At 40.7% G+C, this 144,179-nt stretch overlaps 1 protein-coding gene across 2 annotated transcripts; it reads right to left on the bottom strand.

Moving 5' to 3' along the window:
- Positions 1–63,508: 63,508 nt before the first annotated feature.
- DOK5 (docking protein 5) lies at positions 63,509–111,154 on the bottom strand. Of its 2 annotated transcripts, none has more exons than XM_009903189.2 (8): positions 110,997–111,154; positions 89,499–89,606; positions 77,396–77,510; positions 77,175–77,294; positions 76,234–76,423; positions 74,763–74,898; positions 66,867–66,987; positions 63,509–64,171 (listed from the first exon to the last, which is right to left on the bottom strand). In XM_009903189.2, exons 1-8 carry the CDS (start codon positions 111,060–111,062, stop codon positions 64,104–64,106), a joined length of 924 nt encoding a protein of 307 aa, XP_009901491.1. In that variant the 5' UTR covers positions 111,063–111,154; the 3' UTR covers positions 63,509–64,103. The 2 variants fall into 2 exon arrangements, with proteins under 2 accessions (XP_009901491.1, XP_054029539.1); XM_054173564.1 differs by having other exon boundaries at positions 76,234–76,384.
- Between the last annotated feature and the right edge of the window lie 33,025 nt (positions 111,155–144,179).

Here is a 144,179-nt window from a genome sequence, read left to right as displayed (position 1 = left end):
CAGTAAAACTGCTTGTCCTGTCTCAAACCTGCAGTGTTTGGCTCCACAGCACAGGGTGGTCACCAGTGCCACCAAGCATTAGGGTGTAGAATAACTTCTATGCTAATCTCCTCCTATTTTCTCCTTGATTTATTTCTCTGCTCTGTTAAAGCTCTCGGGGTGTTAAAGCTCTGTTAAAGATCTCAGGGTGACATTTAGGGGATGCGTCAAGGTAGTTCACTTCATCTTTACCATTGGTTCCAAAGCATATTTCAAGCAGAGCCAGTCAAAATAATTCCCTGTTTCAAAAGTTGTTTTTAATCAGTATGAGACCAAACACACAAATAAGGTAAAGGAAAGTTAACCACACACAATATCAGAGGTTTTCTTCACATTCTATACTCTAAAGGGTTCACTCTGGTCGTGCTTTCATGTTGTTTTTTGTGTTGGTTTTTTTTCCCCCCATAAAACATATAAAAATTGTTTTTCAAACGTGTTATACCACATAGAACTCTTTCTGTGCTAAAGGTACTAATTCATTGTGCAAAACAGGAGAATAGAGAGCTGTCCTAAACAGGGCACTGCACAATTCTGTAGCCAGATTGTGTGACTGAAAAATGTGTTCTGTCCCAGCTGCTGCTGATCTGGAAAAGAGAGTGGGTGGGAATAAAACCTTCTACTTTCTCCCTCACTCACATTATGAACTTCTGCCTGCAAAGCACAGACTTGAGAACACGCTGCCAGCAATCCTGGTCATTTTAAGGGGGGCAAGAAAGTAAAAATTCTATGAGTTCAGCAGAACTCATGTGAAAAATGAACAGCCTTGTGCTGTAATTAGTCTGCACATTAAGTTTCTCACCCATTACTGACAGTACACTCCTAAACCTCCTCTTAGCTGTTTCCACAAGAATGACAGACAAAATAAACCCTTCTTCTGATTTTTCAATAAGCTTGCTCCCAGTAATTAAAGTAAGTAAAGATAACCCTACTGCAAAATGCATCACAGTTCAGGCAAGCTCCTACAGGACAAGTGTTTCTTGCTACCACCCAACTCCAAAGAGGAGCAATTTATTTGTTTTAGCCTTGGGACTGTGCCCCAAAGTCCATTAGCACCCCAGGGAGTGAGAGTCGAAATGCAAGCCTCCCTCATCACCATTAAATTCTCAAATCACTTCCTACACAGTCAAGATTTCACCGGTTTTTCAAGGTTGTTGTGACTGCTTTGCTGTGACAAGGCTGCACCACAACAGGTAGGACAAGATGCCCCACCATGCTTGGTCCACCTCCTCAGGCTGGAAGCAAAGCCCACATTTCCCACAGATTGAGTGAAATAGCTGATCTTGAACTAAAGGCCCACAAGTGTCCCTTTTGATATAGGTGTTCATGTTATATAACTGTCAGCCTTATTCAGAGCTCATTCAGGCACAGGACAGAATGACCAGGCTTCCCAGGTAGATATCCTCATGCACAAGTGTAAGAGTCATTGGCACGCTCAGAGAGCCACTCAAAAACTTTTTAATTAAGACTGCAATCTCCTGTGCAGTACAAGGACAGTCCTAAGATTTATAATCTCTTGTCATGTTGCTCAAAGTCACCATCTCATTTTTATCTCTATTGCTGTTATCTATCTTTGCCTACAAATAGAAGGTTAAAGTTAGAGGCATATTTCTGGGCATTTGTCAAAATCCATTTCATGGAAAAATGAAGCACTTGCAGGGTAATATCACTGCACTAACCAGAACTGAGTAAATTATGTGGTGATTTCTTAGTCACATTCCCAGGAGCCAAGAGCACAAAAGAAATTAGAATTTTAAAAGTCAAAACTTCCAGCCAACATTCCACCTCCACATGCCAAACTGTGCAAGATCTTTAAGGCACAGAGCAATGAGAGAGAAACTTCTTCCTTTCATGAAAGGGTTCTCAAATGCTGGAATAGGCTACCCAGAGAGGTGGATAACAGATGCAGAGATGTGGTGCTGAGTGGCATAGTTTAGCCCAAATCTTGGTAGTTAGATAGCAGTAGGACTCAATGATCCTAAAGGTCTTTTCCTGCTTAAATGACTCTGTGATTGGATATGCAGATAATGTATCACATTGGATGTGGCACTTGGTGCCATGGTTTAGTAGTCATGAAGTCTTGGGTGACAGGTTGGACTTGATGATTTTTGAGGTCTTTTCCAACCTTGTTGATTCTATACTTCTATATCAACCCAATAATATTAATGCCTAAAACTCAGTGAAGCAATTGCCTATTCCTGAAATTCCACAGAAGGTCAAATGTTTCCCAGCTACAGCCACCCAGACATCATTACAAACCACTTCAAATGATGACTCAGACTTTGGTTGTGAGAGAACAGTCATTTCTCCTTTGTAATGCCAGGAAAAGGATTTTTAAGTGACACCCACATTTGGAAAGTCTGCATAGTTAAACTGCAGTTCATTCTCTATTAACAAGTTTGCTTTCTCACCGCTTTTAATCAGTGACTTGGCTTAAGAAGCAATACTGGTTTTCTGTATTCCTGTCTGTCAGTAATGCATCTAGCAATTTCTCCTGGCATATCTTTACATGCATTACTGATCTTATATGTAAATCACTTCTTCAAAAAAAAATAGAAAATAAAAGGAAAAAAAAAAAAAGAACAAAACCATAACTGCACACAGAACACTCATGAAAGTTGAAAGCTCAGAGAAATTTTTTTAATCACCTCCAACCTTATCTTTCAATTAAATCTCTCCCTGAACAATATAATTAGCTACATATTCAATCTTGTTCCCCCTCCAGGGATTCTCACTAGTCATTACTAGAAGGAGATTTCCAAAGTCTTACTATTTAGCTTTTGTGCAGCTGCACATTTCAAAGCCAGATGAGCCCATACTTGGGCTTAGCACAGTCCAGTTGCCAAGGCTGAGGTCTCAGGAGCATCTATAAAGGGCGAAGGAGTAGTTAGAGTTCAGACTACTTCAGGAGCAGAGTTTTTAAATCTACTCCAACCACTCTGGGAAAAGCTATAAAGCTGCTGCAGCAGCAATACCACAATGATTTGGTTTCAACCACACAGTAGGTAGTGGAATACACTGGCTTTGCTCAGTTCCTACCTCACTTGTCTGGCAGGAGAGATCTTGTCCCGACAGAGCGCAAATCCTACCACATGCATAGCATGGGGAGCTCACAGTTTAGCCACCTTGTGATGAAACTGTTATGTTTCTGCTACTTTGCCCACTTCTGTTATGCTGGAAAAATCAGTATTTCACTTGGATAATATACTGAACAAGAAAAAAACCCCACATACCTCAATGAATTCCACTTTGTGAAATCCAGACAAGCACAAAGGCAACTGGCAGCACTCAGCATGCTGAGCGCTATATATCCCTTTATGTTTTCCTGTTTAGAATGGGCCCATGAAACCTTGAACTCATTTGGGTTTGAAAGGTCAGTGGAATACCTAGACCAAGTAACTGAGAGTTTTAAAAAAAAAAGTCAGATACACTTCCACAATCATATTTCACCTTTTCTTTGAGACCAAGGCTTCATCTCATATAAAAAAGTGACCATCCTGCTTTTTCTCCTAGCAAACACTCTCACCACAGTCCTCCTTGCCTGTGATTATCAACCCTCTTCCTTGTCCTGACCTCGGTAAAAATATTCCCTCAAATGCAACCACTCCACTACTTATTGATCTCAAAGATGCTTTTTATCCACTCCCCTATTTAGTGTAAAAACTATTTGTTTAAATACAGGAGGGAAGGGGGAAAATAGAGACAAAATGTGATAATTTTTAAACTACCAAACAAATTGATCCTCTAGGAGGGTCAGAACTGCAGTGTGTCACCATAGGAAGAATTAGACACACAGGACATAATCCAGAATGGATTATTCAATAAATATGCAACACAACACCATACTTTTGCCATATTTCAATAAAAAGGACTTCTTTTCAACATGAAATAAGTCACAATTTCAATCAAGAAAACAAATACTTTGAAAAACTTGGAATTATACTTGCCAAAATTGAAAAGAAGCTACAAAACCAAACCAAAACAACAAAGCCCCACATTTCTTCAGACACAGCTAACAGGAAGAGCAGATTTTTATCTTTTTATACAAAGATATAGGATGAAGAATATACATGAATCCTACGGTGTATTTGCCAGGACTGTGTTCTGAGACCATCCTGTAGCAATACTAGTGAGGAACAGCTGCTGCAGTTTCACCCTTAAGGTAGGTGGATTTTAGTGCACAATAAGAACATCTCAAAGTGAGTGTATATCTATGTGTTCCATCTGGTAAACTCAACAGAAACGAGATACCATAAAATGAAAAGTCTTCCAACTATGCCCTGCCCCAGGATGAGCAAGAAAACAAGAGTGAGCTGTACTTCAAACCTCTTCTTTTCCCTGTTTTTATCCTGTCTTGACTTCTCATATATTGTAACATTGTCAACTTTTTAATGGGAGCTTCAATTCACCTGAACTTCTCTTCCCTAGAAGGAATAGCACATGCCCATCTTGTTCCACTCTTTGTGACATCAGACTTAGAGATGAATTCAAACAATTTACACTAAAACAAACAAACAAACAAAGAAATGCATAAAAATCACCAGCCACAGAATGAAGGGGGAAATTGGAGAGAAATTAAAGACTGCTAGTTGGGAACAGGGATCCAGTGCCTTCTTGTACAGAGCACAGCAGGAAATGTACTACGTTAGCCAGGGTACAGACTGACAAAGGCAGCACTGCCAAACGGCAGGAGTTATCAGCAAAACCTTTCCATGTTAGAGGCATTCACATCCTTCAAGCTTTATGGGGAGATTGTGTTAAGTCTGTCTCCATATTTATCTGTCACAGCAGCATGGACAGCTCCCGCTCTGGCCCAGCTGTGGGTCCCTGTGTGTGAGGCTCCAACAAATCTGTCTCTCCCTTTGTAATCCAACAGGAAAAATACTCATTCCAAGAGGAGATTGCAGCAGTGAACATGGTAATGCCTATCCTTTTCCATATCTGCAGGTATTTATCTGCTGAATATTAGCACTGGAGTCAATGGTTTCAGAACCTGGTTGCTCAGCAGCACAGGCAAGCCCCAAGTGATGAAACCGCAATCCCTGACTGTCCAAGCTCAAGCATTTACATACAGCAGTTGAAGAATTGCCCTGGTTTCAAAATTCATTTTTTGTTGTTGTTTTTTTGGTATGGGGTTTGCTTTTTGTCTGCATCAGAACCCCAGGCAGTCTCAGTGTGACCTTCCTCAGGAGCTATTTGGCTTCTGTGGAAGGGCAGGAACAACCCCCGGCTTCCTCACCCCGTGCCTGAACCCAATTCAATATCCACCTCAGTAACAACTGGTGCTTGCTGGACTCAACCTTCTGCCAAACACCAAAATTAAATGCTAATGAATTCAGATTCCATTGGGGATATGCTTCCATTATAACTCAACATATACTAATGAGGTACTGTGCTCTTAAAAAAAAAATCCAATAAAAATGACCAAATATATTTTAAAGTTTTATTTTCCTGAAAGGAAGATTATGCAAAATGTAAGACTACCCTGCAGAAATGATACTATACTTACTGGCATTTATTAGAACATGTAAACCTTTCAGCACAGCTTTACTTTTTCACCCTTAATTCTGATGCATATTCTAAAAGTTTTGCAGTGCATTCATTGAAGCTGAATTCTCTACATTCTGCTGTGCTCCTCCACAAGAAAGGAACTTTCCAATCTTTTCTATCATCAGCATGTTTCAAAAATTCCAGAACAGGACTCTATTTAATATTTATATAATAATCTCATGTAAATACACAGTGCCTCATGTAAAAAAAAGAAGATCTTCCCTTAAAAGGTTTCATTATGCAAATCACTGCTGATAACTGATAACCAATATTAAAATCTGTATACTTAGAGACCCTTTACAGGTGAGATGCAGGACTGACACAAATGAATTTTGAAGGCATGTCTGGAGAAAGCAATTTTCAAACACACAATCTCTTCCTACTCATCATGAAAAGTTTTGATCCTTCACAAAGCTGTGCTGCAATGGACACTGAAGAAGTATTTACTGTGCAGGAAAATTTAATTTGTTGGCAGTTGATATGAATTAACTCTTTACTCCCTGTGTGCTGCTGGAGAAAAATCAGTCCTCCAGAGGTGTTATAATATAGCTCAATTACCTCATGCAATTAATAGTTTTAATGTGTTACCTCTAAAAACCCTGCAAGGTCACAAAAGGGCATACATGAGAGCTGTGAAGTCCTTTATAAAACATTTGAAAGAAAAAAAATGTATTGAATTCTTCCAAGTGTAGCTGTAGAGGGGGTGAGTGTCAGACACTGACCTCAGATGTCCATTGTGGCTAATAAACCAGGTATATGACAAGCATCCCACAGAATATCCACTGCTTTACTCCTTTTCCTCCAAATTCCTACTCAGATACGCAGGTTTACTGATGACTGCTGCCATGCAGTAGCAAACCAGGCCAAAGCTTGAGCTTACAATATGTATAAATAAAAGAATAATAAAAATGGATTGATAAATATTTCAGAGAATTCTTATTTAAAATACATTAATTTTTTACAGTGAACTGCTGTAAGCAGTTATTTCCTCAAGTCTCTAGGTAGCAATGTGTAGGGAGACAATTGTATTTTTTACAACATCTGTTTGCAGATATCTATTATAGCAGGCATTAAAAAGTTCTGTTCATTCCTCCACTTCTCAAAAACTAAGTCATGAATAAAAACACCTTGTGAACCTATTATCAAATAAGGATAATACCAACATAGTGTAACAGTGTAGTAAAACCAAAGCACAAGTCTGCATTTAAGCAGCAGGAATCTTAAATTAGCATTTAATACTTGACCTAAAATGTTGAGCTTTTAGGAGTTGTGAAAACTGAAAGCAACAAATTGATACCTGAAAAATGTGAATAAGAACTCAGTAAGCCTAATGCATTTTAATCTTTTTCTAGCTTGGAGAGAAAACTAAGTGTAGAGTCCCATAAATTATGGTGATAGGCCTTTAAAGAACATCAAAATACAGATCATTAAAGACAGTATGTGTCTTTTAAAGACAGGGAGAGATACAGCATGATAAATATTGCTGGAGTAGTCCATGCTTGAAATCAAAGGCAGAGTAAATAACTTATTTTAGAATCAAAGTAGTATATAATTTTAGCCTTACAGTAAAGTAAGCAAAACCATTGCAATTTATTTGAACTCTGTTAGTAGTTACTAATTAAAGACAGAGGGCAGTCCAGACTTCACATCTTTCTATCCTTAAAACAACCATCATGGTATTTAGGAAAGAGGATTCAAGGCTGCCCCTTTTCATCAACATTCCTTCACTTCTGTTCTCTGCCAGGTATTATTGCTAGCAACCCTTGAATTAGGGTTGCATGTTCTGCTCATGCAGCAGACGAGCAATGTTCATAGCTATTTGCTTAGTGATTTGCACATTGGTTTCCATTTGGCTAGTTTCTAAAACTTCTCTTTGTCATTTCTTTTGGGACATATAAACCTGACAATTTTCGAGTCTCTCCACTCCCACCAAGGAGCAATTTCATATCTTATAGCTGCTATTTTTTCTTGTTATAGGTAGGAACTGATTCAATACAAGTTATCCCACACTCAAGGATTGTACTTCACGTGACCAAGGAAACGTTCCACTTCAAAACTCAGATCATAATAAGCTAAAATAATTAACAGAATACAGAATTAACCAGGTTGGAAAAGACCTTTGAGATCATCAAGACCAACCTATCACTCAACACCATCTAATCAACTAAACCATGGCACTAAGTGCCTCATCCAGTCTCTTATCATCACTGGAAGCGTTCAAAGACTCCATTACCTCCCTGGGAAGCCCATTCCAATGGCCAATCACTCTTTCTGTGAAGAATTTATTCCTAACATCCAGCCTAAACCTCCCCTGGTGCAGCTCTAGCATGCAGATATCCAAGACCCTCTGACACTCTTCTGTATGACTCAATGAGAAAATAATGAAATTCAAAATGAAAGAAAACTAGGCTTCCAGATTGAAAGGATGAGCCTCCTTTTCTTATGGAGGAGACAGTTATGTAAGTAACAGGCAATCCTTACATAACTTGAAGAGTAGTTGTAAGTAATAAAATTATTATAATTACCATTAGTTTCCATTTCATTATCTGCTTAGGGGTGGTTCTCTTTCCACAGTGTTATTTATAGCTATAAGCAGAGAAACTAAGCTAGCAGAGTACCCCAAAGGAGTGTTTGAAAAAAGAACATTTCTATCACCAAGCTTCCTTTCATTCTCAGGAAAGCATTTGGATGTTTGGGAAGCGTTCTCCAAAGTATCAAATTCATTTCAAGCAAAGCTTCCACTAAATTGAAAGAAAGTTTGATTAGACCTTCCAAAACGCTAGGCTTAACATTTAATTGCAATGTATATTACCATTCATGAACATACAGATAATTATAATACACTTGTCATACTCTACACTTGCTTATTTCCTTCTGTAGCTGCATAAAAATAGTCTGATTAAACAGATACTTAAATTGGTGGGGGAAAAAATATCTATATCCAACTTCAGTCCCCTTAACTTAGACAAATAATGATTTTGAATCATCTTGAAGAAATGCTAGAAAGAGAACTTAATATTTTGACATGAACCTCACTGGAAAAGATTTCTATTATTTCCTTCTCCATCTTTTAGTCTTTTTTATTTTTGCTTCCAACAATATTGCTAAGTAAGAACAAGGGAAAGTAACCTTAAGTAACAGTGAGCACTAATCAATCCAAATTTGTTCCTAACTACAATTAATTAAATTGCTGCTTGCCATATAAATGGATTTTTTTCAAATTAGATGTTTCATTTATTGATTGTTTAGACACATCAATACACGCTGCAAGGGATCTTTTCCCTAATAATGGAGTTAAGCAGGCAAAACATTAAGCAAGTTGCCAATTAGCTGATTTGGTGTCTGATTCTTCTCCCTTAGAGACAGAGGAAAAACTCTTAACTTGTATCAGTGACTGTAAATAGTTATATCACAATACATCTGTGATCTACAAGCATCCTTTCTACCTGCTTCCTACCACACTAGTACTGCTCTTAATGGTTTCTAGTCCATGACAGCACTCATATACCAGTGTCTGTGAGGCAATATTATTTCGTGTATATTAAAATAGCATGTTAAAAATGAATGTAGGTTGTTGAATCTTCCTGAGGCTCATCACTGATGCAGTCTAACTGCCAAGGCTGACCAAGGATCTACGCCTAACTCCTTTAAGTAACTCCCAAAACAGTGCTGGGTCTGCACAACCAAAAGACAAATCAAACTCTCTATCTGAACATATTCACTTTCTTCTCCTTCAAGTTCAATCTGAAGGCAGGAGAGAGTGAGATGAGAGATGAAAGTCAAGGGAGGTTGTCTGAAAATTATCATCAATAAATTCTTTGTATCTAGAACAGGTCTCTAAACCTCCAAGTGAGCAAAAGGGAACCCTTTTGAGACTATTACAGTGACATTTTAAGGGAACCATGATGTTAAAATTTTCATCCATTTCTGTGAGATGATAGGTGTTCAAAGAAAGGCTGAAGTTCAGAGTAGTTACACTGTCTACTGGAACTCCCATGGTTAATCTCAGGTATCCAGTGCCTCAAGTGAAGCTGCCTTCTGTGGCCTCATGCCAAGTCAAAGACGAGAGATTTTTGAACACACTTGTAGCCTTAAATGTACATTTTATCTTACTGCCCTTAGTAGCCTCCTCTTTCAAGCATAAGCCATGAAAGATCTAAAGTAGGGACATGAAATCCAGCAACAGAGTTCCTTTCATGCTGTAGAATACATGAAAGGTGTTTCTCTGCCATGTTAGACAGAACAGAACTCAAAACAAGTGCTTCCTAAATCAAAAGAGAATAGGCATGACAATTAAGTTGTACTTGAGCTTTTATATTTGCTGCTCTTGCTGCTGACAATTTGAACAGACACTCATCCTTCAAGCACCTTACTTGGGAGAGGAAGTGTTTGTATCAAAGGTTACATAATTCTCTAATTTGGACCTCTAATACCTCCTTAATCATGATTGTAAAGAGCCCAGCCACATCTGAGAATGCCATTACAATAACACATCTGAAAAATATCCTAACTTAGCAGAGCATAATAGTTGGCTCCTCTGATTTCCTAACAAGCTGGGGGGAAAAAAAATGAAATCTAATATTTAATTTGATTATCAGTAATCCATTCAGTTACTTGCAAAATGTATATCCATACTATAAACTAGGATCCAGCCCCCCCCCCCCCCCAAATAAATCTATTTTTACTTCAATTTAAGGAAAAATAAGTGTATTTCAATATTTCAGTAGACTTCCAGTTAAACACAACTGAATGCCTGAACACCCTAGATCTAAAATGAAGTAGATTTGCCATTTACCTTTCATTTTCAAAGACTGTAGAACAGATCTGTTACTCCTAATGAAAGGCCAACTGATTTCAGCAAAAAGGTTAGATTTCAATTAATTATCCCTGTGACATGGCCGAACTTTTTTCAGTTACAACTCATGACAGAAATAGATCAAATAATGAAATATTAATGATTTTCCCTCCATAATGATTGTAGTACAAAATCTGAATATGTCTGAAGCTGTCCTCGCACTTTGCTGATTCTAATCAACTTCTCTTGATTTTGCTGCTCTATTTCTGAAGCAATCATGACATGCGTTATGAAAAAGGGTTTTAGGCAGCAAGTTCCCACTAAAGCAGAAGAGTTTAGGCAAATAAACAATCTCTTTAGAAATGCTACCCAGAAGGGTTAAAAAGCTCAAGCAGTGACTGTTCACAGCACCATTAAGTGTCCTGGATGGAAGCCACACTCTTCAAAATATGCTTTCAGATTCAGGATGGATAAGAACCAACTCAGAAGTCTACAGCAGAGTAACAAGCAGGAACATGACACCCTATCATAGATTCAGTCAAACTTAAGCAGTTGAACTAGAGAGAAAGCTAAAAGCCAGTAGTTCTTATTCTATATAAAGTCCATGACAAAGGAAAGGAATCATCTCATTCACTACCTTCAATGTGCCTAGAAGAACGAGTTTAAATGACAGCAAGAGAAAATTGGGCCAGATATTACAAAACTAATTTCTAATTTTAAGGCTACTGAACCAGTGAAATAGTGTCTAAAACATCTGTGTGGAGTCACCACTAACAGAGAGCAGACTAGAGACAAAACGAGGGATGGTTAATTCTGCTAGGAGGAGCTCACATCCTCTCACTTTCTCAATATAACTTCATGAGTAGTCCTAAGATGTAACTCCTAACTCATTGCTGCTTATTCCCTCGTGAATGCTCAGTGAATTTTAATTTAGTCAAATTAAACAGGATGAGAAGAAATAGCACAAAACTCCTTACATATGCTCTAACTGATTGACATCACTTTCAAATTTGCTTCATACAGTGATAGTTTGGTGACAATAGAGGCATTATGTTGTTGCTTGCCACATCACTGAATTTGACACCCCTAAGGATTAATTCTTGTGTGGTAGGATTTGTTGTGTGAAGGGTTTGGGGTTTTGGGGGTTCTTTTTAAACCCTACATTTGTTTCATCAGTAAAATCCCATCAATTGTTTTGGGAAGAATTCCTGTTTAAGCTAAAGATTTAATCATGACTTGGGGTAAGAAAAAGGAAATTGAACTGAAATCTTTTCTTTAAAAACCACATTATTTTAAAGAGAAGTGGTTTGACTGCTTGCATAGAGTTGCCCTGAAAGGCCATGATTCTTGTCTTTGGATTCTGAAGTGATGCAAAGCAGCAGTACCTCAGAAGGGGCATTGAAGTTGAAACCTGTACAGTGAAAAAAGTTGTAGTTTGTACCCTGCAAACTGAATAGCTTAATCCAAGCGCTGTTTGTCATGCTTAGACTAATTGCCCCAATAACATTTCAAAAGGAAATCAAAGTTTTTGGGGGTTTACAATGCATATTTATTCTTGTGGCTACTGAGTGTTGTCACATACATCTGATGAATGGAATGGAATAGAATGGACCAGGTTGGAAGAGACCTTTGAGATCATCGTGTCCAACCTATCATCCAACACTATCTAATCAACTAAACTATGACACCAAGCACCTCATCCAGTCTCTTCTTAAACAGACACCTCCAGTGATGGTGACTCCACCACTTCCCTGGGCAGCCCATTCCAATGGGCAATCACTCTTTCTATGAAGAATTTCTTCCTAACATCCAGCCTAAACCTCCCCTGGCACAGCTTAAGACTGTGTCCTCTTGTTCTGGTGCTGGTTGCCTGGGGGAAGAGACGAACTCCCACCTGTCTACAGCCTCCCTTCAGGTAGTTGTAGAGAGCAGCTGCTCTTCTCCAGGCTAAACAACCCCAGCTCCCTCAGCCTCTCCTTATAGGGCTTGTGCTCCAAACCCCTCCCCAGCTTTGTTGCTCTCCTCTAGACACATTCCAGCAAGTCAACATCTTTCCTAATCTGAGTGGCCCAGAACTGGACAGAGTACTCAAGCTGTGGCCTAACCAGTGCTGAGTACAGGGGCAGAATGACCTCACTGCTCCTGCTGGCCACACTCTTCCTGATACAGGCCACCAAGAGTTAAGTATTTTTACTACAAAAAGTACTTAGTGCAAAATCATTACATATGTGGAGGATTACAGCATGAGCATTTTCATTCTTTCATCTGATATGGTTCTTAGGTATCCCAATAAAAAGATATAGCATCAGCTGTACCACCAAAAGGCAACTTTTCACAAAGGATAAGGCACTGCTGTAAAACTCAGGAATACAAAAATCCAGATCTGTGACTGACCTTCTACATCAAGCTGACCTGCACATTCTGACTTTCTGCTCTCGGCTGTTTCCACCAGCACGCAACCCAGTTGGATCAAACTCATCCTGAGCACTCACTTGAAACAAACCCAATAGATCCTTCTTTTTAATAAACAAATCAATTTCTCTTCTTTTCCTATCAATCTTCATTTCTACACTTTCTTAAATCAGATTCAGTTTGGCAGTGGTTGAGAAAAAATAATTTGTCCATGGACAGCTTTACATAGAACTCAATAAATTCCGGCTGGAACGTGGTTTTCATTGTAACTGAAACATTAAATGAGACTTATACCTGTCAGATGAGAGAGAGCACTGATTAACTAACAGCTAGGCTATGGATATGTATGGGTATGCAAATGACAACAAAGAAAGAAAGAAAACCAAATGCAGTTTTTAAGGACATTTAGGGCATTCACTCAATTTGTGCAAATATTATCTTTATTTCTACACATTTCAGGTAGGTGTAGGTTTGTCTGTCATATTAGAATAGCAAAACAACAACAACAGAGATAGATAACTCCATAAACTCTTGCCAATGCAAAGAACCTAGGAATACACCTTCAGCCCTGCCAGTCTGGGCAGGCTATAGATGTACCAGAACCACCTGATACCTGTTTCTCTCATACTAAAATGAATCACAGGTAAATATAGCATTCACAATAAATCCCTTTGAACAGTGTATTTGGTTTGGAATGACCATTTGCCAGAGTTGTTGGGGTTTGCAGTGTTGCTGTAGATGGATTACTGAGAACTCAGACTTCATTAACCACAGTGAGATGTTTACCCTCAAAAAAATCCTAGACATTCATTCTCTTAACTTTGTATTGGTCCACACAAATTAGCTAACCACATTAGCTGTACACAACAAGAGATTTTGTGCAACCGTGGCATGCCTTAGCAAATTTTGCTTGTTATGTTTGACAGATGGCTCTTAAGGCAAATTTCTGAAAGGTATTGATGGGCAAAGAGAACTCCAGAAACAGCTTACATATTTTAGGGCAAAGCTGTCACAATAAATTCTAAACAAGCAACTCTGGAAAGAGTGATTACACTGAATGATGGGGGGGTGGAGGGGGGGGGGAGTGGAGTGAGACAAGTTTGGGTAGGGAAAAATGCTGCTATAGCATTTGTGGTGCCAGCATCAAACCCAAACTGCTAGATTTTTTTATTATGTTTTTTGTTTTTACCAATTCCCTTGTGGCTTTGCTCAAAAGGCATTCTCATAGTTTAGAGCAATAGGCATTTGACATTTTTTTCTCTTGTAATAAGTAATTTGTGTAATAAAGCTGTGAGGAAATTGAACTTGTCAGCATGTTAAATGCATTTGTCTCCAGGAATATAATAAACTGCATGTGTGGAATTGATAGGGTTGGAAGCTGAAATTCCTTGTGATTTAAAATCTAATTTGTCATTAGTTGTTTTTTTAATCCATTAAAATGCTCAAGTTTTACCAGTTAACTACACATAATAATTTCATTTCAAATGTAAATTAAGTAGAGGGCATAGCTAGGCTTTGAAAACAAACATTACCCAGGGTAGACAGCAGATAGAAAAATTATTTAAATCAATCCATTCCAGCTTTCCAACAATTTTAAATACAGTACTTAACAGGACAGTCAAAAACTGTCAGGGTTTTGGCATCAAAAAATAGTCCTTTAATATATTTGTGTGTATATATACACACACACATGCATACCCAATATTTAAATACTTGCAGCCAGATTCCCATGGCCAGATTTCAGCACTGAAAATGTATGTTGTAGGACATGAATTTAATATATCTACACAGAAGCTGTGTAAGGCTAGTTTAGGTTTTGTCTCTTGGCTCCATATCAGGTAGAACTCATGCTGAAAACTCAGCTCCGAGGGGAAAAATTAAAAGCTGTTGAAGTGGATTTGTTATGAACTTACCTGGCAACAAGTAAATTACTTTGTGGTTTAAAGGCACAGATAATATTGTTTCTGAGTATACTAAAAGGTGAAGAGGAGAATATTGCAAGATACTACAAATCTGGCATTTTTTTCCACCATCATTTAAGGATAGCTTTAGGATATGTCATGTGAGAGCATGGGGTTTTTTGCACCACTTCATGATGTTGAGACTCTGTGTGGCCTAGTCACACTGACTGGATGGTGACAGAAGTAACAAAAAAGGAGAAGCTCCCTCTGTGCAGAAGCCACAGCTCCTGGCACCTGATTCCACCTCATCATTGCTTCACTGTTTCAGTCCCATCTGCTTTTCTCCCTCAGTGCATTCACATCATTCCAAATTACAATGCTCCATTTGCCTCCTTCACCTACCATCACTGTTGCCTCTGCAAATAGATGTCTTTCTTGATGAGCTTTATATTGCGCATGACATTTGTTTCTATGGCAGTAACATTTCTTTTCATAAATACCTCTCCAGCTTATTCATAATGTACTGTGTTGTTTGCTCATCTCTTCTCCCTTAAGGGGCAATTTTCATTAAAATCCACATTAGAAATTGCAGAGGAAAAATACATGTAGCCTTGATATGCAGAGGTGACTTTTCTTGTATTGTTCTTCAATCACAGGAAAAGCAAATCAAAGTGAAATTCACATGCTTGTGTATAGAAATGCTTACTCAGCTTCCCATAAAATTTCACATCATTTCATAAGATTCTTACTGTCAAAGGTATTATGTAGTTTAAAGATCCCATGAGATGGTTGTATCTAATAAAAAACTGACTTTTTTTCCCCTGCTTTGCCTACACACCCCTCTAATTAAAGGGAAACTTTCTTAAAACTGCTTATGTTAAATATTTACTACTTTTTCTTTTTTTGTTTTGTTTCTTTCTTTGTTTTGTCAAGTTTGGTAGATACAGATACATGGAAGCACATGCACGTGGAACTACTACCACCAGTGAAAGCACTTTCTGTTTTCCTAACCACAGAGCATGGCAAAGTCTTGGAATGTTGAATTCTCAAAATCAACTATACGTGGTTTGCAGTCACAGCTACTGAAACAGAGCCTTACATGGATCCCACAGGCTTTGTGAAAGCTGGGTGCTGGATATATTACAGATTAGGTGCTGCAAACCAAACCCACTGAATATTTTCAAGTCTCTAGAGGATTCCGACTCATATCACTCTCCAGATAATTCCCACTGCTCAATACAGAAAACACCTCCAAGCATGAGAATGTTAATTCATGAACTTCTGTGGTAGTTTTCTACATGGTCAAACCTGCCACCAGTAGGAAAGTGAAAAGCACAAGAACATGGGTTTTTTGCAACTGGACTTCAAAGCTGTTGATGGAAATCAACAGGAAACCCTAGGAAATGTAGCTGGGGACCAGCTTCTTCCAACAGAGAAATGACATAACCACTTTACCATAAAAGACTTGTATAGTTGATCTTTCCTGACAGCATACATTTCCACATAGCTGTGCTCAATGTTCACCTCATAGCCAGTGAGTGGAAACACAGCTTGTCTGTCAGCTGCAAGTGAGGACATAAGAAGCCACTAATATCCCATGGGCTGCACCGTTTTCCAGTTTATTCTACAATTACGTGGTACAAGGAACTTATTTTATAACAATCCCTAAAGCATGCAGAGAATAACAAATGTCATAAATAATTGGCACAGGTTAGCAACAACATGACCAATGTTCCAGATATCTTTTGTACAAACTGCCACATAATCAGCTATTTCATACTGCAAACAGCCACTTCATACTGCACCTGCTCTGACTGGCTTTCCAATTAGTCACCTAAAGGTCACCTAGAACTGTAAGATAACCTGAACAGAATGAGCTTGCTTCATAACATCACTGGAGGCGTTTAAGAAGAGACTGGATGAGGCACATGGTGCCATAGTTTAGTTGATTAGATGGTGTTGGGTGATGGATTGGACTTGATGATCTTGAAGGTCTTTTCCCACCTGGTTAATTCTATTCTATTCTATATAATGTAAAAGTATTGCCCTGTTTTTGACATGAGCAAGGTTAAACCCCAGGCTGGGTTTTTTCTTGTCTCCCACACTGTTCTTCTATGGTTTAAACTTGTTTATTCCACTCTGTGAAGCAGTAAAACACATACCACACTTTGTGCAAGGCACTCAGATTAAAACTTTCTTAAACCTCCTCCTTCCTTTTAAAGTATTCTGAAATGTGTAATTTGGAAGAATTTCCTCAGCCTGGTTTTTGTAAAACAAAAGACTTCTGGTAGAAAACACGATGGTTACTGAACTAATGAACAAGGTTTAAGTGAGAAGTTTATAAAGAGTTTGTGTACTACTAATTGAAATTCTTTATTTCCCCCCTAAACATGCCTTTAATTTCATTGAATAAACACCATAATAATCACCGTCTCTATATCTAATTTTAGCTTTAGTGTTTGAGAGTTTAAATTCATGAATTAATAAAATGTTATTGAAGGGGAGAGGTTGACAGCAGTATAAATTCTTGTTCACCCATTAAAAAAAAACCACACCTACAAACAAGTGGATATTTCCCCACAAAAATCAAATCAGTGCATTTTAATCTGATTCTGAGTACTGACAATAGGAACAAGAATATGATTGAAAGTAATGTACATTTTAGTGTTACTGAGGCTGCAAGTGACTTGCATTTGTGAAGATGCTTCTATAATATATTCTTTGATGCCTGCCAAATTGATTACATGCGCTTCGGTGACACAAATCAGGTTTGAACATCTAAGAAGGAGATGAATCCATCACAGATAAGAATAACAACAGGAAAAAGTATTTGTGAAATCCAAAATTAATGTTGTTTTGGCAATAGAATAGATTCACTGAAAGGGACCTACGATCATTGTCTGATCTAACTACATGGTCACTATATCCAATTCACAAATGAGGTTCTGGTTCTTTGGGGTTTGTTTTCCTTTATTTCTATGGTAACCATTCTGTCACATTGCACCTGGGAATTCTCTTCAACAAGACTCTCTTGAGAACATGAAACATTCCTTACAAATCAAGTCTCTTCATACAAACACTACATTCACAGTGGGGAGTGAATACTTTCAGACAGCTTCTCATTGATTAAAGTATTGGAGACTATACACAATCCTATTTCTTCACATGAGATTTCAATATTGCCATTGCTGAAAAATGCTCTGAAAGACACGGTGTACTTCAAGAAAAGTACTCTATTGGTGGTTAAATTGGCAGTCAATACCTATCAAGCACAGCCCAAGGAAAAGTTCTGCCAAATTAATGGTTTGTTTGAAAACTCTGTGGTAAGCAATTTTATACAAGTTGCTAGAAAAATCACATTATCATCAGTAAGGTACATATGTGCCTGCCATTGTCTTTTATGCCACTAACAGGAACTTTAATAATATTGAAACATTCTAACAGCAAAAAAAAAAATCAAATCATCTAAGAGGAAAAAGGATCCATGTTCTTAATTTAGATCACACTTTTTCTGCAGTAGTCAACAAAAGGAACCTCTAGCTACCCAGTAGATGTGATGGCTCAGTTCTGACCTAAACAAAGTTAGTAAGATTCTCCTCTTAAATTTCAAGAGCTATAATTAAATCTTCAACCAAATAGCAATAGGCTAATATTTGAACTATAAATCACATAGGCCACAGGCCTTGGGACTAAATATCACAACATATAAAAGTTCTGTTTCCAGGTTTATGAGAAGAAGGGGGAAAAAAAAGGTTTATAAATCCCAAACAGAGTAATCTTCACCAAGATACCATGGAGATTTGAACAATAAATCATAGGAATATTCAAGTTCCTGCTGTCATTGATAGATACATATTAAAAGACCTCCAGCCCCTATCTCTGGATTTAAAGTGTTGCATCCACCTCTGGTGAATTTTCATCTTGCTGTACACTTATGTTCTCCCAATGACATGCAAAATGAAACTCTCTTAATACATATTCTTTGCCTTATAAGAGTGGAAAAAGAAATCTGGCTATGATTGGAGACAGACACCGACAAGGAATATCTGCTTAATGTCATCCAATAAATATTCTATAAACATCCAGAGCTCTCTCATGCATTAAATATTTTAGTCCCTAAAGTCTATAAAAATAAATTTAAGGGCAGTAAAATTAAGCAAATGGGGAGAAAAAAAAAAATTACTTCAGATGGTTCAGCAGCAGCATGAATTCCATATTAGAAAAGTCATGAGTTTATTTCACACAAAAAAAAATAATAAAAATCAGGCAGCTGTAATTAAATCCAACCATTTGAACTGACAGCAATGATTCTTCTAACATTAAAGGTTTGTTACATGCCTGCTATTCCCACTTCTAATGCATAAAGGGTTCTCTAGCCTCGAGAATCCAGGAGGGATGGGACTATATTCACTGATGGGTTTTGTTGACCTTTTTCTAGCAGAAAGCAGATTAACAGAGACTTGCAATTTAAATAGAATTTAAGAAGAATATATGAAACTGAGTAACAGCAAGTGGTTGTGCTACTTATGCATTTTATGGAAAGAATATAATAATCTACAATTAAAGCAGTATTCAAGGAAGCTAACTCATCCTGATGTAATTTTGCTCTTTGAAACTGGTGCAGCGTACCTAGCACTGGTCAGCAGGTCTCTGAAGTTATGCTACTTATGATTTTCATCCACCTACCATCTTCAGGATAAAGATAACAGAAGAGAAGATACAGGAAAAAGGGAGAAAATTTACAAATAAAAATCTGTTTCATATTTAAAATGTACATTAGTAAATTACCCTTCAGAAGCTGGGGATTCTGCTGTCTATGATCTTTAAAAACACCCCTTCCAAAATGCCTCTACTCAGGTGCTCAGCAAAACACCATGCACGAGACTAGTAAGGGTCATTTCTCCCCTCATTTATAGGGGGTTTACAAGACAAAAATAGAGAGAGAACAGGGACTTCTAAAAAGTTAAAACAACCTCCAACATCTCAATTTGTTTGGGGAGGGACATTCCCCAATTTTAAAGTGTGCTTTTGGCAACGCAATTTCTTTTCAGATTCAACAAGGCCACAGTTTTGGTAGGGCTGAGGAAGTCTAGGCCAGAGCAACATGAAGGGATCTGAAATGTCTCATTCCTGATTTCCATGGCAGGTGGTCATGCCTGTTCTTAGAGCCATGCTATGGGTAGGAGGCAACCTGCAGGCAGGACTCAGAATAACAAAGTCTGCACAGCCGGTATCACCATCAAATCGTGCAAAGGAAACTCAAGTGCTGGCAGGGGTGAGACAAAATGCCTCCCTGCTACTGTCTTGGCAACAATAGCTTCCATAGCTCAGTGTTCTGTTTGGTTACTCTGCTGCCAATACCTTCTGATACTTTGTTCCTAAAGTGAAAATTTCTCGCTCTCAATAGTTATTTCAGGCATTTAAAGAACTGCATAAGAATATCTTATTTATATGTTTCTGAAGTTGTTGACTCCTTGATTTTATGGCACTGCTCCAAACCAATTTGTCCTTTTGTTTTCCAGATAAAACTGATATTTTACTTCCTTAAAAAGCAACCCAAGCTGTTATTTCCCTGCTGTTTTAAAAGCTCTTTGCTTACAGATTAAGCAAGTTTTCACAGAAATAGGTCCCATTCACAAAATCAAGGCAATTTATGAGCCTTAAAATCATTGACTTCAGTGACAGTGAACACTGGAACAGGTTGCCCGAGGAGGTGGCTGGGGCCCCATCCCTGGAGATATTCAAAGTGAGGCTTGACAGGGCCCTGGGCAGCTTCACCGAATTGAGAATGCCCCTGCTTACTGCAAAGGCAGTTGGACTGGATGACCTTCAGAAGTTCCTTCCAACCCAAACCATTCTGTGATTCTGTGTTCAAATCATTATAAGAAATACCCAAATGTCTGGGCTTTCAGGTTCAACAAATGTTTCACGCTGGATTTGGTCCAAACATCTCAGATACAACTGTTTTATTAAGGTAATGTGCTTGGGCAATTCTCAGTGTTCAGTAGCCCATAAAAATCATACCTGCTTGAGTAAGTGCCAGTTTTGGAAGAGTTATATAAAATACATTAACTCACAGCCCTTTTAGACCAGTGTTTTTAAATTTTGATGCCATTTAAGCATGAGGAACCAAGTATACACATTTTAGAATAGATCTCAATAAGCTGCACAAGATTACCTTTTTACATTCACACTGAATACCTTGACTTCTTTTGATATTGTATTTTCAGCACTTAATGTCACTCAAATGTAGAATTTTATCTAATAGTTACTGACTTATTGTAAAAAGCCTTGAGAAAATAAACTGTTTAAAGTGCAAGAACACACAAGAAGTTATTTTTACATTAAGTTTGATTTTTCCATCAATTAATTCATTGTACTACTGCAAAAGCTATCAAGTCTCCAAGTCAGTTCTATTTCTCTTCTCTGTGATCTTACAGTGTCATAGCAATGCACAAAGCTTTGGAGACAAGAAGATAAAACAGGCCCTTGTTCCCAAGAGCTTTGTAGCCTAAAGATAATACAACCCAGTAAGACTTGACAGTAAATACATGTGGGTGGGGGGAAAGGAAATAAAAAGGACTTAAAATAAACAGAACTGCTTATTATCTCTGCAGTACCAGAGCTTTCTTTAAAAGCAAGCACTTACATAAACTACTTTTTGCCTTCAACCCTTATTTCAGTTATTTTTGCTACTGAAGTGCAGGCACAGTGGTAAAAATGATGGTCACTCTGGAGATAACTTGTATGATGTATAGCAGAAATGCATCCAGATTACACAGTGGCAGAAGTACAACAGTATGCTGTTTAAAGCTCGAGCTAAGAGCTGCAGGACTAATAGATACTAATTACCTAACCATGGCAGCAGGACTGTATCTAGATGATCTTTAAGGTCCTTTCGAGCTCAAATCATTCTATGATTCTATGATGAAAGAGTGGCTGAAAAACTGGGGAAATCTTTCCCCAGCCCCACTTGTTATTTTTTTTTTCCTCCCCTCTCCTTTTGGTCAAAAAGTCAGACAAAATGTTCAAAAATAAAAACCCAGGATGGCTTTTCTAATTCACAGACAAGTCTTACAGCCCTTATCAACTTCTGCTGTGCAGGAACTGAGACACATGCACATTAGCACGTTAATTTATATCAGAAGCGCAGCTTCAAAATCACAGAAAATCACAGGATATGTCTGGTTGGAAGAGACCTTAAATATCATCCAGCCAACCACTGACCCAGCACTGAAGGGTCAACACTAAACCACATCCCCAAGCACCAGGTCCACACATCACTTGAACACCCCCAGGGTTGGTGATTCATCCCCCAGGGTGCCCTCCTAGTTCCAACTTCACTTCAGGTAGTTATAGAGAGCAATGAGATCTCTCCTCAGCCTCCTCTTCTCCAAACTGAGTAATGCCAGCTCCCCCACATGCTCCTCACAGGTCTTGTGCTCCAGGCCATTCACAAGCCTCATCACCCTTCTCTGGACACACTCCAGAGAATCAGATCTCTTGCTCATTTCCATTCATCTCTCTTCCACTTCCAGCATAGGGAGGTCTTTTGACTGTGAAAGTACATTTCTTGTCAATAAAACTACATCAGAAGACACAAGGCAGATATGTGGCTCCCATATTATCTACTGGCCAGTGTTCACACCTCACAAACTAGTCCAGAGTGAAAACTCTGTGTCTAGTAGGGATGTCACATCCTCAGCAGGATGACTGGCTGTGTAGATCCATTCCTGTCACATCAAACTGCCAGCTAACATAGACATAGCCTAAGGCTGTCTCTGTTCCTGCCTTGTCCTAATATTGAGCACATATGGGCCAGAAGACCCAACCCTTGTATAGGAACAAACAGCAATTTCAGTTAAAAGAAAGTGTTTTAAGTCTAACAGCAATCATCTGGATGCCAGAATGACTCTGACAATCAAGTGACACTGAAAGCAAGTTTCAGATGTATTACACTCCCAAAAGACAAAATGGTTTTTATTACCTTTATGTTCCTGATCAGGTTAGCTTTATCAGCAATCAACCATAAGGAACTGCAATATGTCTTCTGGAATCTCCATAGCTAACACACAGTCCAGGCAGGATTCTGCCTTTTTTAGCTAACTAAAATCATGCAGGATTAAATTCAAGATCCTGCCATACCACAGAGATTAATACACCTATGAATTTTTTTCCTGTGACACCCAAGGGATTGCACAGCATCTTTCCCAAAGCTGGGAAGTTCCTAACAAACATAAGTAAACGTCATGAAGTTGACATGAGGTCTATATACTCTGTAAACTGGTTACCATGAATTGCCATTATTTGCCACAAATAATTTCTGTTCAGGTCTTGAATGACTTCTTGAAGACACTAACTGACTGTCAGTGGGGGGGGGAAACCAAACAAAAAACCAAAAAACCAGACTTGAAGAGGTAACTTGTCTCAGTTCCATTAAAACCTGAAGGTAGCTGAACCTTATCACTGTCTCCTTGGAAATTCTTTTCTGAACGTTGAAGGAGAGATATCATCGGCATCTTCACGCTAAAGGTTCAGATGCTGACCCAACTGATGCATCAGAGCAACTTCACCACAGCATAAATAGCCAAGACTCTCTTAGACCACAATCCCCACAAATGGTAATAGAGCAGATAATGGCTCAAATCCACAATTCAAGCAAGTTAATAAAAGCTGGTGCAGTCCTTAATGGATGATTGCGATATCATTCCCTCATCCCCAAGATCTGCTTCTCTACTTAAAATATAAACCATACATACTTGGGCACAAACATGAATATAGGAAATTTCATCTAAAGATGCAGAGAAGCTTCTTTACTTTGAGTGTGGCAGTGCACTGGAACAGGCTGCCCAGAAAGGTGGTGGAGTATCCATCTCTGGAGTCATTCAAAACCCAACTGGACGCCTTCCTGTGCAACCTGTTCTAGATGAACATTCTCTGGCAGGGGCATTGGAATAAATGATCTACAGAGGTCCCTTTCAACCCCTATCACTCTATGATTCTGTATGGCCACATGGCCTAACTCTGGTATCAATGAAAGGAGTCCAACTGACTTGTTGATTTAGGATTCCTCTATAAACAGAAATCCTGTGTACAAGTCTCTGTAAAGTAGCAGATATAAATTGTGCAGATTGCATTTCAATATAGTTTTCCTCAGTGATAGGCATTTCATAAGAATTTCACTCCAGACAAAATTAAAGTCAGTTTTATAACTCAAGGTTGAGACAGGTATAAATCAGCAAAGCCATACAGTGTTTGCCATGAGTCCATCAATTTTTATCAGATGAGCATATGACCTGTCAAGACTGCATTCAAATCACTATTTCAAAGTGATTTTATTAAGTGATCAGAGCATATGTTACTTTTTTGTCTTTAGCAATAATAAATCACCAATGAACTGACATGGAAACAACGAAAGGGAGAGCAGAGTGTGTTAAGTTTTCCCTATACCGCTGATGGTAAACGCAGCCAAGTGCAAATGGAAGGTAAAAAGTTTGAAGATAAACTCTGCAATCAAATAATTACCTGAAAATCGTTTGATCAGATAATTTGAGTTACATTACCAGTATTTTTCACAAGCCTTTTACACAGCAGAATAATTCATAATCAAAACGGAAGGGATGAGAATAAATCTTACACAAAAACAAAGGCTGAAGAACTTTGAAGCCCAGGTGGATGGCAGACACTGCAGCAAGTCAATTCAACTAATACCAGTTCAGTCAAGGGACAGAGCTACATGTCTTAATGTTAATGCATGTGAAACATTGATGGGGTTTGGTGAAGTTTTTTTTCCCCCCACAGAAGTCCTTGAAGGTATTTGAGGTGTTTGGATATTTGCATAATGAAAGCCACAGGAAAAGTGTTATTAAAGTGATTTTAATTCACTGCCTTTAGGGCCTGATTCAATGCTTATAGAAGTCAGTAGGAATCTTCCCATTTAATTCATGAGTTTAGACCAGATCTATAATGAAAGGGAGTTAAAAAGGGTAATTTCAGGACACATAATTCTTTTAAAGTTAGAAATCCTACAATCAGCTCCTTAAGCTAATTTGTGCATCCCTGCTGGGGAGGTCAAGAGAAGAGAACTGCATCCAAATAACAAGCAGATGAAAATAAAGACAAGGAGTGTTAAACTGCGTGTTAGTAACCTAGTTGCTCAGAACAGCTCTGTGTAACCTCTAGGAAAAAACCAGACGAAACCAGACCCTAAACCAGACCCAACCCAACACACACAACTTACTTCCCAGTGATATTTAAAGTAAGATTCATGATGTGCATTCAGTGAACTTTTATATGGCCCATGTTACAATGTTGCTCTACTTACACGCAGCCAGATTTAGGCTTTGGGAAAAAAGCTGCCTCTTGAAACCACTGCAATCAGAGGAGATCTTTCTGTTGCACCTAACTTCAGTTGCACAGAGGTGAAATTTTAGTACAAATAAAAAAAACACATCTTCATCCTGGTTTTGCAGCTGTGGCTTTGAAAAATGAGTAAATAAAAGAGCCAAGGGTAATTCTTCTCTTTCTATTAGACCAAAGATCTTGTGTTTAGAGCAAATAGCTACTTTGTGGAAGCTGGTGGGGTGCTGGATTGGGTTGATAAACACTCACCTTTAAGAAAAGCCTGAAAAAAAGTGACATCTACTTTCTAAAGCACACCCTTTAAAATAGGTCTAGAGAAAATATCCATCTTTAATTTGATTGTCAAGCATCTTTAGATGCATTATCCGGCAAAGCATGTTGAGGGAGATGGCAACAAAACTAAACAAACTAACAGAAATTATTCTTTCAGATTTGACACCTGCTGTCTCTTCAGACAGCGCAGATCTGATGAGAATTAATGTAGCAGATGGAGCAAAATAAATGGTGGCTGCTTGGTTTCTGAATCATCAAGTTGTAAAGAAATCCTTTAACAGTATTTTTGGAGGTTGTCTAGCAGGAAGAAAAAAGAAAAACAAAACAAAAACATAAGGCAAGATATTCCTGCACTTTCCTGCAAGGTATACAGAGATAAAGCTGCATAGAAGCGGTCTTCTTATCCTGCTTATACCAGCCTAGTTGCGTTGCTTCTTTGAGAAACATGCCTCTCCTAACAGCTAAACCGTAAGTGTTCAGGTGTCCTGCTAAAACATTTTTGCTCTGTCAAAGGAGCCTCCTCCCAGGCTAGGAAATCCTGCCCATGTTGCACAGTCATAACAATGAATTTCCAGGGAGGCAGCAGCAGCTGGGCAATTCTGCATGGCTGTTTTCTGACAAACAAACAATTTAATATTGTCTTCATATTTTCAGAGGATGCAGCATCTTGCTAATGAGCTCCTCAACTGAAGAAAAACAATGGACTGTTCTTGAAAAAAAAACCAAACACCATGCTCTGCTGCTATAACAGGGAAGTACAGGAAGACATAAAAATGCCAAGAACCGTTATAGACAAGAAGTTTAGTTCCACTATTTTGTGACAGTACAGGAGTTGTAGTACTACTGAAAAAGAAACTGAGTTTCAAGACTGCCCTCCTTGTGTTGTTAGTGGTTGCCTTAATGCTTCAGCTTTCAGAAATCCTATTTGTAAAAGCATGTGCCTTCAAAGCAAGGCCTTGATACATCTGCACCTGAGTTAGATCTCCCAAAATTGAGTTGCTGAGAGGGGCTTTTAGTTATTTCCATTTGCTTCCTTTCTCTTGAATATTAGATATGAAAATATCTGCTTGTTCCTAATTACTATTTAAGCAAGTAGGTTTTTAATCTTTGAGAGGGTTTTACATTTAAATTAGTCTAGGCAATAATGTCCTTATAGCTATGGCGTGCTAGAGAGAGAACTCAAATTTCAGAGATGTATTCTCATTTACCAACCTCTGCAGTCCCCTCAGATATGGTCATTTGGCTTCAGCAGGTACACAGCTTCACAGCATTTGCTGTGGTTGTGCATTCTCCTGGGGAAGTCCTAGGCAACCAGTGACATTTGGCAGTGGGAACCTAATGTTTTGTCACTGTTTTGCTAATACCTTCCTGTTACATTGAATACAGCTGCAGATGTTACCCTATGGTGAGTGAGCTCCTTTTAGGGCCATTTCTTTTTGCAAGCAGATTTACAACACTGAGCTATTCTTCCAATGCTATGGATTTATCTACAAGCTTATCTAGAGCAGTGGTGATTTTTCAGCCTGTGGCAGCTCCTGCCATGTCTACCTTTAGCTCCACATCTCTATCCAGCTGCCGGAGCCTGCCCTTTTCAAATATTTACATTTGTTTTCAACAGAATTGGAAGACTTTAACTTTATTCTAGCTTTAAAACCACACTGCTTCACTGCGAATCTGGCTGAAATGGTCACCTGCACTTTGAGCATTCATAAATTATTAGCAAATCTAGTCACAGAGGAGACAGCTCCTGTGTGAAAACATAGCCTTTGGATAACTTAAACCCATCTGGCAGGCAGGTATCCACAAAACACACTTACGCCAGCTGTAACAAAATGTAATGAAATGCAATTAGGAATTTATCTTTCTCAGACAATTACAAGTGCAGTCTTCAGAGGAGCCATTGTAACCACATGGATGTGCTTTATCTTAGCTTTTCACTTAAACTAATGGTTTCTAAATGACTTGAGTGGAAAATTAAGAATGCTATGCTGCACTTAAGAAAGCATTTGCATTTCATTGCATATGCTGTTAAATTTCCATTAAAGTGTACATTTATATACAGATTTTTAATTCATAAAATATGGTAATAGAATGAAACAGCCTGACTGGGCAGATGAGGACTTCTGAAGAAAGCAGACATTTCCAGATAGCTGCCTATGTCTGCTCAGCATCATAGTTCCTTTCTTTTGGGAAAGTAAGCTTAAATAAAGACATTAAGCTACTGGAAAAATTAAACTTTCCCACTTTATTATTAGTTCTTTTAATGAAATCCAAGATCTAGCCCTCAAGGTTCATGACAATGATTAAAAATCCCAGGATATTTAATAAATATACATAATGCACTGGTGGGATAATCCCATTTGTACAAAGAAAATAAAAAGGAAGGGCAAACCCACCTATTTATAAAGCTAAATACTCAACACTATTTTATGCAAGAAATAGGGATGTGGTGAATTTAGGAAGCAAACTGCAGATTCCAGTGGGACATTAAGAACAGCCTAGTGGAGTCATCTTTGCCAAAGGCTTTCAAAAATCATCCTGTTAGGATCTTGCCTTCAGGAGATTTCTGAATCTTTTCTGCCTTGCTGCAGATTTGGTATTTCACAACCAGCAAACCTCTGGCACTGATTCATAGCAGAGCTGCAGCACTCAATCTCATTAAAGCTTTAAGCAGATCTCATTAAGAAAAAGGCAACAAGTGTAGAAGACATTGCAGTTACAAGTTGCAGGGTACAGTGCATGTGCATTTTTGATCCTTTTGCTTACTATGTAAGGTCAAGCAACTAATTTCTTTTTTATTAGTCACTGACATTTTGATGACATCCTGGAAAACGTTGCCATATTTGACCATATTCAGCTTTGTTCTCAAGTGTTAAACTGACATTTTCAAGGCTCTCCCTCTGGTAGGATTTTTTAAGAAAAGAAGGAATAGCTTGGACCCTATTGGTCACAAAGGGTACATAAAGCATTTGCTCCTTGAAGGGTCATTGTGGAATCATTTCTGATGTTGGAACTGTTCAGAGAAGTGCTCAGTGATGAGAATGAAGAAACCACAGTCATCTCCAGTGCTCATACCTGCTCTGTTTTGCATAAGAAATCCATAGGCCACATAAAAATCAACTGTTAGTATCAGGTAGGTGTACAAATACTGTATAGCTAGGAATGAAGAGAGAGCAACCAGTCTGCTTTTGTCCTGTGCATTATTAAATGTGATGCTCTGATGTGGCTGAGTTAGAGGGACTCTTTGCATTAGAAAAATTATTTTGTTGTTGTTCTGTGTCCTTATAGAGAGCAAATTTTACCTTTCATTTCTAATCATCATTGTGCCACGTGTGACTAAGCCCTCAGTAGTGACTCTTTCTCTGACAGGCTCCAGGAAATTTGTTTCATAAATAACTTTGGAAAATAAGGACATTAAAATCATTGCTGTTTACATGAAAAGTAATTGAATATCAATCAAAACACACTGGCAACCTCTTGACAGCTCCAGTTCTGTAATAATTCATTGAATTAATCAAATCTTGACACTGTGATATGTTGTTGCAAAGGCTGAAGAAGGAGCAGGAAATTACAAAGTTAAGGAAAAAAGAGACCTTTTTTTTTTTCCACTTCATTGTGTGTGAAACTGTCCATTGGAGGAGAATAAGGTCATGAAAAGAACTGCCCAGCTCAGATTCAGCTAATCTATCATTTCATCTGGCAGTGGCCAACACCAAGCATTAAAACGATGGTGAAAGAATTGCATCAGGCAAGCCTCTTAACGTGACCAAAGCAGCACCCTGGATATCCTTACAGCACATCTATATTGATGCCACTGCTTCTCAGATGTGTCTCATGCTTTCGTGAGAAAGACCAAATTGCCTGCATTACATTCATTCCTTTCTGTTCCTCAAAGGAGAAATCACCAGACAGTAGCTGTGCCCTCAGGGGACTGTGTTGTAGTCTCTTGCAGTCCTTTCACAAACTATAAAGCAAAACTTTAAACAAATAGTCCTGGCTGTACCTTGCAAAATTTTAAAGACACCCCACTCCCATTTGCCTAGATAGGGCATAAGTGGCAGTTACTCCTTCAGTGTGTTTCAGACACAGAACATGTCCAAAACTCACTCCGAGCCGTGCAACATGAAAGGCGTGTGCTGAGTTCCTGTTTTACTGTTAAGGCACTGTGGTACAGACCACAAAGCACAGGCAGCTACTCATATATGTGCAAGTATTCAGAAGATTTCTTCTGCAGAGTAAAGCAAAAATGGCTAGCATTTGCATGTCAGCAAGATAGCTGCCTGACTAGTGTCACCTCCATCCACCCCCCCTAAGCTATTTCCCAATGCCATGTGATGAAGTAGTGGTGGAGCCAGCACAAGAATTATGGTCTGCAGACTCATAGCCTCCTTCTCTAGCCACTAGATCATGTGGTCATGAATAACTGCAGACACAAAGAGGCATTTGAAAGCACAATAACACATTCAATCATGCAAATGTGTGTTTAGTGCACACTAGAACCTGTCCTTATAATAAATGGCTAACTTAGGAGCACAAATAGGACCCTGTATAATCAAACTAATATTCATTCCGCTCTTTCAACAGCTTATATACACACAGCAAATACCACAGACATCTGTTTCCCAAGCTGTTAATGCTTAGAACAGAAAAGTGCTGGGGGGGGGGGGGGGAGAAAACCACAAACAACACTGTAGCAAACACTTGCAAAAACACACAGGTAACTGACTGGGTATTCTTCCTCTCCCTTATCTCCACTTTGCTTTTGTAACATAAGCAAAAGCAGATAAATGCATAGCCATATGCTAAAAAAGTGCAGACAACTCATAAAGCAGGAGAGAAAATGTGCCGTGGGATCTTTCTTCTCTAAATGACCTTCCTGAGAAATGCTGCATAGGATGAAGTGAAATGCTTACACTTCCTAGGAGCTACTGTCTGATGCTATACTTGCTGTTTTTTGATACTTTGCATCTAGAGAAGGGGGAGGGGGGGTGAAACCAACCAGGTTTCAATTTCTCTGGAAAAAAGGAGAAGATTTTAAGACTATTTCAGCTGGCAAAGTGCCATAGTTGCTCATGAAAAGAAGAACGCAGGACACTTTAAGCCTCACACTACATTCCCCTGCTCCAGTAAGGAGTATAAACATCTTAATCTCAGAGATGCTGGCAGAAGTTGTTATTTTATTCCACTTAAATTTGTTTTTAAAAAAAATGAGCTAGGCAAACAGATGTTGAATTTACCCCCAGTGGAAAATGAGGGTTGCTTTATATCCACACAACAAATCCAGCCACTCCAAAACAAGAGCTGACAAACCTCTCCTGAAGTACTGTGCTATGCTGTTCACTTGCTTTGCTTGCAGCCATCCTTACATTCTAATGCAGGTTTTCCCAGTCCTCTTCCCAGTTTGTTGCCCAGGTGAAAGACCACATCCTGATTTTTTAATGTGGTTTTTTATCCCTTATTAGAAAGGGTGCTCTATACACTTGGAAGTGAAAGAAGAAAAGCCTGCAGTAGATCTTCAATTATGTGGGAGTAATCTATTCTACAATTCTGAACTGGTTTCCAGAAGGAAAAACACAACACAACCCCACCCCAAACACAAGAAAAGAAAGAAAGAAGAAAAAAGATAGAAATGTATTTCCCAAGGTAAAAGTAGGATTCTTTTCAAATTGTGGACAAAGCAAGAAGCAAATATTGAGAGCAAACATGCAGGCAGACACATTTAGTGAGCTGCAATCTACATATCCTGTGGAAGAATTTCATGGCTTGCAAATTGGAGTAAAATCAGCAGTCTGAAGGGGTACAAGAATGAGGGTTGTTTGGGGCAAGTCCGTGCCAGCTTTCACCTTCTCCTTCAGGTAGGAGGAACCTGTTGGTTCTGAAAAAGTAAAGATAGTCATGGAAGTTCTCAGCCTAGACTGAGTATTGCTTACTTAGCTCTGCCTTCAGAGGAAATTAGAAGCACCACAAGCTGTGCCTTCCCAGTGCTCTCCTTGCTACGGAACAGACTCACCCAGGCTGCAGTCAGGGATCTTTGCACACTCCTATTCCTTTGGTGTCATGGAATGCCTCATCCAACAAGTGCCATGGTTTTTGCTAGATAGCTGGAATAGTTGTGGGCTCCTGGATATCATCATCTGTTGCTGTCTTGAGGCATATTACATTCTCTTTTTGTATTAGAGGTAACAATGTTCTGTGTTTACTGAGGCACCAAAATGTAGTGTGGAGCTGGAAAAGCCAGGAGACCTTATGATCTGGAGGGATATCCTGGACCAGATGCTTGACTCCAAACACAAGAAATTAGATTCAGTGACCCAGACAACTTTTCCCACTTCATATTCCCATGTTAAATAAGCTCTAGCTGAGTCCTTTGTTAGTATGCTCAATGAAAAACAAATCAGAACTCTTAATATCCCTAGAGGATGAAATGGTAGCAAATGTGGCAGTGGCTCTTACACTACACTGTAAATCAGATCAGCTTGCTGGTTTTCTTATTCAACTTAGTATGTGGCACACAATTCATATGTGATATTCTTAATGGGGTTTTATATTTGAGTTAAACCTAGAGATCCTCCATCTATACCTCTTTCAGAGACATTTGATGCGTCTTCACTTAAAAAAGGCATCAGCAGAGAGAACATCTGAGGTGCAGAGAGACTTGGGCAAAGCCTTTAAATGACAGAAGGCAAAGCATAGTGGATGGCAGATATTTTCAGGAACACATTCTGATCTTCAGTTTACACACAAACACAGACAGGGCAATGATATTTAATATCAAGGCACAGACCTCAGTAATATATCCAACGGCAGTCCCCAACAGAAGAAACGGCACTATTTTTTTTGCAGCAACAATAAAGCCAGCTCTCCTGGGCAATAGAAAATAAAATGTTTTCGTTTGTCTAAAATATGAGCTGTGCAAATAAAGAGCTGTGCTATACAGAAAAAAATGTCATTCAAATAAAAAACTGCACTTTTCTTTTTGATGGGATATTGAATATAACACCATCGCTGCCTGCTATTTCTTCCCAGTTCACATTATCCTACAGGCACCACTTAGTTATATGCATTTTGTCTTATTATTCCTAGCATGCAATATTAATCTATTCTTGGCTAGTAATTAATTACTGGTACATATTTTCACAGCTCCACAGTCTCCTCAGGGGAAAGACTCTACTACATATTTAAGAAGTAGATTAATGTGTACTTATGTAGATGGACCCTCTGGAATAATTTACATTTCGCTAGGATGATTCCTTACTCAAACACATCTGAGTGGCTTCTTTTAGTGCAGTGAAAGAATAACAATATCCACAAAGTCAGGCATACTGATAGTGAAAAATAAAGCCAAAATCATTTGGTGTCCTTTGGGAGCTCAGGGGAAAATCCTACCTTCAATAATGATGGCATTCAGTGATAAAACAGAAATGAAGCAGATCCATTATTTCAATCTACTTCCCAAAAGGTAAAAGAATTGGAGTAGAACTGCTTAAAGCAAACAAAATAACAAAAGTATCTTCAGAGGGGAAGAGCTTGAAGATAAGGGGCCTCTTTCATTGCTGTAATCCTGAAGATATAATTACTTCAGACTTATGGGCTGATTCAAAGCACACTGAAATTAGCACAAGCCTTTCCTCTGGCTTCAGATTAGGTTGCTGAAATAGCCTGTTTCTCTGCACACTGGCTGGCTAAGGAGTGTAACTAATACAGTTTAAGGGTGTATAATTCCTATTTATGTCATAAAATATAGACTTTCTATGAAGATCAACATCTCCTGATTGTATGGCTAATCATTGCATTCCCACTTCACAGGAAAGGAAAATAAATATTTTTTCCTAGGAAAGGATAAATTCAAATGTGACAGCTGAAGTGATAGAAGTTAATGGAGAAAGCAGCATTTCAACTGTGAGGAATGATAAATAACTATTGAGGTCACACAGAGGCAACAAGAATAATAGCTAGAGACTTGCTATGCAGGATATTTCACCTATGGGGAAGCCAGCTGACTTTTTCCTTTATCCTCACTTCCACAGCCTGTTTATTAATATGGCCAGAAGAATTCTTCTGATCCTTTCTCTTCAAACACTGAACCCAGAAAGGTGTGGCATGGCAGCAGTTGAATTTCCCTGCTAATAGCTACCAAATGCTTTGCATTCCAATAACCTATTTGCCAAACTTTCACAGTTATCATAGAATCGTTCAGGGTTGGAAGGGACCACAAGGATCATCTAGTTCCAACCCCCCTACCATGGACAGGGACACTCCACACTAGATCAGGCTGCCCAGAGCCTCATCCAGCCTGGTCTTAAACACCTCCAGGGATGGGGCCTCAACCACCTCCCTGGACAATCCATTCCAGGGCTTCACCACTCTCACGGTGAAGAACTTCTTCCTCACGTCCAGTGTGAATCTCCCCACCTCCAGCTTTATTCCATTGCCCCTAGTCCTATCACTACCTGATATCCTAAGAATTCCCTCCCCAGCCTTCTTATAGGCCTCCTTCAGATACTGGAAGGCCACAATAAGGTCACCTTGTAGCCTTCTTTTCTCCAGACCGAACAGCCCCAATTAGAATGTATCTGTCCTTGGAAATAAAGACCTTGGCTGTTTTATTCAACTGGGTGATCTGGCCTTAATGCATTACAGCCACTAAAAGGTGAAGAGCATCTTTAATGTGTGTGATGGGCAGCAAAGAGAAGAAAATGATCTTCACATTCCTCTAAGTGCTGCATACACAAGGAAGTTTATACACTTTGCATGATCACTGGAATGCATTAAGAGGTCCTGGTGAGTGTTACTAGTACATGGACCCTTAGAATGGCCACAATTTGCCAAAGCATTTGGTTTATATTTTATTTCATAGACTCCTAAAGTATTCATGCAGAATACAAAGGCATTTTGCAAACAGGTTCACAGTGGCAACTGGTAGTGTCAATTTGTTGCCAGGATTCCTTGAATTTGAATCCAAGGGTTAAGCTATAGGCTAAAAAGAATGATCTGTGCAAGTTAAGACCTCTGTTTCCCCAGATATGTTAGTCACAATATTCAAAAAGCTTTCATTTATTTCTATTTAAAACAAGCAAACCACTAACTTATTTTTTTTTCTCATCCTTCCAGATTAAAGAAAATATAAACAGATGTCCTTCACAGAATTGATTTTTTGGGTTTTTTTTTTTTGGCCTTTCTTATCTCACAATTCAAGAGTTCCTTAGTTTTTCAATGAAACAAAAAGATTTATTTTTCTTCTTTCAAACATTTCACAGCTAGCATTTTTCTAAAGAGTTATCACTCTGTATTCACACAGGAAAGTAGTTTGTTGTAAAAAATATTTCTGTTTTTTTTTTTCCTATATCTTTGATGATAAAAGGAAAAAAAAAATCATTTACAAGGTACATTTACTCATCACTGTTTTGCAGCTATTTATTCTGATATTCACCTTTAGAGGAAATAGCTTTTCTCCTGCTTTACCCACCTACCCATCTGTAGAATGTAGGATCTTTACTATTCTCCTAGATGAGCACTGGAGTCTGGTAACTCCAGATTTCACACAGAATCACCAAGCTTGGAAGAGACCTCAAAGATCATGAAGTCCAACCTGTCACCATAGTCCTCATGACTAAACCGTGGCACCAAGTGCCACGTCCAATCCCCTCTTGAACACCTCCAGGGATTTCAATTCACCTTTCCCTAGAATATACAGAAAAATATGACAACCCCTCCTGTCTTTGGCATAAAACCAAAAATCAGTGAGGAGTAGATAAAACTTTTCATTTAAATATTTTTGGTTGTTCAATCCAGAGTAGAACCTTGCCTCAAATAAAAAAATAGAGATGACTGGAAACTATATCTGATATGCCAGCTGTGCTGTTTGATGAAGCCCACATATCACCTAGCCATGATAGTTATTCTTTTGAGAGTTTGAGTCATAAAACATTACATTAAATGATCTTTATTTTCCCACAGCATTTTGAAGAAGACTAGTAAATTTTGAAGAAGACTAGTAAGAAATCTCATTAGGAAGACTTAAGTAAGGCAACTGTTTCATAAATAAAAAAGATAACCTATTGTGCTTGTCTGATACAGAAGTGGAAAAATCCACTAAAGGATTTGGAAAGTGGGGTGGACATCTGCTATGAGTACAAGAGGACAATCATAGACAAGAATGGCCACAAATTTCAAGCAGACTTTGGACACAGTGTCTTTGTGACTGAAATAACTGCTCATATTCACTGTAGGAAAGTTCAAAGCATCCTTACCATGAAGGGAGGACTATTCTGTGCTAAACACCCAGACAAAAGGAATGTCAGCCAGAAGCTTGAGGAATGAATCAGGCTTTCAAAAAAGTTCACTTATCTTAGATCTCTCTCAGGTATGATTTGGATTTCATCCATACTTTAAGGTCATTCTACTGCTTGAAGTTTCAGGCATAACATGATCCACAAGCCAGGAATTCACTTTAAGTTTTAATGCTATAATGCTTCCTACTCCAACTACAGGAAGCTTCATGCTCACAGGCTCTTGTCCTGCTGGGGGACTTGGGCTACCCTGACAGGTGCTGGGAAGACAGCACAGCAAACTGTAGGCAATAAAGGAGAGTCCTGCAGTGCCTCAATGATAACTTCCTGAACCAGATAACAAACAGCCCTACCCAAGGGAATGTAATGATGGACCTGATGGTCACAAATGCCAGTGAACTCATCACTGAGCCCAGGGACAGCCTGGGCTGCCAGTACTTACAGCTGGAGTTTGCAGTTCTAAAGGACATGGGACAGGCAAGCAGCAGAGTCAGGATTGTAAGTCCAACATGTCCATATCTTTCTTGTAACAGGGGCTCCAGAACTGGACGTAGTACTGCAGGTGGGGTCTCACCAGACGGAGTGGAGCACAGAAGGAGAATCCTCTCCCTCAACCTGCTGGCTATGCTTCTCTTGATGCAGCCCAGGATATGGTTGGCTTTCTGGGTTGCAAGTGCCCGCTGGTGGCTCATGTTGAGCTTCTCATTCACCAATACCCCTAAGTCCTTTTCTCCAGGGCTTCTCTCAAGCAGCCCTTTATTTGAATAAAGTCACTGCACTTAGATCTAAGACTTGTTGAAGTCTATACAGCTGTTCTAGTCAGATTCTAATTAGAATATAGAGAAAAATGTTGTTTCTATAGAAATAGGCATCTGCCTTGAACTTATTGCTGGTCACTTAGCATCAACCTTGACCCTTGCAATGACAATACATATGAAATTATTTCTTCATTATTTTTTCATCTCATAGCCATGTATTAGCAAAGATACAGGGGAGTTAGATTTGCTTTTACCCTCAAGTAATTCAAAACAGGGCAGCTTGTCTGTGCCCTTAGTTCTCTAGCATGTTTGTAGCAGCAAGGCATAGTGGCACACTGCAACACAAAATGATAATCTAAAAATTAACCAAGTCATCATTAGAGAATGATGACCATTTCCAAAATAAAAGTGATCCCTGAGATGGTAGCAGATACAATAAAAGACAAGCTATTTGCTTCATTTCAAGGCTTCATTATCAATCCCTCTTCAAAGCAGTCAGGACTTGTGCACCTCTTGCCTAGTGTGGCAGTTAACATAAGAAATTAAACCAGAAAATGTATAGAAGCTCATGGAAGTATAGACGAGCATGCCTCTGAGCATGAGACAATAGCTATTGTTCAGGAAGCCATTGTACTAGTTTCCAATTAGATGTATCACTAGGCTTTTCATCTGCCAACCTCTTACCTAGAAATCTGAAGGAAAATGATTAAAAGGAGATATTTTGCTTGCATATCACAACTTGTACAACCAGCTGCCTCATTAGGCAACTTCTAACCTCACAAAGGCCAGGAAGTACAAGACTTGAGTTTCATCAGGAAAGAAATTCCTAGCAAAGACATACATTTTGGTCACCTCTGCAGCTTTAACATCATCTTCATAAAACAGGAGTTCATCTGATGCAAATTTGCAGCCACTCAAGGCTCCTGGTTGTCACCAAGTTGATGGTTCAACTGCCTCTAACTTCATGCTAAAAATCTGTTTGAACTCTGCTCATGTCATTATAAACAGCCTAGCCCTAATATTTCTGCCTCAGTCATATTTTATTTTACACAAATTTAGAACCAGTTATAAAATTCACAAGTAGCATCAGAGATACTGTTCTCTAGGTGTTGAAAGAGCAATGAGGTTCTGAAGACAAACATGTAGAAAACAGATGCGGGAACACCATTTTGTATGTATGAGTAGCTCCAGTGTTTTTCACAGAATCACCAAGGTTGGAAGAGACCTCAAAGATCATCAAGTCCAACCCATCACCACAGACCTCATGACTGAACCATGGCACCAAGTGCCACGTCCAATCCCCTCTTGAACACCTCCAGGGATGGTGACTCCACCACCTCCCTGGGCAGCCCATTCCAATAGCTAACAACTCTCTCTTGGAAGAACTTTCTCCTCACCTCCAGCCTAAACTTCCCCTGCTGCAGCTTGAGACTCTGTCCTCTTGTTCTGGCTTATCCTTTTGTAACATGGCTTATCTGGACATTTCGGGTCAAATCACCACTGAGCTGCCCATATATTATTTGATTTCCAGTAAAGGGGCTGATATGGAGAGAAAAAGAATGCTCCATTTTGGTGACTATTTGGCCAAGTAGTGTTTGTTGGGTTTTGGGGGGTTTGTTTGGTTTGTTTTTTCAAAGGCCAGATTTAAGCAGATTATTATAAATACAAACACATTTCAAACAGAACTGGGAAAGTAGGAACAATGAATATGACAATCCCCTCCATGCAAATACTAGTTTGCTCTGAAATTGAAAGCTGCAGGAGATAGAACTAAACTGCAACAGGAAAATAAATTACAAAAGCCATACCCTGACTATTCCCAGTAGGCCATTTGGTCAGATGCATGGTTGCTATAGCACCAATTCATCTTATATGAATTCAACTCCTAAAACCCCCAAATAGCTGCTTCTTAAAGTCAAGAAATACAGACAGATAAATTTTATATCGGTAACACCACTGGAGATAGGCTGCCTCCAATCTCACAACAATAGCCACCAACCTCTCTACAAGAACTTTGCTTTTTAGTTATGAAGTGACCCTAGCAGTAGGCTCAAGTTCACCTTCCAGCAATCACTTGTGTCCTATTCTTTGACTACAATGGTAAAAGAATCTGATCCACCAGAAGTGATCCCCTGCTGCGGTAGCAATATGGTCAATGTTGTCAGTACAATTGCAGCAAGACACGCTCGAAGTTGAATGAAAGGCCACGGGGATGATTAAGGGACTGGAGCACCTCATGTATGAAGAAAGGTTTACAGATATGGAACTGTTTAGCCTAGAGAAGAGAAGGCTCAGTGGGATCTTGTTAATGTATACCAGAAGGAAGGGTGCAAAGGAAGATCCAGGCTCTTTTCAGTGGTGACCAGTGACAAGACTAGAAGAAATGGAACCTCCTGTATTTTGGCTTGTGTCCACCAGAACATCAGGAAGCACTTTCTTACTGTGAAGGTGACAGAGCACTGGAATAGGTTGCCCAGGGTGGCTGTGGATTCCCCATTCTTAGAGATATTAAAAAATCACCTAGGCACAGTCCTGGGACACTGGCTTTAGGCAACTCTGCTTGAGGAGGGTCTTGGATAAGATACCTCAAGAGGTACTTTGCAACCTCAGTTATTCTGTGAGATAGATATTGGGTGAAACACAGATCTATTCATTGCTTGAGTTCCCTTGGCAGAACTACTCGCTACCAGATGCGGTTCTGCATTGGTAATGAGTAATCATACTGCAGAGACATTAAGCTTGGATGGGGCTCATGTTGCCAGGGAAAGAGGACACTTGTAATAAGCAAGTGCTGGAGGTATGCTGGAGGACAGCATCTACACATCTTCAGATTAAATCTGGTTAAAATAGAGATTGGTTAGAATGAAAACAATATTGATGTTGTGCTAAATTGTGTCAGAAGTCTACCCTGTGTCTGTTTTCCAGGGCTGGCAGAAGACATAGCATAGAGCTTCTTCTGCTTAGGTCTCTTATGTATAGATAAATTATCTCAGTACATTCACATTTAATTGAGTTAAAAAACAAAGCCTTAATGAATTAATATACAACAGCACTATCACATGGACCTGAGTCACAAAGTGAGTGCTTTGTTGCAGCAAGACATTTTAATTGAAAAGGACAAGTATTTCCAATTTTTATGGTGAAACACTGTAACCACCGCTCCTTTCTGTACTGCACACCATCTTCAGAGGGGAGCAGAAGCTGAATATAAGTGATAGCAATGGCTTCACTGTGGAACTGAAGTTGCTGGAGTGAGTTCAAGTCTTTCTTGCTACACTGAGCAGCTTCTACCTCTGATTTCTCTGGAAAAAAAAAATTCATCAGAATTCATTAACACTTTGTCTTAATAATGTTCCAATAAACATCTGGGAAGTCCCCCTGAGCTTGCACCCTTCACTTGCTCCATGGAGCCTTGGATCAATATCTGTCAGAGGTATCTTAACTGATGTTCATTCCTCCACTTTGTGTAGCAGTTCCAGAGAACAGATGTGTTCAAAGTCAACTAGTAGAGCAGACATTGCTATTAAGTGGTAAGAGGCCTCAAGTATTGCAGCTCAGTTTGTTTCAGCTTTTTAACACTTCTGGGACAAGAACAGTAATAAATGAAACTAAATCTGTCAGTCTCCTATCACTTCATTCCACACCAGTTCCTGCTTATCTTGTTAGTGCCACACTCTGCCATCTCTAACAGCTCTGGCCACCTTATTAACAGATTCCACAGCTTTATCTTAACATTGGGTTCATTTTCTTAATTTATCCAAATTAAAACCCTGTATTACAGCAACATCTCTTTCCAGTCATAAAGTCCTGGCACTATGCTATTTGCTAAGATTCTTTAGAAGACATGAAACAAAACACAAACAGCCTGAGGAACACAAAAGTACTTTCTTCCTCTACTTCAAATTGCTGGAGGAGGACCAGACAAATCAGCCAGTAACACTTCACACAGGTTAAACTTGCAGGGAGGTTTCTCTGTCTACCATAACAGTTCTGTCAGAAATAAGCAGGAGAGATTTTGAAAAGGCCATCTTTAAGCACTTATGCCAACAAAACACAGTTGTAGAAAAATTAACACAAAGATTTGTATGTAACAACTGCCTGTTATCTAGGCAGTAAATGAATTGGATTGCGCTCACACTTATATGTGGCCAGGTCAAGCTGGTGCTACCCTGCTGAGGGTGAGAACGCAGCTTGATCTCTGCTCATTAGTCTCACTTTCATGAATGTCAGAGGCAAACTGGCTTTATTTAAATGAGAAACATATGTCCACTCCACAGGCTCCATTTCTACTTAAGCTCTTCATAGATGAGGCAGCTCCTCCATTTATTCCCACCTGTGTGCATTCTCCTGTTAAGTGCTGTGATTACCAAACTTGCCAGCCAGGTTCATAACGGAGTTGCCACGGTAAATATTTTTACTTTTAATAAACACTCTGCTATATTCTTTCAAAAGCCTCAAAGCACACAGGGAATGTAAAAGTACGATCTTTCAAGTCTCATGCCAAATCCCATGTTAACATTCCCAAGAACTACCATTTTTTTTAAGCAGGGCTAAGTGGATATGCCTCCTGTAATGACAGGAACTGACCACACTTATAAGTAACATGCAGACCTAATAAGAACGTTTGGGGTTTTTTTCCTATACAAACATTTTCATAAATTTAATGATAGCTTTGTGAGAGCAGAATCTTTATGCAAACACCTTGAGGACTGTGTCCAGTTCTGGGCCCCTCAGTTTAGGAAAGATGTTGACTTGCTGGAACATGTCCAGAGAAGGGCAACAAAGCTGGGGAGGGGTTTGGAGCACAAACCCTATGAGGAGAGGCTGAGGGAGCTGAAGTTGCTTAGCCTGGAGAAGAGGAGGCTCAAGGGAGACCTTCTTGCTCTCTACAACTACCTGAAGGGAGGTTGTAGACAGGTGGGAATTGGTCTCGTCTCCTAGGCAACCAGCACCAGAACAAGAGAACACAGTCTCAAACTGTGCCAGGGGAGGTTTAGGCTGGTTGTTAGGAAGGAATTCTTCATAGAGAGTGTGATTGGCCATTGGAATGGGCTGCCTGGGGAGGTGGTGGAGTCCATCACTGGAGGTGTTTAAGAAGAGCCTAGATGGGGTGCTAGGTGCCATGGTTTAGTTGATTAGATAGCGTTGGATGATAGGTTGGACTCGATCTCAAAGGTCTTTTCAAACCTGGTTAATTCTATTCTATTGCCCATGTAATGCCATTTACCATCAAAACTTAAATGCATGCATGACAAATGGGGTATTTATTTGTCCTGTCAGTTTATGTGGACTAAATAAATCACTGTTTTATGGCCACCCAGCACTTTCAAAACAGAGCAATGCAAGTATTTTTTTTTTACTGAAGACCTAAACTCCAGGCCACCACTCATTTCATTCAGTATCTCCAATCACAACTAATCAAACTGTCTTACTTTCCTTTTTTCCTGCTAGAGGATTAACAAAACACAAATGTATATGTGAAGTCTAAGCTGCAGGTCTGAGTGGGAAGCTAGTTATGGGAAGATATCTTACACGAGATGGAAACCCCACATTTGGGAAAAATTTGCAACTGAGTCATTAAAAAGTCATTAAGAAAGTGTGCTTTACCTCTTCTCTGATGGAAGTCTGCTAAAGCCAGTTTTCATAAGGGCCTTCTCTTACTGCCTTTGCTGTAGGAATCCTGGTGCTTAGCTATCCTGGAGGCAGGGTGAGCTCAATCATATTGCCAAGTGTCCTTTGGTTGCACTACCACAGCTGTATGATGCATCCACAGCTATGGCTTGCAAACACATACCTGTGCAATGTTGTTATACTTCTAGTCCTGGCACTCTGTCTCACTCATACCCTTCCCATTTCACCTCACCCTTTCTTTTTCTGTAACCTCTTCTCAAAGGCACTTAGAATTAATCACAACACCTCCTACTACTATTGCACACCTTAAAGAATCCTAAGCAGAAAAACACCTTACAAATGTACATTACTTAGTCACCTGATAATTTTTGTTACATTTTCCCAGTTGCCACATTGGAGAAAGATATTGTGTTGCTCTAGGGCAAATCTCGTGTTGCATAAACCCCATTTGAGCCTCGTGGGTGCCTTATATTGTGCAAGAAGCGGTCGTGGGTTCGAGTACAAAGGAAAGAGATAAAACTCTTTATGATCTGTAGAAACCCTACAATAGCCTCAACAATTCCAGCCTGTGAAGAGAATTTAAAGCAAATGGGATGTCGAAGAACTCTGCAGTTTAATGCATCTTACAGCTCAAACTCTCATTCATATCAAAGAGGGGGAACAAAAGAATTTAACTTTCACCTAGTTTGAGCCATTAAATCCTAGGCTGGCTCCTAGACCTAGTGAAAACAGGTAGGATGCGAGTTCAGTTCTACAAGATATCTTATCAAAGCCCTCAACCACAGCAAATGCAAGCTCTGAGGCTTCACAGATCCCAACCCAAGATTTGAACTTGATGCATGTTTCTGACCTCAGATAAAAGCTATATTCAATTCAGTTCTGTTGAGAATTGCTGACCAAAGCAGAGCAGAAAAAAACACCATGCAGAACTCTGGACAAAGCACAGAGACAAACACTTACACTGGTCTAGGCACTCAGCTGGCCAAGTCACAGGACCTTGAGTTTCCTCAGCTCCCTATGTCAGCTCAGCAGGACACATCCATCTCTCAGCGTCTGCCTGCACAGCAACAAGGCTGCCAAGAAAAAGCCTTGCTGAAAGCTTCAGGGCATAACAAGTCAGGTCTTCCCCAGGCAGACCTGGAGGCTCCGTGGCCCCAAACACTGCCTTCAGCTTCCCCATTCACACTTTGCAAGCTCTTATCAGCCTTGGCCAGGTCTCACTCATTGCTCCACAGCTGCACTTCGGAGCTGCAGTTTACCTCCTGCTAGGGAACCCCACTTAGGTCTCTCAAATTTGCTTGAAAACTCTCATAGCATGTTTTTTTCCCATACTATCATCACACTCGCAAAACTTATTGAGACCTTGATGGAAAAAAAGATCTGAAAATAAATAATAATAATAATAAAAAAGTCTTCACTCTTAAGAAATAAAGAAAAAAGTTTTCAGATTTACTTCATTTGAAGGTTGCAGGTGGTTCTTTTTGTAGTTGAATTGGCACTCATTGCATCTCTTCCACCTGATCACTTCAAGACAATTGATCCAGGCATCCATGCCTGTAAAATTACTTTATTGTATGGCTTCTGTATTCTTAACTGTAATTTGAAAGATGCCATAACAGTCATGAATTCCCATTGAGATCCATTAAGCTGGCAAGCAGGTGCCTCAAAAGGGTAAAAGTGTTCCAGGCAACATTCACTATTCAGTTGTGAAAGAACCTATGTTTTTATGCTGCTCTGTATTATGCAACATGTAACAACAAGGCATTTCAAGTACTTTAAAATTATCTGCAACTCTGTGTACTTAAACAGCCTGAAGTAATACAAAATATTTCTGGGAGATGGTTAGAACTTGATGAAGAGGCTTAATTTTGTTTAGTTAGTATTACAAAAAGAAACAGCAATGTTTACCAAAAGCTTTCCCAAGCCCTCAGATGAAGTATAGAGCATATACAGACTCTTTAGTCTGCAATGCCTGTATCTGAAGTTGGTAGCATCTTTGAGTGGTTATCATCTGCAACAATCACTGAGAACCCAGTGCTAGGAAGACACTTGTGTCACATTAACAGTTCAGGTGTTAAGGTACCTACCCATAACCCCTCTTTTGCAGGCACCTTCTTCCACATCACTGCTTAGTCATTACCACAAAGAATTTCTATCAGCTATATCCCTTGGAAGAGTAAACATCAAGGACACTTCAAGGCTGTCAGTGCCTGTGATCTGGAGAAGCATTTCCCTTGCTGAGATTTTCATCTGCTCATCAAGACACAGCCTGTCTTGTCCCTCCAAAAGTAGTTAAAATGGTACCTGAGTGATCTGGTGAGAGGCACACATTTGGCAAGTACAAAACTGAAGTATAGTGCATGAAGGTGTCATGGTAAAAGTGGACTGGGACCCAAAGCTTACTCTTTCCTACACTGGTGAGGGAAGCGCTGCTGATTTAAAGTCAGTATTTCTCATTTGAAACTAACTGGCACCAAGACCAGAAGAGCTGTATGTTAGCTGGATCCAAATCAGGTGCAACAAACTGCAGTTTGCCTCTTTTCTCCTTCCTCTAGAAGGCCACAAGAAACTAGCACTGTTCTCTCAAACTGCTCTGACTGAAGAGATCTTCAGCTTTTCCTTTACCTGTCACCCCAGTAAGTACACATCCTCCAGGCACTGACTCCCAAGGTGAGCTTCCTGCAGTGCTTTCCCAGCTGTGGTTCCACCTTATCCCTCCTGCTCACCCATGGTCCCTGGGACATGCCCAGCAGCTTTCTGAGGCACCGAGCAATCCATGTCATTCAAGATCTCTTCAAGCTCCTCAAACCCATCCCACCCCAGTGTGTCCAGGCCACTTTGCACAGTGCCTGTATTTGGGGCTGTGGTTTAACTCAGAGGCAGGGTAGTAAACTATTCAGATTTGCTGGTGACCAGATGAGTATCACAAATCTCTGCAAAGTAAGATTGATCTGCAGCCACAATGCAAAGGCAAATGACTATTCTTTACAGCTCCATAAAACAGCAGCCCTAGGTTCCAGGCTTGCATAAGGCTGGGTAGTGATGGTAGGTGAGTTTGGGTAAATGCAGGGAAGAGTACTTTAAACCTACAGCAAAGATAAATTCTAAGGGCAAACCCAAATAGCTAAGAGGACATTTGCCTCTCTACTATTTCTGTCAGCCTCAAATAAGTCCTTCCATATTATTCAATATTTCTTTTAACAAGGTTAGAAATCAGGAGCAGACCAAGATAAGCTTTCATAAAGCTGCAGTAATTTATACCTAGCAAGATATTGGGTTTTGCTTGAGGTTTGGTCAGTTTGTTGTTGGGCTGGGGAATAGCTGAAGAAAGGTGAAAGACATTAAATGTGACCTGCATCCAGGAAAATACAATTTCAGCTTTTGGGGGAAAACTATTTAAAGGGAAATAGAAGAACCCTTTGAACTGCAGCAGGAAGCAATGAAACCAAAACCTCAGAGCAAGTAAATTAATATATAAGTCAGCCTGCAGATTGCTGCACAGCCACAACAGGCTGCAGAGTTTATTGTTTTGTTTCCAGACAGAGGTCTACAGAAAACAAATATATGGGGCTCAAGGCATTTACAGATAATGAACATCCAGACTGAGGAATGTACCCCAAGGTATTTTGGGAATCATTTCTCTGACAAAACAGAAATCAGATAAAAAAGCAACAAAGAAATATGATCTGCAGAGACACAGAGAGACAGAGACTCAGACCAACTGGTAAGTAATGGCATCTTTCCACTCATCACACAAATAACTACATTTGAAGCTTACTGAGGAGCAGATTTCAGTTGATTTAGCCCTGACCCATTTCTGAAGTTTTATCCATAGACTGCAACTGGTGAACTAACAAACTTGCAGGCCTATTACCTGCCTATTAAAGTGGCACTCGTGTCTGCCTTCCTACCATTAACCTCCACCTCAAGGCTGGGTACCTGCTGGAGGGCGGTTCCTCCATACACATTCAAACACACTCATCATTCAACCAGGTATTTAATCTTCCCAGGCACATTTGTATTCAGGATAATAGGAGGGATTTCTTTTTCCTACTCTGCAAAAGGCATTTTCAACATTCCAGAGAACCTGTCTTTGCAGCCTAAAGGCAGATATCTGGGCACAGGGATGGTCACCCAGAGCCAGAACCCCAAGCCCAACACAGTGCCCTGGCCCACACCCACCCCAAGGCCTCTGGTTTTCTGCCATCCAGCTGTGCACTGACCCATCTTCCTGATGGTGGTGTTTCTCCCTGCAATTCCTACTGATGAGTCTAATATCCAGTTACAAGAGCAAAGCCAAAAGAAAAAGCTTTACCTGAGCCCAGTATCTTCCTATGATATATAAGTATTCTTGCTTAATCCTGGCACTGAGTATTCCATGAATTTTGAATTGTGTAAGGAAAAAAAATAATAAATCTGTGCAATATGCAGCTTTAAAGGAATTAAAAATCATAGAATCACCAAGGTTGGAAGAGACCTCAAAGATCATCAAGTCCAACCTGTCACCACAGACCTCATAACTAAACTATGGCACCAAGTGCCACATCCAATCCCCTCTTGAACACCTCCAAGGATGGCGACTCCACCACTTCCCTGGGCAACACATTCCAATGGCTAACAACTCTCTCTGGGAAGAACTTTCTCCTCACCTTGAGCCTAAACTTCCCCTGGTGCAGCTTGAGACTGTGTCCTCTTGTTCTGGTGCTGGTTTCCTGGGAGAAGAGACCAACCCCCTCCTGGCTACAACCTCCCTTCAGGTAGTTGTAGACAGCAATAAGGTCTTCCCTGAGTCTCCTCTTCTCCAGGCTAAACAACCCCAGCTCCCTCAGCCTCTCCTCATAGGGCTTGTGCTCAAGGCCTCTCCCCAGCCTCATTGCCCTTCTCTGGACACATTCAAGAGTCTCAATGTCCTTCTTAAACTGAGGGGCCCAGAACTGGACCTAACCAGTACTGAGTACAGGAGCACAATGACTTTTCTGCTGCTGATGGCCACACTACTCCTGATGCATGCCAGGATGCCTTTGGCCCTCCTGGCCACCTGGGCACACTGCTGGCTCATGTTCAGCTGGCTGTCAGTCAGTACCCCCAGGTCCCTTTCTGTTTGGCAGCTCTCCAGCCACTCTGACCCCAGCCTGTAGCACTGCATGGGGCTGTTGTGACCCGTGCCACAAACCATCTCCACCAATCTAATAACAAATACATATGAACATGTCCTGCAATATATCTAAGAACAAAAAGAAAACTCTTCATGAATTCACTTGAAGTGCAATGATCTTAAAGTTATTCTCTGAGAAGGGGAAAAGAAAAGCTACACAGGTTCCTTCACAATCAATTATTTCTTCAGTCCTTTGTACAGCACTGCCTAGCTAGCTGTACCCTGCTGCAGTGGATGTAGCTTCCTTTTCATTGTAACCAGACTTTAGATCATCAAGCACTCTAAGTGGAGGTCTCTGTATTGACTCCAGCACATGGATTCTTCCTGCTGAATCTTTACAACACATCAATCTTGTGGGGTTTTGTGCTGTTCTGTTTTTTTTCCCCCTGATATTAACTTTAATTTCTGTTTATCAACATACAATTATTCAATCAAGAAAGGCTCTTGAAGTCCATTATAATACTTTAAGAAACAATACCAGGGATGAAAGAGAAGAAAAGCAACAGATGGGTAACAGCTCCAGCAGGACAATTCAATTTCCAAACAAGCTATCACCACAGCTTCAGCCTCCCCACAGATTTCTTTTGAAGTTTAGCAATAATGTGTTAAATGTGCCTCCAATTTGGGAGGAATTTCACAGTGTAAACGTTTCAGTGAACCCCTGGTAATTGCAGAAAAGCTCACTAAAGCAAACAGTCTTGATAGTACTGGGCTCTGCCAGGGACTTCTGAGTCTGCTCTGGGGCTACACAGGGAATTTTCCTGCCCCCAGGACTGTTTTGGGTGAGCAGCACTCACACATTAGGACTGGCAATGTATCTCCTCACTAAACAAGAATCCCATCTGAGGCTGAAGCCTGTACAAAGTGAACAGTGGGGGGAAAGAAAACTGGCTTTCTGTCTTGAGCTAGGACAAGGAGCAATGGATGTAAGCTGCAGCACAGGAGGTTCCACTTCAACACAGGGGGGAACTTCTTTACTGTAAGGGTCACAGACCACTGGAACAGGCTTCCCAGAGGGGTTGTGGAGTCTCCTTCTCTGGAGACTTTCAAGGCCCATCTGGATGTGTTCCTCCATGACCTGAGCTAGATAGTATGGTCATGCTCTGGCAGGGGGATTGGACTTGATGATCTCTTTGGGTCCCTTCCAACCCCTGACATCCTATGATCGTGTGAACTAGCACTGCCCATTATATTTGTGGAAGGGATAACCTCTTCATTGCATTACAATTTCTCCATTCATCTTCGAAGGAAGAGGATACTGCACATACCCCTCTTTTATTTTTACCATCCATGTGTATTGTTAACCAGCTGAAAAATAGGAAATAACTGAGAAACCAACATAATCCATTAATTTAGCTCATTTTTCTTCCCCCTTCAGAATATGTCTGTGGCATTCTTGATTCCCTTTCATGCATGAAACAGTGTATTTGCAGAGTTTAATTTACTTTCATGAAATATAGAGAGAATACCCGCTGCTTTAGGTTTATTTTTGCTTGAAATACCCCACAACCTCCTTTCAAAAGCAGTCTCATTGAGTCAGGCACCAGGTATTGCCAAGCTCCAGCTCCCCCAAGCTGCCAGGTTCTTCAAAGCCAGATGCAGACATAACCCACAGCTGAGCACATACCCTGGGCACAGAGCTGGAAGCACACGCTGAAGTTTTTTCTTAGGTCTGTTCTCACACACCACACAACTGCTTCTCTGTGTGTGACTACATGTGTGACTTCTAGAAGGGAAGCATTACAAGGAAGAAAAAACAAGAAAGAAATCATTTGAGTTTCATGTTGTAGCCAATGCCTCTGGTGGGGAAAGCTTCCAAGTCATGCCAGAGACAGCCCAATCTTCCTAGGGCAGAATGCCTGATGGAGGGAGAGCAAAAACAGAAGAGAAATTGTCTGGGTTTTACATTTGTCTGCACCTCAAGTGAAAACTGAAGCATCCAAGTCTGTATTTCTCATATTTTTTACGTCTTTTCCTGTGCTGGCTTTCCATTGCTTTTCCCTTTGGAAGAGCTAACTCATGCCTGAGTGAAGAGTTGGGCTGTGCTGCAGTCAAGACTGCTCACCACCACAGAGGAGTTATGTGGGACCTGGAACTGATGTCAAGCTCTTGGATACCACATACCTAAGCTATATACCTCTCCCCTCCAGTTCAGTCCACATGGGTAAGAGAAGCATTGTGATTTTCAATCTGCATTTTAAACATAATTTAATCACATTGGGACTTGGAAGTACTCACCCTGAAGCCAATATACATAAATATTGTGGAAAACATAATGTGAAAGGTGTGGCTGTCACATACTGACACACTGCATCATTTACTCCCCACACCAAGGCACACTACTGACACACAAAGTGCAAATTCTACTGATGTAGAGGACATACATACTTGTGCTTCAGCCATTATCCTGCCACCTTCATAGAATAAATAAGATTGGAAAAGACCTCAAAGATCATCAAGTCCAACCTGTCACCACAGACCTCATGACTACTAAACCATGGCTTCAGGTGCCACATCCGATCCCCTCTTGAACACCTCCAGGGATGGTGACTCCACCACCTCCCTGGGCAGCATATTCCAATGGCCAACAATGCTCTCTGAAGAACTTTCTCCTCACCTCGAGCCTAAACCTCCACTGGCACAGATTGAGACTGTGTCCTCTTGCTCTGGTGCTGGTTGCCTGGGAGAAGAGGCCAACCCCCTCCTGGCTACAACCTCCCTTCAGGTGGTTGCCACCAGCAAGAACAGCTCTTTGTATCATCCTTCCATTTTACATTTTAAATCTCAGTTTTGCAGTTTTAAACAGTTCTCTGACATTAGTCAGGAACCATCTGCTTTCACTTTTCTGTTCCAGCATGGGGTTTTTGGTTGGTTGGTTGGTGGTGGTTGGTCTTTTATTTGGTGTGGTTTTTTCCATTTTCTGTTTACAGTCACAACCTTAACATCTATTTAAACACAGGTACCTCCTGCTACCAAGAATAATTGAAGTAGCTGATGATTTTAGGTGCTCAGCAATTTACTGATTCAGAGAGCACAGTATCTCAGCATACCTTCTGCTTGGATCTCACAGTTTCACTGCAGAGCAAAGAGAGTCAGGAGTATTTGATCTAGCAAGCACATGTTTTATTGAATTATTGGCATTCCATGGGGCAGCAATGGCTTACATTGCTTATCATTTCCTTTGGCTAAATTGCCTCATTCCATGTTTGACCATGTACAAACCCAAAGTGCATGCCATGTTTATGCAAGAGACCAGTAGCATTTTAATTCAGATAAATGAAATTTCCTGTGTGGCATTTGCAAACTCTTATTCGACATTTCTAGTGAATTAATGGACTAATTCAGTATTAATTTAAGAATTTATAGTAACTGGGAAATTTGCATTATTACAATGATACAAAGAATTATCTTTCATACTTAACAGAAAACCTCATTTTTTTTCAGGTCTTTTGTTTGTGTCACTGGAGATTTTTTTGCAAGGACTTTATGATGCAAAATAGATGAGGGATAACTCATACCTGGAGGAGGTTTAAGTAGTCCTTATATTACTGATACAAGAAACCATAACACAAACAGAGCTACTAGGCACCCAGCACTTACAAATGACACACTTTACCAAATGACACAGATGCTGCTGAAGAGTTTGGAGAGGGAATGCCCAGGGAGCTATCACCTCTGTGCTTGGTGTTTAGATGGGGGGCTGTGTGCTGCTTCTGATTCCTGGAAAGAGAGAGAGGCTGGAGCTGCAGCCCAGCAGTTCTCACACTGCCCAGGGCTCTCTGCTCCCTTTTTGCTCTGTAAAATGATTCCTTAGTCTAACAAACAGCATTTTACTTTTGTAAAGATCACTCCTTCTCTACAGCATGAGATACTCAGCTTCACAGGGCAGCCTTCAGAAACCAGCCCTTTCCTCCACATTTCTACTCTGCTGTCCCAGATGTGGGATCCCAACTGCTATGAGGAGCACAAGGAACAATTTCTACACACGCTCACAACCTGCTGCTGTAAATTGCCCATCACAGCCTGCAGGGACACTGCCTCTCTGGGAATGTTGGCATCCAGCTGCTACTGGGCCACTGCTGAGTGCTGGCCAAGCCTCTCACCACTCATGGATGAGGCTCTTATTCATGTGTCAGTTGTGAGATTTTCACATTTTGGTATAAAACATATCCTTGAGAATGAGCTATTCATGCTCCTAGTTCCCCACAGGCAGCAAGCAGTATAGCTGGGAAGAGGATCCAGGCCAGCCTGTATAGTCCTCTGCTCTACAAAATGTATTAGCAAAAAACCTGGCAACAAACCCTGTTGTTCAGGACATCACCAGTAGGATGTTTTCATTTACTTTTACAGAAGAGAACATAACCCCAAAAAGAAATCAGCATCAACACTTACAATGCTTTCAGAAGGTGAGGCTCTTGGGTTTTCTCATTTCACTTCCTTGATGCTCTCAGCTGGCTGACCTCAATCTTCACACCTTAGCAAAAGCAATAACGTTGCTCATGTCTTCCTAGGCAATTAGACGCAGGTGGACAGGGTTTCAAAGACCTCAGGACAGTATATGCCTTTCTCAGGAAATGGCACAGACAAGTGGCTGTGCTCTTTTGGTAATTGTAAGGCCCACCCAACAACTGCATCAGCAGTTTCCAGGCTTCACATGTTCCTTTACTTCACCTGAAGCATTCACATCTGTTCCTGCAGCACTGGAGAACACTGTGTTTGGCTCCCTACATGTCAGCACGTGGCCTCTTCATCTGTTCATGCCCTGTGTTATTGTGGCTGCACTGTCTTCAGAACCCATACTTGCTCATTCACTTCACCATGGAGCTTCAGTCTGAGAAAGAGATGGATCAAGATCCTCATACTTCGATCACATGCCCTTCTTTTGGCTGAGAAGCATCACTTCCACAAGCAAAGACCACATGTGAGCTGTTGCCAGGTCACTCACTGCTTGGGGCAATTGTGCAGGGGAGTTGAAAAGGTAACTGGATCACCCTGCACAGTGATGTCCCCTGCAGCTCTCCAATCTCTCAGAGCAGGTGACACCAGGAAGGGATGTGGCAGCTTTCTCCCTGGGAAGTGCTAGCCCTTAACCAGCCCTTTCTACAGGGATTGGTTCTTTTCAGACAGGACAATTTCAGCTTGTAAAACCCACCTGAAATCAGCTGTATAGGATATGTTCAGTGCCAATTCTATTTAGTTTAAATAATGAACAAATATATATATATACACATGGAGTAAAAAAAACCCAAGGCAAAACAGAGATCTGCACAGTTCATTCCAGAAAGAAAATGTAGTCTATTCCTGTCTCCCCCAAACTAGGTGGGGATGATTAAAGACTCTCATCAGGAATGGCACAAATAGAGCAGAGATGGTTTATATACAGCACTGCTCCAACTGACAGCTCAGAATTTCCTTAGGGTGCTTCCCTGATGGAATGAATTCTATCTTCAATCTATACTGCGAGGGGAGGAAATGGATATTTAAGTTATCAGTGTGTAACTTGCTACTAGTAAAATAATGAGAGGAACTCACAGTGTTCTTGTTTCAGTGAATTTCAGTGCACACATTGAGGCAGCACAGCTAATTCTCTGCAACTTTAAGACCCTGCCACTGTAATCTGCATCACAGTGCCTAGTATTGCCATAGTAATGGGGAGTTCTGAGTGGTCCTGAGAAAGTGCAATGGAGATGTTTATTTGTGATGGACTTGTACAAAGTCACAACTGAACAAGCCTGTGGCAGAAACTCTGATCACTGGAAGGTTACACTGCTTTTGAAATGGTTAGTCTCTGTAAAATGTCTCTGTGTCAGGGAAGGAGGGATAAAACACACCCATTAAATGGCAGTATGTCAAAATATGATGCCAAAACAAGTCACATCCCATTAGAGGAATCAGAAGATAAATGTTTGCTGTGGGATGGTGAAAGAAACCAGTAAGAGAATAAAGCTTTCCACTCGTGAGCAAATTGTAAAAGATGAGTTCTTGTGTTGCCACCTTCTGCCAAAGCAAAAAAATCTTTGCTAACTAAGAGAAATAGAGTAGAAGACAAATACCATGAAAACAGAACAGCTAAGGCTTTCCACCAGAGAATGTCAGTTATTTCCAAACATGGTGGTGTTTTGGTTTGGTTTCATGCTCTACAGTCTCTGTAGGGATTTGCTTTAATCCAAGTGAGTTCATCCAAACCTAGGGCAAGAGGCTGATATCTCAGGCTTTGGTTTCAGACATTGCAGAGATAAGAAACTGTTGTTTAAGAAAGGGAAAGGTTGGGCTTGGAGATAAAATTAATGAAGACTTCTGTTTCGCCAGTGTGTGTTACTCAAGCAGCACTGGGAAGAAGGAAGACAAGTCTAGTTTTCCTCAAAATGCTCAGGATGCCAGGAACCAGCCAGAGCACATGCAGCAGTGTCTTGGGAAATGGACTGGTTTTGATATCAGGAACTTTTGTGTATTTCTGTATAAAATATGTATCTGGTGCAACTGATGTGTTATGACAGAGCTCTTATCTTCTCACATACCAGATTAGAAGATGCATTGCAGGAATTACACATTTCTGGCATGCACTCACTGTGTCCTGCTTTCCACGGAAGTGGCAGCCTTTGGCAATGGCAGTGAAAGCATTTTGGCCTCAAAAGAAAATGGCCATTTAATTAAAGCAGCAGGAAAACTCCTTTTCTTTCAGTATGCAGCAGCCAGGTGGGCTCCAGCACTGTCTCTTGCTTCATTCTTTAAATCATCTTCTGTAGAAGGAGTAAGCAGGGTTGAACAAAGAGTTTTCTACACCATATAAACAGCAGGGACCAGGTCTCCAGAAGTCTTTTTCCTGTGGGTGAACTACCAGGTGGGAACTCCACAGCACCTACCTTTTCCCACATGGATCTCTTGGGGATCCAGTAAAAGGTGCATTCATACCTCAGTCCTTCTTCCTGTAAAAAACATCTGCCCTCTTCAGGTTTGTAGGAAGTTAATGATCTCTGAAACCATGACCACACTGCCAACTGAAATAAGGATTACAGAGAGTATGTTTGAAGAGTGAGGTGCTCTGTGCTGAAGAATCTTTTATTTTGGTATAAAAGAGTGCTGAGACATTATAAAAACATTTTTCTAAGTGGGGAGTCAGTCAGCTTGTCTTTAGAAGCTTTAGAGTCTTTGCTGCACAACCTAACGCAGGGGTGTGCTGAAGGCATGTATTAATCACATTTAAATAAACTTCTAGTAAACAGTGCTTTGGGAGCAGCCCTTTAGCCTGTACTTCAGAAACATTTTTAAATTAAATACAGTGAAACAGACAGCTAGAAAAATAGACCATATTAATACTAATAAAAATCCTAATAAACAACAGACTGCGAGGCTATTAAAAATTCTAGTCATGGCCGGGAGAGCAGACTGCAAACTTTGGAGACAACAATGGAGAAAAAGAAACTAAGAGAAATTTCAAAGAGAACATGACATGATTATAAGAACATCAGCTACTTCTTGTTGTTAATAGACTCTGTTGTGATCCTCTGCACAGGAGAAATAACATAATGAAAGACAAGGCATATAAATCACCAATCAACTCTTTCTTCTTCTTCACACACCAGTTAACTGCTAAATGCAAGGAAGAGCTGGGATGCTTCCCCTGATCTAGCTCAGCACCCTTTAAATTGCACCCTAATCTGCCATATCTATAATCAAGAAACTTCAATGGATTAGGTTCTTCACATTTCATTGTAGTTTTGTAAAACAAAGTAACTATGAAATCAGCACTCTCCAAAGGACTATTAAGGCCAGTCTTATTACAGTGACAAAAGCATCTGATTCCGTGGAAGTCTGAAACTCTGGAATAGTATCAGTATATCACAAGTGCATTTTTCCTTTCATTTTGATGGTGGCCACCAACACATTGCTTTGTGATCTAAAAATCTCTTTTAATGCCATGTGTTATGCAGAAAATGCTTGTGGTGTGGGGAAAAACTGGAAGGAATGACAAAAATGACCATACTTTAGGTGGAAATAGCCATCTTGATACCTTTGTGTATTTTTGTTCTCTTGCACAAAGAACCAAACCAAGCGGAGTTCAAATGTGCTGCAACGTCAAAAAGTATGTTCTGCTTCACTCAGCAGCAGGAGAGCTCACACTTGCCTGTAGAGGAAAGCCAGCACAATTATCTATTTGAGTAACTCTCCACCTTCTTTGACTCAAGCTTTTCACAAAGGGAAAATAAAAACATGTAGATCTGACAACAAACTGCTAGGTCTGGAAGGAGAGAGGCTGTTTATTTTCCATCAAGATGCTTTTTACTGAACCACTGTGAAAAATGCATTTTCTTGTACTGTGTCAGAGACCACATTATTTGGGATTTTTGATCTGCTCACTGACTTGTTCACAAGCTGCACAAGTGATGAAAAATTAAATGCAAGAAAATTAATAACAAAACAATGATGGCTCAGGTCTTCTTAAACAAGCAACATTCTGAAAAACTATTCCTTCCTAATGATATTCATCAGAAAGTGCTTTGGATAGTGAGTGGGACATCAAGGAGATGTTGGAGTTTAGGAAGCTGGAGAGGGAACTGTCTGCAGAAGACTGTGTGGACTGCAGAGACAAGGTCTAAGCTTCTCACATGCTGCCTGTCCATTTCAGCTCCCAGCTTTCCTGCCCAGCAATTATCTGCTGGTTTGCACTGTATTTCCCTGCTCACAGAAGCAGCAGCCAGATTTCCTATCCTACACCTGCTTTTTGAGCAAGACTGCTTGTTCCAACTTTGAGCAAGCCAGATATTGATTTAACCTGCAGCTGCTTCTAATAACTGCAAGCAGTCAAAGTGCAGAGGTCATACCTAGATAGTAGGTACTGACAGATGCATCCAGAGGATCCACATGGTATCTTAGCTGTAGAGCCACTATAGTTGTAGCTACCAAATAAGCCCACCAAATTGGTCATATTTTGCTATCATAAAACCACTTTCCTCCAGTTTATCATACTGCTTTAGCTATAAGTTTTGGTCCTTGATTACATCTGCTTTAGATGGATTTGCAGTGATTTCTCTTCTCTTTTTGACCACTCTGGTTCTGTCTTCTTTCTCACTTGCAATAGAGCTGGACAAGATATTGTTCCTGTAAACAGAAGTAGCATCCCAGCTCAACACTGAAAATTATATGATCAGAAGATGCTATAAATCTATTTTTCCCAGAAAAGTGGGAGTTGTATTTTAACTCTGTAAGATCTCCCCACATTTTGTAAATCAAGTGAAACCACATCTCCAAGTAATTTCTGAAGTACCAGGGTTTGTATTCTTGACTTATTAGGTAGATAAATAAACACATGCCAAAAGCAGAAGGAGCATTCACAGCCTTTCATGGGTAATAATGCAGCAATCTTGACTCCTCTAGTACAGCAGAAAGAGCTAGCATTATGCTTCAGAATCTCCTAATCATAATCACACAATTAGCTAATAGAGAAACATAATCAAGTAATACACAGACTGGTCACCAGCCTATTAGTAGATCAAAACATGTTAAAAACAGAATTGTGAGCCTTCCTCCCCTAGATTTTCCTCCTTTGTTTTTACTGGCTTTGGCTTTGTTGACTCATTTTACGTGTTACAGCCTAAGGCTGCTGTGACATTAGCAGTGACAGGCAGCAATAACGCCATTGTCATTCAGCACTGACGCAATCCCAGGAGCGCTAATAAATGGTTGCCCAATCCAAGTCCAGCAATATCAATGAAAAGGATCCCGGCTGCCTTCCATGGCTGAGTTGTTCACTTTCCCAGTTTAAGGTTGAATGAAGAGGTGAACTATTGCAAATAACACAAGCATCACCTGGGCTTGCTCAAATGTCAGCTTTTATTTGGGGCTGTGTCTCTCAAGGGAGCCTGAAGGAACCCAGACACTGAAGGCAGCCTTTTCTTATGTAATCTGCTATATGCTCTTATTTAAACAATGGCTCTGCAGGAAAGCAAAATGTTGTCACAGAAGGATCCCCACAGAAAGAAGACACAAAATATTATGCAAATACGTCTGCTTAAGGGGGTCTTAATTACATTGCTTTACAGGTAACAAATGTTTCCAGCCACACTTCCCCATTTGACATGAAGTCTTTTGTCAACAATCAAACAGCACCATCCTAACTGCTTAGAAGTTAATGAAAAATCGTACCTTCATTTGGCAGAAATGAAGTGAAACTTTCAGAAAAAACACCTAAAACTTGAATAAAACTCAGATCCAAAAGTGTTCTTGATACTGAACCAGGTAAAGATTTTCAGTGTGGAAAATACTTGTCATCTTTCTGGAGCACCATGGCTGTCAGGAAGGAAAAGGACTCAGTTCCTCTCAACACCATGCCTCCTGCTTTTCCCTTGGTTTAATACTGATAGTGTCTTTGGTATAAACTCCAAAACTCTCAAGGGGAAAACAAAAAAGAAAGAAAATAGTAAAAATGTGCAGTTAGCCTAGGTCAAAGTATATCATTTGACAGCTTTTCTAGGAAAGCATCTCTGCTTGGGGACTGTGCCAAATCAATCTTCTTTCCCAAATACAGGAACACTGCTTGTGTCTTGGTAGAACCACCTGTATGACTCTAGCCAATTCCCCACTGATGGATGCCTTTGGATAAAAGAGAGGGAGAGATCGTCCTCTCAGGAAGTTCCAGAGAGTCTGTACTCAAAGAAAAATCAGGTACCTCAGTGTCTGTCCAGCCCCATGTTCCATTAAGCCTATCCCAAATACATTTTAAAAGTACATGAAAAGTACATGCCTTCATTTTGAGCCAAATACATGAACAAAAGGACACATTGCTCAAGAGCACAAAGGGACACCGGCATAGTATAGCAAGCAGCTCTAGCTCTGACAGGTCCCACTGACTCCTCACCTTTCACAGGTGGCACAGGAGCTATACATCGAATCTTGCTACCATTTCTCTCCCTTCACTGCAGAACCACATTCATGTGTTTCATTGATGCAAAGCACAGGTACCTTTTCCTTTTACTAAATGTGCCAAAAATAGGGATCATACATCATTACTGCCTGCTGCACAGCTGAGTCATTACACATTTATGGAGAAATAAGTATTTATGCAACTATTTTCTTCACTTTTATGGACAATATATTCCAACAGAATGCACTGCCTTCAGCACACAGGGGTTTCTATATCATTTTTTCCCCATGCACAGTTTAGCTCATTATGCAAAATTAAGCACTCTCTGTTCAGTCAAAAAGATACAATGAATTAAATTAATAAGTGAGGTTTCTCTCATTCATTTCTCTTAGACATTTTGTAATGTCTTTTATCCAGTGATTTCAAACTACAGACACTATCTGATCAGAAGCTATAATTCCTTGCATGATTTCATATGCAACACAAACAGCACGGCCACCTCTGTGGTGGAGTATGTTAGATTGGTTTTTTTTCCATTCACAGCAGAATATAAAAGTATAGGACAGAGGTTACAGAAAGTCAATTGAGAAAATTGAGAGACAAAATTCAGGCAGTTGCCAGAGTTTAAGTGTGGCTGGGGTGCAATTCTCTTAGAAGGTAAAAAAAAGAGGCAAAAGCATCTTAACGAGCACAGGTAATTAGTCTCTTTTTTAATGTCTCCTTTAAAATATAATCTGTCCAATAGGACCAGAGAACTTCTTCACACTATTTTATGAGGTCCTTACTGTATTGTTTGTGAAAATGGCAGGACTATTACTATACATTTATCCAGGGGACTCCTGCCAGTGGATGTGTCAGTCCCATCTTTTCAGATGTGGAAACTCAAGTGAGAATATAGTTGGACTAGAAATAAAACCTGAGCCAAAAAAACAAGCCCATCTAAACACCGCTTTTCCTCACCTGAGGATATGAAGCTCTTCACTTAGGTTGTGACCTGTAGCAGCAAGGCAAGGGCAGGATAAATCACCCGAATTCCCAATTTCTTCTGCTCAGCTCTGATGAGTTAGTTCAAAGTACACTGCTCCTTTTGCTAGGAGGTGGCCTTCTTCAAGTGTTAAAGATGACCCCACTGTAGTTGGATGACCATGGCCTTATCTTTGCAAGCTGGAATAATTTAATAGTAAAATTCCAAATGAGCAAATGAACCACCTCCCTTCAAACAAGTCTTTGAGCCTGCTTCTCCCCATCACTGAGACAGTGCTGCACTAGGCCAACTCAAGACACCTTCATGGAGATGTAGGAGTAGTGAAAAACAGAGGGTCAAGGCTCATTTCCAGGCTTTGGTTTTCAAATTGATGTTAAGAGGCAGAAGAAATCTGTGCAAGTGCAGTGGTTCACCAGCTACATCTATCATCCCTCCTTCCCCTGTGCAAAATCCACTAGGTCAGCAGCAAAGACTGGGCTCATGCTGTTGCTCACTTCAGTCCTGTCCATTGGGTGCATAAATGGCAGCAGCAGTGCATAGGAAAGTGATTTTTCATGCACATTTATTGTTTGTACAAAAGGAACTAGTTCTTCAAAACATACATTGCTATTGCTGTCCTGGTTTGAGTTAGAACAGAACTAATTCTGGTCAGCAGTTTGACTTCTTGCCTCAGCCTCTTCCCAGTGATGGCATTTTCTGAAGTTCAGAGCATGTTTTTGCAGACAGTGGTGATGGTGACATGACTGCCATTGGAGGGGCTGTGTTCAAGATTAACTATATATATATATTTAAAAATATATAATATTTTATTGTTATTATTTTACTAAAGCTTTTTAAATTATCTTTTCAGTTTTACTTTCCAACCCATCAGTCACTCTCCCTTATTCCTGTTCTCAGAGGGTTCACATAGATCCTCTGGCACTGTCTAGTGGCTGGCCTCGCTGACCTCGCCAGCTGCGCGACTCAGGCTCGGAGCAGGTTCAGCAGGACCCAGATGCTTCCCTGTTTCTGTTGACACACTACCACAGGAGGTGGGAAGAGCCTAGAGGCTCGGTACGGAGGGGATGCTGGAAGGCACCACAAGTAGGTAAAGAAAAGATGTGAGACGTCTCGAGGCCATGGCGAGCGCCCAGGAGCAGAGCAGCTGCGGAAAGACCGCAGCCTTGCCCCGTTGCCGGGCAGAGGCTGGCACCCTGCGGTCGCCGGGAGGATCGCGCCCCTGCCCAGACCCCGCCGCGGAGCTGTCAGCCAGCGGCCGTGCCGGCTCCAGTTGCATCCTTTCTAGATGCTCTCGCATTCGTACGGCTGGAGGACCAGGGATTACACTTTCACTGGGAGAGTCTAACTTGTTCAGAGTGAGAGGAGCACCTCACATTTTTCTGTTGCTAAGAATTCCAAAGTATTTAAAAGCTGGGGAAATACTCACATACAACACCAACCATCCTGAATGTCCCAGCACCTAATTGGTTTTCAGCTTGTCAAGAACAACACACAGGCTAAATATTAAAGAGAAAACCACTACAATAAACTTTTTCCTGGCAAGTTTAGTTGCTGGCATTTATAAATCCACTGAGGAAGTGCAGTGCAATCAATACAGCTCAGGCCTGGGATCTAATTAGAGCCCTCTGTTTGAAAACAGCTTTTCTTTAAACACTACGTAGCTAGTGGTAGTGATAGAATATTCCCTAAAAATAAGAAAATGGTTCATTAGTGTTCATGGAAATAGAAGATCAATCTGCCCTTGTGGAAGTTAATGAATATACAGAAATATCACATCAAGACCCCTGATCTCACTGCCTGAGGCAGCAGTATTATTATGCACTCACCAGAATTGCTCAGCAACAGGACTCAGATACAACTCTTACTGCATTAATTTTATCTGTGTGATTATTTAACTTAATCACATTCCAGCTGCAAGTCACAAACTTCAAGAGACGCTCACCTGCTTAAATATTAATGATACTTTTCTACTGTACGGTGTAAGAAGGCAAAATAAAACTGAATATGAAAATATTTTTTCAGTACAAGGATGAAAAATAAAGCTGCTTCACTCGGATGCTGAAACAACCCACTTAAACCACCACCCTCCCTACCTCAATACAGCAAAAAATTGTTTTGTTACATGCTGGTGTAGTAAAAAGTGTAGGATCCCCTTTAAATTTACTTATTTTTTTAATTTTGAAGCACAATGAAAATACCTTGAGATCTTGAGTGACTTTTGGCAACTCCTCACTTGACTTCTGCCCCCTCTACAAAATGCAAATGGAGAGGGTGTCCCACTTCTCTCAGCAGCACTATGATTTACAGCCTTTGTGTTGCCCTCCATGCTATTTTAGATAATGGCATTTGCATTGTTATCTGTAATGTGAACATCCAGGAAAAAATGAATGCAATGTACTTGATTCCAAGATTAGCCTTTTTAGATCATTATCTGCTGCAGTTTGGACGATCTACCCACTGTGCTTTAACCAGTTTGCTGGTTCATTCCTTCTCAAAAGATAGAACAACTGAACAGGGATTCAAGAAGTGGGGTAAACAGCTCTATACTACTACTTCTGATTCCTCCTTCTTTTGCCCCTAAAATACATTATTCCATCTCCACAGTTATGGCCTGCAGGTTGGCCACTAGTTTTTGTGGGATGAATGGGACCAGAGGGTATGGCATTTCTGTCATCTTTGAAGAGCAGCTGTCTGAGAAACCATACAGCGCTACTTCGAGCCATATGAATGGGAGAGGTCATGCAGAGCCAAGGACCTGCTCATCTGGATGACTGTGCAGAACATTTCTGTGCCTTTGAAAAAGTTACCTAGGAAAAGCTGTGGACATTCAAGAAAGAAGGTTGAAGGATACAAAAGGCTGTGTGGAATTCCGTGGAGCAATTGAAACTAACCCGTAAAAATGTTATTATCCTTTTTACATACAGGACAAGCTGAAAAAAAAAAAAAAAAAAGGCAAGCTTGTGAAGTCCTCTTAACATGGAGGGCTCGTGTGTAGGGCAGGCACTGGAGAAAAATAGTTCTCAGGGATTTGTCACACACTGATCTTTGAATCCCATGGTAACCCTAAGCCCCATAGCTCTACAAATGGATTTTCAGCACATTTTCTGAAGTACATCTCTTCAGACAGAGTGTGGCTCAGGTACCTGAAGGATTTCCACTCCAGTTCTGCATCTGTTTTCAGCAGTATATCAAGTGTCACCGGCATCCAACTGGTACATGATGGCATCAGCATATCCGAGTTGCGTAGATGTAGTTTCCTGTGCAGTCTAAGCATCCTGGCTCCAAATACAAGGAAGTTCTTTCCCTCACCATAAAGCCAGTAACTGCAGAACAGCAAACCTTCAGCTAACCGAGTCAGCAATGACACAAAGATTAAGTGACTTCATGTAATGGTACCACAAATTAAAACAAAGCACCTTCTTCTGCCTCATCCACACACCAATTCAAAGTAAAGTTACTTTTAGGCCTTTTTTCCATCCTTTGCACAGTTTCCCTATAAAGAGCAAGATCATAGCTAGTTGATTTCCTGACCCATGATTTAAGGGCCAATGTTAGAGTAGCTTTTTTTGGGTCTTCTTTGTAATTGGATTGTTCAACCACAGATAATCTTAGTATAACAATCACTGCACAAGTGATAGGTGAACAAAAGCATTTACTAAACTGTCATATCCACGATGAAACAACAGATGCTGTCAGCTCTAAAGGGAATACATTAGCAGAAATAAGCCTGAAAGCTAAAGACCTAATAGTCATAACATGCCTTTCAATCACTTATTTATGTTAGCAGTTCAGCTTGGAAATAAAGTTAACACAATCCTGATTTACAATACATTATGTTTATCTTTGCAATAAAGTATATCATAAATAATATTGGCATATTGTTGTTTGGTTGGGGTTTTTTCCCCCCTTCAGAAACATTTGCCTTCACCACACATCATTTTGCTTTCCTTGAAAGCCTCCCTCACATCCAGTTCTGCTATTCCAACATTTTTGGATGTAGAAATCCAAAAATCTCATGTTTTCCTGGTGTTTTATTTCATAGTTGATGGTATGTTTCTTAAACTGATATACAGATCCTATGCCCAAACCAGTTACTGGAGCAACTGGTTATTTCAGGACACTGTAAAAGCCAGAAAGGCTGAATTGACTTGGAAACATAGAATCATAGAATGCATTGCATTGGAAGGGATCTTTAAAGGTCATCTAGTCCACCTGCCCTGAATCAAGCAGGAACATCCCCTGTTAGATCAGGTTGCTCAGAGATGCAACAAGTCTGACCTTGGATGTCTCCAGGGATGGGGCCTCTACCACCTCCCTGGGCAACCTGCTCCAGTGCTTACACATACCTCTCATACCACCCCAGCAGTGAGTAGGCTGGGGTTGCATAAGAAGTTGGGATAGCTGTCTCCAGCTGGCCAAAAGCACAATCCATACCATACAATGCCATGCTCCACAAGAGCACTATTGTTGATGCGGACAGTGATGACAAAAAGCACTGTAACACAGATTAAGTGGGACTTTTTATTTGAAACATTTACAGAGATGGAAATAAATACAGAAAATAGAAGAGAGAGGCTGCTTTTAAAAGAACTCAATCAAGTCTTCATCAGGTTTCAAACAGGAAAATTTGTATCCAATAGATGCTTAAAACTGGCCACCATTTCAAAGGTCAAGGATTAGGCTGAGCAATAATGTAAGTAACTGAAGAGAGGCATTACAACAAACAACAGCTGACATCAGGGAGCACAGAGATGTGACAGACAAAATGGAACCACACTACAACAGGAAAAGGCTCATATATTTACAACATACCTATCATACAAAAACATTTGGAAATATTTAGGGAGTGATTTCTTCTCTGTCCAGCTATGAGATATAAAAGATACACTGGAGGGCTTGTTGATTTTTGTTCCCCTCTCCAGTATCTACAGCACAGTTTTAGCTTTTGACAAAGTTTAAAAAACCTTTTTTGTCACAAGAATTTTCCATCCAACCTGAACTTTTTCCCGTGTTTCCATCCTTACTTGTCATCATTGCTGCCATCCACTGGGGTGCGCTGTCAGGAGACAAAGTTTGTAAAGCTCTTTGCAGTCTTTTATCGATGGTCTGACCTGTAGGTTGGAAAAGTGTCCGTGCGATGAAGCTTCACTGGGCTAGAAACATCTTCGAATCAGGTGCAAAAAAACAGAACAACACTCAGTAAGACAGAGGCACCTCATAAAGGACTGAGTAAGCTGCAGATTACAGCCATTTAATTATACCTAACCCTGCTTAACCTGCTGCTCCCTCTCAAACACCTCCACTTAGATTTTTCTTTTCCATTTCCCTAAGAACTGAAAGTTGTACAAAGCAAATGAATTTTTAAGCAGCTTTGACTTTGCATTTTAAGTGAAAAATGCACCTTATCTCACACTATCAGCATTAGAACTTTTCTGTACATTAGAAAAGAGGACAAGAGGCAATTTAGAAATCACAAACCACAACTTTGGTGGAAGAAAGTTTTTGCATACAAGGTTTGGGGTGCCTCAACCACTGAGTGTGTGACATGCTGCTTCATACATGTCACAGAATCACAGAACATTAGTGGTTGGAAGGGATCTCAACAAATCATCTATCCTGCCAGGGCAGCATCACCTAGAGTAGGTCACATAAGAACACATCCAGGCAGGCTTTGAGTGTCCCCAGAGACGGAGACTCCACAATCTCTCTGGGCAGCCTGTTCCAGTATTTTGTCACCCTCACAGTGAAAGGGTTTTTCCTTATGTTCACATGGAACCTTCTACGCTCCAGCTTGCACCCATTGCCCCTTAACCTGTCATTGGGTATCTCTGAGAAGAGCCTGGGTCAATCCTCCTGACACGCACCCCTCACATATTTACACAACTCAATGTAACAATTGTTTCAAATTCCTTTTTCAAGTAATAAGTGAAGCATTTCAAGATATTGGCAACCTAATTTAATTAGGGGTGCTCTGAAAGGTGCCTGACTGCTGAGCGAGACAAGGACCTCAATGTCTATCCTAATTTCAATGCCAGCTGCATGGCTACTTATGTTACAAAGACTTTTACCCCCTTCTCCTGATGACAATCTCCTAGGATATTGTACCCAAACACTCTATCTTCCGTCAACTCAATGCTGAATTATCATTTTAATAAAGAGCTATGCAGTAAGGCACAGTAAAAAAATAACCCACTGCTTGTGTCAGAATGCTGCAAGCAGTCTTGTTTTCATGTGCCACAGGCTGCCACCAGTAAGTCATCTTCCCATTGAACAAAATTGAGGAGGCATAAAAGTGCTGCTTTTATTATTCATCCCTCCTCGGAAACGTTTGCTGGGTTTCGCTGGGGCTTTTCATGTGCTGCCTGCGCCCTCTAGTGTTCAAACAAGGGAAAACGGGAGAAACGCTTCTGCAGGATTTCTGAGATCAGTGGACCAGAACGGAATGTGACTGCGTGCGTGTCAGGGTGGCCAGTGCTTGTAAATTTTAATCACAGCTTGTTATATTCCATGTTCTGGAGGTGCTAACCTATCAATCTGCAGCTTCATTTGGAATCACAGAATCATATGATGATGGACAAGCTGACTTTCATCATCTAATGCCCTTATGGTAAAGGGAAACTGCTTCAAGTCCATCTTTATCTTCCAAATGTTAAATAAAGCTCAGTCTTTATTCCCATACATTGTAAAACCAAGGTTATGACATAAATTAGCCCTTTCCATTTAATATTCCAGTCTGCCATACTTCCAGTAAGCATCCAGTCTGTTTTCTACAGGCTTTTCCAAGCAAAACCCTGATCCTGACCTCACAGCTCATCAATACCAGCTTCTGTACCAACACTAACTCAGCCAATCCATGTAGCTTAGAGTGAAAGAACACGTTTTGAAAGACAAACAGAGTGTTGTTTGTTTGTTTTTAATTCTAAGAATGCACACAACTACCATATGCTGACTTTGGACCAGCTTGTCGGTGGTACGAAGCACCTGCAGCTCCTACCCCAAAGATGCTTCTAGTGAAAGCAGCACATGTTAGGTGCTGCAGATTTCATTTCACCATCTCAGGAGACCGAGGTTCAGTTTTAAAGCATGCTCTGAAATACACAGGCAAAGTCGGCTCAGTCAGCACTGCTGTCAGCCATCCTTCCTGCCGACGCTGTACGCTCACCACCACCTCCCCATGCATGCTCTCCACAACCACTAGATGTCCCTTGGTGATCACGGAGGGCCAACTGGGTGCAGAGACCTGCTCGGGGAGCTCCCTCCCTGCAGCCTAGGCAGGTTTTCAGGCCTGAGGGATCTGGAGCAAACATCTGCCCATCTTCAGGCCACACTGCAGTTCACAGTGGCACCAGTGCAGATGTTCAAGTAACTACTTCTCATGGCCTTTTCCTTTCCCAAATTCATCTGTTTTCAAGGATGCAGTTGCTTTGGTTGAATGTTAGTGAGTACACAAAATCAATAATGAAGGTTGCATTATTCTTAGTGTGAAGCAACCACCCAAAGGGGAGGGGAACCAAATGGCTCTAAGTCTAGCAAAAAACTAGGTGCCATTAGAAGAGTTTGGTGGCAGAAAGAATTGGGCAACATTGATAATTGATCGTCCTGTAAAAACGGCCAGAAAACTTGTCAGATGAAGGATCTCTCTCTAATGGGAACTACAAAGGGCACCTGCAGAATACCACCCCCCTGGCCCAATTGTCCATCTTTGGGTGGAATGTGCCTTCCTCTCCATCACCCAGACAGCAGTGGCATCTGGCTGAGACCAAATATCAGCCTTCCGTGGGATAGATAGAGAAGTGATTCAGCAATATCATATCATGAAGCGATCAGTGCACTTCCTGCTTCAACCCCAGCCCATTACCTTGCAGGCCGTAGAGCTGGCCGGTGCTGTGCTGTCGTGTGATGTGCTGCCAGTAGGCACTGCGGGGCAAGGGCACCATGGCGCTGAGGGACACAGCTCGCTCGCTCATTTTCATCTGAAGCTGCAAAGCAGGAGACTGATGTAAGAACAGCACAACCACTGGCTGCAAGAACTTCTAATGAAATAGCCAGCACAGCCTCTCCCTCCCTTCCTCTTCCCATCCTACAATAGCAGCCACATCCAGCTTGGGGATTAGTCTCCTCAGGCACACATCACTCAAGTTAGGAGGCCATGCTGCTGCTGCGCACCAAAGCTCACCTTGGTGCTCCCCTGGTCCTGGGCTAGCATTGGTTCCCCTGAAGGGAGTTGTAACTCAAGTAGCTGAAACAAAAATCAGGGATCAGGAGAAGGTAAAAGAGTGCTGGTAGGCTCCCCTGTTAGCAGCAAAGCCATCAGAGGGTCTTCCCAACTTCCCAAAGATAAATACAGCCTCAGCACATTGAGAACCTGACAGGAGATGTTTCACATGAGCAGGGACAAGTTGGTTTTGCTACTTTTGAAGCATTTTCTATTGAACTCCTCTCTCCTACAATCGAGGAATGTGCCAGTTGAATGGCACAGGAGTTCAACAGGAGACAACTGCATGCTTCAGTTGGGTTCTTTGAATGAACAGCACATCCAAGTATGTTGGGAAGACAGCATGTGAGCTGCAGGCCCCATCTCAGTTCCCACTCCATACAGCAACTTCAGATACATTTTCTCAGATAACCACAGCCCACTGTTATTTACACTACATTTAACTCAACCATTCATGGGAACTGACTACCCTGAGGTTTACTTTTCCCCAAAAATTCAATAAGACATATTTGCAAGCTGATAAAAATATTTGGATTTTATCATAAGTTTAACAGTACAGCTAAAACTCTCCTCCCAAAGCTCAGGAAAACACCAATTCAAACATACCAAAACTGCACTCGATTCTTCTAATTTATAAAAGTCTTTTACCACAAAAAAAAAAAAAGTTTTAGTTTCACAAAACCTGAGGTGAAATAACATTTTACAAGAACATCAGAATATTTTGAAGCAAAAACACATAGCTGAAGCAAGCACAGAAGAGAGACGAAGGCTGGCTGCATCTGCAGACATCCATTTCCAAGTTATTTAGAGGTGCCATCTACCTTCAACCTCCTCTCTGTACAATGGACACTGTACCTATGATGTAAAGCTAGAACAAAACAAAACCAAACCCAGATTAACTCCTGCTCTTAAAAAAACCCACCTCCACATCAGCTGGATATGAATCATGGCACCATGCAAGGTTCCACCTACACCATATGGTGTATTTATTACAACCCCTTCACTAAAGCCCCGACACCCTTTGCAGTGTCACCACACACACTTCAGCACCATGGAAACAAACAATGACAGATCTTTTACTGGGAGTAAAAATCAGCAGAACATTGTGAGGATAGCATTTCCTTGCTGTAGATACAAGTTTTGGTGGTTCCATTTATTAATGGAACAAGCTAAGGGAGTTTGAGCGACGGTTCAGCTGTCAGGAGGAGTGGAAAGAACAACAGGCTATCCTGGGAGGAAAAGAGAAACATAACTAGAGAAAGATTAGATAAAGACAGAGAAAAGGGGAAGAAAGGGTGGCTCCTCCTGAACCCAGTCAGCAGGGGGAAAAATTCAAATCTCTATGGCTGAAGATAAGAATGAGAGTGTGTTATGTCCTGAATACACACAGCTTCATCACAGCACCTTAGACTGCGAGTGCAGGCAGCTTTAATGATGATTGATTTCATTCTCACAATTAACCTACTGTATCTCTGTGGCAACAGAAAGAGTAGGAATAACTTGCTAATGACCTGGCTTTATGCTGCAGAAGCACTCAGCACCAAAAGCAGGTTGAAAGCAGTCAGAATTTATATGCTGGAACACGCATGAGCAAAGGCTGGGAGCAGAGAGCCAGGTGGGACCTGTGGCTCCACGCATTATCAATACACCAAAAGATTTGTTAACCAGAGGGCACCTAACCCACAGCCTCTCTCCCCCTCCTGCTCAGGGGAGAAAGAGGATGCTGAAACCTGAAAGGAGATCAGGACCTCTCTCTTCAACAACTCCAGCTTCCAAAGCAATGTGTATCAAAATGCCATGTGATATGGTAGTCCATTCAAAAACCTTTCAAGGACTCACAGTAGTTTGAGGGCAATAGGACCTGTCCAGCCTAGCCTTGAACATTTCCAGGTCGTTGACAGCTTCCCTGAGCAATCTGTTCCAGTGGTGAGACACTGGGAGAGTTGCCTGAGAAGGCTGTGGGCACCTCATCCCTGGAGGTACTTAGGACCAGGCTAGATAAAGCTTTGAGCAATCTGGTCTAGCAGAAGGTGTCCCTGCCTGTGGGGCCGGGGGATTGGAACTAGATGATCTTCAAGGTCCCTTACAACCTAAGCCATCCTACAATTCTGTCCCCAGAGCAATTAAAATGCAGCTCCCTGTAGATGAGGCAGGGTTCATGTTAAGTCACACTTAAAGAAGCAGAAAATATGTGAGAAGCAGCAAGGGACAACACAAAGCCACTCTGCAGCTCCAGCAGCTATGAGAGACCAGCAGAGAAGGGGATAGAGAAGCAGCACCAGCAGCCATCGGCAGCCAGTGCCAAGAGCAGCTGGGCAGCTGCTGTGCCACCTCTTGTTATCTGGCCATCTGCTGAGCCAACACACAGCTTTGGGTTAAGCACAGGGTGTGGCTGGTATCCCAAAATCCTAGAAGCTCAGGGAGGAAAGATTAAGTATTTTCTCTCTTGGATCCCACATCAACAAATTTACAAAAGTACATTAAAAAATTCTAAATAATTCAGAAAATACTGCTGAAAAAAAAAAAAAAACCAACAAATCAAAATCCATCACAAACCCCTCCAAAATCCCCTAAAAACACCTGCACACCAGCAGGTAGATTAATGGAAACAGCTTCACTAAAATATTGCTGCTGTTCTGACTACTATCCATCTTATCCCAATAATCATTAATCTCATTTCAGAAGTTAGTGAGCACCATTTCCACTCTCAGCACGTCTGAAACAGCCAGAGGTAATAGCAGGCTCCAGCCTGGACAGAGGCATTCACACAGCAGACAGACTCAGTGCAAAGTGCTCACACGAGTTGCTGAGAAGACTCAGGGAAGGCTGCTGCTAAACTGGCTGATAATACAGAATGACAGGATGTTAGGGGTTGGAGGGGATCTCAAAAGATCAAGTCATGGATGATGGATCTGAACAACCTGATCTAATGTGAGGTGTCCCTCCTCATGGCAGGGGGGTTGGACCTGGATGATCCTTGAGATCCCTTCCAACCCTAACGATTCTATGATTCTGAGTCCACCCCCCCGCCAGAGCAGGATCACCTAGAACAAGTCACACAGCAACACATTCAGGCAGGTCTTGAAAGTCTCCAGAGAAGGAGACTCCACAACCTCTCTGGGCAGCCTGTTCCAGTATTCTGTCACCTTCACAGTGAAAAAGCTTTTCCTTATGTTCATGTAGAACCTCCTATGCTCCAGCTTGCACCCATTGCCCCTTGTCCTATCACTGGACATCACCAAGAAGAGCTGGCTCCATCCTCCTGACACTCACCCTTTACATATTTATAAAGACCTTTCCACGAAGCACTGAGCTTTAGCTGCCCAAACCGGTAAGTTCACAGTTATTGCTTCTTAGCAAGATGTCAAATTGTCATGTCTTTTTTTAAAGCAACCTGCACTGAGAGCAGGTATAAATGACAGCAGTCAAGTGACAGCACTGCTCCTGTCAGTTTTCATGGCAACCAAATGCTCATGAAAATGTAACTTGAATAGATGTTTTCTTTCCATTGTCTGGCAATGCAAAAGCAAAAGGAAAAAAATGGTTGGATGAAATGAGTTACCAGATGCCCAGAATTACTTCATGCATTGATAACTAAACCCAGCTCTTTTTTCCCTTTAAAAGGGAAAAGGGAGAGCTCTTTGAATTCACTGAAAAGGAAAATAAAGAAAACCCACTTGTGAGTGTGCCAGCCTCTGACCAGTGTCGGCTCAGAACTCAACAGTAAGCAACAGCACATTGTCAGAAAGTGTCAGGATGAGGCTCCCAGCTGTGGAACCACTATCACATCAATCTTCCACATGTATTTCAAGAGCCAGAGACAGTTATAGTCATGAATTGAACCAACATACTGTAATATAAAGAGAGAGACTGCTAGGGAGGTGACAGAAACATTTTAGCCCACATTCCCAACAGCACTTGGCAGATTTATTTTGCTCTGTCAGCACGGGGCATTCAACTCTGCTCCTCCCCTCCCCACCTTTTTGGTTTGGTTTGGTTTTTTGGTGCACGCAATCTCCTAGAGCCCTCAGGTAGCTTAATACCATCCTCACTTTGGTCTTGGACAATCACATCCCTGGTGCAGCACTGGTCAGAATTACAAGAGCAAACAGAAGATATTCAGTGTTAAACTTCATTTCTCACCACCGTATCGCCTCCTCTCCTTTATTTACGCTTTCTCCAAATAATATCTCAAGCTTCACTAATAGAAAGTTCACACAGGATAAATAATTCTTGGAGACAGAAACAATACAGACAGCCAAGCATGACATCCAAGAATCCAAAATTAATTCCTTGAGGCATTCAAAAGCAGAAGGAAAATACAGGGGGGAATCAATCTGAACAAAGATGTACCTTACAAATATTTTGTACTCAGCAAAATAAGCTACCTGAGTTCTACACTGATGTGACAATCCAAACATCATTCAACTCCAGAGTCTTACTGCTTTGTGAGAAGATGGTTTCTGTGACTTAGGAAATGTGTTCAGGGACACATGGACTCATCAGAAACAATTATATTCTGCCACTAAATTACAAACCCTTCAGCTCACCAGGAATGTGTTCTTATCCTCCACTTAGCACTCTAGGGTCTATAAAATTAGATTTAGGGGTTGTGGTTGGACACAGTGTTCATGAAAAAGCTTTTAAGAGGCTGTGCAGCTGCTCTCTATTGAAATCTATAGCAACTGTGCATCTGTTGAGACTATTGGCACTTGTAAGATGGAAATTTTACAGTACAGCATCAGGCATCGGCTATTACAGATGCTATTACATAAATGTAAAACCAACAGACGCCTGTAAGCCTAATCACTATTGTCATGAACTTAACCCTGCTTCTTGAAAATGAAGTTGTTTCATCATCCACCTTCTCAACAGGCTAATAAATCACTTCTCACCCTAGGGGGCTGCAGTCAGTTATGCTGACTTAGCCCAGGTTAATTTTAATCTGCTTAATGTAATGACTGTTGAGTACCTGCATAATCTACCCATCTGTCCCAACTTCAATAATCTCAAATATTTCTGAACAAGAACTCCCCTCATTAAACTAGAATTAAAAGGTTCTTGGTTTTAAACAAGTCAAAACCAAAGATGGTGTTCTATGATACTTTACTGGGAAGAACAGAAATAGCAGTGTTGTTGGCCAGAGAGCTCCCTGCTGGTTCTAATGTTTTTGAAAGTAAGCAAGCAAAGTGCCAAACTCTTCCTAGTGACCCCAGAAGTGCTGGGAAAGCAGTGTGGTGTAAACGAACACAGGTTAGGGGCTATCACAGGGCTCCAAGTCAGTACCTCACCCTCGCAGATACAGGGAAGCAGGACCGACCACATTGTAACACCAGCCAGAAGCTGACAGAGCAGCATCGGCTGAACACTGGCATATCACCTGCATGTAGTGTGAAATACATATCTCTCTCAAAGACTACACTAAGTAGACTCTCTCCTGTTGAAAGTAAGGACATTATGATCCACACAGAAACCAACTTGAATTTTCTTCACTTTCAATTTCAGTTATCCCACCTCTCTACATACAGAATCACCCATTTGCCTGCATGCTCAGCTGAATCAGTCCAAGTCCACAAGATTGGTCAGGACACTTGGAAAGAGTTTCCTATTAGAATAGAATTAACCAGGTTGGAAGAGACCTTTGAGATCATTGCATCCAACCTATCATCCAACACTATCTAATCAACTAAACCATGGCACCAAGCACCCCATCAAGTCTCTTCCTAAACTCCTCCAGCGATGGTGACCCCACCACCTCCCTGGGCAGCCCATTCCAATGGCCAATAACTCTTTCTATACATAGAATAGAATACATACATAGAATAAACCAGGTTGGAAGAGACCTTCAAGATCATCGCGTCCAACCCATCAACCAATCCAACACCGCCCAAGCAACTAACCCACAGCACCAAGTACCCCGTCAAGTTTTCTCCTAAAAACCTCCAGTGATGGCGACTCCACCACCTCCCCAGGCAGCCCATTCCAATGTGCAATCACTCTTTCTGTATAGAACTTTTTTCTAACATCCAGCCTGAATCTCCCCTGGCGCAGCCTGAGACTGTGTCCTCTTGTTCTGGTACTGCTTGCCTGGGAGAAGAGACCAACATCCGTCTGTCTACAACCTCCCTTCAGGTAGTTGTAGAGAGTAATAAGGTCACCCCTGAGTCTCCTCTTCTCCAGGCTAAGCAACCCTGAAGAACTGAAGAACTTCTTCCTAACATCCAGCCTAAACCTTCCCTGGGGCAGCTTGAGACTGTGTCCTCTTGTTCTGGTGCTCCTCCTCTCCTCATTGGGCTGTTAAGATAAATAATTTTCCTGTCACATATTTAGATTCCATTCTGTCTCAGGTCCAAGGAAGTGGAAGAACAAAAGAAATACAAGTACTTCAGACAAATTGTTCCTTTCTTCATTCCCTCAACATCCACCCTCATCTTTTCTTAAACCTGTACATGTAGTAATGGCATTTTCTGTTTCATCCCAATTGGGTCATCAAGTTAATACTGGGATAATTTGTCACTACAGCTTACCCCTGAATCCACAATATTAATAATTACTGAAAGGATTAGACATGGATATGGATAACAACAGTGCTTATGTTTACAGTAAGAGAAAGACATTAAGTCTTGTTGCAGATTACATAAACCAATTACTACTGTCTAGAATAGAAGTGTTGTTTATAGCCAAGTTCTTCCACAGTTGTCAGTTCTGAGCATTTTATACATTTCAGAAAGCCCATTATCTTCAGGATACTGGGTTTTCTCACCCTAGGAGTCCTGGAGAACAGAGACCAATTGTGATAAGGGATAAACAGAACATCCCCTTTTGTTCTACAAGGTTCGTGAGCAAAAACAACACCAACCCAAAACTAACAGTTAATACAATCCTGAAACACATTAGGTGCAACTGACTTCCCTAGTGTAGCATCTCCAAAAGCATTATCTCTACCTTTTCCTCAATCTGTTTATGTTAGTTTTAAATCTTGCATTTCTGTATTTCCTACCAGTTGTGTGTCACTAACCAAGTTTTAGGTACACAGAGCACTTGTGGAAAACAGACATCCACCGCGTGATCAGACAAATGTCTAGTCCTCCCCCATAGTTTAATCTCAACCATGTGACTCTTTCCAAATCATCCTCGGAGTGTACACATCAATTAGCAAATGGAAAATTGAGCATGAGCCACAACATTTTGCAAATAGGTTGATGAGAAATGCTTCCAAACAAACTCATGATGCTGATTAATCAGAGGAACCTAATGAGAATGCGCACTGACAGAGGCTTCTCATCTCTGTATTAATTCACACTTATTGATAGCTTTGCAAACACCAAAAATCAAGGACCACAAGTTTCCCTGTTGTTTTGATTCTTGAAAAGCAAGCTCAGTTTATATATGCTCCCCTAAACATTCTAACCAAGCAGAATTTAATAAAAGCAATAACTGGACTGCTTCTTATCTGTGAATCCAAACTTAAAGTCACATTGAAGCAGCATTGTTTGTTGATTTTGTGTGTGAAGCACCCAGCACAACCAGCAACCCTACCATTGAGTTTTTCACACTCTGCAGCAGGCGCTCGTGTTGTTCTGCTATGGCCAAAGCAGCTGAATGAACCTTCTGATAGATTGCTTCCCCTTCTCTGGTCTGAAAGATGAATAGTCCTTCTCCTGTGTCACACATCCTGCCAAAGAAAGAGCAGATGAGATGCAAGTGTGAGATTTAAGATTACAGGTCACCAGGAAGATGCCAAACTTCACCATGCTGCTCTAGAAGCACTATTGCACAAGTAGGAAGAAAACAAAGGCTGTTAAATATGGAACAAAGATAGCTAAAAGTCTTTGTGTATTTTATCACGTATTTGTATTACTTTCACCAAACAGGGACTCAACTAAGTACTGCTGATAAGTGCTTAAGCTCCAGAGATTTCATGCACACAACCCAGATTTTTAATATTTAGACCCTATCTAGAATCTGTGCCAGATAGGATTAATTCATCTTCCCTTTTCAGACTTTAAACACTGCCTGTAACGAGGTTTGCAGTTTTGTCTTCCACTTGAAACAACAAACACGTATGCTCAGCATTTCAATTGCATTGACCTATCATGGCTAATGCATGATCAGCTAAATAAAAATGTGTCCTTTCCCTCCCCCAAGGGACCTAAATCCTGCAGTAATATGGAAGATGGACATTTAAATGCCTCTTCCCTTTCCAGATAAGTTAATTGTATGACCTGTTTCTCTTTTACTATTGTAATTCTTTAATGTGCTCATCTAAAATAATGTCCCTTAGAAAGGATTTGATAGTTTAGTTCAATAAACAACTGCTCCAACTTCAGGCAGGCAAAGACTTCAGCTCATTAAGATTGAGCTGCAGGAAGCAATACAGAGCAATCAGTCTAAAACAAAGGATTGCATTCACATTTCTTACAAATCTGTTCATCAGAAAGATAAAAACCAGGAATACAATCAATGGAAAACAGGAGTCCCTTCTGCATTTCTTCAGTGTGCTTCTTGGAAACAGCTTGGCACTCATTGCTCTCAACCTCAAGCTCCACTTCTCCTACTACAGGACCAAAAGTCTACATCATATAGATTTAGGAATAACATTCACCCTTTCTTCCCAGACCTCTCCATCCAATGCTCTGGGGCTCTTAACTAGCTTTATTTAAGAACAACTCTATGCAGCAAAATACAGTGCCACCAGCCCCTACCCTGCAATCCTCAGGGAGACCTCAGCTGTCTCACCTCAAACACTTTTATTTGGCAATTGCTTCCATTCAGGTTGCAATGTGGGGTTAGAGGGGTTTTCTCTCTTTTTTTCTCTTGGTTTGGTTGGTTTGAGTTTTTTTTTTGGTGGGGGGGAAGAGAATTGTTTGGTGGTGGTGTTTTTAGTATTTGTTTCATTTCTTTTTTAATCTTCTGTCTGAAGATAAGCTCTTGTGTCTTTCAACACCCTTTGAAACTAGCTCAGAGCAGCGCCACGGAAAGCAACACAGTATAGTGAACACACACTTACCTCCCAGCTTCAAACGTGAACCAAGAGGGGTCCCGCCCGTAGCGTCGGAGGGCACTTAATGGCCAAGAGACAAGTTTTACTCTGGGATTCTGGATGTCCCAAAGACAGATATTCTCAAATGTTATCTGCAAGGTACATTCCCCATGCACATCTAAATTAGGGGATGGCATCAAATACACATTGAATCTCTCTGGGAGAAAAACAAAAGGTTAGTCTAAAATCCCTGCCCAATAAATGTGCAAGTCATTAAAGGAATTTCCTATTTTCCATCTCTAATACAAGATCTTATTTCCACTTATAACTATGAATTCAAAAACAAAGACTCAATTCCTTCAAGTAACTCAAACTCCATGTTTGGGGTAGTCAGAATGCTGCTCTTAAAGGGTGTCAAACATTTTTGAGCATGCATTCAGACACCAAAGAGAACTGCACTACCAAAACCCTGATATTTGCAAACAATTAATTAAATTGTGTGCATGAATAAATAAATACATTGCAGTTGCATTTGTGCATGTAATTAGTTGATTTGCATAAGCAAGTGAAGTAGCCACGGGCTCAGGTTTTGCATGCAATTACCATTATTTATTGTTTGCTTTACAATGCTGCCAAAGAGCCTCAATCACAGATTGAAGTAGTTGTACAGACATCATACAAGTAAACACAACAAAAGACAGTCCCCATCTCTGAGAGCAACTGATTTGTCTGAAAAAGAAAAGTGCTATGCCAAAATAATCCTAGTTTTACCTTACTACTTATCTCTAGTAGCAATTCAAAAAAACCCAAAAGCCAAAACCACCCAAACTAAAACCAATCCCACAGAGTAGGAAGGAGGGCTTGCAAAGGCAATTTTGCTCCAACTTATTTCTGATATTCATATGAACAATTCACAAGGCTTTTAAAACAATGCAATAAATTCACAAAGTCAATATTTATATACCTACCACTCTGCTCCCTCTCTACTCCAGATGCCAACAAGTCAGGCTCTCCAAGGCTAATGTCATTAATTCGGGTTCCAAGACACTCCATCTGCAGCACCTTGCACCATTCATCTGCCTCAAGTTCTGTATAAATGCCCAGAAAAATCTGTGTGTAGGTATAATACCCTTATGATTTCACAATTAATGACTTTATGTTTTCTAATATCTGTGGCTGTTTTACCCACCTGACTCACAAGCAAAGGTTTTTGATGTGTCATCATTAAAATAAATCCCAACAGCATGCTTCTTTGTGCTTTTAGGCATTCGTAATATATTCTTCACATTATTGAGCTCTGTGACCTGAAAAAGCACACATGTGTAGTTTTATTGAGGAGCTTGAAAAGCTACATATGCATTATTGACTGGAGAAGGAGAGTAAAGAATTATACCATGTTACAAAGGACAGAGAAAAAGAGAGAGCATGAACTTGTCTAGGATTGCTCTTAAAGAAACACAGCCTTGACATGAATCACCTTTGACAACCGACTTGAAGACCCTGAATGAGGCAGCCACATCCTCCCATTCTCTCGTCTGTATGGGAGCTTCAGCACAACACCATCTGAACAGGATTTTAGCCAAGAGGCAGGTAGCATTAAAGCTCACCCTAGCTTGAGAAATATCTACACAAAGGACATGAGACGAACCACCACTTGATGTGGCAGAAGCAGAGAGAGGTGAAGATTAAAAAAAAAAACCAAAACCTGGTGGATTCACTCATTTGGCAGGATAAAGTCCAGCTGCAGTATAGCCTTCATATAGGCAGGATAAAGTCCAGCTACAGTATAGCCTTCATATAGGCAGGATAAAGTCCAGCTGCAGTATAGCCTTCATAATGAAGGACAAAACTAAGAATGGTGCAAAGCTGCTCTCTAAACTACTTCTTGATGGGAAGTTGAAGATTTGTTGGCATGATCCACTTAAAAAATAAAAATCACAGTTTTAGTTATTACAAAGCTTTTTAGCTATAAAAATTCACAGGCTTGTAAACAATTCTGTTGCTTGGCTGCCAATTACCAATTGGAAAAAGACAGCTTTCACACCAAAAAAAACCCCCAACATATCTGCTAGCTTCAGTACATAGCTTCAGTAAATACATACCACAGTTTCTTCATATTTCTAACATCATCTTTTCATCTTTACAACCATCTTCACAACCATAACTAAATTTCAGAAGGAATGCTTCATTATTTAAATTCCTCTTAATGTAAAGGCTATCCCCTGGACAGGAAATCAGGAAGTTCAATTTAAATATTCATTAGCAGAAATAAAAATAATCACTGATTCTTTGACACAGTAGGGGTTGAAGAGAGAAAAAAAGGTGGAATTTACCAGAAATGATCCCAAAGCTGTACAACCTAACAACTTTTCTACTTTGGTCTCATGAGTTTAGTGGAGCAGTCTCATAACAAACTCTGTCAACTCCAAAGAAAGAAATGCAGCAATTGTCTTATCTATAAGTTTCAGGAAGTAAAAGGAGTTAGGTGTTGTAGGGTTCAGCAACAGAAACCTTTCCTCTACAGCTTCTTAGGTTCACCAGCACAACCACTGCACCTCTCTGACCCTTAATCCTAAGTCACCTCCTTGGAGTCAATTTATTGCCTGTTCCCTCTTGAGCAGGGGAAAACAGACGGCCAAAATCACATCTTCAAGCAAGACCCCTGAAAATGTAATCTTACTGTGAACAGAAGGAGAAAAGAGCAGTTGGTGAGCAATGCCTCCCCTCAATAAAAAGAAAAAAACAGATTCACTGTCCAGAAACTCGTTCTGTGTGCAGCAGCAGAAGAAAATAATGGAAGGAACATTCCATGGGGAACTTACCAAGTGTGCTGCACAGCTGCCAAATTTAGAACTCAGGTTTCCATAGCCTCCAGGTTCAAGAATTTGAAATGTGTCAAAACTGAGACTGCCTAATTGTGCTTAATTTTGCATGAGAATTTTTCACCCTTCCAGGAAATCCTATGGTGGAAGCACATCCCCCAGTACTAACAAGACAGCAACAAACTCATAGAATCAATAAGGTTGGAAAAGATCTCAGAGATCATCAAGTCCAACCTATCACCCAACACCTCATGACTTACTAAACCATGGCTTCAAGTGCCATGTCCAATCCCCTCTTGAACACCTCCAGGGATGGTGACTCCACCACCTCCCTGGGCAGCACATTCCAACAGCTAACAACTTTCTCTGGGAAGAATTTTCTCCTCACCTCAGGCCTAAACTTCCCCTGGCACAGTTTGAGACTGTCCTCTTGTTCTGGTGCTGGTTGCCTGGGAGAAGAGACCAACCCCCACCTGGCTACAACCTCCCTTCAGGTAGTTGTAGACAGCAATAAGGTCTCCTCTGAGCCTCCTCTTCTTCAGGCTAAGCAACCCCAGCTCCCTCAGCCTCTCCTCATAGGGCTTGTGCTCAAAACCTCCCACCAGCCTCGTTGCCCTTCATTGCTAAGTATGACAAATGTGTCACAACCTATTTTCCATCCTGCTCAGCACATGACAGGTCAAGCACAAATTGCCAGCTGCCAAGTTCAACGCTCATCTATTTTTCTCATATGCCAAGGAAAAATCCTTTTCCATTCAGGACATTGCTACTGAGTACATTTGCATTTCCTGTAAGTGAATGTGCTAATGAAGTTTTGTACCTCTGAGCACAAAAGTTAGAGGCAGAATGCAGTCATACATTTGGGTAATGAATCATTTAGCTATCTAGGATTTGTCCTAATGCAATTTCTTGAAATCAGGCATGTCACACTTCTACTGCTGGATATCCCAGTAATTGTCTCCAGCATGGTGAATAGAAGATGCTGTGGCAGGGCTCAGTGTGATCATGAAAGGTTTATACTACTCAGTAAATGGTAAACTGCCTCTCTGTGCTGGCTCGAGAACCAAAAGCACATTCAGCAGTCAGGAAGCTGAGAAGTACCAATCTGTATGCTACTGCCCATATTCCCCATCAGCCCCTGCTGATAGGCTGCGCATCCCATATCATAGCCAAAGGGGTAAGAGACACTTCACCATGGGGGATACTCCCAGCAACTGCACAGAACTGGAAAAGAAAACTAAGCAAGCCTCCCAAACAGTATCACAAATGACCCTGTGCTCAGACTGACTCATGCATTTCCAGGGCAGATGGGAGCAGACATTCATAACACTGCTGGGAAGGTGAGGACAAGATTAAAACATTTGTTTTGCCTGCTGCACTAAAGGAGAGACATTTGTAACCACTTGTTTGTTTTTTGTTCTTTTTCTTTGACTCCAACCTTGTACATCCTACCTTCACCACTCCCAGCATGCCTAAGGTCACACTTTACTTACAAAGTCATCATATTTTGTTCTCAGGAGAACCGCAGGCTGCTACTGTCCAATTGTCTTACACGTGATCCTGCAGTCCCTGTGTCTGACACAGAGCATTCATCACCCATTTCCTCCTATTTCGGTACCAGAGACATCCTGTACTTTCCATTCTCCTCACTCCAACCTCCAGCTCACCCCTGTCCACCCCAAGGCTCCCAGCCTTGCACACCATTGCTTGTGTCATACCCACACTGCAGCTCTAGGACTGCCTCTCTCTGAACCCAGCCACAAGGACTGAGGTTTGCTCCTGTCAATATCTCAGATACCTGCAGTTTCCCTTCATTCTAGGGCTTCATGTCAGAAGATGTGATTCTACAAGATCTACCCAGCAGAGAGCAGGACAGAAGCCAAGGACATGTCTTGCAACCAAGACTTCTTTCTCCCAGCCAAGAACTGATTCACCAAAGCTAAACAGCAGCTCCCCCTCCATCCTGTGGTGCAGCAGAGCAATCCCCCTGCTACATGAGGGCAGCCACTACTGCAATAGTCACTTCAGCTGGAGCATTAGGGAGTTATGAAAAACTCAAGGTGTCCAGAAGTATGGTGGCTGGGTGACTTCACCTCGTAACAGCATAACTTGCAACTCCTGCATTCCCCTTTTGAAGAAACTACACAGGAAGCACAAATATAACGGCATCATTGTTTTGAAGCTGAGAACAGCAATATTGTTTTCCTTCTTATCATAAATTCCTCTCAAAAGCCAGTTAGTTACTGCAGTAAAGTACTTCTTTGCAATCTCAAATGCAGAATAATATATTCCAATAGAGATTTTACAAGAATCAGCTCATGCTTGAAATCCCAAAGTTCATCCTTCTGAACAGAGAAATATTTCATTTGAATATGCCTTCTCCTACATTTGCTTGTTATTGCTGTGCTCCCTCTACACAAACTGTGCTAAGAAGAAGAAAATGCAGATTACCTAAGACATTACTTACCTCTTATCCTACTGCTTTTGCAGTATTCACAGCAGTCTATTTTGCCGTTCTGGGCTATCAACCAGCAGTTAATTCATCTTTCTATGTGAAAACTCTCCCTAAGTCAACATAAGAGCAGAGGATGAAGATAGAGATCACACAAGTGTGCCACCAACCTGGCTGTTAGCACAAGGACAGTTCAAAGTAGTGGGCTTCTCCCTGTCTCTGCAGGGTGGATGTACAGGGAAGGGAGGAAGGAAAAAGGGATCCAAGGTTGGAATGGACAGGAACAACTGAATTATATGAGGATAATCTGTCCTAAGTCTTTTCCTCCTCACTTCATCCCACCTCCAAGTGCTGTATACTGGAAGAAGGGAGGATGGACAGGACAGAGACTGCAACAATGTGCAGTAAGACAGGTTCTTCTAGGAAACACCACATGCCCTATGTGAATGTGAACTGACAGCAACCATGTACCAAAAGCACACCCCAAGAGCCCTGGCTTACAGCCTGGTCAATGGCAGGCATTTTTACTCCACTTGGGTGCTATCTTGAAGAAATACTGAAATCAGTAGTATTGTGTCATTAATTTCACTGATCATCAAATCCTTTGTAACTCATATTTCAGCTCTGAACTGAGGAAAATGGGTATTTATATTTGGAGAAATATAGCTACAACATTTGGCAGCTCCAGGGTTATTTTGTGCTGCACTGACTGCTTGAGAGCTCTTGTATAATCACATTTCACAGAGCACAGTCTGAAAGTCTTCACATGCATCTGAAGACTTCCTGATGGCATTTGGTTGAGCTGCACAAACTGACACCAAACCATCTCCCTTGGAAATCTAACAGCTAGTAGGTAGCCCCCAGTTCTGGCCCAAATGTCTACAGTACTATGCACACACTCCAGTCTCTTCCCAGATGGTTCAGACCAAATTGTTCTTCAGTACCAGAGCTAGCAGACACAGGGAGATCAACAGATGGACAAAACCTGGCACTCTGGGACACTTTCTGAAGTCAGTGGCACAGGTGATAGCATGCAGGAGAGTCACTTGAACTCAGTCCTCCAGCTCACATATGCCTTCTGCTCTGGACACACCCCTATGGCATCTGATTTTTATAGCTGGCAAAAATATACTCAGTAAGCAGCTGTCCTCTCTTCTTCTGGGCTGAACTGCTGAATTTGCCTTCACCTTTCAGAGGTACTCCACTATGATAATAGCCCCTTTTGGCAAGGCCCAGCTTTAGCCAAGAAGCTATCTTGCTGCCAAGGCTCAACTGTGCACCTGCACTCCCAAGGGAGAAGTTGTCTAAAGATCACTTGATGTTTGACCTGCTGTGTCACCCAGCAAGGAGCTTCAAAATGCCATCATTATCCCAGGTGCCTAAATAGCCTTCCTGTTGTTCACCCTTGTGCAACAGATGGTTCAGATTGTCTGGCACATATGAACTGAATTCACATTGCAGAAGTGGCAAGCTGCTAACATCCCCCTCTACCACGTTTTTGGAAAGGAGTCAGAAGCAGATATCAAACATCTGCAAATATTTGAGGCTGAAGTTTTCTCTTTTTTGGGATTTTTTAACTAGCTGTCCTTCTGTCAGGCTCCTGCAAAACTGTTTCCATGGTTAGTTCAAGTCATGCATGCTTTATTTATCTGTGATTGGTAAGTAATGTACATTTATAAACTTCATTCTAATAAGGTGAGTAAACCACAAATATCAGACCCAAGACAGGACTAACAGAGAAACCACAAGATAGATATTTTGTTAGGGGGTTAAAGACCTCCTTCTGCATACGTCTCCCCTGCCATTTACTTTCAAGCCTCCTTTATGCTAAGATGGCAATCCAAAATGTAATTGTAATACATTTTGCTAGATTAAAAACTAAAATACTTGCAGAGCTGTGTGGCAATAGAGAGTTATGAGCCAGGAAGAAGGATTAATCGTTCAATTCCCAGCAGACAGTACAACCAGATCTTCACCCTGACCAGCTACACTCAGGCAAATAAAATGCCATGTCTCCCATTCCCCTCAAAAATACCACAAATACTTGGCTAAAATTTACCTCTAGCATTCAAACTGTTGTTTGAATTGGTCCATAATTCACAAATATGGGTCACCTTGCAGAACAATCACAAGGGATTGTATTTATTGCCTACTCAGCTGCCACATTCAATGGTCCTCAACTATCTTGTGTTTTAATCTTAATTAAGGACTTCACAGCTCTAACTTGGATTCCTGAAAATTCCTCCCCATGATGAGTGGAAAGTGAATGGGAAGTGCTCCTGCAATTCCAGCCCAGTCCTGCTTATAAGATTTGCCTGTACATATCTGACTTACTAAGAATACATAACACACATCCCATATAGTTTTAAAAATATGTTTTTAATATAAATATATAAAAAATTAAGTCTTCAGCCGTGCCTATACCTCTCTTCCTGGGAAGAATCATCAGCTGCAGTTTGCACTTCCTTACATGCAGAATCACATACACGAACCACAATCCTGCTGCAGTCCAACATTAGCTTAGTCAAAGAAATCTTGGTAGTTCCTGGCTGTGATTCAATTTTCATCATCAGTCTCAGAGGCTGGTTTTTCACTCCTGGGAGCAGGGAACCCATGCACAAGATGAATCCTTCCATATGCAAAGGCATGTGCATGTCCTACAAACTTGCAGTGCACCTCACTGCATTAGAGTGAAAAAACCACAATATCCTGACAAGTTACTTTAGTTCTTTTAAAGCCTCAAACTAGCCCATTTCATTCATAGTAAGTGATAATATTCATTAAAATAAATGTTTAACAGCCACTTATTAGCAGAGTGGTCCTACCTTAAACGTTTCATTTGCTAGTGATACGGTCTTGCATTAGCAAGCCTGGGAAAACAATTACAAGTTACACAATTCAATTTTCCAAATGGATTATTCCATAACTAGACAGAAAGACTGTTTAAATTACTTCTGCTGTTTCAAGGCAAGACTAATACAATTGGATTAAAACTTAGATTCCCTTGAGGAACTGGTATATTCCTGTCAGCACTATGCAGTTAGTTGGTTTTGTATCAGAATATTAAGGATTCTTCTGGTACATTGCAAGCTCAAAAGTCACTTGGAGAAATAAGAGCATTTTTTTTTTCCTTCCTCCAATATTATTTTGTTACAGCATATGGTAATTTGTGGTTGATTATTTACATGTAACAAATGAAATCTAGACAGCTACCTGAAAGGCAGCTCTCTGCATAGATTTTGTAGCCTGGATCCTAATTATTTTCTCTCCCTTGTGAGACCTAAAGAATTAAGTGGGCGATTTCCTTTGTGTATACAAATTTCCAGTTCACTTCATGAGGTACAGATGACTGTTCTCAGATGACCTGTATTTTCAGACACTTTAACCTTTCCATATTAAAAAAAAAAAAAAGAAGGGCAAAAAACCCCAGAGAAAGATTAGAAAGCATTTAAAGGTCAGCATTATAAGAAAAAAAAATAACAAAAACAAAATAAAACGTTTGTTTCAAACTGAGTGGCAAGCATCTAAAAATTCAGCCTCTGGTGCAGGGCTGCAGAAGAGGACATATACACCACACGGTCAAGCATGAGCAAATTGGACTCCCAAACAACGATAGAAACACCAAGACACCTCCCAAGCACTGCTTGTGACCCCAAGTGGATGGTTCCTGCTTGGTAACCACTTGTGTCCCAGACTTCAGATGGATCAAGGAGAGAATGTGAATGGATAAAAGATGCCAAGGAGATGTTGTAAGGCCTCAGACCACAGAAACTCAGCTCCAGCGACTGGTATCACCATTGTGTCAAAAGAACCAGTGCTCTGGGACAGACTCTTTCCACTAATAAATTGAAGTAACATTTGCACTTTAAATCATCACAGGGGAAAAAAAAAAAAAAGAGAGAGGGGAAAAAAAGGCAAAAAGTTGAAACAATTTAACACTTCGGTGAAGGAGGCATGTGCTATTGAAAAATTAGCTCCATTCATCATTTGTCTTTTTTCTGCTCTTTACAGTTTTATGATGGATGAAACCCTTTCCAGAGATTGATGGGGTGAGAGGGGCTCCTCAGTGTTCTCATTTAGATGCTACTTTCAATAGCATTTGAGAATCACTTCAGAACCCAGGTAAGAAGTTAATGACCACATTTCTGAAACACTGGTAATCTCTAAGTGAGGTTTCCTCCTACAGTACCATCTATCAGACTGAAATGCATTCACCTTAGATTCATTAGCACAAGCTTATGAGACAGTGACACTTGACACGTTAACAGGACAGGCTAGGCTTCTCACTTGTAGGATTAACTTCATTGTCAGACAGCAAGAAGCAGCCCTTTGTCCAGGAGTGACAGAATTAGAATAATTGTAGAAAAGCCTCTTCCCACCACCAACTACAACAGCTGCTCTTGCTGACAACGTGTCTCAAGACAAGAGCAATGACTATCCTAGACCTCTGGATGTTGTCTTGAGTACCATGATCCCATCAACATCATATGTCAAATCCAAGTAACAAGAACTATTAGTTGATGACTGCCATATTATTACATTGTTTGTTGGGGGACCTTTATTAATAATTAACCGGGGTTTTTTATAAGAGCCAGTTCAGCTATGGAGGGGTATAGAGCAGCAGTGACATTCTCCTTTTTCAACACCTCATATTTAGTACTGTTAGCAACTGCACCATTCTCCCTTAGAATTTCACACATTTACAAAACCTTTTAAAATAAACTCATTTTCATCCACCTGTCCCCTTTGTGAGTTAACACATTTTAGCCAGAAAGTGCCATTTAATATTCACTGGCTTCCTTTCAGTGAGGTTTGTTAAAAATAAACAGGACCCATCAGCTTGTATAGCTGACGACTCTAGAATTAGCAAATTGCCTCCTTTATCATCACACTGGAAAAAAAATAAATGGGGAAATGGCAGAGCCCCACTGCCAAGAAAACAACACTGCATAAGTGACAACCCACTGTCCTGAGCAATTACATTTAAACTGCTCTGCTTGGTTAGCCCTGCTGCATTTCTAGAATGGCAGGAAAAAAAGGATAAGTGTGCAGAAAACATGGAGAACAAATGCTGATGGCCATGTTTCTAGAGTGGATCCCACTAATGACAGCAAAACTGCTACCAAGTCATCCAAGCCTGTCTGCAACCCACCACAGAAAACTCACCCATAGCATCCAGGGCTGGTGCAATACTATGACAAGAGATCTCTTTATACAGAATAACTACAAGTTACCTGGTAGAAATATTAGCACTGCAGCCCATCATTTGAGTGTACATACCTGAGACTTGGAGGTGACATATACTTAGGGAAAGAGCTCAGAGCACTGAAGTTGGCAGTCTGACTCAGCAGGTCCAAGACACCAAAAAAACCCAACCCCACAACCCATAGAAGCTCAGACTGATCATCCCAGGTATATTCAGCATGATTCAGACCTCAAGACACCATCCTCCAGATCCTGAAAAGGAGACTTAGGATCTAATCTATCAGTTCACTCCAGATGGAACCAGTGCTTTCAGGAGTGCATTCAAGTTTGATATGCTCCTTCAAAGTGGCTGTGGAGTTTGACCATTGTTTATTCCTGGCAAATAATCTACCAGAGGAACAAGATATTAAATTCATAGAAGAAGTAACTACAGACTAAGTTTGACTTAAAGCTGAAAATCCCTCAGAACTAGTAGGACTTTCTATAGTGCTTCAGCCTGCAGGTGCAGTGTAGGAAGCCGCTGTTAGGTTACTGTGAGAGACTAAATCTTGTCTCTCCTGATGTGACTCAACAAAGATGAAATCACCTTTGCTGCTTGCCCAGACAATAACTGATGTGTATTGGGCAGTCCCTGGAACGACTCTTGGGAAGGTGCATAGATAACGATTTCTCACCAGACTGCAGCTGTCCTGGAAATGGGCAGAGACCACTACTATCTATACTCTCTGGAATATACAATACAGGTTGCTGTCTACAACTGCCTGAAGGGTGGTTGTAGCCAGGAGGGGATTGATCACTTCTCCCAGGCAACCAGCACCAGAACAAGAGGACACAGTCTCAAGCTGTGCCAGAGGAAGTTTAGACTCGAGGAGAAAGCTCTTCACAGAGAGAGTTGTTAGGCATTGGAATGTGCTGCCCAGGGAGGTGGTGGAGTCACCGTCCCTGGAGGTGTTCAAGAGGGGATTGGACGTGGCACTTAGTCCCATGGTCTAGTAGTCATGAGGTCTTGGGTGACAGGTTGGACTTGATGGTCTTTGAGGTCTTTTCCAACCTTATTGATTCTATGATTCTATACATACCCAAAAATTGTATAAAAGATCTGAGCAACTACTGGCTCAGTAGAAGGAAAACACAGAAGGAAAACACCTGGACAATGGGGCTGAGAAGGAAAACATGAGACAAGGAAAAGACTGGGGCAATGCTGCTCTGAAGAAAAATGGAGAGAATACCAGGACAGAGACATCACCATGCAGCCTGGAGGAACCCTCTCTCTGTGTCCGAAGTTCTGCCTGCTGCAGCTCATGGAGCTGAAGAGGCTGCTCAGAGAACACCACAGTCAACAAGGACAACATCTCCATAGCCAAAGCTGCAGCACCTTTCCTCCACAGACTCAAATTGTGTTGGGGGGTGAGGGGTGTGGTAATATAATTCCTTTCCTCTTCTCTCTCCCTATTCTCTCTCTCACTATTTTCTCTCTCTCCCCTTCTGATCCATCCACTTTATTTGTGTAATAAATAGTCTAGCTGTTGATATTTTAGCCTCATTTATGCCTCTAATTTCATGACATGGGAATATTCAAAAGAACTGAGTCTCTTTCCCTCTCTGGACCGAGACAGTTACACATATGAGAAGTAAGTGATAACCTACAGATCTTCCTGAAAGAAAAGGGGAAAAAAATCCAGCTTATTTACATTCCTCATGGATTGCACATCCAGTACCTCATCTGAACTCCACGTCAGTGCGTGCTGCTGATATATTGCATTAATACAACTGAATCTGAATACAGATTTGCATCAATAATTGACAGAGCCATACTAATATAAAACACAACACTTCATGCAAAGCTGGAAACCCTGATACACAGTGCAATGCTCATACACATCAAATGGAAAAAAATATAACAACAAATGCCCCTCTCATTGCTTTTGAAAGTTGCTAAATAAAAATTGGAATGAACTATTTCTGGGCATGACTTACTACAAATAGCCACAGGTTTTAAGGCCAATGAATTACCAACCATGTGGCATATAGACAGACAAGTTGGAATTCAGTTTCAGCATTCCCTTGAGATTTTGTCCTAAATGTCTGTCAAAGTGAGTAAGTGCAGATCAGCCTCAAGCTCAGCTGTGCTCACCGACTCCCAGGAATTTATGCACATAATTCCTAATCTTCTAATGGATTAAGCTTTGTGCCAACAATGATTATAAATTAAAGGGTTTCTTATTTTCATCTCCATGCCCAGGAGAATTACATATGTAAATTCTCTGCTGAATACAAAATGTGCACATAGCTCCAGAGAAGCAATTAGGGGCAGGGGGGAAACACTTCATTCTTTAAATACCAGTGAACTTCGCAGTTTTCACATCACCATTGTACAAAAAATATGTGTGTTGCCCTTCATATCTGTAGCTGTCTGTTTCCACAGATGCAAAATCCTAGTGAAATGGGGACTTTTTTTTGTTGTTTTTTTTTTAAATTCACACATTACCTTGGCTTTTTGCTGCTGCAATTAGGAAGAGCAGCAGTTATTGCAAAGTATTTCAGCTCTGATTTTAAAGGACTGAGGAGAAGAAAGGACATCACCTCTAAAAATAAGTCATTTCCCATTAGCTTAGCAAGATGCTTGCTACAAAAGCAGAAGACAGAACACTTACTCTGCCTCTACCCAATGAAGGAAGACACCAGTGGCTTTAGGACCTTGATAGTTTAAAAAGTTCCAGTTTTCAGGCCAATTAATACATGACAACCTCTGACTGTATTCTTGAACACATGTAGAAACAAGTTTGAGAAACAACCATATTACCAAGCCTTACCTTGTGATAGCATCTAAAGTAAGCAGCTCGTTCATCTGAGAATTTCTCCAGCCTCTTTGGCCCTTTGCTTGAAGCTTTTTTGAATACTAACCAGCATCTCTGGTAAATCTAGGAACACAAGAGAATAAACTTGGCAACTCCAATTACTTGAACATCACTAATATTTGCATAGAAGTTAAACTCATAAATCAGCTTTTGCTCTGGAGCTACAATTAATGGCACTTGGTAGCTTAGATGAAAAACAAAACTCAAGTTAATGGATAGTTATGTGCTATTTCTTCTGAATTACTGTCATGCTTTAATCCCAGCTGGCAACTACGCACCACACAGCCACTTGCTCAGTCCTGCCTCTCCATCCTGGTGAGACAGGGAAAGGAGAAACAAGAAAAAGAAAACCTGTGGGTTGAGATAATAGCAGTTTACTAATTGAAATAAAATTGTTATTACTGTAATGAAAAGGAAGATAACTAAGAGAAATATAAGCAGAGAAAAAAACACCATTGCTACCACCCACTGACTGATCCCCAGCCAGTCCCCAAGCAGTAATCAGCACCTCCTGGCCAACTCCCCACATTTCACATACTGAGCATGACACTCTATGCCATGGAATATCCCTTTGGCTAGTTCATGTCAGCTGAACTAGATGTGCTCCCTCTCAGCTTCTTGTGCTTCTGCACTCCAGCAAAATCTGGAAGGTTAGAAAGCGCTTGACTCAGGATAAGCACTGCTTAGCAACAACCAACAACATTCTCACAAACTCAAAGTACAGCACTGTACCAGATACAAGGAAGAAAATTAACTCTGTCCCAGTTGAAACCAGGAGAATTCTGATACAATCAAATTCTTCTGAAGACAGTGTATGCTTGACTGAAAGGTGCTGGGAAGAAAGAGCTGTAGCTGTGCTTGCAAATGTAGGGCTTTCTAGAAAGCAGCTTTTTTAAGATTAAGTGGCACATTTTCCCATGTAGATTAGTTACTGGTTGCAGTCTTGCATGCTTAACACAGACATGAATAAATCTTGAGCAAACAGATAGGAATGGAACTTCTACCACACAAGTAAGAGATAAAAGTCTCAACTGTATATTCTCTGTATAAGGGTAAATGAAGATACATAAGGGAGAAGGAAGTGAATTACTGGGTAATGGAAAAGACACATCATTTAACTGTAGAACTCAGGACCATTCTGGCAACTGGCATTTTGCTTTCAAGGTCCAGTTGAATTTAAATTCAAGTCACACAGAGCAGAGTGTGTAGAGTGGCTGAAAAAGCACCTTTCCATCTGCAGCATTAAGCCTCTTTACCTCTCAAAACTTCTGCCTCCATTTCTTGCAACGTTCCCACCTATTCCTCAACTTTGGTGCAATTTCTATCATCCTCTTACATTTAAAACCATAGTTCTCAGGTTAGATAACATACTGGCTGTATAGAAGGGAAAAAAATATAAGCCTTGCCAACTGTTCACAGCCTACATTTAATCAGTAATTTCAAAGTAACACCTGGTAAGTTAGAAATATATCAAAACTGCCACTAAAATTAGTGTCATTTCAAAGAAGCACCAACAACAAAAAAGTAAAATCTGATCAGCAATTATCAAATAGTTCACAGCTTCAGCAGAGCTCTAGTGCAGCACAAATTCACTGGAGTGATCACTGACAAGACCCATCAAAACACACAAGCCCTATGAGAGAGGCTGAGGGAGCTGGGATTGTTTAGCCTGGAGAAGAGAAGGCTCAGGGGAGACCTTCTTGCTGTCTACAACTACCTGAAGGGTGGTTGTAGCCAGGAGGGGGTTGGTCTCTTCTCCCAGGCAACCAGCACCAGAACAAGAGGACACAGTCTCAAGCTGCACCAGGGGAAGTTTAGGCTCAAGGTGAGGAGAAAATTCTTCACTGAGAGAGTTGTTAGCCATTGGAATGGGCTGCCCAGGGAGGTGGTGGAGTCACCATCCCTGGAGGTGTTCAAGAGGGGATTGGATGTAGCACTTGGTGCCATGGTTTAGTCATGAGGTCTGTGGGGACAGGTTGGATTTGATGATCTTTGAGGTCTCTTCCAACCTTATTGATTCTGTGAGAAAACATCTCACTGCCTTCAGCTATCCCAACATCAACAGGTAACCAGCAAAGGAACTCCATCCTTTGAATCCTTGATGGGTTTCTAAACAATGGATCCAGCACAAAACAATTATTTCCATGAACATTAGCTATAATTTCATTTCTGTGCCCCAAAATGACTGTTAGTTGACTAGCTGTGCTGCTTTTACCAGCTTTTAGCTGCTTCTATAAAGATGTTTAGGGAACTATATTAATCCCCTTCAGCTTTATATTCTGCCTCACATGTGGACACTCATATTCCTGGCCGACTTGGCTGCAGAACCATTTAGCATATGAACAGGTTGCTCTGATGCCAAGCACCAGCTGAACCCATCAAGATTCTCTTGCAATTTTACAGCTTATTGGCCACTCAACCTGTTCCATTTGAATGGAACTGTTTAAGAATTACTAAGCACTGACCAAAATAAGGGCTTACCACCAAAATGCAGTCAGAGATGCACTCATACTGGGAAGGACACTCTACACTTCACTTGTGAGAATCTCATTTGCCAGGCCCAGATAACCTCATTGCACCTGACAAGAAAAATTCTCCAAAATGGCAACCAAAAGAGGTTGCCATGAGTTTGAATATTGTCATTTAGCTTTTCAAAAGCCTATAGTTTTAACTTAGCAATTAGAAGCCCATACAGGAGAACACAATCCTTTAGCAATGCACTTGCCATCGCACAACACACACGAGGACAACCACAATGTGATGATGTTCTACTCAGACCATCTGCACTCAGAAGCAACTGTCTGGGTCAGAAAGCATCTCAAAGCTGTAGCTACAACAGTGAGCTCAGCAGCACATAGAATTCAGGGCAGAACAGGAGAATAACATTTTAATACAAATGAGGAAATAAAGTTTTGTTCTGTCTCCAGTGGGGCACAGATCCAGAATGGTTATTGCTCTTCCAAATGCCACCAGGAGCGTATGTACTATTAGCAACTCCACTCAAGCATGGTGGATGGCTTTAAGTTGATGCTACTGGAATTTATCACTGTAGTTCAACAATGACTAATCCAAGACTAACTCTTGGAGTAAGATCAGAATCAGAGCACAGCTGTGGGGGAAAAAAAATTAAAATAAAAAAATAAAACAAGACAAACAAGTGAACCAAAAAACTGTTCCATGTATGTACCACCAAGCATGCAACAGCCAGGCCAGCCTACAATATAAACACTGGTCTTCTGAGTTATGGTTCCACTCACATATTACAGTATTTCTTTAACAAAAGAGTGCCAGGGTTAGAGTACATTATGCCAGTGCCCCAGGACAAAATCCTCATGACTCAAGTAACTACAGTTAAAAAGAACAAATGGTATTCATGAAGCTAACTTGAGCAAACTCTCCAGTCATAAGGGTCCCTTCTCTGAAATTCCTCCCCCTTCTGTATGAGCTAGTCAGCTCTCTCCTTATGGAATCTCTAAGTAGAAACATTCTACCACAGAAGTAGATTAAAGAAGAACAAAAAGTATTTTGTTTACAGGCAATGAACAATATTTTTGCCTGAATATACAGTTCAGAATCCCATTAATGTTAATGATTCAATAGTTAATTCATAGAATGGTTTGGGTTCCAAAGGACCTGATTAGCAGCTTCAAAAACAAGATAATGGAGATATCAAGAATAGGTACTGTTAATGTAGTTTCATTTCTATGTTCCCATGAGACACATCCAACACCATCTTAACTGAGCAAAAAGTACATGATACCCTAATCTTCTAGCAAAATATATATATATATATATAAAATAAAACCAGATTTAACTAGATGATCTTTAAAGGTTGTTTCTAACCCAAACCACGCTATGAATAACCAATTCAGCAGCATCTGCCTAGACACGCTGAAAGCCCTTCAACACAGTCAATGCACAGAAGAGATGATGTGGCCCAGACAGAGCTAATCAGAGACCTTGTTATGAGCTACATTACACAGCAAGTAATTGGGTCTTCGATGCCATCACAATCTAGCGTTTCTTCCAGTTGAAGACTGCAGGTGAAGTGTTTACATTGTTACAGCAGTTTTGACAGCAGCAACAAGAATTAGGCCCAAACCCTCTTAGGTGCCTATTCCATCATGAATATTTAGCTCACTTATCCCTCAGATCAACATTTTCACTACTATCTATGAATAGGAATTAGTTGAAAGTACTGCTGTAATTACTTCCCCTCCAAACACTTGGGCTGACAGTGATTAGATAATCCAAACAGCAAATCAGGATCTGATGTGCTGAGAGAGAACAGTAATAGCTTCATTTGCATAACACCTAAAACTTACACAGCTCTCCCTGTGAGATCTTCTGAGAAAGCCAAACTCATAATTTAATTTCAGTAAGAAAAAATTAGCATCTACTTCCTGTGTGATCTCCTGAAAATTTCAGCTTCAAACAGCCCACTGACCAGGTAGCAGTGTAAAATTCAAGGGAAATGATGCGACTGTTTATGAAGATGATCATCTGAAACCCAGATAGGTGATCCAAGATGCATGTCCAAGGTCACATCAAGACAGTTCTATATTTGGCTCTAAAGATCAGCTGATATAAATCATTACCACAACTTAAAGAAGGAGTGACTTCAAAGGAATGATGCAATCTGAGTATTTGGATTCCTACTCTCAGTGCTGTGCCTTAGGAACCAGGCAGGATTGTTCAGCCATCCTCATGTGCCTTCTGATGCTGCAAATACATTGGGAAGCAAAGGAGCTGTTGACCTTAGCTGGAACTGGTCAGCATCTGATTGAGTAAAGGGGAAAAACTTCATTTCACTTTCCTGGGTTTCATGGTTCAGATGTGGCTTGAGAATATTCTCATGCAGAGAGGAAAACTGAAACCAGAGGTTTGCTGTTCTTTGTGATGGCTCAAACCAACAGGCCATTCTGGAAATGAGTGTGGGGAGTGAGATCTGTCAACCTTCATCGCCTCCCAGCTGATCAGAAAAGCAAGAGGACAAACCCCTAGATTTTTGAGTGCCTAAAGTGTCATTCTCCATACATGAAACACAAACTACTCCACACAAGAAACAAATAGTCCAAATTTAGACACTAAAATTTTCATTTCAGTCCAAAGCAATTTTACAACACCCCTCAATACTAGTAATACGTAGTCAGGAGGTCTTGGGTGACAGGTTGGACTTCATGATCTTTGAGGTCTTTTCCAACCTTATTGATTCTATGAATACTTTTGTTCATCAACTGATCTAAAAAGCATCTGGACATAGCCAAATATTTAGAAACTGAAGTGGGGAAACTGTTTGGGTTTTTGTGGTTTTTTTTTACCTTGGGCAGGGAGTTTAAGACTGGCTATTTTAAAACAATAAAATATGTGGCTGCTGCAACACTACGGCAAAAGCCTGTTTTACTTCAGGACCAAACAATCTCACCTCTTATTTGTTTGTTATTTAAGAGGGACACAGAGGTGAGAGACAGTAGCACAGTCTCATCTGGCAAATTTCTTCTTTGTGAAGAAGCAAACCTTCAGGGAAAGCTGCTCTATTTTATTCCCTATGTTGTGTTTTTCTGCTCTCTGCCCTAAAACAAAGAATTCCAATGAGCTGCATTTACAGGAACAATGAACTTGGTGTCAAATAAACACAAACTTTGCTTCTTTAAAAGCAGTAGCTGAAAGCACTTCAGAAAGTCTGGGCTACTGCCAGGAACCTGCCTGTTCTGACTCTAATAACCCCTAGAAACAGATAATCTAGTAAAGGCACAGCACAAGAAATTTCTCACAGTATGTTCCATTTTTTTGTTTGTTTGGGGTTTTTTGGTAGGGGGGAAAAACAAGATAATAAAAAGCTGCCACTTTATCAAAGGCTGGCAGATAGCTCATGCACTGCTATAACTCAATCACATATGGAAAATCATGAGTGTTTTGCTGAACCAGTGGACTGGAGTTCCAGGTTCAAGGTCTTTCCAACAGGGAGTTGATCACACAGGAAATGAGGGAGCTTGACTAAGTGTTTGCATCTTAACTCTTCTTTTAAAAAATGCTTTACTATGTCACGAGTCAAAAGGTGGTAAAGAGCCCTGAACAGACTTCTTAGCCTGAAGGAAACTGGTGAAGAGACTGGATCTAAAGATTCTCTTTGCATCTAGAAAAATTAAGTGTTGCTATCACAGGCAGGCTGCAGCTCGTTCATTTCATTATACTCCTCCTCAGACATGTCTGAGGCTATAGACAGAGCTCCATTACATAGCTGTTTCTTTGTGGAACAACTGGAGGGGAGGACTGCTTTCTAGTAAACAGCTGAAGGTATCAGCAAGTATGACAACTCCTGAATCATGTTGAATAGGACTGTGTAGCTGCAATGAAGACTCCACCACCTTCCCATGATTTCACAAAATGGGAGTATTTCTTCAATAAGGTTATGACTTGTCTATACTTTTTGCAGCCTGGCTTTGTCCCTTGCCCATGTCAACCCCATACTGGCAACTGTGTTCAGCTATCAGAAAATAGAATAGGATAGAATTAACCAGGTTGAAAGAGACCTTTGAGACTTCCTTCTGAAAAAAAGAAATTTTATATATATATATAAAACAACTACAAGTAGGTGGATTGCTAGAAAGAATCATATAGTTATAAGCATATCTAATTTGTACTGAAGTGTGTTTAGCATGACTTAGGCAGTGCACAGAAACATAGACTGGTTCACTGGCTTTGCAAAATAAGCAGCAAAGTTGTCCGCATGTCTATAAAGATATTGCTGCACTTGGCAACAAGACAATTTCCCTTTCCCAGAATACCCATTTAATGTGAGTGTGTTATGAGTAAGTGATATTGCATTATTTGTTGTGATCAGGTTATAATGACTACATAAATCAAAGTTGGTTTACATCAAGCTATGTTCTTCTCTGGGGGACTAAAGAAAATAATCTAGATTTCTTCTTCCCCCGAGAAACACATTTATGGAGAGATAAACCTCACTCTTTCCTCTCATTCAGAACACAGCTTCAGAAACAATACTTTATACTAAGAAGTCAGCCATAGCTGCTACTAAGGAATGAAGCTGTAATCTTGTCTTTGTGCCTGTTCAGAATGTACAATATTGCTCAGCACTGCAAGACTTTTTTTTGCTCAAGTTACAAAACCTGGCTTTGGCATTGGCCAGAACTTGCTATAATACAAATCTATACACCTCTTTTTACTGAGACTCATTAATGCAAGTCACAACAGATGCCTACTGCTGTGAAATATGAGGCATTTTAATAAGCCTTTCCTCTTCAAAACCCCTTTCTTTCTACCCCTTCCCACCCAACTGGCATTGCATCAACCAGAAGTGGGATTTTTGTTAATGGTTCAGGCTCAGAACTCAAAGCTGTTATTCCAGCCTCACTTTAAAACACCAAACAGCTGGATTTGAGCCTACAGACGCATTCTTATTTGGCATACTAGGTAGAAGGCAACTTTTTTCTATTCTTTGTTTTTTCTCCCTCTGGTCCTTCATGATTACATGGGATACATTCCACAGACAAAATTTTTACTACTGCCATAACACCCTCAGCAACTGAAAGTCTGTGTGCTGTAACCTAGAGCACATTGTCCATGCCATGGCAGGGTGGTAAGGATCATTATATATGTAACAGAGGGTAAAATGGGTCACCCAAGATTACCTAACTATTCAGTAATGGAGCCTTTATTTCATCTCTGTACTATGTTCTGTGACAATGGATGCCAAAAGGGAAACACAACCAAGCAATTTGCAGGTTTTGCTTGCAACTGGTATCTTAATAGTTATTGGTTTAGACAAAGGGGGAGGGAAATGAACAACAAAAACGCTAGTGCTGCCAGAGGTGACCTGTACCAGGAGATTTCAAGATGGAATGGACTCATTAAAAGACAATAAGGAATTTGCTGATACCTTCCAGCCTGGCAGAAGATGTAACAATTAAATAAATAAATAAAAGAGACATGTGGGAGCTTATGAGAGCCCTTTACAGTGAATCACTGCAACTGTCAATAAAGTAGTTTAGAAGCAACGTACCTTTTCAAATTGTTGATGCACTCAGCAGCTGGGAAATCCAGAGTTCATCCTAATTACATCATCTTAATTACAGATCCTGGCCAGATGATAAAGAACGCTACCAGTGAAACCTCCCTGACATACAATCTTTTGAGAGCTTTGAAAGGCAACTATGGTTCAGTCCAGACAGTGCAGAGAAACCACCAGACCTGGGGGGATACCTAAAACAAGCATTCTGGACCTCAAGGGGCAGGGAAAGTGCTCCAGGAACACAGGACACTCAGGAGGCGGGTAGAACAGAATACCGATAGCTGCAAATGCAAAAGGTGGTACAGAAGGCTGGGATTTAGGACTTGCTTACAGCATGCAAGTGTTCTGCAAAAAGGAGTCACTTTTCCTACTCAGTGCATGGTGCCTTGAATCAGTAAGGCAGGTGTACCTTACATGCAACTCACAGGAGACTTGCTGATAAACTAATGTGTAAATAAAGTACACAGTGTAACAAACTGCACAGGAGCTGCAGGGGATAAGTAGTCATGCTGTTTGATGTGATGTACAACAATATAGATCCTGACTAGAATCTCAGAACCTAAAAGACGTTAAAAGGAAGACTTCAACTTTCAGTCTACTTTCCCTGCAAAAACACAGAGCTGGATGCAGTTATTATTAGAAAGACAGCATTACCTAAAATACTCTTCTACTTTCTGGCCCTTCCTCATGGACTTGCAGCTTTTAAAGTAGAAAGCTGCTGGTTTGTAGGGCTTTTAAAAATCACACAGAGAAAAGGTTCTAATTCTGGGCTGTGTAAGGCCATTAGAGTGCCTCCAAGAGCCAAGAAGCATTTAGAGCAGAAGCCCTCCCTTGCTAGCAACAGTTTACCCCCCCAAAAAAACCCAACACAGTCCTACTGGAGCTAAGTATCTGATTTGGTTCCTTGAACATCTGCTCAGCTTTATATATGGGCACAGTTAATTCTAGGCATGAAACTGGATAGGAGAAAAATCAGCCTAGGAGTCTTAACTACTAAAGCAAGCAAGAAAAAAATAGTCAAGGCTTCAATGTAGGCTAAAAACTGACTCGGTGCAGCCAGGTCGAGCTGGCTGAGCTCTGCAGAGTGCAGTTGGACGTGTTGTTCTGCTGGGTCAGTCCCTTAGTGTGGTCCAGTGAATTAGCACAATTTAGTACTGTGTTAGAATTAGGTAACTGCTAAATAACTTAAAATGACTGTGATGAATTATGATTTGGAATGATTCTTTTTTTGTCACTAAGTACCTAATTTGGTTATTTTAATTACATGGGCTATAGGGGGAAAATGGCATTGATACAGCTCATTACCAGTTCACAGAGCTCACTAATTAGTACATCAGATGCAAAGAGGCTGCAAAGCACACACGTGCTAGCACTTGGCAACAGCCACTCAGGGCTCTGACAAGAACTTGAGCTCACCTGCTAAAGCCATCCTAGGAGGATGCTCTCCCGAACTTGGCTGTCAGAAGGCACAGGTGGGAATTGCTCCATCATTGGAGATAAATAACACTTGCTCACCAACTCCCAGCAACAGGCTTTGTTTCAGCCCTCCCCACAAAGCATACAACCATTTATAGGAGCTGCATTTCAGAACTGGACTTGTAATTGTGAGGCTGCACATTCTTTAAAGATTAAAGATGTTTAAAAATCCCAGAAAATGCACATGAATTAGGCCTTTATCTTAATAACTTCTTCAGCAGTAAGCTGCCAGCATCCAAAGCCAGACATGGGAGAAGGGTTTGAGTTTCTCAATCTTCAGTGTATGACTTGAACAAGTCAGCTGTACCTGTTGCCACTTGCCCACCTGTTAAAGTCAGTTAATGATGCTTATTATGTGCTGCTTGGAGAGCCAAGGATGACAAATGCCCTGCAAGCCCATAACTAACAGATGGCTATAACTGCCCATTTCTGGCCTGCTGTCATTCTTTACCATTCACCAATTAATTCAACTGCAAGCTTCAGAGAGCATCACAGATTTCCTGTAACAAATACATTACCTCCTCTCCCTCCAGACACCGCAACTGAGTCTCAAGGTTAGTCCATCATACTGTCTCAACACTAGGCAAAACCATCTTATTCCTTCCACAATTTTCTTTCAATTCTAACATCCAAGCTACGCAGTCATAAGTCATCCCCCCAGCCCCTCTGGAGCCCGGGTCAGTTTTAAAAGTCAAAGCAAATCTGCACAAAAAAGCAAATAACGATACTAAGTGAGTCACTGCAAGCTGGACTTCACCAAAATACGGAGCTTTGTTACCAGTGACAGAATTACAGCCCATTAAATCATAGTAACAAGCACTTCAGCATTGCCTCACAGGATTGCAGCATATAATGGAAATCATTTGCCTAGACTGCTAGATGGACTGAAGCTGCTGCAGGGAGAAGTCCACAGCAGTCAAAATACATTTCCCCCTTCAAACACTTTGGTGCACTGGCTTTGGAGTGATAACCTGCAACATATCTTCAATTATAGGAGGATGCGAATCACAGCAGCGGGCCCGTGGGGCCTATGATCAGTAGATTGACTCCATCCTGCGTATAAACTGAAGATAAGAGCTCTGCTGCTCTCCCAGAACTTTAATGAAACATGTCACCACTTCATCCAGTACTTTAAAACACAAATTCAGTCAGCAATGGGGACTGGGGAGGAGATTTGTTGATTTTTATTTTCTTTTCCTTCTGTTTCGTGTTGAGGGGAATGGACTTCAAAAACAAATAAAAAAAAATAAAATGAAATAAGGGTTCCAGAGACAGCATTTTCCTGCTAGGTCTCAGCCTTCCACAGCCTCTTGCGTTCATGCAGGTTAATCCACGCATTAATTCAAATGGACACCCCAACTTCTATTAATTTCTCACATCCCAGCTTAGTAGTACTAAAAAGAGAGTGCAAGAGTTCATACACATCTAGGTAGACTCCATTCTCAAGGGAAGTATGACTGCTGCACAAAAAATGTCTATGAAATCTTAGCAGAATACTGTCTTAATTTGTACTGCTGCATTTACCAGAGAACAGCCACTTGTATTTTACCATAAGCACTGTGCCAAGACCACACCACTCAATAGCAGGCAGTTAATTCAGAGCAATCAGCTACCATCCATCCCTCACTGGTATGGAGACATTAGTAAGAGCATTAAGAGGAATTTTTCCTTTACCAATCACAGGGCATTGATAGTTCCCCAGATAAACATTACTTGGTAAGTAAAGAGTAAAGGGACAATTTAGTCTCTGACATTAACATTATTAGGAAGAAATATCACTGATTTTACCATATTTATAGTTTGAATTGAAGCATTATTTTCAGTAAAGAGGTAAAAACCCTGTCAGTATTCATTCCAATAGCTTGAATGTTCACTGGTGTTTCTGACAGACCCTGACGAACTCAGACAAGAAGATAATAGGAACAGTCCATCAGCTTCCATGGTACACCTAAAACTACACAAACATCAAATTGAGATGTCAGTCTCAAGTGCAGACCTTACATCTGTTACTTTCTTTGAAGTGTTTCCACAAACACCACAAAAATGTTAATTTATCACTGATCTAACTTCAGGACAATGCCCAGATGCACCACAGGAGAATTACCTTCACACTGTGTAATGAATTGATGATGAAAAGGCATCAAAATCACAAAAGACTAAATTTCACTTGTTTATAATTGGGTTTTCTTTTCCTTTTACTGCCTTCACAATCATTCTTGGCATGCCCTCTTGTATTCAGAGCAGCTAGTGCAGTCACCTCCAGAAAGTGTACACGCCTCTGTTTAAGAAAGGGAGAGCAAAGGGTGAAAATGCAAAACTGGGACTCACAACTGGCAGGAAATGAGGGAAGGGTTTGAGATGAAAGCAGAAGAAAAAGGGTCAGATTTGTGTTATACTTGTTCAAATGGAAACACCATCTTTAGAACCAGATAGCAAAAGGGTAACAACTATTTGTTTACTAGTTCATTCAGTCTGGAATCTCGTTTTGCTTCACAAACTAAAACCATCTTCCAAAGAATGTGGAAAGTAATTTACCAGAAAACATATGCTGGAAAGCACAGGAAAAGCTGTTCCTGCTCCTAAAAAGGGCCACCACCAAAACAGGAATTGCATATTCCAAATGATGCATAATCTCCCATCTTCTACCTCCTGGAGAAAAATTGAAACCTTCCTAGACTTTTGGGGGGATTTTGGTGGGTTGTTTTTTTTTTTAAGCAAATTAGGTTCTCTTTTATTTCACACAATTCTGAAGATAAAATGTGCCTGTCTGTAAGATACACAAGTGTCCAGATTTCCTAGTTCAATTCAGGTGCTTGCTTAGGCTACGACTGATCTCCAAAACAAACTCAGATGCTGCCCCCAGATGAAACCCAGGTAGGAAGAGCAGTGTGATGAGAAGTGAGAGCCATGGGAAAGGTAGCAGGCTCTTCTCCATCCTGCTTTCACAAGCCAAAAAATTAAGATACTGTAAGAGAAGAAATAAAATGGAATTCTAACATGTGAGGTGGAAAACCTCCTTTTAACTCACCCAGAATAGTGCTAAGCACCCTGGCCCTTTAACACATAGACCACACAAGGTGAGCAGCACCCCAAAGACAAGCACTGCTCACTTTTCTCCAGCTTCTCTGTTTTGAGGATCTCTGATCTGATTTAAGAGGTAACCCAGTCAAGACACCTACTGACTTGGACTCAAACCCCACTAACTTTGTGCCAGAGGATATTCAAAGGGGCCTTGTTCATGGGCTGATAGGCTCAATGCCAGCAGCCAGATGGAGCTGCATTAGGTCTTGAAGGACATGTAGGGGTATTCTTCCTCTTATCAGTTCAAAGACAAAAGCTCAAACTTTCTAAGCATGGATCCTATCTTTACTGACACTGACAAGTCCTAAGCAGTAAGAATCTTAATATCTGTGAATATGTTCCAACACCTTATTTAACAGGTTTCTAAAAATACAAATATCCAATGGGCTTAATATCTTGCAGGCTGAAGTTGGTACATAAGAAATCTGTTCAGTTTTTCTCTCTCTCAATGCTTCCAGCCTGAAAGGAGCTCTATAGGTGAACGCATGAGTTTTATTAATAAAGCTGCTTCATATGTAGATGTAGGCAAACATCTTTTCTTACTCCTCTTCCCCCCTCCTCCCTGCAACCTTACATCATTCTTGTTCTGAGTTTTCACAGCTCATTCTCTAAAATCCCCACATTAACTTTCTGGCACGCTTCTTCAAGCACCAATCTCTTTAACCATATGGTTCTAGTCCTGCAGATTGTCTCTCCCCCATTTTACCTCTCCTCCCACAGGGCTTCACAGAACCAGTGCTATGCAAAACTTGTAAAAGTACATGTCATTTTTAATGTTCAACACCAATCTTCTCAATGAAGTTTTCTACAGAAGCCAGTTTCATTAAAATCAAGAACAGAAAACCCTGACAGCTTCATCTCTTTTGAGCTTTTGACAATCAAAAAATTCCACTGAAGTTTAAAAGAAAGAAAACCAAAAAAAAATGCTGAAGTGGACGAGGTCAAAACTTCATACAAAGTTTTTTCCACACTTCTAAGCACGAATCATGAGTTTCTCATCTTGTCCTAAAACAAGCATATGCAGTAAGTGTTAACATTATGCCTCCTGAGAAACAGCCTATAGCAAAAAAATTGTCATATTTTCCCCACATAAATCCAGCATATGGCCACTGTCCAATGTGTAAGTTCTCAAGGAACACTCAAAGACACATCCTCCCAATTTCAGGTGAATGTTTACTATTGCCAGTAAAGCATTAATCAAAGTAGGAAGCACACAGTCCAGAAACCTAAGAAAGATTTTTACATGGAGTTTTAAAATGAATACAGAAATATTTGAGTACTGCTCACATTACCCCACTTAAGCAAGTGGAGTTTTGTTTCCTAGAAACAAGCAACTAGTTCCAAAGTTGTGATGAAGTCAGCTGCCTCCTCTGTCACAAACTGAAGGCTAAACTACTACAAATTTCTGCTATGGGGTTGGCCAGGAGAGCCCTAGTTCTGCACTGGAGGACACCACTTAAACCCCATTCCTTTACACTGATGTGATTAAGAGTTTTGGGGCTGGTCAGACCCATCAAGTAAGGAAAACTGACACATACAGATTTAGTTTCTGTCCTCCACAAGGTTAATACTAAAGATGGAACAAGTCTGCAGTCGTATTTCACCAGTCACATCTTTCAGATGAGATGTAATTACTGTTACCTAATAATTTCAATTTCCCTGACCATTATGACCAGAACTTCACTGTACTGGGTCAAGTTAGTTCAAATCAGCATTAAACAGCATTCAGAACAACAACACCCACAAAACCATCTTTCACTGTATGTTAATATGATCCTTACACCAGTGAGATCTATGGTGTTAACCCAGTTGCCTTCACATGTACAGCTTTTGATGCTGTTTTTTCTTCCCTCTCCTCCAAGAAATCAGGCTCAATGTAGTAGCCACATTTCCAGTAACATTCAGCACCTGCATAAGGCCACTCTTGTAATGAGACAGCAACTAACTGTGCCCAAGCTGAAGAGGTGCAAAAAAACATATCAAATTATGATGCCCCATCTGTGAGGGCAAGGATACCAAGGAGGAAAGGCTGAATCCCCTGACTCCCACTACCCACAGAAAAGCTGAGAAAGCATCCTGCTAAAGGAGAAGTTGGCAGAAAGAGGTCTGGGCTGAGCTGAATTCAGCTTCTAGGTCTTTGAACAATCTTGTTGCTAGATATATAGGCAGAAGTTTCTTCATCCTTAACAAAAGTGGTGAAAGCCATAACTTAAAACTCAATTTGTTTGTTCCCCAAAAGATCTGGACACATCAGAGGATAACTACAGAAGCCCCACAAGCTGGACTGCAGGAACATGGCAGATTCTGGACAAGCTGGTGCTTGCTATGACTGAAGGAGGACAATGGCTGATCTCTGTGTCCTTAGGAAACTCCCACGGACGAACACAAGTGGTATTAGAATTGCACTTTCAGGCTCCAGCAGTTAAACCTCACTAACCCTCACATTAGGTGCTTAGATCTTTTTCTTGGATCCAGCCCAAATTTCCATGGAGGGCCCACTCTAATAGATAGATGAGGCTGACCATTCCTTGCATAACAAGGAGGTGCCTCCAACAGATGGAGTTACAGACAACCCCAAGAGCAGGCTGTGCAGACTGCAGATTTAATTAGAGGTGTTGTTAAACAGATACGACTGCAAGAAGAGTTCTGTGCCTCGCCTCCTAAGTGCAAAGTGGAAGATACCTCAAGAGACAGCATGCTGCAAAAATCTGTTAACAGTGTTTCCTTTGCCAGACAGAGGTACAAGAAACAGATTGCTAGGTAAAAAAATTCCACTTTACCCCTTTCTTCCTCTCTGTGAGCTTTATCCTCTGACAAACAGATATGGAAGTCTCAGGAGAGAGCTGCATTTTTAGGAACAGACACTAAGCAGTTAGCAGAGCTCCATTAAAGTCAATGGATCCTCCCAAATGAGCATTTTCAATAGCCTATAATAATTTGCTAGCAACACAAACTTGTGAAGCAGACACCCAGACCTCCACACGCAGGAAATACCTTCATAAAATCATGGAAATAAAATCAGGCTGCTTGGTAATCATGTCCAATTTTGAGAGTTCCACACATTACTTTTAGAGTTTAGATTGGTTTTCTGGGCTGTAAACATCAAGTGTATCTAGTTAGCAACAATGTATGTTCCAGAAACAAATACTTTGTGAGGCTTTTCTGACAAACAACAAATTGCCAGGATCATTTGAAGTACTTCTGTCATGCAAAGCAGCAATCTATGCATATCAGCTCAACAGCATATGCTGTCCCCCACTTTTCTAATAACACTGTCTTTTATAAAGGAAAAAACTTCATTCTCTTCTAGAATGTAGGTCACCTTAATTTTTGATATGCAAATTATTTCAGAATATCCTATTCTGCTTTTAAGTACATATGCTCTCTAGTGGGTTTTTGCCTCCTTTGTGAAAACATGCATTGAAGTTCAGGAAGACCACTACCTGTGCAAGCCAGTGTTGGTTTACAGATCAATTTCATTGTGAAGATACAAGAATTTACAAGACAGGCAACCTGACGTAGCCAAGGAACAGATACAGTTTCAACATCAGAGAGAAGTTTACTGAAGCAGAAAGCATCACAACTGTCACACTTGTTTAGCTTTACAATGAAAGAAATAAGTAAGCAAACAACTACATTCCATGTTTGAACCATAATTCATTCCTTATTTCAGCCTGGATTTACATTAGGTTATGGCATAGCCCTCTTATATCAGAAGTCTTCCAGAAGAAAGACATTGAAGAGTTTTATTAGCAAGACAGACAAGGATTGAGAAGTTTGTGACATGAAGAAAGAACACATGAGAACACAAACTACTGTAGAGGGCTCCACATCTATTTTTAAGCCTTAAAAATTTGAAAGATGCTGTCCATCCTTGCTGTTGGATTTTTCCTGGAAGATTGTTCAGTAACAGTCTCCTCCTGAGTATGCAGAGCTTTGATCCGCCTCGTACCATAGCAGGTCACAGCACTCAGAATGAAGTTCACATTTAGATATACCTGCTACACCATTGAATTTTAAAGTGATGCTCTCTAAGAAATGGAGATATAGTGGAAATATTTGCACATGAGCATTCACAGTTGACAAAGCTTAGGGGAAGGAATACAGTCAGACTGCTGTCATCTTAAGGTACGCTCAGAAAGGTACTCTATCCCTCCTGGAAAGCAACATCTAAGCCACCACAGCCAAATCCTCTATTGGGAAGAAGGTATTCCTAGTTTCCAAGCAAGCCAGAGAGAATGTTTTTAGAAACCAGTATTTTCTAGTCAATCAAATATTGTGCAGAGTCAGATCAGACTCTAGAAGGCTTCACATAGCTGTGAATATGTACAACTCCTTAACAGAGACATCTCTGCTCACCACCAGCACATCTCAGCTGGTTCTTTGAGGCACTTCTGTTTCATCAGCATTATTTTGCTTTTAGCTGCAGACAGCTCAAGGCAGTTGCTGCTCATCGAAGAGATTGTTTCCCTCTGACACTAACAGTTCTTCATCACTTAATGCAACAAGACACTCCAAGTGTGTTACTGGCATACCAGAAAGTAAGGGCTGACAGCTAACCCCATGGCATCTTGCTCCAGCAGTCCCCCATACATCAAGAGACAGGGACAGGCCAGATGCCTTCAACCTCTGCAGGGTCTTTTGAGGGTAAGAGCATTGTCTTCAAAGCACTGCAGGCAGAAGGGTAGTCAGAACCCTCCCAGTGCCACACCATGCCATCAGCAATCCAAAACACTACTGCCTGCACCCTGAGGATCAGGCTTCAGGAACATTACCAGCCCTCACTCTGAGCCTCCAGCAGTTTTGGTTACACCTTGACAATGGCAGCAGAGGACACGCTCAAAGCAGCTTCTGTGCTCCGTAATCCTTAGTTAAATTGAAATGTGGCTTCCAGCAAACCTAGGTGTAGGTGCGGACACAGGAATGGTAAGCTAAGCCTTAACAACAGGGACTTCAATAAAACTGTGAGGCTGCAACTAGCTCCACTGGGAGCTTCCACCCCACAAGGAGAGGGGGGCTGGCTGAACCTCAAAGACACCTGTCATGTGCCCCTTTCCTTTAAAGCTCCTCAGGCTTACCACTGTAACAAAGGCCCTCTATTTCAAAGACTTGTTCCTGGTTTGATTTTTAATTGTTATTTGAACACTCAGTTGAGCCAGTCCAACCTAAAATGAAAGCTCAAGCACGTTCACAAGCAGCGCGTACACGCCCAAGAAATGAAAGCACACGAACTAGCCTTTCCATTACAGAGAAGCAACATCTCTCCAATACAGGTATGACAGTTCTGAGGGGGCATGTACTGCAGAACAAGACATCATTTGAAAATCATAAGCAGGGAAAACAAAAAAAGGGTTGTGTGTTTTTTAGGTACAGAGGCCATAAAATGATCCCATTTCATATGTAGGTATCAAGCACTTAATCCAATGAAAGGTGACTGCAATAAAAGTACTCTGCAACAGGGGATCTTCTTGCACAAAACCAGATGCAGTGGTCATGAGTGGTCATTGATGGAAGTGCTGCTCACAGAGCAAAGCCAGGGATTTTTTTGGTTTGTTTTAAGGAACCCTGGAAGGTTATGTTTTTACACTGTCAGCAGTTCTCTAGCACATAACCTCCTCTGTGTCACTGCTAATGACATGACAGAGGGAGCCCATTTGCTGAGGGAATTATTTTTCTCCCTATAAGGATGAAAAGAATCTGGAAGAGTGTTCTTTCTCCTGAATATATTTGGCTCTGCAGAAGACACATGTGATACAAATGTTGCTATGGAAACTATTCTATTAAATAATATTAAATCTACATACTTAAAGTGCGCAAAGACAGGCCAGGTACAAAACTAATTAGCCTAAATTCAATCTTGAAATTACAAAAGTAGGGTGGACCAAAATTGTCCTTTACCTTTTTTAAAAGGGGCTTGGTTTAGAGTGAGCTGCTTCTCTGCACCCCTTTCTTTCCAAACATAGCACCTGCACCTCAGTTATTCAGAAAAGTCATTTCTTGAGTTAATTTGTAGATACAAGCTCTCCTCCTAGTTCCCTTGGTGATGGAATTATCACAGCATTATAGAGAAAGAACCAGGAACTGAATTCCCTCTGAAAAGACAATGCACTGATTACAGCTGTGCCACTATAATATTGGAATGTATTTTAATAACTCCCACTCATATCTCACCACACAGAGAGTACTGAAATCTTTCTCAATTAAACAGGAGTCCTGTATGGGGTTGGAGTAGGCTTAACCTTCCTAATGCTTTCACAGGATAGGAAAGTTCTCTGAAAGTTAGTATTTTAAGGTCTGAAGTACTTTTTTCTCCTTGACACTTCTGGATGTCCAACAGCTGTCCCCAACACAGCTGCCAGAAAACAAGCTGTTTCCTTAGTTCCTTCTCCTCTGAAGAAGCCAAGCTCCCATTAACCACAAAGTAAAACCGAGTTCAAGCTCTTGCTAAAGCCAGCCACAGCCTCAATCCGATCAGCCACCTTTAGTACCAGCCATGCCCATACTCACCTACAGTAAGGAGGAAAACACACCAAGGAGTAAGGGCACATTTTAGCTGGGGCAGAGTTGCCCTGATGCCACAAGTAACACAAGCTCATCCTGCATTTGAAGAACTTAGGCTAATAATAATTACCCATTTGCACTTGGATGTTGTAAATCAGGGCGCTGGGCTTTTAAGCAGCTTATAGAAAATGCAAGTTACAGGAAGAAATCTGCAGCCATGCTTCAACCATCTGTTCTTAAGTAGCAGGCCAATCCTCTAAACTGAAAGCTACCAGGAGAGAAAAGCGTTACTGCTGAGGAAACTACTGATTTCCAAACAAATGGAGCAGCAAGACCTCTCTCGCATAGCACAGGTCTCTATCACAGGCTTGAAAGAAGTGACAGCAAGATCATGGCAGCTATTACCTTCAGTCCTCATGCTTGCCACAGCCCTGGAAAGCCACCAGGATAGCACTCACAGAGCCAAGGGCGGCTTAGAGCAATAAACTCAAGGTTCTTCATTTTAACAAATCTATGGCCATTGGAACTCTCTGGGACTTTTTCATAGACTTCTTCACAAAAGCACTTTCCATTTTCCCTTTCACACTTTCCAGTCACTGATAATAATACAAACCTTTGGAATTAGAAGGATAGTTTATTTATATCAAATAAGTAAACTATCTTTCCAAAGAAAACATTTACTATCATTCCATTTCCATGCACTTAGAGGTGTTTTCCATTTCTCCTTACATTTGTGCACTGAGCTGTCAAATGTATTTCCACTTGGAAGGGCATTGAACAGGGCCTCACCACCACTCTCCAAGTTGGAAAGCCTCACTAAAGGAAAGGCAGAGGCATTAATGTAATCTATACCCATCTTCAAGGTACATGTGCCTTATTCATATGCCCACTGAATTTCACTGTTACAGTCTGCAATGATGAGTCAAAGCTTAATCTTACTCTTCATTTATGCTGGAGTAAACTGAATACTAATGTATGCTTAGTAATGAAAGGATAGTTGCAATACACTAATTCTGCCAAAATTACTACAAGTTCTCTCATAATGACTTTATCTCCATTGGTCACAGAACCACATGATTTTTAAAGAATGAAGTAGCCCTGCAAGTCCAAATACAAGAAAAAGAGCCTGCTGGAGTACTTTAAAATGCTTTCCAGCTTCCAAACAAGCCAGGGAGATGCGAGTTACCAAAAGTGCAGCAAAGCCATTGAACACATATACAGCAGGCGAATTAAACTATATTTGTAATGAGCCAGCAACAGCTTTCAGATGACTGCATACACACACCCTCAACTCCCAAAAAATCTTGATGCAAAACTCATGCTATGAGCAATTCAGAATTGCCAACCTATCCATTCTCAGTAAAGACAAGAGATGAGCTCCTTTCCTGTCCTTCGAGGCTTTTTACACACACAAAGCCTTCCTCCAGTCTTTGTCCCCCTTAAGCCATGTTGGGTGGCTAAGAGGGTACTGGAGGTGTGTAGCACATGAATCTCATTCTGCAAGCAGCTCTGGACACTTGCTCAGGGGAGCAGGTAGCAGCAGCTTACAAACCGTAGAAACAGACTACGCCGAAGCAGGTACTCTATGCCAAAGCAGGTACCATATCGAACTGGCCTGCCTCTACAGCATATCCAGAGCTTGCAATCAAAACGAGGAACACACCACGGCTGTAATAAGAACAGCTTTGAAATAAGTTTAGTATTAAACAGGGAGGTAAAGGCAGCCTCTTGTATTTTCATTTTGTGCAACTCAAATGAGCTTTAAACGCTCTAGAGGTAGCATAAGGTCTTCACCTGTCCACACTAGACCTTAAAGCCCTGACTTGCAGCAGCCCCCTCCCAGGAACCTCAGGACTTCAGCAGCTACGGACCACTCTCAGCCCTCATCCCGGCTCAAAGTTTCTCCGGACTCCCAGACCCCGACTCCCGAGGGCACGAGCAGCCCTAGTCCCGGCTTTCCTGCCGGCCAGCCCCTTCCTCCGCGGTCCCCTCCGTGGCAGCCGCTCCGGCCCGAAGTTGACGGCGGCTGCCCGGCTCCGACGATCACGGTCTGAAGGGCAGAGCCGGGAGGTGGAGGCAGCACAGCCCTCCGGGCAGGCAGCATCCCCATCACCCAGCGGAGAAGAGAAAATAGCTATAGACACGTATATGTAATACAGAGAAAGAGGGGTCTTTATTTTTCTCCACCTCCCTCCTATTTTTTTGCTCCGTGGCTCCACTGAGGAGGAGCTCAGTTTGCAAAAAGAGGAGAACAAAGGAACGGAAGGAAATATTTATTTTTTTTTAAGGGAAAAATAAAAAAAAGAGAAGCCCAAAGGCAGGTGCCTCTTGGGCGAGCCTGGGCGGGGGTCAGCACTCACCCCCAGCCTCCTGCTCCGGATGCGCACGTAGCCCTGCTTCACGATGTCGTTGAAATTGGTGGCCATCCTTCCCCGGCAAAGTTGGCGGCGGCGGCTGGCGCCGCTCAGCCCGCCCGCATGGCGCGCAGCAGCCTCCGCAGCCGCGCCCCGTTCCGTACCACCCCACTGAGCGCCCCGTCCCCACGACGGGCCGGACCAGGGGAAGGGCAGCCGGCAGTGCCCGCCCCGCGCCCGCCCTCTCATACCCCTCCTCCGCAGCAGCCGCCCTCGCACTCGCCTCTTGCCCACCCCCCAGAGGGGCTGCGGTTCTGGCTCCCAAAAGTCAGTGAGCTCTGAGAAGCAGAACGCTGAAACCTCTCTCGAAACACCACCATCACACAGGATCTTCAGATGTCTGAATGCTTTCTGCCACCCTAACCTGTCCCAGGTGTGTAGCTCCCTCCAGCTGCAGGGTGTGTCACTTGGGACCAATCAGATCTGTCACATCGTGCTGAGGTGATGTGGCCCACACCTCTGATTTTCCCCAGGAAAGTGGGTTTCCCAGAAAGTCTTTCAGATGCCTAAAGTCTGCCAAGTGGCACAGCTCCAGCATCTCCTTCTAAAGCCTGGTAACCTGAGCTGTTTGTCCTGTGGTGCACTTCATGTCGTAGAAATGTCACACCAGCATATGCTGCATTTTCTAGGCAATAAGGTTGCAGTAAGGAAAGACTTTGCCTGGCACCAAGCCCTGGGGTTGCCTTCTACATCCCCCAAGTTCTCCTCTTCCAAGAATGTAAAAACATTGCCAAGTACACTAGCAAGCCCAGGAGAGAGCAGTTCCAGGGACTCCACTTGCTCTACATGGGTTACCTGTTAGTGGTACACTATAAATACTGTGTCCTGGAAAGAGGGACTGCTCATCTCTTCATAACATCTTTTAATAGCATTACAAATATAGGCAGTCTGGAGAGGTCAGCCAGAGACATATCTTTGACTTTGAGAATTATCATGCCATGGACATTACAAATGGGATAGCAAGGAGAAAGGGAGAGTAGAGAATCATCAAAAAGCATCAAAGGAAAGCACCTCACAGCTGTGTGGGGTGCAGGGTGATGTGGAAGTGATGCTTGTTTTTATCTAGTTGTTCAACAACTACAAAACTCACCTGTGGTAAAGCTGTCCCCTTTCTGGTTTAAACATGCAGCTTCTTCATTTGAGGGGCAGCCAGAAATGATGATGGTTGCTCTCCTGCTGTAACAGCATGATGCTTTCAGTTCCTGCTTGAAGAGGTGATTATGCTTTCCAAGGCTTTACAAAATATTAATTGATGGAGTGGATTACAGAGATAGAGTGTAAGACTCTCTAGCTGAAGGGCTAATTCACTTAGGATGAAGGATACAAGTCTGCAGTCCTTGCTTCAGAGCCTACTTTATTATTTTACACTTCCCTCTCATTTTCTCTGAGCTATTCTACAAAATGCATAAAACTGAACAGCTTCAGCTAGAAACAGCAAAAACCTTCACGCCCATGCATCCAAATGCACCAGAAATGAGAAGAATATTCTAACTCCATCCACTAGGATAATATGACCCTAAATCAACACAGAAGTTGCACATTGCAAAGGAGAGGTTCCTCAATGCCAAGTAATGTATTTTTGTTAAATACATAATACCCAAGAGCACTGCTAAAGACATAATTCCCAAGAGCATTGCTCATACCAGTTCCATGGCACCATTTATGAGACTTCATTGCTGCTCAAAAGCTAGAGTTCAAACACCAGCCTGCTTTGTCTTATAGAGAAGTGTACATCACAAAAACTTGTTTTACAGTCTCAAGCACTATAGACACACTAATTCTGGAAGAATCAAGCACATTCTGAACTCAGAAAAAAGGCAAAAACCCCCCAAAACAGAGAGGGCTTATTTTGGTTTCAAAGATATTTGTAGCTGGAAACAAATTACAGATTCACTTTAAATGTCTTTCCAACAAGTTTAGACGTTTCTTCTAATCCCTTCCAGTACCTGCAAACACACACTGCTGATTTCATTAGCCACCAGCATATTCTTGCAGGTAAACACATTCCTAAGAGCTTTACTAAGTAAAGGTGGATTTAAGCCTGTGCTTATTCTTTGATGAATTAGGATATTAGCATCCACTTACGTTTTCACTTTGAGCAACATAAATCCCTTACACATGCTATGGTTCAAAGAGAAAATGCGTTTTAATTCCCACGTGTGCAATATGTTCCAAGGATATGCCAGGAAAATCTCATTGTTCAGGTTTTCAACCCAATACTATCACAAGGAAAACAAAAAACCCCTCGGTTTACTAGGTTTTCAATACCAATGCAAATGTGTGCTCATTGTTTTGACAGGAGCCCTTCTTTCATTTCCCCAGGGGTCTATTGACCGTTTGTGCTCCCTATAAGGAAATGCTGCACATGTTTATATTCCAAACTGGGTAAAAGCTTGTAATAAGCTTTTGTTGAAATTCAAATTCTTTTCCTTCTAATGACAATGTTATTCTATTATTTCTGATTAAGATAAGAGCCAAGGGTCACTTTGAAGTACTGGCCTGCTGTTAATAATTTAAGTGGATTATTGTTATGCTCTAATCTCCTAATAACTATCATTGTATTGCCCTACAATGAGCTCATTGCTTTGGGGGCTCTGGAACAAGAAATCCCTGTATGCATTTTAATAGAAAATAGAGGGGATTCGCTTATTTATTTTTTTTTTCTCCCAAAATGCCATACTGACATTTTAAAAAGCAGTTACATTCACCTCGTTATATTTGCAGCATGTCATCCCCGTGTCCATAATAGTACTTCATTACAATCTGCAGGCAAAATGTGACAAACATCTCTCAGAGTTACCAAGTTAAAGAATGATAAAGCTGCAGAGGCCATTTTAAGGAAGCAATATTTCCTGTGGAAGTTATTTCCTTGAACAGATGGAGCTGGTACTAGTCAAGCATTTCCTGTCAAAAAAAAAGTTTTGATCACCCTGAAATGATTTTCTGGAAATGTATAGCATTTATTTTATTTTTTTTTTAATTTGTTTATTTATTTTTACACTAAAAACCACTCATAACATTTGGTCTCCATAAGGTCAAAATGCCAACATTTTCCCACTATTATTTTCATTTTTTTTTCAGAGTAGTTTAGAAATGATAATGTCACAATGAAGTGTTCTGACCTTATCAAGTACTCTGAGGTTCCTGGAATGCAGTATTTCAGACCTAGTATCTCCATGAAAAGTTTTTTTGGCATTCCTATGTCTACTTCTGTTTTGGTGTGAGAGAAATTTTTGACATATCATTCTGATGCTTTTCCAGGGGAAAGTCTCAATTTGGACTAATTCTAGCTGCATGGAAATGGAATGGAATGGAATGGAATGGAATGGGATAGGATAGGATAGGATAGGATAGGATAGGATAGGATAGGATAGGATAGGATAGGATAGGATAGAATAGAATAGAATAGAATCAACCAGGTTGGAAAAGACCTTCGAGAACATCGAGTCCAACCTATCATCCAACACTATCTAATCAACTAAACCATGGCACCAAGCACCCCATCCAGTCTCTTCTTAAACACCTCCAGTGATGGTGACTCCACCACCTCCCTGGGCAGCAAATTCCAATGGCCAATCACTCTTCCTATTAAGAACTTCTTCCTAACATCCAGCCTAAACCTCCCCTGGTGCAGCTTGAGACTGTGCCCTCTTGTTCTGGTGCTGGTTGCCTGGGAGAAGAGACCAACCCCCACCTGGCTACAACCTCCCTTCAGGTAGTTGTAGAGAGCCGCCTCTTCTGCAGGCTAAGCAACCCCAGCTCCCTTAGCCTCTCCTCATAGGGCTGTGCTCCAAACCCGTCACCAGCTTTGTTGCCCTTCTCTGGACACATTCCAGCAACTCAACATCTTTCCTAAACTGAGATATTGAGCAAAAACATGAGAGTGTAATTCTTTATATAATGTGGGATTTTCCTATACTATTGCAAACCTTGAAATCCCTTAGTCTTCTTTTTGCAAAGTCAAACTCATAGTGCTGCCTTGGATCATTGGGCCAGCCATACTGAATATTGGAAAAAGAAAAAAAACTATATTCTGAATTTACTTCTTTCACAATACAGAGATTTGGGTAGTTCTGCTTCATAATTGTGTACCCAAACCCATAAACTGGATCTACTGCACAAAACTGCTCAGAAAGTCTCTTCCTTCATTATTTGCATATCATTGTGCCAATTGATTCTGAGTGAATGAATTCTGCAGAAATTAGGATTTCTCAGATACCTTTCTCTGTTGTTACATCTACTTCTGTGCCTTTCAGCACTGGTTAGGCCACACCTTGAGTACTGTGTCTAGTTCTGGGCCACTCAGCTTAGGAAAGATGTTGACTTGCTGGAACATGTCCAGAGAAGGGCAACAAAGCTGGGGAGGGGTTTGGAGCACAAGCCCTGTGAGGAGAGGCTGAGGGAGCTGGGGTTGCTTAGCCTGGAGAAGAGGAGGCTCAGGGCAGACCTTGTAGGGGCTGGTCTCTTCTCCCAGGCAACCAGCACCAGAACAAGAGGACACAGTCTCAAACTGTGCCAGGGGAGGTTTAGGCTGGATGTTAGGAAGAAGTTCTTAATAGAAAGAGAGATTGGCCGTTGGAATGTGCTGCCCAGGGAGGTGGTGGAGTCACCATCACTGGAGGTGTTTAGGAAGAGACTGGATGGGGCTCTTGGTGCCATGGTTTAGTTGATTAGATAGTGTTGGATGATAGGTTGGACTCGATGTTCTCGAAGGTCTTTTCTAACATGACAGTAAGATGCCTGTGCAACAGCCAACACTGCTGGGTTCCAGGCAGAGGAGCAGTGTGTTGGGTTGCAGAATATAGGAAAGTTCATTAAACTTAGCCTTTTGAGATCACTTACCCGGTGAAGTGAGGGCAAGACCTTTGGCTAAAACATCCTCACTCTCTCCTGGGATTTTCAAATGCATTAGGTATAAAGTGACGTTAGTGAAATGCACACATAACTCATTGGCACAATTACTATGCAGATGTCAGTCAGTGCCAAACCATAAAAATTCATGAGACTGAACAGTTAACTTAAAAAAAAACAAAAAAAAAACCACCAAAAAATCCTCTACCATCACAGAATGTAGGCATGGAGCTCCTTGCACAGTAAACAAGGAAGTACCTGCCAGCATAAGCCACTGATAATCAATATTTAATGAAAATAAATAATCTATTAACCAAGCTAACGTGTCATTTTGCACAGGAATATTGCAGTATCAGACACTGAAATTACCTTGCCTCTGCACAATTCATTCAAATAATTTTGCTTCATGTAGACCAAGGTGGTGAGAGGCAGAAAAGATAGTGGAGGGAGGGGAGCAGCAAATGGAATGCATCCTTTTACTGGAAACTCTGTTTCTGGTTGTAATATTTTGTCCCTTACAAAATTACTGTCAACACAGTGAATGTTAAGATAGAAACAAATACATGCTGACTGGATCTGCAAGCAGAATGAATCCAGGGTAACATTAGCTATTGAAAAACCCAACATTCATTTTGCTTGCTTTGTATTTCTGTGACAGTTACAAGCAGTTAAGCAACTTTTTCATCCTTGCTCTCCTGAAGACATATGTCAAGGGACCTTCCTGCATCTGCAGAACATGGCTGGAGGGATTAAGCAGGACTGAGTGGTGGGTCACAAGGTCACCATCCATCCTGCCTTTTTCTATAGGTAATTTATCAGAGTCTGCAGTGTATCAAAGAGCAGCCCTGGGACAGCTTGCTCTGATCTTTGGCTGTGGCAGAGCTGGAGTGATGCAGCTTGTGCAATTCCAGTTTTCCTGCCTGCCTGTTTGATATTTCCTGACTGAGCCAGCACAAGAGCATTAATCCCAGAGTAGGTCCCAAAATGTGTGACTGTAGTCTTTATTGAGCCACGAGTAGGCAATGCAGCAGTGCCAAAGGCTCAGAACTCAGCAACAGTTAAATTTGGATGACACCATGTGCACAAGAAAAAGTCATTCACATTTGTCTGTTTGAATATAGCTATGCTGCCTGTGTAGGTGGATTTCACTGCACATGGTTGTTGCTGGGGCTGGCCCAACCAAACCCCATAACACACCAAATAATTCTTCCAAGACATCCTTCACAATACAACCTATCACCACCGATGGCTAAATCAATATCTTCTGGAACAAGGCAGCATTTTCCAAGACAAGGAAGGCAAGTCTGCTAAAGGGTGTCTCAAGACTCGAACTGCCAAAACCAAGCTGTGAAAGTTACCGCAAAAGTGTAGAAATCATACCATAAATGGATGTTTTGCCTACTATACACTCACAAAAGAACTGGGCTGGGAAACTATTAATGCTACCCAGTCAAATATTGAATCAAAAGCCTGTATTTAATGGTATCTGAAATTTTTAAGAAAGGCATTTTGTAGGAACCTAAACCTTAGTAACCCCTGAGATTGCTACTAGCTCTCTGGATGCAGTAAGCAGTATGCCTCATCAGTGCTGGCTGCTTTTACAGTGTGTTTAAATAAACAATTTATTATTATTGCACTGCAAGAAAAGCATCAGCTAAGTTGAAAACAAATGTTAAGGTTTTCACTTGAGAATTCAAACAGAAGCTTCTTTACATTACCTCCCATTTTTAAATGTGAGAAGTTGTTTCTAACTTGGACTTCAGTGTCTATATTTATGGATATTCCAATACAGATTGATTCCAGTGAAATTTATTTTTTGTTGTTTTGCCCTAAATACTCATTACTAAGCCAATGTCAAGCTAATTTGATGTCTGTGGTTACAATATGTCTACAAGGCAAATTCTTATCTTGACTCAGTGCATATTTAAGCATTTATTGCTGCTGAAAATTTATGCCTGCATTTTTTTTTGATCTTTTTGTTGCTGTTAAATGAGTTAGAAAAAAGTATATATTCTAATTATAGTATTTGCAGATGGCATTTGGAAAAGATATCAAATAGTGTCAGTTTACAATGCAGAGTCTGATATTATGTGCTGCCTTATATAATCAGTAGATTTGGAAGCTGGATTTTAACATGTTATTGTGCAGTTGCAAGGTTAAATTTGCATGAGCATTTTCCAGAACTGGGCTCTTGAACAAAACAAATGAATATGAAAACAAACACCACTTTCCGTAGCATCAAGACTTTCAGGTAGGAAAACCCCAAGCTCTCACAATGCCCTATTGAACAGGGAAGGCATGAAGGTTGGGTTTTGTTCTCCATGCCATCCTCCAAACACATCAATCCCTTTGCATGGAGGTGGTACAAGAAGTGTTGTGCTTTAGCCTAAAAGGCTGAAGCAAGTTATTTCCCTTTAGAAGCAAGACAAATTACTAGGAAAGAATGATGACTGAATCACAGTACCTTCACATCAAGGTGTCAGAAAAGATAGCTAACTAGAAAGATGTACTTTCTGACTTTTCTTAACTAGAGCTGAGATAAAGGACTGCATCAATCACCCTCCTGCACATCCAGTTGGAAACATTGAGCTCAGGTGTGAAATCCTGCATGCCACTTTTCTGAAAAGGCAGCCCAAATTTACAGATGTTCTTCTCTAACCTTGAAGGTGGAAATTCAAAACAGCCATTATAAAACAAAGATTAACTCAAATAAGGCAGACACCAGAACATCGACTCATTCTTCTTATGACATGCAAACAAATCTGGAATTTGTATTTCAGTGTAGAAGTAAAAACATTATGAATGCTTTCAGAGTGGCAAAACTCAAATGACAAGCCCTCTGCTCAAGAAGTGATCAGAGCTATTTGCGTGACTCCGTAACACTACACAGCAAAAGGCTCTGTGTAGAACACAGGTTTTGAAAACTTCTGCTAACCACCCAGCAACTGCAGGTAGCTTAGCCTGAGTCATTGTGACCTGTCTTTGTGAGGCACCATTTATCAGCTGAAGTTGTACCAATGATGAAGTTAAAGTCTTTAATGAAGATTTAAGGGGAATTTTCTGGGGTCAGCCACAGTGGTTCCTAGTCTGGTACAAAAATGGCAAAGGATTCTCAAAGGCTAGATGATTTGTCAGATTTCCCAGGGTCTTGGTCAGAAACAGCATGAAAATTCCTTCCATGTGCTTATACCCCCTGAGGGTGGTAAATATTGCTGCTGTTCAATATTGTGAGGAGTGGACTCAAGCACAGGCATATATTATCTAAAAGAGAAAGAAGGAAAAGTTTGCCAAAGGGTTCATTTCAATTTCATGTCAGGTTACTCAAAAGCAATGCACAGCAAAAAAGGTCAGGGTTTTGTACTGCAGAATGTACAGGTTAAAAAAGAAATAAGGGGGGGGGGGGGGGGGAAGAAAGACAGAAAAAAAGCCAAACCCATTCCTGTTTACTATTACTCAAAGTTTAACAAGTTTCCTAACCAAGCTGCCATAAATTGAACATCTGGATGTATTGGGTGGAATTTACAGACCTCTCTCATGCAGCTACTTCCCTGAGGAACTGAGAAGAATGACTTAATGCCCAATTATCCTTGATTTTCATGCAATTTACACAGAAAATATTGTAAATTGCATCTCTCATGTAAATTATTTCAAATGAGTATTCATTAACACAGGTGACTTTGCTTGCCAAGGCTCAGCTGGCTCTGGGGACTCATCAGTTGTCCTAAATGGTGGATATACACACTGATTAGCAGGAACAGAGAGGGAGAAAAGCACCAGCATAAATATACAAAGAGCACTCATTCATAAACAAAACCAACAAAGACAACTTGAGGAACATGCACTGCCCAACATTAACAAGTCTTGCCAGCAGTGCCTTTGTTTCCTCACTGACAGTTAAATGTTAGATTAATTAAAATTCAACTTTGTCCCTATTTGTGGCCAGACACATCTATCTCACTTTATGTTAGCATTCTTTCAGTAAGCAGTTTATGACACATTAAAAATGTTAAATGAATATTAATAATCTGTAAATTTGGATAATAAAAAACACTAAGCTAGAAGGGTTATAAATTATTATAAAATGTGGTGCTGAGGAATTACTAACACACTGCACAGCCTGTGTACTCCAACAAACCACTGGCTGAAACTTCCCAGCTTTGCATTGATCCTTTTCCATGCATTTTAGGAAACAACAGGAAATTGGATAGAAGGATTTTATGTGCAATTTATGAACAAACTAAACTTGCCATCTGTCCTTAAGTATTGAAATTCAAATTGTGGTCATTCCAGGCGAGTTGTTCTGCATATATACACTCGAGCTTGAAAAGCCTTCTTTTTCAAAACAATGTCTAAAAGGCTAGGAGGAAAAGTAGCTTTTAAATTGTAACTAATCTTGCTGTGACACTGCTACCTGTCCCTTTTGATTGCAAGAGCTTGAAGCAGGAGTGAAAAACTGGCAGTATCCTCTGCTTCTGGCGCTATTGCAGAACTGGGCACTGCTTTCATGCTCCAGAAATCACTTGTGTGCATTGGGCTTTTCAGAAGAGCTTAAGGAAGCCCAGCTCTTTATGAATTTTCAGTGGGGTTTGGATGTCTACCTCTGTCAGGCTCTTCTGACAGCCTGTTTTTCACATTCTGAAGGAGCTTTTGGAACGTACAGGAGGAACATTTAGAATTTTCCGATTCTGTTGTGGACTTGGGAGGTTTTAGGCAGGGCAGTATGGTGCAATCAACAGGGCAAGGGGCAAACCTGGCAGTAGTGAAAGCACACATCTGACCAGGAAGATGAAATGTCCTTAAAATAGGTGCCTCAGTGCACTCACCCTTTCCCTGCGTCCCATGGGGAGTCTCGCCTTGGGTCAGGTTTGATGTGGGGAAGGATTCATTTCTCTTCTGCACATCTCTTCTTGGTAATTTTTGACCATGAGCACTAAAATGCTACAGCCTTGACTCATCAAGGGCCTTAATGGTGAGCCTAACTTCAAGCGGTTCCACAGTGACATTATAAATTAATGGTCTTACTCATGTAATAAGGTTTGCTATGTGTTCAGGCAATGGCTGTTCCAGGGCCTCATTCCTTGAATGATGGATGAGTAATTCTGAGGCCTCTCTAACTCTCTATCAATAACACTGGGGTTGTGTTGTGGTGGTTGGTAGTGGTTTTTTTTTCTGGAGAAACTGGTGTCTGCTCACTGTAACTTTATTAGGAGCTTTTGGTCAGAGTCTCAGTAAATCTAAACTGGCAGAATTTCATTCCCTTCAGCTGAATGATGCCAGTTTGCAGTAGCAGACACGTCAGTCTTGATCTTTTGTCTTGGGAGCTTTCTTCACAGCCTCCAATCCCAACACATGCTACAAAGTTGTCAAGTAGTTGTCCACAATTAATCTCTTACTGCAGGAGTTCACGTAAGAGATACAATTTTAATACAGAAGGTGGGGGCACCAGTAATGATATGCAGGCTGTCAGGGCAATTCACTTGGTCATCAACAGATTTTCTGCCAGCTTCCTTGTAGAGCACTCCCTCTGATTTGGATAGGTGTCACCAACTAACACATTTTTCTGACAGCTTGTTCCCTCTTTTCTGAACATCCTACAACTACATATAGGCCAAATAGTGCATTTGTCACTGGATGAAAACACAGGCAGTTTCTCTGGTGCAACATGTGGATCTGCATATGGCTGGTGTGAGCTCCTGGGGGACAGTTTGGGGCCCCCCACCGCACAGCCTGGCATGGCTATGCTGATGTTGAGTGGGTCAAACAACTGCTAGGTTAATTGAAAAGCCTCCCTGATAAGACTGATAGATCAGTAAGACTGATGAGCTTTATTAAAAGAAAATTTGAATTCCCAGCTGTGTTCAGTTTGGGATAGCAAAAATAATGCACATATTTAGTCATGGAAATAAATAATGCATGAGTGTTACCATGGCATTTTAGCAGCATTTGGGGCTGAAACAGGCATTGCTGTCATCCCTTCTCAGCCTGTGCAAGCCTTATACTTTGTGACAGTTCATTTCCTTAACATTAAACTTTAACTAAATATGATTTCCTTTTGTGAAAATCACTGGTTTCTATTGGACTTGCTTGGGACAGATTTGCTAAAAAGCATTTATGTGTAATATTAAGTGTCATCCAAAAGCTGCTCATTGTGTTTTGTTCTTTGTTTCAAACTGGAGAAGGAATGTTTGCCAATAAGCAGAATGCATAATTGCAAATCTAATTGCACATGTTGTCTTTCTAAATGTGCTTGCCAATTGGTTATTTTCATGAGCAAAACACATACCTACAATTATTAGTTTTAAAGGTCCTGTGATGAAATTTTCAGCTTCAAAAGTGTAAGCAATTGGTGATTTTGTTGAATAGAATTCTTCAGTGGCTTTTCCTGTGAGCTCTATTTCTGTGTGCATCCATGTTAATTTAAGGAACTTGACTATATCATTTACAGCTGCTTGAAAACATTAATAGAATAAAATATGTATCTAGTGCAATCTGCAAATCCATTTTAGATGTGTTCAGATGTTGCCACCTCTCAAGATTGGATTGCAAATATGAAAATGTGAACATTTTTAAAGCCTCTGCCTGTTTTTTAAATGTTATTAATAATTTATATATTTATTTGTAAATTACATTTCTAGGCATTTTAATTTCAGGGTAACAACATGACCCTGCATATCAGCTTGTTTTGAACCATCTTTAGTTACAGTAGACAGAATATGCATGACTGTAGTTTTGACTTATGTTTTCATGCTGTTCTGCATATTTCTTTATGGATATCCAACCCAGAGAACTTCAATAATACCAGAAAACATTTTGCATCTGATTCACTGTAATTTCTGGACATTTTTTTGCTTGTACCTTGATTTCTAGAAGAAAGGCATAAAACTTATGATATATGCTTATGTTGATTTTGCTTACTGACTTTTTAACGACTTTCAGTTAATGTCACTAGCTAAGCAGAATGAAAAACTGATCTAGTGTGTACTTAGCAACACTGAACTTCAGCAGAAGCACTATGAGCAACAATAAAATACTCTCATATATACAACACTGTGGACTTTTTGGCCTACAATTCCTAAGCTAATCCAAAAGGAAGATTATCCTTTCATTCAACAAGTTGCAGTGGAGAAGATAAGCAATCGTGCAAGAAGATTAGAGGGACTCCAAAATATCCTTGTAAAATAAACTCTGCAGACTTTGATGTTACCTTATCTGCCAGTGAAAGATTTCTCACATGTTACAAAATAAACAATTGTACTTCAGAACTGAAAAGCACAGCACTAAACTCTCTGCACTTTTTTTTAGCCTTTAATGCAGTCCAATCTTTTAGGAAGAGCAAACTGTACAGTTGTAAACTGCACCTACATTATATAAAAAAAGTCAACATTGAACAAAGTATAACTTGTCTCTGAGAAAGTTATATATAACTAAACTATTCTGAAAGAGCTGGAAGCACACAGAGCCATTCCTGAAGCTGATAGGAGTCAAACATGCAGCTCCTCTCCCAGAATGCAGAAACTGGGAAGTGCTCCCTGCCCAGACCCAACTCACATCATAGCCCAGACACCAGCACAAACCATCAAGGCAACAAGCTTAATAACTGCACAAAGAGCAGAAATGAGACATGGTCAAGCATGCATCTTTCATTGGGACTAGCAGGGCTCAGGCACCCATTACCTTCTCTCCCTCCTCTGTCATCTGAACAGAAGAGCGGGACATGGAACAATGCTGTCTGAGACCTCGTCACCAACTTTTACCTGCTTAAGATAGTGAAAAGCCATTCCAACTGTTTCATGTGCAGAGAACAGAAATCTGTAAAGCAAAGAAAATCTGCTGTCTCATTTCTCAAAGGCAGCTGCATGTGAACAGTCCTAAATACCTAAAAAGCTCCTTGACAAAACTATTTTCCATGCAAGAATATCACACTATAGCTTGTGTGTGAGTGTGCACATGTGGAAACTGAATAGTGCTTTGTAGCTCAGTGTAAAGAATTGAGTTGAGAAACTTTTTAACTGCAAAATATAGGAAAGGAGGTGTGGGGGGCTAGAAATAAAGTAATAGTTGAAGGCTGTCATTTAACACATACAAACATAAATTTAATCAACCTGTGTGAAGTCTGCAATATTTCTAAGGAAATTCAGCTGAAAAGGTTGCTCAGAACTAGTGAAGTAGAGCCCAAAATCTTGTACAATGGAGCTAGAAGGCTGCTGCTAAAATTACAAAAAAGATCAAAAGAGGGTTTCAGGTTTATTAAAAAGATCTTCTTAATTGAAACCAAATAACTGCAAATGGCCATGTCAGCAGTGCATTCCATTTAGAGAGGATTTCATATGGTTACTGGTAATTACAAAATTTGTGGCAAATTAACTCAAAGCAAGTGAGAATGTACATGACAGGCCGATAAAAGCAAATACTGCACTACTGCTTTCAGCTCCAGTCTTTCAATGACAAAAAATTTAGAATCAGTCAGAATAAACTTTTTCTTTTCTTTTCTTTTTTTTTTTTTTTACCTTTTTAAAATATTAGACAAAAGCAGCATGTTGGAAGATGTAGCTACTCCAGTTTCAATGGAACTATCCAGTTTGATCCCCACTGGCATTATAGATCTGATCAGCCTTCATGGTCTTTGGTAAAATTAAGAATTAAAAAAACAGTCCAAAATAGTCATATTTGTGCTTGACATTCATGTCCTGCAACTCATTCACTGTCATGCCAGTGACTGATGTTTGATCATTTAATCATAAATAGGATGAAAACAACACCCCAAATCTGCTGTGTGAAAGTAAACGTCTCTATTCTGTTGACAATCCATAAACCACATCAGGTATTGTACACCTTTCTCTGTTGCTAACTTGAAGCTTAATCCAATGAAGTAATTAAAAGAGAAACTTAATGAAGTTGTGTGCTAATGAGACTGACTCAGTCACAGCAGCAGCACCAAATCGGCAGCTCTCACGTAAGGACATATTGCTTTATTGATTTCCCATCAATACCCTGTAGCAGGAAGCAGAAGTTCCCTCCCCCAGCTTTGTGTTTCACAGTATCACAGTATCACTAAGGTTGGAAGAGACTTCAAGGATCACCGAATCCAACCTGCCTCCACAGACCTCATGACTAGACCATGGCACCGAGTGCCACGTCCAATCTCCTCTTGAACACCTCCAGGGATGGTGACTCCACCACCTCCCTGGGCAGCACATTCCAATGATGAACGACTCGCTCGGTGAAGAACTTTCTCCTCACCTCAAGTCTAAACCTCCCCTGGTGCAGCTTGAGACTGTGTCCCCTTGTTCTGGTGCTGGTTGCCTGGGAGACTCCACATCCACCAGTTTGTGGTGGGGAGCAACAGGGACATGCAACTACTCTCCCCATAGCCATGTGTCCTGACTGGCCAGTGCAGGGACTTGCTGGGTTTGGATGTAAACCATTCTTCTTACTATGATTCCCGGTAATACTTGAGATACTCAGGAGGTTATGATTGGTAGCAGCATAGCCACAGTCCCACAGCTTCTCTGCCAGACTCCCCTAAGTGTGGCTGGGGTTAAAAGAGCTGTGAGAAGACCCATCAAAATCTCTAACATTCCAGAGAGGAGAAAATTTGCAGGAGTTGAACTGCCTGTGGCTCCACTTTATTTCTTGCTGAAGCCTACTGTCTTTCCTTTAAATAGAGTCACCCTAATACCTTTTTTTTTTTTTAATATTAAGCTGTGAAATTTTGGTTCTTGCCCTGATCAAACCATGTTAAAATTGGTACAAATTCCAGCAAAAATGGTGTTGCCCTTTTGTAGTCTAAAATAGCTCCTTCTGCATTCCGTGCAGCACCTTGTTTGAAAGCAAGAGCCAGAAAGAGAGGTAACATATGGGACCTGCCACCACAAAGCCACAGTGAAAACAAGCTTCTTGGTAACTCAGTTTGCACAGGAGAAAAAAGAATGTGCACTTCCTTCCTCTGGCACACTGTGAGGTCCCAGGGGTAATAGCTCATGGGGGAGACATGCCTATTTTATGCTTCAAAGCGTGTTTGATCACAAGAAACATCTTGCACGAATCATTGCCAGCTAAAGAGTACAAGACAGTTAAAAGCACCATTGCACTGAGAAAGGCATGCCTGCATACCTGCATGTATATGTATGTGTAAATCTGTATATATCTGCACAGTAATTATCACATCCTTTGCACCATTCTGTGAAGCCCCTGCCTCTGCCATGCAGGCCAGTTGCTGGGGTTATAGGGTTTGTTTGTTTTGCTGTTTGTTTGTTTTTAATTTACAGGTACTGAAATGCAGGTAAAATGTTAAGTCCCTTTTTTAGTATGATGTTGGCATTATCAGCGCTGCACATGGCATTAGCAAGTAGATAAGGAGCATTAGGAACATGACACCAAGCCCAGACAACAGCTGGTGGAGGCTCTCACCTCTTTGAAACAGCTAGCAGAAGGAAAGTAGAGCAGCTTTGCAAGAGGAAAATGATCCAACACACACTGAGAGTTTAATGGGATTTGCATCAAACCTGTAATTCATTGAATTAAAGAGAAACAATAAAACAAAAAGCTTCATTTGTCTCCTTGCTGATAAGGCTGGAAGTCAGTAAAAGCCCTGTTCCCAGTGCGGGAATTAACAAGACTCCAGTGATCAACGTTCTTGGTAGTCAAGAGCAAGTTATAAATGAGGGACCAGGAGGAAAAGATGTTAGCAATCACAAAGATGGCCATATTTTATCTAGCTAAATGGGTATTTGCATTTTCCCTCTGAGGAATTAAAAGCTGAACATGTCAGACTATTTTTCCTATGTAAATGTAAGCAAACACACGTATGCATCAAGTGGATAAATATGGCCTCACAGTCTGATCCCTCTCTTGTAATCATTCTTTCAAATGAAGCCATTACCAAATAAAAATGTTTCTTTAGTTTTGCTCCTGTTTGTCACCTGTGGCTGCAAAGACTTTTCTATCACCATGTTCTGTATGGCAGCCTGCTTATGTCTGCTGGGAAGTCAAAGGTGATATGAAACCTGGAAAAAGCCTCAGTGTAGCATCTGCTCCCCTGCACCACTTTTGTGAACATTTTGTACTGAGAACATGGATGTCACAGAGGATGGATGATCTGCAATAGGAGGATTTAACCCTGAAAGCTGAATTTTCTATAGAGGTTTAAAACTGGTGCAATTAGGACAGACTGTCACAAGATGATTAACACCACAAGGTACCTATCATTTCTTTCAGTCATACCAGAGCAGCCCATTAATTTGAAAGCTACACGGTCACAAGTGTCACTTGCTCCCACATTTATCCATGGGGACCAAGAAGCCGGTTTTAGAGGGAAATCAATACTGAGTATTGTTGTGATACCTTTGGACTAATCAAAAGCCTGGGTGAAGGGGGAGGAGGGTTTCATTAAAGTTAACAAATTATCGGTGTGGCATGGTGGTACAATGTTAAATGGATGTCACAGTGCAGACAGCTCATCTTTTAAAAACTGCTCATTACCTTTTTTCTCTGGAGTAATGATTTCTGTGATTAGGATGTTTTCTTCATCTAACCTCTCTCCCTGTCTTCAGATTTTCTACTGCCAACCATCTTCATTATACTGGAGCACCCTCAATGAAAAATTTAGAGCAGTAGTCAAATCTCTCAGAAGTCAATGTTCAGCACTTTTTTTTTGAAAGTACCTCAAATTAAGGAATAAAGACAACAAAATTATTTCACTGCTCAGCCTTAAAAGTGTTGGAAGTACTAATCTGGAATCTCTCCACACCATAGCTCTGATACATTGCACAGACCCCCAACAACATTGCCCAACTTCAGTAATGCTGCATCTGATCTGCATTCAGGGCTTACTTAAAGACCAATGATATATATGTTTTTCGAACACTTAAGAAATTCTCTTCAAGTCAAGTCTATTTCTTCTCATCCCATTGTTTGATTCTCAGTCCAGTGCATGTTATAAGGATTGGCATGATACGGTGTATTGAATTAAAATGGTTTGAAATCACATTACGCTGCTACATTCTTTTGATGAGTACGTACATGAATATGCACCAGAAACCCAACACTTGCCTTTTGGGACAAAGATGCTCATCATACAGTTGTCGTAGACCAGCATCCCATACCAGTTCTAAACGAGAACTAGTACAGCAGCATCTGCTACCATATTCTTGAGAGCTGCACAGAATAGAGACTGTATAATTAACAAGTCAGCACCCTGCAACTACCCTGAGGCAATGTGAGAGCTAAAAATGACTGCAGAAATGCAAAGAGTGGTAGAAGGATTTGTTATGTTCATTCAAATAATGAATTTCCTTTAAAGAATTGAGCAGAGCTGTTGTCTTAGTAACCCAGTCCGAGAAAGAAAACACTTCAGTAAGTTGGCATGCAGTCACCGCATCTGCACACCAAGACAGGTTGGTGAGTCCTGCATAAGGATCCAGATTCTCTGGAAATATCTGGCATGACTTATCTTGGAATTTAGCTATCACTGAACTAGACAGAACAAAAGAAGTTTGCTGTTCCCAGCATGTACCCCATTTCCCAAGGAGAGACAGCAAAAACAGAATTGGCAGGTCGGTTAGGAATACACTGCGCTGGCCTATGCTCTGGGTTTTAAATAAGTGCAAAACCTCTCCATCCAGCTAACAAAACTCACCAGTGACAAAACTCAGGCATCATATATAAGAGAACACTTGCTACTATTGTATTTGAAAGGATTTTCAAATTATACTTTTATAGATGCAGAAGATAGTTATGAAAATTTTAAATAAGAAAGTGTGTTCGAAAGATGAACAGTGCAAGAACTCTGTCATGGAAATCATTGAATCATAGGGGTTGGTTGGAAGGGACCTCCAGAGGTCATCAAGTCCAGTCCCCCTGCCAAAGCAGTATCACCTAGGGCAGGTCACACAGGAACACATTCATGTAGGTCTTGAAAGTCTCTAGAGGAGGAGACTCCACAACCTCTCTGGGTAGCCTGTTCCAGTGTTTCATCATCCTTACAGGAAAGATGTTTTTCCTCATGTTGAGATAGAATTTCCCGTGTTGCAGGTTGTATGCATTGCCTCTTTCCTATCACAGGACAGCACTGCAAAGAGACCAGCACCACCTTCTTGACATCTGCCCTTCAGATACTTATAAACATTAGTAAGATCTCTTCTCAGCTTTCTCTTTTTCAGATTTGTTTTGCAATTACAATTTGTTAAAAACACATACTTTGCCCCAGGCTGAACCATCTGCAGTAATTCAACTTACCTTTGTGAGTCCTTACAGGGAAAAATAAAAGAAAATAAAAATCCCTCTGATCTGAAAGTGAATCTTCAGGAACACAACTATTCATTTTCAACCCCTGCTATTACTCTAAAAAGAGCCATTAATGTACCAAATAGAAAGATTTAACTAGAGTGCTTGAAATGATCTCTCATGAACAACCTCTTGTAAACATGTCCATATTTCATTAGGTTGCTCTGCAAATGGCAGAGAGCTCTGGAAGTGATGGCACAACAGACAATCTTTGCAGTACCACTTTGTTCTTCCAGTGATCTGGAGTACTGATGTTAAAGCCAATAATGAATTGCAGATCAGCTGTGATCCCTTGCTGGAATTCTAAATGTGTTCCCAAACTGAGAGAATGGTGCTTCTGAGCCTGAAGTTCAATTGGCTTGAGTGGCTTAAATGCAAAGGAAAGTTAATTAGTCATAAAAAATGGTAGATGATAAACATGGCACCCCAATTTATATTCAAATCTCACTTCTTCTGGTCTAAAATAGAAAGCAAAGCAATTAGCCAGCAAAGACATTAACTGCTTGGGTTATTTAGTATATAATGAGCAAATGCATCCACCCGCCACTTTACTTTGCAACGCTGTTTCTCATTTACTTTTAATGCATTCATAACATTAGGTTTTGTTTACCATTATGGTGATTAACAACAGGGAAACTGGATCAAACTCTGCTCTTGGTTGCTGTACAAGATCAGAAAAATTATTGTAGGAGCAGCATTTGACCCACTGCAATTTCTGAATTTAAATCACAGACAATTTACCAAAGAAGGAATGGGATGGAAGTAATTTTATGTTTGAATTTGTGTTTCATTCTGTGCTGGTTGGAACGTATCTGGAGGTGAAGTTCAGAGTAAACTGAGCCAAATCTACTTGCAGCCAGTTGTCCCAAAACCCAAAACCAACCCACAAAAGTGACAAGATTTTAGTCAGAAAATCCTATTGGCAAAACTGCTACTCTGGTAAGTCAGTGAATGAAACCCTGGCAAGGGACACTGTGAGCCAGTGAAGGCAGTTGGCAGAGCATGCCACAGCAGAATCACAGAATCATTAAGGTTAGAAAAGACCTCTAAGATTATCCACCCAACACCTCCTTGACCATTGGACATGCCCCAAAGTTTTTTGAATGCCTCCAGGGATGGTGAATCCACCACTCCCCTGGGCAGCCTATTCCAATGCCTGACCACTCTTTCAGGAAATAAATACTTCCTAATATCCAAACTAAACGTCTCCTGGCATAGTTTGAGGCCATTACCTCTTGTCCTGTCATTAATTACTCAGGAGAAGAGGCTAACATGAGCCTCACTCCAACCACCTTTCAGGTAGCTGTAGAGAGTAATAATGTCTCCTCTCAATCTCCTCTTCTTCAGGCTATACAATCCCAGCTTTCTCAGCCTCTCCTCATAAGACACATTCTCCAAACCCTTCACCAGCTTCACTGTTCTTCTCTGTACCCACTCAAGTAGTTCAGCTCCATACCCATGAAGAAATCATGGGTGATGGAGATGACTGGGAGCTCGCTCAAAGAGCAGAAGGTCAAACAGTCTTTGGGGATTTTTGACACAGAGGTTTCCCTAGATCTTCCTTTCTGTCAAGAAAACTTTTCACCCCACTAAAAGCTTTGGAAGCTTCAATAATTCCAAACTGGCTGCCTAGTTCTCACAAGTACTTCATGCTGAACATGCTAAAGTGTGTGGCCTGAATGTGTGTGCAGCCACTCCTCTTTCTGAGATTTCTTCAATGAAAGGAAGCACAAAAGCATTTTTTAAAAAAATAGTAATAGCACCTCCACTCTCTATAAATCACTTCTGGAACAAAATGGAAGGAAACTCAATCCTAATATTTATAACTGCAGCCAAGATGACTGTATTCAATTCGATGGTTATTTTTGTCACTGACTGCTCGTATCTCTTTTTTGTTTCGCCACACACCCCCACATGTTATCTGCTGGAATTTTTCTTGTCTCTGGTTTTAGAGTTTTATTTAATATCACCTAAAAAGCAACACCCACATATCCTTCCTATTAGCTCATGGATTCCCTTCCCAGGCCACATTAAGACTGACTTGAGGTGAAAGCTTTGCCAGTGGGATTTTCCAGTTAAATCTGGATTAAGTTCACTCACACACTTCTGTACAAATCAGATGTATAACTCAAAATGTTTTCTCATTAGTACAGTCTGATATTCTTGCATCTCATGAGACACCACCTAAATCTATTTAATTTCATTAACACTTCTGGAAAATATGCCCATTTATAAAGACTTGATGCATTTAATTTAGAGCACTTCTGACATTCACGGACTTGTGCACAAGGCCCACAATCTCTCTAATCCCTGTTTTGATGGCTTTTCTCATGGACAGTGTTAAGCTTCTTCCTGGTCATTGAACTGAATCCTCCATGAAACATACCCCACTGCAGCTGCAGTCTCACAGCATCACTTCCTCTAGTGATGACGGGTTTTAGGAGCTATCTGGAATTACTCTTGGTACTCTGGGCAAAGTGTATTTACATTCAGTGTAAGTCCCCATACTGTTTCAGCTGGATATGATATTCTTCTGCATTGTCTTCCCGAAGCCTTTTGGTAATCTTGTCACTGTGAAAGAGCTTTTGCAGCCCACTCCTCAGTTAGCTGTACTTAGTGATGCACAAAATTACCTCACTAAGCCTTTAGTGCATGTGAATGTTATGCAAGGTCCTTGGAGATGGCCAAAGAAAAGCTCAATAGAAAAGCACTGTGTTATTGTTTATTTTCTAACATGTCAGCAAGTTGGATGCAGCATGATGGTCCCTGGAGAAAACATTTCTGAAAATGTCTCTTCTGATAAAATCCTTTAGGAGCTATGACCCAGAAGAGGTATCCTGCTATTTTCCTCTGCCCCAAATTTCTGCCAAAGAATCACTGGGAACTACTACAGCCCTAGAGTCCACACACCTTCCCTAGTGAGCAGAAGGTCTGATCCTGAACTATCACTGAAGGGCTGCTAAAGACATTCAGTTCTCACTGATTTGAGCAGAGGATTTTCCCATGGGACTGAATCATTAGTGAAAGAGATAAATGGATAGAAGAAATGGAGTGGTATTCAGACATGTACCCAGGCTGCCTCTCCAAACATCCATTCCTGAAAACAAGTTATAAAAACGGTGTGGCAAACATTGCTCCTTCCAAGAGGGCACATGACTAATACCTAAAAATAAATCCAGTTTCATTGCCATTCCATTGCAGAAAGAGCAAAATTAAATGTGTAAATGAAAGGCATACCAGGAGTAACAGGATTAAGGAGGAGTTAAGTTCAAGTTTCTTTATAGGAATTACAAAGATGAGGAAATAAAAACTATCAGAAAACAACACCACCACCACCAAAAGATAAATCAAACCAACAAAAAGTTTTGGCTGTATCTCTCTTTAAATTATTAAATATATCCCAAAATTCTCTACCAAGGCATAACAACATTTTTGGATCTCTGTTTTCATGTGTATTATCTGGTTGCTGAGACTGTACAGAATTTAGGAGTTTTCCATCTGTACAGCAAATATCACACAGGACAGGCAGAAACTCAGACGAATAATAAGTCTTTCCTATGGACAGACTAATTTTATTTGATGTAGTTCACTAATGAATAATGTACACACTAATGTAAATTGTATCAATTATGGTTTTCATTTTCATGAAATAATAATAATAATAATAATAATAATAATAATAATAATAATAATAATAATAATAATAATAATAATTTAAAAAACCTATCTATCCTTACAGAGGGGAAGCACACCTGTGCTCTGGTCTAACATTAGGAGACACTATACATTATTAAGGCCAGATAGAATGCTTTTTGTCTCAGATCTAGATCTACATTTTTTTCCCCCTGCTTGAATCCATCTTTCAACAGATTTGCATGCAAATTGAAGTTCTTCCAATGGAGCATGACTGCTCTATCTCCCAGATTACCTATGTACCAATGTACTGTTTCAGAGATCAAGCTCAGTAAGTTCATTACATGAACTTACTGAAACAATACAAGGTAAAAATACAGGTATTTGTTATTCCCAGCTTTTCTATTCACTGGATGACAGACAAGTTTTACAACTTAGTACAGAATGGGCTAGTATTTTCTTTGCTTTTTAAAACAGTTCGTCTTATAACAACAGTAGCAACAGTTATGAAGAAAACCATCACATTTGTTTAATTCCAAAGTAGGAGACTTTGTTATTTCTGTTATTCCTTAGCCAGATATATTTTTTTTCTGAACTTGCATACTTGTTCTGTAGTAAGACAGAGGGCTGGAGCACTTTTCCTGTGAAGACAGCTCAAAGAATTTTGACTGTTCAGCCTGGAGAATAGAAGGCTCTGGAGAGACCTTATAGCTACATTTCAATGTCTGAAGGGAAGATGCAGGAAAGCTGGGGAGAGCCTGTTTAGAAGGGTTCATTGTGATAGGACTAGAAGCAATGGTTTGAAACTAAAGCAGGGCAGATTTAGATTAGACATAAGGAAAAAGTTCTTTACAATGAGAGTGGTAAATACTGGAACATGTTGCCCAGTGATGTGGTTGAGGCCCTGTCCCTGGAGACATTCAAGATCAGACTCAATGCAGCCCTGGGCAGCCTGATCTAGTTGAAGGTGTCCTTGCTCACTGCAGGGTGTTTGGACACAATGATCTTTGAGGGTCCTTTCCAAACCGATACAGTCCACGAGTCTGTGAAATTTGGATTCACTTAAGAGCATTTAAACAGGGCTGCAGCACCAAATACAAACAAAAAGGCAAGAAACAGCACATCCAGAGAGTAATCATCACAAAAATCCACAGAGCAAGAGGGTTTTGTATGGTATGTCTGCAGCAGAAAGGACACATGCTTGAACTGATGGTGCGTTAAGATAAAAAGCCCTAGGGAGGAAGAACTGCAATTCTCTTGTCAGAGTGACACATGCTAAAAGACTCCAGGCTGTGCTGACTGGTACCTGGCCCAACAACATTAACAGGTTACATGAGCAAAATTTATCACAGGTAAATGGCAATATATTGCTCATTAAGGTGTGTGAGATCTGCAGCCTGGAAAACCTGCCCAGAAACACACAATGCAAAACAAGAGCCTGGCAATTTAACTAGATCCCTGACAAAGAGCAAAACTAGAACAACCATCCTCAAAGGTGAATGGTAGGATACTAGAGCACAGAAAGTGTTTGGGACAGTAGGGAGGTTGTAGCCAGGAGGGGGTTGGTCTCTTCTCCCAGGCAACCAGCACCAGAACAAAAGGACACAGTCTGAAACTGTGCCATGGGAAGTTTAGGCTTGAGATGAGGAGAACGTTCTTCACAGAGAGAGTTGTTAGCCATTGGAATGTGCTGCCCAGGGAGGTGGTGGGGTCACCGTCCCTGGAGGTGTTCAAAAAGGGATTGGATGTGGCACTTGGTGCCATGGTTTAGTAGTCATGAGGTCTGTGGTGACGGGTTGGACTTGATGATCTTTGAGGTCTTTTCCAACCTTATTGATTCTATGATTCTATGGGTAGAAATGCTAGCATCTGTTAGTAACAGATGGGATACTTGCAGATGTGATGCAGAATCTGACCTGGGTGTAACAAGTTGCAGAGATTTGGTGACCACCAAAATCAAAAGAATAAGAAGAAAGACAGCAGCCTCAAAGCTAAGCTTCTGACATTCCTACCTATAAATTTTTGCTAGAAAAATATTTTAAACCTTGCCCAAGGACTAGGTTTGGTTTCAAACACTTAGCCTTGCCTGAGGTAACAGAGAAGTCTTCCCTTTATCTCATTGAACTTTGAAGTAGGTCAAGTAAAGGTGCTATGCATATTGTCCTCCTCCATTCCACTACATTGTTATAAAATGGTTATACTTTATAGAAACTGGAATTAAGAAACAAAATAAATAAGGCTAACACACCCACCTCTCAAGCAAAAAGTTTTAATACTATTTCCTACACTACATTCCAGCAGCTTCCCTATAGCAAGAAAACCCACTTAAGAGGAAACAGTTCATTTAATTTTCTTTCATTACAGGGGTTTCATTCGAACAAGCCCCATTTGTTCAGATAGCAGACATCCAAACTTCAGGGCATCCATTTGTCATCTCTTACTCAATGCCACATGGCTCGTATCATTAGCTGGGTAACACTGACTTTTTGTAACAGCCTTTCACTTTTGACACTACTATAGATATAGTTGACTCATGATGCACTATTGCAAAGAAACCACTTATCAGAAAATTTGAATTAGGGCTGAGGAAAACCACACACAGCTGTGCTATGCTTCTCTAAGTGCACTGAGAAGTAGAAAGAGAAGGCGTTTTCTGTATTTCTAGCCCAGCTACTTTCACCTACAAATGTACCAGCTCAGACTCATATGATCATCAAAACTCCTCAGTAGTATCTCTTACATAAATGTGAGCAACACCCTGCTCAAAAGACGAAGAGGTTTGCCTAGCTTTCTAAAACTGTCAAGGAATAGAATAGAATAGAATAGAATAGAATAGAATAGAATAGAATAGAATAGAATAGAATAGAATACCAGGTTGGAAAAGACCTTTGAGAACAATGAGTCCAAGCAATCATCCAACACTATCTAATCAACTAAACCATGGCAACAAGTGCCTCCACCACCTCCCTGGGCAGCACATTCCAATGGCCAGTCTCTCTTTTTATGAAGAACTTCTTCCTAACATCCAGACTAAACCTCCCCTGACACAGCTTGACACTGTGTCCTCTTGTTCTGGTGCTGAATCCAAAACTTCCAAGTGAAGACATGAATACAAATGACAACTGAAACATCAATAGAAATGTTTAATACATCTGTATAGACAAAACATATTGGGTTTGTTGTGCATGTCATCATTGCATGTTGAAATGGTATAGCAACGCATTTAATCAGATGTGCCTTTGGGGGGACTGCACAGATACATTAGTAAAGGCCAGCTAGCATATGAAGACTGAAAGCACTCTTCAGAGTGTGAAGACTGCTTGCTGCCCTGATGTATGTTTGACTTCACATCTTTAAAAATGTAAATAAGAAACTCTCAAATATCTACAGCTAATGGAATGTGTGGGAAGAAAATTTATTTTCACTGAGGGAAGTGCACAAATGAGGAATACAGCAGCGAATGATGTACACCAAGAAACAAGTAGCTTCATAGCCTAAGGCAGAGCTGTGGACTGACAAGGCAGGAGCATGAAAAAGGACACTGAAAACAAAAATCCTGACCTGGCCTCTTTTTTTCTAGAGGCACAAAGGCAGTGATCAAACAGCCAGTTTCACTGCAGTCGGACATCATACCTGCAGAATAATGCCTTAAAGAAACATCTAAGATATTCAAAGGGAGAACTTCCAAATCCTATTTCAAGTGATCTAATCTAATTTGAATTGCATTACTTTTCCTCCCTCTCTGAATATTAATTGAGATTTTTGACAGATAGGTTTACTGTCAGTGAGATGAAAGATATGCCTGTCAGCTAATGTTTACAAGTCAGTCTTCAAGATGAGAGATAAAATTAAAACCATTACCATACCACCAGTTTCCAGCCAAACTTAATATCATACCCAATACTTTGCAATTAAACTGAGCTGGAAGAAATCAAGCAAAGAATCCTTCTGCTCGGCTAGAAGAGTTTTTAAGCCTCAGCACATTGTCCAGTCACAGTTACACCACAGATCTTGGGAGCATGGAGAGGGAAAGTGAGTTCACCAAAACATTTACCTGTTGTAAGTTCACATGTTCAGAGCCAGGTTTTTACTCCAAATGCTCTGCTCAAGGTGTGTGAGATCTGCAGCCTAGAAAACCTGGAATGCTCTGCTCAAATCAGTTAGAGATACAGCATAGTGTGACTTCATCTTCTGGATGTTACAACTTGCCCTGTGTATGTGCTGCACTATGAATTGTCTGCTCTGCTATTGTTACCATTTTCACTCAGTCGTATTTTGGCAGAAATGGCCAATTTTATTATCCCTTCTTAGAATGAGCCTCTGTTTCCCAGTGAAAGATGACAGCAATAGCAACCATAGGCAGCCATGATATTCTTCAGCATCCTCACCCATTGCTATTTGGACACCCAGGAAAGTTCGAGGGGGAGCTACAGGGACAAACACAGATGGAGCCTGTGCCCAGTCCATCACTGAACAGGGGGGATTCTACTGCTGTCTCTCACCAGATATCCCCCAGTGTCCAGCTAGCACCTCCTGCCCATGTGCTTGGGAGAGGACCTCGGTCATGGCCATGGGATCTCAGCTCACCTCAAGAGCAAGAAATGGTCTTGCAAGTTATTTTGAGAGGATGTGCCTGGGCCTAGTGACTAACCGGATGAGACAGGAGAAGCCTGAGGCACATTTCTGGGCCAATCTTAATTACTAAGACAAAAATAAAACAGGGTGATTTGCAATACTGATTTATCTTGCAAATAGTGCACATCAGTTTCAAACATTTCTCAGCTGTGACTCACTTCATGGTGACAGGTAGAAAGGTCAATGTTTTCTTCTTCTTGAACAGAGTAATCTGGGGCTGCTAACAGAAAATCAGTTTTCCTGTTACTGCCTCAGCAAATAAGAATCAGGTTTATCCCATCTTTAGCTTGAAAAACCTGAGACTATTGGGAATATTGAAGCAGATTTTTCAAATGCTCTAGAAAAAGTATAAAAAAGTATATTCATGTTTTAATTGCTACAAGACTTCTAAAACTAAAAGTCAGACAAAATTCCATCCTATAGAAATCGTGGCATTTAAAGTAAATACTGCAGCACTGAATATTGATGGAAGAGAAACCCTTCAAAATTGTTTGGCTGTAGGGGAGCAGAGACAATTCAGTTTCTTGTCACTTTCATGACAAAGCAAGGCAGATATATTGTGGTTTTCAAGCAAAAATTCAATTTTAATGATAAGGAAAGGCAGATGTTTTCTTCACCATCTTACAATTAAGGCAAATATTTAGCAAGCTGCTTAGTACTGTCATTCAGATGTACTGGATTTTCTATGATAGCAGGTTTAGCACTGAATTTCAAGTGGACTATTTTGTCACACCATGGTGACAGCAGTGGTATGATTGTGAAAGATAATCACAGATATATTGCACTAGAAAACCTTTTCCCTTGAGAAAAGGTTGGGGGCAGGGTGGGGGAGGAACATCACAAACACTTCTGCTGCAATCTAAGGACATGTCAAGCAGCTTGAAGTGGGAAACTTGAAAGTGAGTTAGCAAACGATCTTTTGGGGTATGTCCAGGCAGAGTTTGTCCTTTGGGACAAACTTTGTTTGGTTCACAGTATAAGAGCTTGTTCAGAGACAGAATGCAGTTTAGCAAAGATTAACTACCAGTACTCAGAATTATATTTTAGAGGGAGGAATTCAATGCAGAGATTTTTATGTATGTTTATGCCCCTTTTCCTGCCTGTTTCAGACATGAATCAAATACAGACAGTAGCTAAATCCACACCTGTTCAAAATAATTATTTCACTTGTGCCTTCTGTGGCATCTTGATTTATTCCACCAGAAAGTGTGAACTTCCCTCCCACTCTCTGGTATGGAAAATTATTTTCCTAGCATCTTACAACCTGTTTGTATTTTATATGCAGTATAGAATCATACTCATGCTTAGTTCTATCAACCTTTTTGAAAGCTCTCCAAGTGGATTAGGAATTCAGGAAACAGGCCAGAGAATGTCATGGGAATGTCATTAACTCCTGTTAATTTTGTTCTAAACCCCATTGTTTAGAAATATTTCAGTTTAGATATTTTTTTTAGGGGCAGAAAGGCAGAGGAAGGTGGAATCCAAGTTTCTTCTGCCAGTACAAAGCCTGTCTCATGCATTTTCAGCAGCCAGCACAGGAATGAGTTCATTTTGAATTGAAATTAGCTTATTATCATTTATTACTGGCTTCTGACCAAGTGAGGAAATGCTTTCTAATATTCAGAACATGATGTACAATTTATTTCTTTACAAACAGTTCTAGAAAGCTACTACAATCAGAGAATTATACTCTTATTTTTTTTGTTCATTTGGACTAGTAACAGACTATTGCAAAAATACATAATTAAACTCATGAATTATGCCATCAGATTCATGTTCACCATGCTGCCTATAAAGTTTAGTAGTAATTAATACAGTAGTACTTTATGAACCTGTTTGCTCTCCTTTAGTTACGCTGTGCTAGCCCTGTCATAAAAACAAACAAACCAACAAAAACCACAACACATATATTATATTATATTATATATATTTCAGAGCATTTCATATATTTATATATATTTCAGAGCATTTAAAAGAATCCCAGCATCAAATTTTGCAATATCATCTAAATGAGCTTCTGACTAAACAAGTCAAAATCTGGGGGGAAATTTCAGTGATGGAATGGCAAGACCAACAGCAAAACTGCTGGACATGGGAGCAAGAGGATGGTGAATAGATTGCAGAGGCTCCCAGCAGATCACTATTCTCCCTTTTAATGATTTATGAGCTTTTCTCCACAGCCTTCACTGAATTCTCCATTTCAAAAATATGCCAGAACAGCTGTTTGTAGATGTAACCAGGCTTTGCATGTGATAAATAATGAAAGAGTTGTTTAGATTAGTACTGCACCCAAGTGGTTTCTTTGAACCAAAGCCGTAGCACAAAGGGCAGAAGTTGTAACAGCTGTGGTTCACCTCTGGCTGGAGAGGACTGATGTAACAGTGAGAAGAAATGCAGTTTTCCCAAGCGTCAGTCTAACAGTCTTCAGAAGCCTAGCTTCCTCTGGACTATCACAAAAGCAGAAAAAGAAACATACAACATGTGAATGAACAGTTTTGAGGAGGCTGTGCTGGCTTAGCTTCATATGGGTTTGTTATACCAAAGAACAACTGGTTAACTTTTCCACAGTGTCCTTAAGGCGACTGATATCCAGAAAGCTTAACCCAAGGAAACTGGCTGAAGGTCTGGGGCACTGAGAAGCATCAGGACAGGTTCTTGATGGCATCACTTTAGCAAAACTAGTTCAGTGTGGCTTGGGATACCACACAAAACAAATGAATAGGAACAGGAGAGGTCCTTCAGTTGCTTGCACCAAGAAAAGGGAATGTGATCCAAACCTGACAAAATCAGGGACTACGTACAACTGTGCAGCAGCCAGCTGCCAAAGAAGGTGAAAATTGCTCCTGTTCCCAGACTGAACATAAGTGTGAACACTAGGAAGCCTGCTCAAGTCTAATTTATACTCTGCTGCTCAGTCTGATAAAAAAAGCCTAGTTTTCAAAAGAGATGGGGTTCACGTGCTGCAAGGTCCTTCAGATGCAACTCTAGTCAATTCATGCTGTGACATCTTCAGAGCAGCTAAGACTGTACATAATGTGGTGTTTTGTTCTTTTTGGATAAGCTTACAAAAGGGAACTGTCTCACTGCTTAGGTTATTGGCAGCCCGTAGGATGAAATGAACCTTCATTTTTTAATGAAGGAGCAAACCTGCCAAAAAAAGTAAACAGAGCACTGCAGAGATGGTTATTTCACAGGCTAGCTCTTCCCTGATGTCAGAGTCAAATTTCTAAGAAACTTCAGCATTTTCTTAAAACTGAAGATGGAGAGGCAAAGTCTCATCATTTGCTAGGTGGCAAAAAATTAACAAGACTGTTTATTTCACACCTTCTGGCACTGTCTTTTCATTTCTTACTATTTTGTATTCAAATATGTTACTTCTCCAGCTTTCTGTTCCAAAATAGAAAAAGGCTAAGAAATGTCCTGCATTTCCCACGTGCATTCCCCACCTCCCAAGAAGCCAAGACCTTAACTGGCATTCTAGATGTGCCCAAGCCCAAAATATCTTTCCATTTCGTCTACAGGTCCAGGAGTTCCCTGATGTTTTATAAACCCTAACACAACTCATGACAAAAAATGGGACCCTCCAGAGCCATTCTGTTGAATCCAAGTCAAGGTTAAAATAAATGCAAGCACTGCTTGTGGCTGGGTCATCGTAGTGCTGAGATAATGAGCTAACTTTTTTCGAAGGACAGCTAAAGAATACGTAATTAGCTAAAAACCAAGTGATCATTGTATGGAATGATTTTAATGAAAGTCATCTGAAACATTCATTGCAGAAGCAAATAGTCTACATTAAGCCATTAGCAAATGGCTAAAAGCACAATGGGACATTTGGGGGAAAGCATATTATCTTGGTATCACATATCTTCTTGTGAAAGGCAACCAACTTTGTAAAAGAGAAAAATAGATCCTTTCACAGAGTTTACACTGAAATCATCAGAATTAAGGAAAGTCTATGAAAGACACAGCACTGTATGCCTCCATTTCCCTAGTCAATCTTTGATAGAAGGGTCTTTTCTTTCCATATTTATTTGCATAAGTATGGAACAGCAATTAGGCTAGCTCACATGCACGATGCACTTGAGAAGTGCACAAATTCTCCACAGCCCAAAGGCAGACAAACTTTTGCCTTAATCTTCAGCAATATAGCATTGCTTCATTTCCTTCCACCTCTCAATTAATAATTATATTCTCCTCATTGACATTTAAGGTTTCTAGAAAAGAAGGTCAGTATGCAGATGTGATTCAAGTGCCCCTTATCACATTCAATGCAGAAAAGTGGTAGGAGTCTCTCCCCTAATATTGAGACATTGAAAACCAATCCAAACACATTTTCTCACTGAAATGAGATACCATCTTTTTCCTGTTCTGCTGTTTTCCAGTCCAAATGAGGGCTGTGTACACCAGGAGTGAGGAGAAGAATTTGATAAACTGATGATAAATGACCAAGCTTCTACTGACATTATAAGGGATATTACCTTGTGCTATATTGCAGACAGGTTTGATTTTTGTCAGAAAACTGGACCATGGCAAAATTCACAACACTTTACAAACTAATTCTGTTTCTTCTGTATCTTTGATTCCTATCTTTCAGCTTCTCTGAAGAAATACACTTTTCCCCTTAGCCTTTGCAGAGCTGTGATTTCTTAAGACTGATCAATGTATGACAGAAGCCACATACTATTTCTGGGGCTCAGACAGCATGGCCTTCTAAAATTAAAAACTTACCTCTTTCATCCAAATATCCCAAACAGCTATAGAGAGCCTGAAAGCAGAACTTAGCTGACAATGTACCTGCATGAAGCAAAGATGTGGAAACCAGGACATTTTCTCCCTGTAACAGCTTGACTTTCAATCTCAGCTGTGTTTACTGCTATGGCAAAAAGTATTCTTTGACTTTTAAGGTGACCAAATCTGGCCTAAAAGTTAGAGAGAAATTACTGTAGCATTCTGTTAATCCAATCTTTCTCTTTTTCTAACCATACAGCATTTTATAAACAGCTTGACACACATAGCAAGTTGGTGAAGTAGGAATGGATTAATAAAATATCACAGCTTTCATTTACTCCATGCTAAATCTAGCTAAATGCTGTCAAAACTGCTATTCCAAGCATACAATGGGATTCAAATAGTTGGTTGGAGATAGATGTGTCATCTTCTCTGTCAGCACTCCTCACAAGGCTTAGCTTCACAATCATGCTTTTCTTTCCCCCATCCATTCATTAGGATATATTAACCCTTAAATTAGCTGTGACTGACTAGCACATGATGCCCTTTGCATCAACCCTTTTCATGATAGGGCCAATGTTTTCACTCTGTCTTTTCAAGTACTGGTGGTAAAGACCATACTGAATTCCAGGCACTAGTGACAAAAATCAATAGGATTTATGGGATGGTAAGTTATTGGTTTAGACTAACAGTCCAACTTAGGCTGGATATCGCATCTTTTCACAGCAACACCATGGGCCACCTTTTGATGATCACTCTGGATAATTGGCATACATTGTTCTAGGACTTAGAGCAAGCCATTGCTGAAGCACCACAAAGTCATGAATTCTCTAAAAGGATTCACCAACAGTTACTTAGGCTGACATAAGCCTGAATCTGTCCAATTAGGCACTGAGAAACCTCCTTTACCCATCAGGGTTTTACAGCAATAGTCGTATGCAGCAACAGGCAAGCACATCTGCAGGTTGTTCTTCTGCACTGTATGCTCCTGTAACATATCTGGGTGAAAAATTATCTCAGGAAGCTGGAGTGCACCACTCATTATTTACTGGCATCCTAGTCATTATTTACCATGAGCATCACTACCTGCTCCTTGGAAACATATTTATAATTCTCCTCACTTTCACACTGTGGCACCAAATGATGTATATTCAAACTGATACCATTAATATGCAGAGATATGGAAAAGAACTTGCAAAACAAAACCAAAGAAAAGAGCTCCTAAAATAGGCCAAGACATTCTGCAGTGACATTCAAGGGGGAAAAGCCTGTGCTTCATGGGAATTATAATTAGACACTCTTAATAATAACAACAACAACAACAACAACACATTCTAAGTTAATGGATAATAAACAAAAAAGCCAACAGCTTGCATAGGAATATTAAAAAAACACCAAAAAAATCTATGATTTTTTTTAATGGTTTGAATGCAAACTGTTCATTTTTTCAAAGTTAAGTCATCTTGAAATATTAACCATTACTACATCTGTTGATAAAATTAGTCATCCATTCCATGGAGTACTGTATATTTTGACATCTATTTTTGCTCCATATCAGAACAAAGTGAACATTTGGATGCTCTTCACAGCCTAGAAGTTTCCATATCATTTCATGTAGGGAATGCTTAAAAAACTAAAGGTCAAAGTTAATGACCACATGTCTCATTCAATATGCAATGATTAATATTAGTTATTACATTTCAAATCTGAAACTAAACAGAGCAGGAATTAAAGGCTAACAGAACAAAATAAGAAAGCCTCAATGGTGTGTTCTCACAAATTCCTATCAAAAACATTGCCAAGATGGGCACATCCAAGGAACTATTTAATTTCTGACACCAGCAGTTTTCTCTTGGAAATTTTCTGATGGAAAAAAGCCCAGAGATTCAGTTATGGTTTGTGTTTTGCTCAGTCCATGAGATCAACCCCCCACTGACCTATTTGTCAATGAGGTAGGAGGCCAAAATATTAGGATGAGAGAAAATGCCATGGAGTGAG

Source organism: Dryobates pubescens, chromosome 26 (genome assembly GCF_014839835.1).
Source record: "Dryobates pubescens isolate bDryPub1 chromosome 26, bDryPub1.pri, whole genome shotgun sequence".
Taxonomy (NCBI): Eukaryota; Metazoa; Chordata; class Aves; order Piciformes; family Picidae; genus Dryobates; species Dryobates pubescens.
The sequence above is the reverse complement of the archived record's forward strand: the minus strand, read 5'-3'. Positions and strand labels throughout refer to the sequence as shown.

Excerpts from the sequence above, each read along its gene's own strand:
- DOK5 (XM_009903189.2), bottom strand. The coding sequence starts at position 111,062 with ATGGCCACCAATTTCAACGACATCGTGAAGCAGGGCTACGTGCGCATC. Across the intron at positions 89,607-110,996 it reads TCCGGAGCAGGAGGCTGGGG|ATTTACCAGAGATGCTGGTT; the intron begins GTGAGTGCTGAC and ends TTGTGTTCCTAG. Across the intron at positions 64,172-66,866 it reads CCAGCTCTACGGCCTGCAAG|ATGTTTCTAGCCCAGTGAAG; the intron begins GTAATGGGCTGG and ends CCTGATTCGAAG.